Raw genomic sequence first — 127,892 nt, 5'->3', positions numbered from 1 at the left:
ATAAAACATTACCGACTGATATTGTTGTGGGTAGGAAATACAAAACTATTGACATTTTGTGAATGCCTATTTTGCCGCCACTTGCCTAGCAACAATAACAGAATTGTTTTAGTTTGGAAAATTCCACTGAGGTTATAATTTGTCGTAGAATCTTGTGATGGGCACCATTGATAACATGAAACTTTGCATAATGCTAAATTGTGCATTTTTACGCTGCCAGTCGATAACAAGGATCATAATTCAGCTCACGAATAAAAGATTATGTGGACTTTTCCAATTTTTATTTACATTTCCTGAAAGCTGAAGAGTTGTACTTAGATTTAAAACATTTAGTAATTCTCTACATTAAGATATTCATTTTTAGCAGCTGATGGAAGCTTGACTATTTTGTGATCTTGAGCATTAAATAAATCTTTATTGTCACAAATATTTCACATTATAGCACAGCTATAAAACCGATGACTTTGTCAAATATAAGCTACGCTACTCTTGTATGAGTAAATAAGATTTCCAAACAACCAAATATACAATACAAAAAAACAGGGTATTATTGACTTATCTTAGGAAAGCAATTATGTCATATTGTAGACTACTTAAAAATAAAAAAATCAACATTAACCCTTTGGACGCCAACGCCCAAGGCTGCCGCCCTACCCATCACGCTAGTGCCCGAACCAACTGCACTAGCCAAATCCGCCAGCCCTGATTTGAAGTTTTTGTAACCTATTACGCTTTGCTCTGTATTATCCTTAGTTTTTATGTTAATTGAATGTTTATTTTTTATTTGTAGAAACTTATTTGCGCTATCAAACAGTGTTATTATAAATAGCATTTAGAATGGAACTACATTGTTTACGATGTGGTAATGCCTAACCAAAACATTTGTTTACATAAAAATTTCACTTCAGGCCAAAATATCGGTACGAAAAAAAAATTTATCTATCGGTGATATTTTTATTCGTTACAGATATTATATGTAAGACTGCTCACAAAAATTTAGAACTGAAAGTTGAAAAATAGTTTCACAAAAAATACTTTTAATTAGTGTTGATATTAGAAAAAAATGTACTATAACTAGAATATTAATTTTACAGCAGGAAATACGTTTGTACATACTTAGGCTACATAGTATTAAAATGAGAGCATCTTCTCACTACTATATGTCTATATCATAGATTTTCTTCAAAAAAGTAAGACAAATCTTTGTCAACAAAATAATTTATTATTTACAAAATATACACATTTGTCCCCGTCAATTCTAACGTGTGTTTAGGGAAACACTATGGGTGGACACTAAACTGAACAAAATTGATTACATATAGTCTTATTTACTTATAAAATAGCCCTAAAAAGTTTAAACAGACTTTTCAAGTTAAAAATAACTTTTAAAAGATGTTGTTTGTGACCGCTGAGCGATCCTGTCCTTGCAAGCGGCCCGCCTGCCCGGCCATTGGTGGTGGTTCGGAAGTCACCTTTAAGCCGTTGGTCCCCAGGTTAAGTGTTAGAGAGGGCTTCTTAGCCCTAACTTCGCCTGGTAAAATAAGACATACTTTACTTTTTTTTTTTTTCTCGAACGGCGATCAATCAGACGTTGGCGCTTTTCGCCCGGACCTCGGCAGTCCGATCGATCGAACGTTGGCGTTTTTCGACTAGACTTCGACGATCCGATCAACCGGACGTTGGCGTCCAAAGGGTTAACAAATAGTAATACAGTACTTAAAATTAAAAAAAAAAAACTATTTAAAAACCCATTTTTTAAGTAACTACTCCTTAATATTATCTCTGAGTGCACTTAAATTAATTAATTCCTTAAACCTTAAAGGTAATTTATTGAAAGGTTTTTCCCCATGTAGGATGCTGTCTTTTCCACCACTTACAGATGCCAGGGGTATTGAAAATTAGTTTTGTACCTAGTATTATGATTGTGTTTGGCATTCAGTGCCATGGAATGCCGGGTTTTTAAATTTGTTGTCATTATGAAATCTTTTGTGTAGATAAATTGCTTCTTATAATATTTTGTAGCATTCTATATGTTTTTAGTGTTACTTTGTAATTTAATTAGTTTGAAGTTAATAATGTTATACACAATATTATCTTACAAATTTATGTTATGTTATACCAGAAATTAATTTGTTTAGTTATACAAGTTTAGTTTTTGTTATGTTTTTAGTAAATTTTATAAAAAAATCATAGTTTAGTTAATGCACGTATATATTTTTCATAGTTTTATGTCAATTTACAAAGAATTCTTAAACGTTGTATGTTACCACTATCATATTGTAAAAATTGTTTGGTATTTATGACGTTAGAAAAAGACAGAAATGTTATATTCTATTTTTAGGAATAAAATTGTTATAAATCATATATTTTAAAAACTTTATTGAAACATAATCGAATTTTTAATTAACATTTGATTTTTCGATATTTTTTCATAAAGTTTTGGTTGAAAAAACATTTTGGGTTATATTAATTTTTTTCTAGTTTCATAAAAAACCAGTTATACATTCTTATTTTGCTTTTAATTCTTTATAAAAGTGAATTTTATTTAGTTTTTTTAGCAGTTTTCATTATTATTTTTATCTTAGATTTAAGAAAAGATGTAATTTTTGGAAATAGACAAGTGTAGCTTCAACTCCTCATTGTAATTCAAATATATCCAGCATTTCAAAAATCAGAGTATTTTTATAAAGCCTATTATATTTCAAATGTGTATACCTTGGAATAATATTTTAAAACTTTACTATTTTTTACAGGCACCTACTTTTGAGTTATATAACAATTCAAAGTAACATAACCGTATAAATAAACATAAGACTTTTTATGTAGTTATAAAAACATTTTCTTTTATTATACTCATATACTACAACAAATCATGATTGTACAAATGTATAAACACTGTGGGGCTTAAGGTAGATTTGTGTATTTTATGCTGACCCTCTGCAAGAAAAAAAACAGCTTGCTGTTTGGTTAGTTTTTGACTATCACTTGTAGGGTTAAATAATAAACTAAACATATTATGAACTAAATACGTTCTCACACCAAACTGTGTATGTTTGTGTAGCCTAATTATTTTATAAACATCAAAACACAGCAGATATAAACAATGTAACAAACTTCTGGTCACAGTCATTGGTAGAAAGTTGTCATAATAAAACATAGAGGGAAAATCAAAAGAATTTAATTGAACACTTCAATTTGTTAGGTGATTGTTCTAAATTGAAATAATGCTTATTTTGAGACAAAAACAACTGAAATCAACAACAAAAAAGATGAATTCTCAATTTCTGCTTTGTACTGCCCATAGAGCTGATGTCAATAGGAGGTTAAGAAGTTACAATAACTCCTTTTTAACTTACTAAAAGTTGTATTTGTACATAAATTTAAATTAGATTGTAGAATTATTTTGTTGTATCTATCCAAATTATTTCACATGTTTGTTTTAGTTGCATGGTGAGTTACTAGTTTTAAGTCTGTCTTTCAGCACATTCTTGCTTCTTTGCGACTTATACAAATTAAATTATGAAATATAAATATATATTGCTTAATATGATAATGGTGGTTTTCACGTCTTTAAGTTGAATTTTTTTTAAGAAATAATATTATTCAGTTTTAAATTTATGAAATATAGCTTATATAAATACTGCTGACTGGATTTGTATTTCTTGAAGAAAAACATTGTATAAATCATTATTCACAATCGTGCCTGGAATAAAATTGACATTATTGTTTTATTTTTCCTTTAAGTGTAATATAATTATAATGCTGTGTAACTGTATTTTTACTGTAGAAAATAAATTGTTTTTCAACAATCTTGAAATTGTATTTTAAAATAACCATACCAATACATATAACACTTATAATGTAGTAATAAGTTAATTGTTATGTTATTATTATGACTGTGAGACGCCTTGCAGCACAGTAGTACAGTGAACGCGATCAAGATCTTTTAATAAAGCTGCAGTAAAGATGTTAAGTAGTAATAACTACATAACTCGGAACCCTATACCAATAGCAAAGACTTCTGACCTATGCTCTTGTAAAAGTACTTTTAAGGCATCTCGAAAGATGTACAACCCTGGATAGTTTGAAGAACTTATCAATGTGTGAATGCTAATTCAGTTAATCGTCTACAAAAGTGTCCAAAAACTTGGTAGAATTAATTATTCAAGTTATAATTCTGAAAATCGGTGCTCTTTGGACTGAAATTAACTAATGAATTACGTGTCTTATCTTTATTTAAAAGAAACCCATTTAAATATGCCTAACAATAAAAAAGCTAGGATGTGAAATATAATCATATAAAAATAAGTAAAGAAATATATAAACAAAATATATAAATAAGTCAAACAAAAATCAAATACTTCCTCAACAATAAACTGTGTAATTAGTTGTCATTTATAGCTGATTTACACATTGAGCATTGCAAATTTTAGTACCAACGAATACACATTCGCATTCTATAAAAGCTTTTGTAAAATACTGTATACAGTTTAGTTTACAATTTTGTCAGAAAGATTGATTCTTTGTGATCATTTTGGCATAGCGCGTCTTAAGTTTCATTATGTTTTAAAACAATTAATTTGTGAACATCCATTTATGGACGTTGGTTTCGAAATTGATAAATTATATAAAATTAAGGACAAGTAAATGATTTGCATCTTAAAATGTAAACTGCATATGAGGTTCCCAATAGCAAAACCAGCCATATCCATCTCAAATGATTTAGATTTATTCAGCAAAAATTTATTTATATTTCGGTTTGTGATATTTCAATGAATTTTTTGTCAAAAAAGTATTAAACTAATGGTTTTTTCCTGGTAACAAGTTTGTATAATGTTAGGGATATACAAGTAATTATATTAAAATAAATACAATTCACATAACTTTTTATGCAACTGTCTATTGGGCACAACTGTTTTTGAAAATGGACGGTTAGCCACCCTGAATCTTGCAATAGATTCAAAAACTGTCAATGAGGGTACAGAACTAACAGAGTGTAATATTATTAGAACACAAATTGTATTTAGTAAGACATAATCTCAGAGTTTAAAAAAATATATAGTTTTAGTGCTTAATGTAAGACAGTCTACTGTAAGAACAATTACAAAAGATTCAATTTACGAAAGATTACTTCTTAAAAAGACACTGGAGAAATAGCTATTCTAACTTTATTAAACAACTATCCTCTGGTGGAAGTTCTAAGTCTCTTAGTACTTCACAATCATCTTCCTCATTACAAACAAGTTTGTGAAGCTGTTCATTTGAAGTAAGCAACTGTCTGAAAACACATTTTCTGCATAAATGTTAGTTTCTTTGACAATGCTATGAAGAAAAACACCATCAATAATAAGTCTAAACCAATCTATTACTTTATTACCTGGTTTAAGAAATCTGGTTCATTTAAATAAAAATGTTTTAATTGGGGAAATTTACTCCATTGCAAAACAGGACGAGGAGCTCTCCTACCTCAACGTAGATTTGAGTTGGTTGATGGTAGAGTGTTTACATAGCTAGGACCAGGTCTAGCTATATCGTTATCACTAACAGAAGGTGTTGCAGTATTACTAGGCTCAGCTAAAATAGTAACTACTACAGAACTGTTTTCAAACATAAAACTTACATCAAATTTGTATAAAAGTTTAATTGAATCAGAATGACTTCATAGTGTGAACAAAATTTAAAAATCACAAATTAACCTAATTATTAACCAGAGTTAATTATTAAGATCATACTTGAACCGCTAACTGCAGAAAGGCATCAAGTCCAAATTAACCAACTTTTCAGGAGCGACAAAAAACCTTATAAATCCATATGTACATACATATATTTAAATATTTATTTTTTATTCTATATGACTGACCTTTTAAAGATCATATTTTGAAATTGAGTCAATCAAATATTTTTAAAGAGCTGATTATTAATTTTTTTTTACATAGGACATGTTTCCTTTCTGCGGTAAACTATTTTACAATTTTACAAATCATGGGGAAAAATCATTATACAAATCATTTTGTTAGATACATTTATTTTAATGATAAAAAATATCTTATATCTAGGAACACGTTGTATAACAAAGAAAATATTTTTACACTACAATATTTAAGTCATCGTCAGCGGTTGATGTGGTAGGCCATGACAGGATTTGGTCCCAAAAGTCAAATTTTTCTTCTGGAATGTATTTTTTTGTTTTTTTCAGATCTTCCATTTTTTTAATGTTGATCGGAAGTACCGTAGCATAGGCTTTTTTTGTTGGAGCCCTGATCGGCATCTCTGCATTCCTCAATCTGAAGGAATCCGTTGCCAAGCCGGTAATGTTCATGTCACACTGCACCGTGTGAGGCGTCTCAGATGAAAAAAGACATTACCCTGTATTTTGATATTGAAAATGTTATTTTTTGTCTTTTCGGTACATCTCTACCATAGGAATCGTCACTTAAGCTGGTCTTTTTGTAAAACTCTGGCCACCATGCAGTGAAGTCAATAAAATCGTCAAAGTTCATTTTGATGACAGAGAATTTACCAGCGATTTTCGATGAACCAAGAATAAGAGCTTCGACTTCAGCTAAATCATAGTATCTTTCTTCTCTTCCCAATTTTCTTCTTACTATCCCAAAATCTCTATCATTCGGCATAAACGAGTGGCCTCGGACTGGAAACACTAGTTTTACTTCATCAAACCGTTTTATTTCACATAAATACATCATCATTCTTACCAGGGTGTGGTTTTTGTTCTGTCCTGAACAGTTGTCCCCAAACAAATAAAGTTTTTTTACATCATTATCAATTTTGTGTTTGATGTACCAGTCCAATATTGTACAAACTTCGTTAGCTCCCTTACCTCCATTACCCTCGTGATAGATAACAGTTGTACATTCACCTGTTGAAAGATTATGCACACCAAAGACGTTAACAGTGAGCTGCCGGAAGTAATAGGTGTCTTGTACAGGAATGCAAGGTAGAGATACGTTAGCCATAAAATCAATACAGATCCCAACACTAGTCAACTCATTTTTGCACTTTTCCGTTGTTTCTTGCAACGAGGCATAAAATTTTTTAGCTCTACGTTTGTGTACCATTAACTCGGCGACAGCTACTCGCTTGGCATTCTCGTTTAAAAAAGGACTTTTTATTTTCAAGGTTAGTTCCTCGCAAGTTACACAAGCATCTTTAACTGGTCGGTCAAAACCAATGTCAGGGTAGTTTTCATTAAAATAAGTCCAAAAGAACTTGTATGAGAGCCTTTTTTCACTTCCCAAAGTTGTTGTAAGAAAGTTTTGGTTTTTTTTTATGAACATATCATACATAATTTTCAAATTCAAGTTTGCTGAGAAGTACTGTTTATCTTTGCCTGTATAGTGATGGGTTTTTGTTGGGAATGATTCAACATGGGCCCTTAATCGAGTCAGGACAGACCCGGGTATTGCATTTCCTGAAACGTTCTTTCCTCTGTTGTCAGTTGGGATTTCATTTACTTGCAACAAATGAGATAAACGGTAACACTGTTTAGGAGTGTATCCATAAGTTGTCATAAATCCATTTTTACATACCTTGGTGCGTTTGCCATTGTGTAGAATGGAATAGCTTACACTAAAAGCTTTCGGCTTTTCAGATGATGACCCAGGCCTGGATCTTTCTCTTTCAACAGGACTAACTTCCATTAGAGATTGGATGAAAATGTCCTGTTCTACTTTGGTTGTCATATTATGTAGTTTTGAAAATATTTCTATCATATCTCCCTCCGAAAAGCTTTGAAGGCAGTTGGACTTGCAGCTGAAACAATAACAGGCTTAATAACAAGAGTATAATATTATGATGAATGTGTCAAAAATATAATAGGCCTAGGCCTACCATATTTTGAGGTTATGTTACCGTCGGGCCAATTTGATGTAATGATTAGGTTATCGTTCAAGACCACTAGGCTAATTTAAAATAAAACTAGAAGTGAAGAGATGTATCAACCAAACATTGTATGCAAAAATAAACTATTGAACAAAACTATATTTACCTGCAAACATTGGAGCCTGGATTTTTTGCAGGTACAGTTTTGCCTTTCCAGTTTACATGCTCTTTGCCCTCTACCTTAGACTTTTTAATCACATTTCTTCTGTACTTTTCTTCATTCTTTACACCCTTCCTTCTTTTATTCGACTGTCCTTCTTCTTCTGAACTACTCATTTTATTTCAATGATGAGGCATTAAGTAATCAGTGAGACCGCACTAAATAATGTTATGAATAAACAAAGCACTATGATCGTTGTTTGACGCGACTCAGCTGACTGAACGTTAGTTATCGCGTCTGCCACGCGAGCGCTGACAGCCAGCTGGTTACTGCAGAAGGGGAACAAGTCCAGGACTAGTTCCCTTTCTGCAGTAAATAGGTTATTCGAGACGTCGCCATTGCAATAGCAATGCGCGGACATGTTTCCTTTCTGCTGTAAACGACGAGTCTTAAACCTAACAACAACTTTGAAGGAAAAACGGAAAACCCGTTAATTTGGACTTGATGCCTTTCTGCAGTTAGCGGTTCACTTTAGAATAAGAGTGATTTAATAAATTTAGCACTTTCCAGTTTTATATGGGTACAAAAAATAAAAACAAGAATTTAAATAAAATTATAAACTTTATTAAATAGAAACACGTTAATGTTTAGTTTAAAAAGAAGTGCGTGCTCTGCTAGTGGAGGAATCTTCAAGAGTTTTGACTGTGAGAGTGGAACGAGGACCAGTGGTCCAGACATTGCCAGAGTTGTCCTGTACAGCCGCTTCCACAGTGACCTGGTGCTGCCCTCCGCCTCCCAGTGCCAGCAAGAACTGGCCAGTGAAGAAATCTCTGTGAGGTGTTACACTCTGCTGTAGCACTACTTGACCATCTCCAGGCTTCATCGGAATACTCTGTTTTAAGACAAACACACCACCTTTAATAGTTGCTATGTATTCTCTCTAAATCTGGAGTAAAGGTTATATTATTCTCTTGGGAATAAAACAGCTATTTTACTGTTATTCCTTTTAAAATACAATAATAAAACATGCTTAACCCTCCTGCTAGTGAGTCATAAATTACATTAACTATTTATGGGTGTTGTATTGTGATAACGTCATAATTTCCATCTCTGTTAAATGCTTACTTGGGAACTATACGTCATACAACCTTGACTTACACATAAAACATCACATAATGTTGTTGGCTACATTTTATACAATATTTTTGTTACATAATCTCAAACATATAAGATACTGGCTTTATAAAACACATACTGCTCCGCTCTGGCGACGTCAGCTCTCTGCAGCCGCTGTTCATTCAGTTCACTTGCTGCTATATCTATGCATTGTGGAAAGATATTGTTTTGGTGTCTTGATTTATTGTATTCAGCTCTAAAATTGCTGATCCTTGTGGTTCAAGTTAGATAAGCTTCCATAAGTGATTGAGAATAAAACCTCAATATGTATATAATGTTATATTTAAAATATAACTTTTTAGTGATTCAAAATAAGTTAATAATATCGGTACAGCTGTTTTTATTTATTATACAACAGTGAACATTTTATTTTGCCCCATCTGTGTTTGAAGCTAGATGCCGTAAAAGTACAAACTTGTTTATTATTTTACTTGAAAGCATTTCAGTTGTCAAGGAAAAAAGTTTTCAATACAAATATTTACCTAATTGTATTACTCAATCTTATTCTAAGTTTTATGAAAAATATGATAAATACACGTTTGTTTATGTACAAAATCTAATTTTTATATGTAAACAAACAATGTTTTACATATAGCAATAAAAATTGCCTACCATTTTGGCAATATGACACTTCTAGTTCTAGGGTTGATATTAAGGTTGTGATAAAAATAAATAGCTCAACTCTTTTATTGATTTAAAAAAAAATTATCATTGATGATGGACGGTTTGAAAGGATAATGTGATTTTACCATTATTATATGTTACAAAATGTATAACACTGATTCGAGGACTGAAATCTACCATCGTCAGGTGTGAAGAAAATTAATACATAGACATTACTTTAACAATAGACTGTGAAAAAAGGGAATTATTTCCAACCACTTCTTGAAGTTCTGACTGAAGAAAAATTAAACCAGGTGTTGTCACACCAGAAGTCAAGAGCACAAATGTACGTCACACCAGCACAAGCAAAAGTGAGCTTGTTTTGTAACATATAACGATGACAAATGTCCGAAATCCTATTATCCTTTAAAAAAAAAACCAATGTTCATAGGTAGCGAAAATGAAAGTGTTGGGTGATGAAACAACAATTTTCAGAATCATGGTGTCATGAATGAAATAGGATATCATTGGAAAAGGTTTTTATGAGCACTTTAACCTTCATAAGGTTTACCATAAACCATTAACCCTGCAGGCCCACCACCTCAAAATGATTTAGTTAGTAGTCTATTTTTACCATGTAATAAACCATAAAATATTCATCTTATAGAGGTTCCATTATATATTACCAATTAGTAAAAGTGTACCCAATTTAAAAACTATTGTACTGAAGGAATTTTAGATTTGTGAGAATGACATTGTATCATTATAAAATCAGTTCATTTAGGATAAATAGCTTTTTAACAACTGTAAGTTTACTTTACAGGTATAACAAAATTTATTGTCTAGAAACTATATCAAAATTCAATGCAAACTAACAAGAGGAAAAACAATTGTCAAGACACATAAAGGACAGCTTATAACAGACAATAAATGTAATAACTTATTTGTTAATTGTAATTAATAAATATAATTATATACTTAGTTTTTACCTTACTACAATATTATAAATGTTTATAGGACTCTTAACTATGATTTTAAACATTTTTATTGACTACTTAGAAAAATTACTGACTCAAGAATTAGTGATAAGAAAACGTAAAAATGTTATTTTTATTGATGTTTGGAATGGGGATATTTTAAAATTGAAAATTGATGTTCATTTTTGTTGTAATAACCCTTAGATCTATCAATTTATACGCTATAAATAATTTACCTACTGGAAACAAGGCTTGTCTAGACAATGTAGACACAATACAAATCTATGATATCTATCTGATATCAATAAAAATCTATGCATTTGCACCTTACTAGAGCAAGATACCATTTATGACCACACTGGTATTTTTGTTGATATTATATTGAATAGTAACCAGTCCCCCAGGAGGGTTTACTTCTGGCTAGTTCATACCTTCGCCTACACTACACTTAGTCCAGCAAAAACTGATGTGTCACTTAAATGTAGGCAATCTCATGGATGTTCAGTGCAGCTCGTCACTGACTGCAAATGTTGAGATATTGGGCTGCAAGGGTAAAGCGATAGGTTTTCTAGATATCATGCAGACAGACAGGCAGAAATGAAATTTTTCCAGCCCCACAAGTGGGACTAAAGCTCAGCCAAGGACAATAAGTTAAAACTGTTATAGTTTTTATGGTTTTGAAAAGAATGATTTAAACCAATTCAAAGACAAATTGTGTAAAACCCAGCAGTGTAGTACATCTACAGCATATGAGGAATTAGACAAATATCTAGTGTGACTGTAATGACCTTGTTTTCTATTGTGAGACGAGAAGTGAGCTGTGAACTGAGAGTAAGCACAACACCGCTGACTGAGCGGAATCTGTCAGGCTGGGAGCCGTGCTGTATCACACCCTCCACCTTGACAGACAACTGGGACCCACTTGGAACACTCAGATACTCTCCGTTTACCCGAGGCTGAGGTGTGATAGCCAGCTAGAACACACAATTATATGTTACAAGGTTTATACATGTCTATAATTTTTAAATAAACCAATTTTGATATAGTTATTGACCGTAAAACTTACCTTGAAACATTTATAAATTTACTAATTGAGTGTTACGTTTATTCATGTTAAACTGTGACCTTGTTTTAATAATTAGTGATACACACAAACTGTTCACCAACATTCAGGACATGTACAGGAACTTTCCATTACAGAAAGGGAATCATGTTAGCAAGGACAAGCTATGCTCTTTAAAATGGTGACAGTTATGATAAAATTATGTCATATGTGTTTTTTATGCAAATGTCATGAGAATTCATATATAATATTCCTATAAGCTACTCTGTAGCTTTTATAATGTTTCTTTTGTTTAGTAAAGGTTGTAATTACTGATACATTTATTGGCAGTACCATTGTTCTGTTGATTCACCAAGGTTTTAGAAAAAACATTAAAGTTCATTACAGATTTTGTTTAACGAGTCAAAAAGAATGTACAGTAATTATAACTTTACTATAAATTTGTTAAAACAATATGAAAATAGGTCAAATTTAATAGATTTTTTGTGAATTGTATATCATGTTGAACAGAATGAACCCTTTGAGCAACCTCAAAATGATATATAATTATGCAAATGTTAGTTGAAACATTCTATTCTATCAAATATTGTTTTGTAATTTATTTATAGCCCTATTGATTTTTATAGAACGGTACAACCTCATTTATCTGTATTAAAACCATGCTTCTTTTTAATTTATTTTTCTACTAACAAATGTTTGGTGTTCACAATAATTTCTGTAATATATTAAAATTTACTAATAATAAGAGTTAAGTTAACGTTTAATATATAGGAAAGCATTGTATTTTACAAGAAACAGCAAAGAATGATGTGCAATATTTATAGCAGACAAAGGATAAAAAATGTCTGCCAGATAATAAACCGAATATATCAATATCAAATAAAACACTTTCATGGAGCAGTAAACTAACCGCAATAGATGTTTGGTTAAACAGAATCGCTAGTCTAAAATGGTTCTGGTTTTCAAAAGCTGATAAAATAAATAACCACTTGGTAATAGATCAAATAGGTGGCAAAATTAAAACTCAGCTCTTGATCTTTCTTTTGGTATAAATAGTGTCCTAGAAATATATTAATATATTGTTAAAAGTAAAATCATAACCCACTGCTCTTCTAGGCCTAAACCATAAAAAAATTCAAACTGCTGAGCCATTTAATTTAAAAAGAAAATGATTTGTAAAAATGCTGTCTATAAAAACTAAATTAGATAACTGTAATCTTTCTAATTTCACAAAATTTGTTTTTGTTGATAATTATTGCGATGCAGGAATCTGAGGACTACACTATTATAAAATATAACTTAATGTAAAAAATATAATCTCCTCTTTCCAATAGTATATGGTTTGTTACTTTTATATTAGCATAAAACATAAATCCTTGAACAAACTTTATTCTTATACTAATTACATCAGAATTGTTGGTCTAGAGTATATTTCAATTGACAGATTCTTTCAGCTGCTACTTTTCAGCTATACTGAAAATTTAATTTCTATTTTCAAAACATTACACAATGATTATTGTAGGTCCTGAATTACTTTGTCAGTAGCAAATATATTTAGTTTCTACTTTTAAGGTATTATTTTTTAATAATTTATCCTAGAAAAAATAAATATAGTTGAAATATACATTTATAACTTATACATGTCACGAATCTTGTAATAATGTCAAATCACTAACCAGCAGCATTTATGATTGAAGTTACAAGTATTTCTTTAAATACTAGTAAGTGATTAGAATTGAAATATTTAAAAAATTCTAAGTTTACATTGATTGCATCCTACCTTGACACTTGTAGACTGTAGTACTTGAAAGAAATATCTTGGGAGACAGAATGAACCTTCCAATATCATTTCTACTTGTTTCATCAAACCTTCCAGGTGCTAAAACACATAAAACATTAATGTTTAACATTAGTTTACACTTGCACTTAAAATTAATGTTATTCCAACATCACCAAAATTGTCTTGTGCCATTCAGGAGGTTAACAATAGTTTAACTGTACAAACACAACTGACAATTATATGGTGGATATTAGTGTAAAGTGGAAGCAATATAAGACATTGTGCAGGACTGCTCTGGTAATCCATGCACAATGATAAGGCCGTTTAGTGACCATACTCCTAAATTACACCCATTATCCCGTAAGCTTATACAAACGAAACAAACTAAAATAGCGCAAACCCTAATTTATATTAACCCGGACAGAAATATGATCACACCAACACAATGCTGATCCCCAGTCGTGCTAAAATGTGCCCCTACATATTTTAATTTAGAAAATCAAATATCCCCTGATAATTTCTAGCATCTACCCCCACTCCCTAATTATTAAACTACATAGTAAAAAAAAAATATATATATTTTTATATATAGATTAAATTTGTATAAATGGCAATAGCCTTATTTAATTTCAATAAACATTGAATCGCAAAAAGTACTTGCTCCGCTGGGACTTATATATATTTATATCAGCACCCACAGTTATAATATACCGATACAACGTAGTATAGAAGGAGCCGACAAAACATAACAAGTTTCACCCACTAATCTAACAAAGTAAATTTATCACATGTGTTACTATATTACATGAAAAAATGTCATGTCATTGTACTCTTTCTTTACAAATTTGAACGTGCTGCATTCTTTTGCCAGACCACTGAAACTTTTTTACAAACTCATTCTAGAAGAAGTATACTTACTTCTGACGCTTTGTTTGGTCTGGAAATCCCCAGATAGTTTCAGAGAAACAGGTGATTTGTTTACATGTTTATTGCTACAGTTTAACACATCTTTTTTGTCCCTTTTGTTAAATAGAAATATTAGCTGCTAGGACTGTTAAATAAATATCACAGTGAAAGGTTCATTTATAATAGAACATGGTGGAGAGCTAGTATTGAAGGGCACTTTGAAATCTGCATGAAATTGTAAACTGTAAAGGTAACAGGGAGGTAGGAGAAGGTGTAAATGGTTTATGTATGCTGACTCATACACTTGCCTTTGGGAAATGTATTGTTTTTCATGATAAAACTGTGTCCTAAAAATATTTTTTATTTATATTTTGCTGTGAGGATCAAACAAGCCACAGCATTGTGGTGTGCGAGACGACTGTCTGGGCTGGACAGTTACATTGCATAGAGATAGGATTGTGTACAAAAACGATATTACATGGCGTATTTCTGCTCCTTTTGATGATCACTCACTAAAATATTCTTCAAGGGAGCCGTATCAATTTCACCAGGTGAAATAAAATGCACCAAAAATGCTGGGGTTGTATAGAGCCAGGCAATCTGAACACCTTTACCAAATATGAGAATCTAGTGAATTAAACAGAAAAGCCAATAATGTGGTGACTAGCACCTGCCCTATCATCCCTATCCTTTCCTATTTACATCCTTACTCATACTACCTATTTATTTATAGTCCTAATCTCACCAATTGAATATGATTTTTTTTGTGTTCAATAAAGAAACTTTTCATTTTATTTCATACTTGTTTTCATTAATGTACTAGAAAATTTAAAAAGTGACTTGTTTAGTAATTGGGTGAAACTTACTTTTCAAATAGCTTTAGTGAAAATTACACTGGACAGATTCCACTTCTACACACCAGTATACATTATAGTTTAAATATCAATTTACTTTAGAATGCAAACTATAGATTACTTGGAAATAGGTTCTAAATTACATAAAGATTATTATAATAACAAATGTTACTCTTTAACATGTGGAGATTTATTGCAGTATCTATTACAACAAAAGTCCTGCCGGATAAAAGATCAAACGTCTTACAAATTTTAGGATAGAATTTTGGAAATGATTGCCAAGGAGAAATTTTAATCTATTGAAGAATACTTGGATAGGTGTATGGTTAAAAAATTTCTGTAGTGTATTTGATGTAGGAGTAAATAATTTATATCTAGATTTTATATAGGGCACAGCTTTGTACAATTATTATCAAACCATGACTAACAAGTCTCCATTCATGTACATCATGAAATGTAACTAAATAAAAAATTACTAAATAAATTGTAGTCATACCAAATGAGTGATTGGCTTGATGGATTTATCAACAGAGCGAGCCATGGCACTAGCACGTTGACAACACTGCACCATCAGTTGGGTCTCCAGACAACTCCTCTGCAAACTGATTAACATATACAGTAAATAACTCAAGTCATACCAAATGAGTGATTGGCTTGATGGATTTATCAACAGAGTGAGCCATGGCACTAGCACGTTGACAACACTGCACCATCAGTTGGGTCTCCAGACAACTCCTCTGCAAACTGATTAACACATATACAATAAATAACTCAAGTCATACCAAAATGAGTGATTGGCTTGATGGATTTGTCAACAGAACAAACCATGGCACTTGCACGACGGCAACACTGCACACTAAGTTGGGTTTCCAGACAACTCCTCTGCAAACTGATCACACATATACAGTACATAAATCTACTCATAACGTAACTATGGTGGAAAGGGTTGAATCAATGTGAATGTTGAGTTTCGCTCCATTTCATCTTCGTCGTAGTACAGCATCTGAAATCGGACACTGTTACAAACTTCATCATCACCTAAATTACACTATATTTTGTTGTTTGAGTGTCTCTGATGTAGACAAAATGTAAAGAGTTTATTTTGAGCCTCTTCATCATGGACTCTTTTTGAATCTCTTCAGACAAACATGACTAAAACATTCCAGGAGTCAAGTCTACATAACAAAACTCCAGCCATAAATAAATAATTGACTTCAGGATTTGTCAACAGAACGAACCATACCACCTGCATGTTGGCTACACTGCATTATCGATACAACTTTTCTGCAAAGTGATTATAAATATAATGCATTATTGTATTGTTCCACATTGCACATGACTTCTACAAAAGTGGAGTACTATGACATAGCTTTATTAGTACTCAAAATAGATTAAACTAAATAGATTCGAAAAGAACACGAAATTAAATATTAATTTAATCTATAAATATATGTAGTTAAAATATTATATTTTTTAAAATTAATACATGGTAATAATAAGATAAGAAATAAAGTAACAATAATTACCTGGAGTCAAGAGCAGGCTCATCTCCCTGATAGTTGGTGATAGCTACACACTCTATATTATAAGCCATCAGAGCACACATGTGTTGCAGTCTGAACTTATGATAAGAAATGTTCACTTTTCAGCATATGATTTTTAGATATGTAATTGAATATTTAAAAATGAACACACTTAAGTTTGCAGACACTGTTAAGATTTTTACCCATTAATAATGTGATTCAAATTATTAAAGTATTGTAAATTAAATTAATTATATAGTTTTACATTGTATACTAGTTATATACTTTTTATTGAAATATTCACTGGGTCCATTGCAGAACTCATACAAATGAAGAATCTTGGAGCATTGGAAAAAAATTTTACTATCACCGGTAGAGAAATACAAATTTTCCAATATTTATTTCTTTATTGCAAGGCATTTAGGAATCAATGATTCCGTCATTAGACGCTTCACAAAAGATTTATCTGGGCTATAAACTTTATGTTATATTTATAATTCTTTATTAAAATGGCATTCACAAATATGTTAAAACCAAATACTAAGATCGACTACCTATTTTTTTGTCCAAAATAGAAGCCGGAGTGTCACCCTTAACTGTTGGGCAATACAGTGAGCTGCTGAGCACCGCCCAGTGCTACTCTCGTGTCTAAAGGCTCTGGTTATTGTTTATTTCTTCCTGCCTACCGAACATTGACTGTTCTCTCATTGCTATTTTCAGTACTACGATGACTGAAGCGTTGCTTGACAAGTGTCTCAACCAGGTTTGCAACTTTGATACTATGTCGAGAGCACATATTTACATAAAAATATTAGCTTGTGTCTAAATAGAATTTATTAGCGCTATGTAAAGTTCCTTTTTGTCATGACTGATATTCACATAATGAAAAGTGAAATAAGACAATTTCTTGAAGAACTCTGTTCACAGCAAGACATTGAAACGCCCCGGTTATCGGAAGATGGTGAATGTTACAACAGTATAATATAACCAGTTAATTTTAAATTTTAATTTGGAAGAAACCATTTTTTATTTGAAGTACAAGCAGTTGATGAGACAGCACAGCGACATTCTCGATCTAACCTTGAATGCTCCGTGCTGAAAGTGCTACAACTCTCACACTCAGCAGCAGCACCGGCTCGACACTTAGTTAAACATAGTTATTCAGGGAGCGGCAAAATGATCTGACGGTTTTATAATGTAAACAACTCAAACGTTTAAAGTGGTACAAAGTGTTTTATTGCAGATTTCAGATTGGTATTTATGAACATTTATAAAAATAACCAAAAAAGGGCGAGTTGATCCGTTTAAGATTTGAATATAACGTCTTTCAAATGATGTCCGTCTTTGGCGATGCATTCTTCCAATCTTGCACTAAAATTGTCAAACACTTTCCCTAACATTTCAGGAGAGAGGTTGGCTATTTCTTGGCGTATGGTTTCCTTCAGTTCATCCAATGTGCGGGGTTTGTTTGTGTATACTCTAGATTTCAGCAGTCCCCACAAGAAGAAGTCACAGATGCTGAGATCCGGGGAGCGAGGTGGCCACGCAATGTCCCCGAAACGCGAGATGACTCGGCCACGAAACTTGCTTCTTAAGAAGTTTATTAACCACATTGGCTGTGTGGGCAGTTGCCCCATCCTACTGGAACCAAAATCTGTGGCGGTTGAAGCGATTTATGTGTATTTCGGGGATCAGGAAGTTTTTCACCATAGTCAGGTATCGTTTTGAATTGACGGTTACAGTTAGACCGTTCTCTTCAAAAAAGTATGGGCCTATAACACAATTTTTTGTTACGCCACACCACACAGTGACCTTGGGACTGTGAAGAGGTCGTTCATGCAGTTCTTCTGGATTGTTTTCTGACCAATATCGGAAATTCTGCTTATTAACATAACCATTCAAATGAAAATGAGCTTCGTCGCTCATAATGAGAAATTTTTCATCTGTAAGCAAATCAATCATTTGCTCTGAAAATTCAATGCATTTTGCATAATCACTGGGCTTCAACTGTTGCACGATAGCCATTTTGTACGGATGAAAGTGCAGGTCGTACCTTAATATTCTTCTTACCGAGCGGTCAGACATCTGCAGAGCTGCAGCTTGTTTACGTGCAGGCCGCCGAGGACTGGCTTCCACAGCTCCTCTCACTCTCTCGACGTTCTCTGGCGTCCGGGCTGACCTTGGACGGCCTGTTGATTTTCGTTTTAAAGCTGAACCGGTAGCTCTAAAGTTACCCACCCACAGCAAAATGGTGTTTCGATTTGGCACTTTCCCTCCTGGAGCCACATTAAAACGTCTGTGGAACTGCCGCTGAACAGCAACAACACTATCGCCACTTTTAAAAAATGCTTCCACAACGAACGCACGGTGCTCAGCCGTCCACCGCTCCATGGCTACTAAAAATGTCCGCACGTAGGCTCTGCCACGCCCCTATCCCCACCACTCACATCGCTTGACAGCACGGCAGCGAAAACCGTCAGATCATTTTGCCGCTCCCTGTACTTATATGAAAAGGTAACATTATGATCATACAAAACTTAAAATTAAGTCTTCTATGACATTTTCATGTTTTTATATTATATATATATATTCATGAAACGTAAAATAAATTATAAATAACATTTATTGTTCTCAATGTTTATATTATTTTTAATTTTTAGGAAAGCTTGAGAATATGTAAAATATGTTAAATGTACTCTTGAAAAAGAAAATGTATTATACATAAATCTTATTTTCTATAAATTTTGTTTTAAAAAAAAATCTCTGATTCTAAAAATAAATATTTAAATATTCTAATATATTGTTTACAAAATAAGTAATGAAATATTAAAAAAGACAGTGTTTTGAGTATATTTGCAATGCATTATACAATTTTTTTTATAGAAATAAATTTAAAACACAATTTGAAATTAAATGAAAAATGTCTTTATTTATTGAGACAAAGCTAGTGTTAGGTCACATGTCCATACAGCAGCCCTAAAACTAAAAACTGTTTTTAAATCACTTATGCACTTTTCACCAATAACTTCACTGAAATATAGTTCTCTTATCTGCAATGAGTACAGTTATATATTTCTGATCCAATATATATGACTTCTGCCAAGTAAAAATGTTACAGAAACTGATTTCTAAAATATGTTATTGTACCAAATATTTGCATGTTTAACTTTTTTAATTGACATATTATAAAAGAAATATTTAGAATCTCTCACTAAACACATCTGCTTATGAAACGTAGCAGAATAACTACGAGGTATTTGGTGAACAAGGGTTATTTTCACTTCAACTTATTTAAAAATTTGAATGAACCTTAATCATAAGATTCTAAGAACAAAAAGGATACATCTGAATGTTGTTCAGTGAGCTCGGATCTGCATCAAATACTGACTGGTACAGTTTCCAATACAGTTCTCCACAGGTCTGAAATTCTTTGATGCATTTCCGCAACTGAAAAAGACAAAAGAAATATTAGATAAAGCTGAGTTATAATTAATTGATTTCTACAACAAACAAATAATTTGATTAAGTACCTAAAATTCAAATTAATTTGATTTGTAACAAGATTGAATAAATCACATACTGTACATTCATTAAGAAATGCTTATTATTTACTTATTAATTACCTCGAAATTGAATAATCAGCTTAGTCTATATTGTAGTTATTGTTTATTTATGACAAGAAATAATTCATTGTTTTATCTATTTTCTTTTACAGGATTAGTATTGTATAACCAACAATAATTACAGGAGTTTTGATGAGATATCAAATAGAATGTATATAATTTCTTTGTATTTTGTATTTATTTGTATAAGAAGGGTGAGTCTGGATTATGTTCAAAATCCTTATATAAATAATATAATAAGTAGAATGCAATTGATCTAATCTTCTTTCTTGTCTCAAGAGCCAGCTACAGTGAAATAACCTTCGGTTTTACCCCATATGTATTTTAGCACTTTGGAAAGTAAATACTTTTTGAATATTTATACAATGAAGTACAATAAAGTTTGAATGTTTTTTTCTGTAATCAATGAAATATATAGAATAAACTAAAATGTGCCTGATGTATACTAAGTTAAGCTTTAAAGTAGTTCACTTCCATAATCGTATGATAACAAATAAGAAGACAACAGTGGTTGAGCTTAAATATTACTCTAATTGAACTAAAATCAAGGTGACCACCATTAAAGCTGACAATTTTACAGTAAGAAGCTCAAGCCTTGACTAATTCTGTGACTACCTTTTTTATGAAAGGTACTTATGACATTTTCCAAATTTTATAATATATATTAACTTACGATTTTGAATTAAATACTGTAATCTATTAATTGTTCTTGCTGATCATTCTGATATTTTAGAACTAAGTCATTAGATTATGTTTTTATGTCTTCTTTAGTCATCTCCTGGAAAATAAAAGTACTGAGAAAACTTAACCTTTCCTACGCTAGACTTTGACCAAAACGCCAAATACAATTATATCCAATATTATAGATTATGTGTCTTGGAGAGTTTTTTAGTTTATAAAAGGCCTTTGAAATGCCCGGTGCATGCTCAGTGCTTATCGCGGTTGCCAAGTAAGTATTTATAAATGACCTTCACTCTGCGAGGGGGGGTTGGGGCTCCGTTTGTCTACCTCCGACCACCTGCTCGTCAGTTCTGCGTCTCCTACAGAGCCATAACAAAACATATCCGTGGTGTGTATTACTGCTTTCTCGGTTATCACTTTATACACACACACACATATATATATATATATATATATATATATATATATATATATATATATATATATATATTACAATCTATTTATTCAGTATAATTACGTATATACAAATGAAAAAAGAACCTGTTACTGGATATTACAAAAGTGATTCAACTACAGATACTCATGTCAATCAGCCCTTTTTAAATGACAAAGATGTAAAAAAAATTTGAGTCTTTTAGAGATATGTAATATTATACCTTAATATTCACATGTATCTACAAATGTTATTCATATAAATTTAAATGTGAATAAATTTTGAATTGCTTTTCATACTTTAAGCTTTAAAGAAAACATAATCATGCTCTTTATTTAACAAAATCATTTAGTGTACTCGGTTTGTGATGTTGCCGAATTTCTGCAAGTCATCTCGAGTGGTCTGGACGATGGTGGCTGCAATAGCTGGAGGTGGGGCTGTGCAGAAACTCTTACAAGTGGCCACCAGCTGAGCGAGGCACTGCAGCATCTCACAGCGCAGCCTCATGTACTCTGCTTGAAACACCAGCGACTGGGATGGAGTGCTTTGCAGCCTGTACACACAACAGTATTATTCTATTTGTTTTAAACTGATATTTCACCACCACCTCTCAAAGAGCTTGTAAACAGTTTTTTGAGGACTGCCATTTGTGGCACATACTTTGGAGGCTACGGCTACTATTTTTGAGTTTTACTTGCCGGAGACTTAAAAACACTACGTTATTAGAAACACCAGATTTTATTTGACTTATTTTAAAAAGGATGTCATTTATAACCATTGTTTCTTGTTTTATGCCTCCCAAAAGGAAGCGATGTCGGTGAGAAGGAGGGCACTCCTTCTAATGACATGTAATTTTCAGAGTAAGTTAAATAAGTCTGTTCTGTCTAATAATATAGTTCTTTTAGGACCCCAGTAAGAAAAACTTAAAAAAATAGTGGCCTCCAGATAATACTAAACACCATTAATTTATATAGTATAAACATTACACTATACTTTTTGAAAATCCCCTTGCCCAATACTATAGACTATAGTTAGTAATATAAAAAACATTATAGCTGAAAGAAGTAGGATTTTTTTGGACATTTGCCATTGTTCAGTGATATAAAAATCAGTAACACTATTTTTTGTTTAAAGTTTGTTATTGACGATGGAAGGTTTGAAAAGAAAACAAGCTTTCGGACATTTGCCATTGTTATATGTTAAAAAAAAGTATAGCACTTATATAATATGTTAACCCATTGCGGATCAACGACGTGAGGGTGACGCGGAGCGAGGCGTGGACCAAAAGCACAATGACGTGACCCTCACGCGGATGACGTGGTACGGATGACTCATTTGTTTTGAACGCTTATCGCTGTTATAAGTCTCGGAGATTATTTATAGTCCGTTTTCCTGGACTGGCTTCCTATCTTATCTCTGGTACCTGTCCACAAATACTCCCCTCGTTATCGGTCAATAACGTTTTTATTTGCGACAAATTGTTTGTCTGAGTTGTACAGTCGTGGCGTTCGATTTTCCTTTGCCTCGTGTGCGTGTACGTAAATAAAATGGGTGATAATTTACGATCATCTGAATTAGATAGACTATTATTAGAAAGTGGAAGTGATGAAAGTGATAATCGATAGTGTTATTGAGGATGGAGACGATTCTATCACGCGTATAATTGTTTCCGTGACTATCACACCAAAATCCACTACTAAGACAAAGACAGTCTCAATATTTTGTAAATATTAGATTAGTTGTTTCTTGAATTGACAGTTTTATTAGAACAATTTTTTATTGTGTAAAACGTTTGATCCGTCCTACAACACGCAAAAAACGTTAGTAAAAATGTTATGTACCTGTATTTTTACATTTGTTCTAGTATAATATACTTGTCAAATATGATCTGTATAATGTTTATATAACATAAATAACAACATAAACAAACAAAACATGTATAATTATATACGCTGGCCTAATTAGCGAGCGCGCTAAGCAGGCAGGTAGGCGTGCAAACACTGCGGGTGCTGCGTTGTAATACGGATTAATTCGTACTCTAAGGCCCGCGCGCGCGCCGTTTTCACGATCCGCAATGGGTTAAAGGTGTTATAACTTTTGTAAAATATAATGATGACAAATGTCCAAAATCCAGTAACTCTATGTTTTGAGATCTGCAATCTGATCTGTTCCTCAGATGAAGAACTAATCTAACACATACCTATAATCTAGGTTAAAATAAAACTAATTATACCAGAGCATTGTGCCAAGCATATATCATGAATCACATCAACCATGTTTTGTTTCAACTCTATGCAGACTAACTCAAAAACATGCATTTAATAAAAAAAAGAAAACACCAATTATTAAAACTCTACTATAGAATACAAGTCATAATAGGTCTGCACTCACTGACTAACCACATTCACCTCAAGAAGAGATCAGATTGCAGACCTCAAAATATGGTATATTCCATTTACTGTAGATATGTTCGCAAGTTCAAAATTGGCTTTGATTTTTTTTTTTAAGTAAACTTACATTTCTATACTTTTAAAACGAAATAAATTGTTACAATTTAATAATTAGGCAGTTTTATACTTAATGAAAAAAGACGTTTGTTATCTTATTTTGATCAATATTTTTTCTTTATAAAAATACTAGCCTAAACCCGCGGCTCCGCTCGCGTGGCAGTAGAGAGGGCTACATCAATCAAGCATCGAAAAGAAATACTAATTTTATTATATGTTTTTCCAATTAATTTATTGCTCTACTAATACATCGTAGCATATCATAAAATCTATTATAAAAGTTTTTTGTTTATTTTAATGCGTTTTGGTAAACAACGTTATTAGTTGTATTATTTGGGTGTTGATTGTAGTCTGCTGAAGGATCGTAATTAAAAGCTTGTTTATACATGTCATGTTGAAGTCGTGCATCGCCTGATCTGTTTGCAACCGCTCGATTACTTTGCATTCTCAATCTATCATTCAAATTTGATGTTTCTCTTTCTTCTTGCGACAGCATCATTCTTGATGCTGATGTTCGTATTCGATTCAATTCGTTTACCTTTGCGCGCTGGTCGTTGCTTTGATTGTTACGAATTCGTTTTGTTGCTATCGCACGTTTGCTGTGACGGCTTAAAGCACTTTTTTTTCTTGGCGGCATTATGTTATTTTCCAATAAAATTCGTCAAAAAACCTGCTCAAAAGAATTCTGTAAAAAAAAAATGTTGAGAAAAACATTCTTCAAAGAATATTTACATGAGAAAACAAAAATACTTGCCTATTTTTTTAAACCTTTTACTGATGGAAAATAACACTGTTCTTGGAAATTGTAAAAAAGATATCAAATCACGTTTATCAAAAATTTGACATTTGTGACACGTTGTAAATGTCAAAAAATGTTTTGTTTACATAGAAACGTCAAAAATATTTATGTTTACTTAGTTACTGTCAAAAAATAACAACAATTTTTTGTCGCATTATATATGTTTACAAAGAACAGCTGATTAAAAAATTTGAAAAGACTCTTTCACTTAATAACATATGTTTGCTGCAATGCATTTCTTACGGGTATTTCTGTAACCAGTGGGGCGGAATCCTGAATCGGGAAAGGGATAAAAAGTATCCTATAACCTTCTACAGATCAAGACGAACAAATTAAAAAAAAAATTAGGCGAATCCGTCCAGCCGTTTGTGAGTGATGCTGTTACACACGAACAGTTTCATTTTTATATATATAGATATGACTCCTGAAAATAAGCAAAACATATTTAAAACAGTATTTATACATCAAAAAGTGTTGGACCATTTTTTTTTAAAATTATACTTAATTATCTTAAAAAGACAGAACTGCAGTTGTTAACTTAGTGTTTAAACAAATTTTTTATTGTAAAATGAAAGCCAGTGTTTACAAAAGCATACTAACTGAAAATCAAATATCATTCTAGTGTCACAGACAACTTTTAAAAAGAATTAATTATAAATCTCTGTCGAGTCCCTCCTCTGCAGGCATTCTTAAACTGAGGCGAAAAGTTCATCACAAAATCTGATAAAAATTGTAAGGTAATTGGGCAATTTTTCCTTCGTTAATTGGATGAACCCAATGTATTCTGTTTCTTATCTTCCTTCTTCCTCAAACTACAAAAACACACAAATAATTTTCTTAGGGGTTTCCAGTAACTACACTGGTGTAATAACAATAAACCAGCTCCAAGTCCAAAAAGTCTAGACAAACTGCTATTTGCACCTTAGAGCATGGAATGGACTGCCCAGTCTCTGTGGATGGGTGCCTGTGGCTGATGTGACAGTTTTTTATAGTCTTAACAAATAACACAGGATCCATAAAAACAAATTGGGGGGGGGGGTGGGGGGGGGGGGGGGTGGGGGGGGGGGGGGGTGGGGGGGGGGGGGGGTGGGGGGGGGGGGGGGTGGGGGGGGGGGGGGGTGGGGGGGATGTTGAGTTCAGCTCCTTTTTAACCTTCCACTTAGTGCAGTGTCTGAAATCTGGCGCTATCACAGACTTAACTCCTGGAATCTGGAGTCCGCATCTGTCTAAAGAGATCCAAAACAAATCAGCAACAAAGAAGTTCAAACGAACTTTTTGCATCATTTCAACATCAGAAACAACTAGATTACAAATCAAGTGTGATCTATACGAAGAGGTGTTCTCATTACCCCATCAGGTGCACAATCGAGTAAACTTTAGTCACTCTTCTACTGTGGAGCAATCTGTACTCTGATGACCTATGGGTATATTTGTTGGAGGTGGGTAGCCGTGTTACAGACTTCATACTGCCTGGTTCAGTCTGAACAAAGAATATTTGCTTCACTGTTGACAGAACTTACTGTGGGTTAGTTTAAATCCTCCCATGGGCTAGATTTAGCCAGCGAGCCATAGTTTGGAGACCACTATTTTGAAGCAATCAGCCTTTTAATATCAAATATTTTGTGAAAAACAGAATTTAAGGATAAAGTAAAAGAATATTCTTTAATTTTTGTTATTTCTAATTTATGATACAGAAAAAATTATAAAAACTCCACATTATTCAGTGAATTTTAAGTAATAATAATCAATAATATAACAAATATTACAAAACAATTTCTTCTGTTGCAAGTCACTTCCTATTCCAATATATAGATCAGACATTTTCAACAGCACTGTTCAAGGTCCTAAAAGTAGTCATAATCAACAAAACTTTTAAGGGAAGCTAAGTTTTCACTTTTAGACTTAAAAATTGCAAATACAATCTATTTTTGAGAAACATAATCTTACACAATCCGAAATGTTTACAAAAGTGGAGGAACCAGCTAATCCCTGTCTTTTTAAAAAACTGCATATTTCTATAACGACACAGAACAACGGGCTGACAATTAATCAGCGTATCAATAATATTACTGGCAAGAATAATATACATGATGACAGACAGTTTTTTATATCTATAGTAAGTAATCATCCATCACCACAAAAATGAAAAATGAGATGCAAGAGGATTTGTTCAGAAATTTCAGAAATTTGCAAATAAGGCTTCAGAACCATCTAAACTCCCCCTAGTGCTAAACAAATGTACATGAGGATTCTTAAAACCTGATAGAGGAAATGGAAAGTAACTGCAAATGAAGTAAGAAATTAATTTTTGACCCTGAAAGCGCTAAAGAAATTTAACATGGATACACGATTGTCATAATTGCATGCATTTAAAGATTACGAAAAGTTTTGTTTTTGTCAAAGTTTAAATTATTTTCTGTCTCTTAGAAGACAAAGAAAAAGCATGTTTTTTTAAAAAAAAGCTCCATTAGTACTGTCAGCCATGTATGTGTAGACGTGCTGTATGCATATGCCACAATATACATTATCAGACAATACAAGAAGATTATCAAATTAGAAGGTCTAAAAAAAGCTTATGCTACTATTAAGATAAAACAGGTTGCAGAACATCTTATAAAATCTTTAGTGCGAAGAGACACAGTAACTGCAATTTTATTAGTTATAGCAAGGCTTTCAATAACTTGTCATGAAATGTTGCTAAGAAAGTTGGAAAATATTAGTGGTAAATAAAATGCATTAATCCTCGTAGTGTTAATCAATAAAATTTGGTCACCTGTTTCTATATAACTATATAAAATTTGAAACAAAATAGCTATCTCACATTGACATTTTTCTCACAATAATTTGATTTGATAGGCATTATACTCCTCCCCAAATTTTAGAATTTCTTTTGCAAAGTTTGCATTTCATTAAACAATTTTTTAATATAAATTTTGCTTATGGCATACTTTAAATGCAAATATTATTCTTTGTTTCAATTCTTAACAAAAAATATATACATATATATATATATATATATATATATATATATATATATATACACACACACACACACACGAGGGTCGTCCATAAAGTAACCGCCGTTTGGGCGTGGCGTGATAAGTAGTGGGGGTAGGGCTGCCATTCTCACATCGGTGTACGCAGCCGTTCAGTAAGCTTCTAGCTGTGCAAGGGAGAGAATCGTGAGATCACGCGTTCTTTTGTTACAACATAAAAACATGAGCGCCGTGATAGAAAATCCTGCCGAGTGTGAAGTGCGTGGTGTAATAAGATTTCTGTGGTCGAAAAGTTACACAGCGCTGAAATTCATCGTGAATTGAGTGCGGTGTATGGCCGAAACATTATGAGCGAAGGTGTGGTCCATCAATGGGTTCGTTTTTTAAAAAATGGAAGAACGGACGTTCACGATGAAGACCGGAGTGGTAGGCCATCTCTCGTCAGTGATGACTTGGCGAACAAAGTGGATGAGAAAATTCGCGAGAACCGTCGCTTCACAATCTCGGAACTTTCAGATTATTTTCCTGAAATTTCTCGAAGTCTTGTGCATGAGATAGTGACAGAAAAACTAGGCTATCACAAGTTTTGTGCTCGTTGGATTCCAAAAGTGCTCACCGATGATCACAAAATGAAAAGAATGAGTTCTGCCATAGACTTTCTTACTCGGTATGATGTTGAAGGAGAAACATTTTTGAACAGGATCGTTACAGGAGATGAGACTTGGGTAGCCTATGTGAATGCCGAAACAAAACAACAGTCAATGCAATGGGATCATACCGCTTCGCGAAGCAAGCCAAAGAAAGCTCGCCAATCTTTTTCAGCGAGTTTTTCAGTTTTTTGGGATGCTAAGGGTACCTTGCTCGTTGAATTTATGGAGCGTGGTACGACCATTACAGCTGCAGCTTACTGTGAAACTTTAAAACGGCTACGACGAGCGATTCAAAACAAGCGTTGTGGTTTTCTGACATCTGGTGTTGTGTTTGTCCATGACAACGCCCGCCCTCATACAGCTCAAAGAACAACAGAACTTTTGGAAAAGTTCAAATGGGACGTTTTTGACCACCCCCCCTACAGCCCGGACTTGGCTCCCAGTGATTTCCATCTTTTCCCATACATGAAGTGGTGGCTTGCATCTCAGAGATTTGCGAGTGATGAAGAGCTTCAAAACGCTGTGACAGGTTGGCTACGTTCTCAGGCAGCAGATTTTTTTAAAGACGGAATTTCAAAAACTGTTAAAAGATATGATAAGTGCTTGAATTTGTATGGTGAATATGTAGAAAAGTATAGAAAAGCTGTAGTTTTAATATTTATATAATAAACTTTTTGTATCTCAACTGGTTTATTTTTTATTTCAAAACGGAGGTTACTTTGTGGACGACCCTCGTATATATATATATATATATATATATATATATATATATATATATATATTGCTCCTAATTTTTTTTTTTTTTAATACATCTTTTTAAACCTAGCATGAATCTCTAAAACTGCCCGACACTACAGGATATAATGACTGCCATTTATAGGGTTAAGGTGGTTTAAGAGCTATCTTACAAACTGAACCCAAACTGTTGAAATAGAAACAACTATAAACAGCAAAACCCAAAATACTACCAATAGACTGATAGTTGTGACCAAAGATGTGCTACAAAGGTATATTCTTGAACCAATTCTTTTCATTATACATTTAAGTAACCTTTTAAGCAACCTTAGTGGCTTCTTAAATTCATTGAATTCATTAGTAGCACTGTACATTGAAGTCATCATGGCCCAACAATACTGGTACTGCAAATTTAATGATCTAGTTCTAAACAAAAGCTAGTCGGCAGACTGTCCTTGAAAAAAAGAACCAAAATACCTGAACAGTCTAGTTAAAGTTTATTCCAAAACACTTTTTAAAAAAAAGTCACTAAACACGAAACTGTGTTTTACAAATACAGTATTTCAGTAAATGTGGAAAATGAATCAGACTGCAAAAATGAAATGCTTTATTATCTCTTTACCAGGTTGGATGGAAAAAGGTTGCAGCCACTCAAAGCAAAATCACACCTGGTGTGCCAGCTCCTGACCCAGACAAACGTGAAAAATATAATAGACCCAAAAAATAGATGATAATGTGAAAAGTTATTGTGTCTTATAAAATGTATTATGCAGTAGTGTTCTTACTACTCAAGAAATAATAATTTAACTATACACTATCTGTCACCCTTAATGAGTTTGCCAAAAACCAAAAATGCATAAGCTATATAGGAAAATGTAAGAGCAGACAAGTTTCATGTCAAAGAATCTATTTATGCATTTATATTTGTTACAGAGATTAACTTCACACTCAAAGAGCAATAATTGTAATACTTGCAACTCTAGAAAATGAATTGAAGTACATGTTGAAATGTTACATGCAGCTTACAAGATAAAATCTGAGTCCATAAAATCTAATGCCAAAACACATTTCTAACCATTGATTTGCAGCGAACTATACCCCTCCCACGTTTGACTACAGCATTTTAAAAGCGATTTTAAAAGTGTGGTTTTATATTATAGCTTCAGATATAAATATGGCCTTATTATGCAAATGGACAGAAGACATAACAAGCCAAGTAAGTGTTGAAATTGCGAGTTCATTGTTGACCTCATACTTTGTAAAATTAGTATCACTTAGTGATCACTTAATAATAAGAACAGACTCAAGTTCTGGGCATTACAATAACTATCAGATTCTTTGCTTATACCAGTATTTGGTATATAGAAAATATTTCAAAACCATTGATCACTTGTTCCTTGAAGTAGGTCATTTCTACTTAATTAAGACTTTGATTGTGACTTTGGTTTCATTGAAAAGAACTTGCGATGTCATGTGAATCTGTACCTGCCTGAAAAGAATAGACAGATTACTTTGAAATTAAGTAGGGTTAATCAAGTGATTGACACATAACATTATTTTTTTTTAATGGACAAGATTATTTCTACCCAAAAATTGGAAAATTGAAAAAAGACCTCTTCATGAAATAGTAAACTTTTGAGGTGGAATCAAGTGAATTCGAGTTGAAAGGCAATTGTACATCAAATAGAATTGTTTGCTAGATGATAGTAAAGATGAAAAAAGAAAAGAAGCAAAAAAGAATGGAGAAAGAAAACTAGGAGAAAGGAGAACTAGGTGTAACAAGAAAAGAATTGATTGAACAGGTATTATTTGTAGTTCAAGAATAGTGAAGAAAAGTGGAGCCTGTCGAAAGAGAAAATATCGAATATAAAAGAACTTCTGTTTGTACTGGCTCAGTTCTAATGGTAGGTAGTATGAAAATATTTTGAAACAAAATGATTAAGCCACATTTTGACGGAGGTATTAATTATTAGAGTTCTTGTAAAAAATGTACCAACTTTAGTTAACGTTGGATTACATCTTAAACTTAAAGTAAACAAATAATTTATTAAGATATTTCTTAAATTTTTAAGCCTATTGTAAACCATATTACCAGAGTTTGAACCAAAAACAGAATAATACGAAATTCTGTTGTTTGTTGTTCTTGTACATAATATAACAACTAATATATATTTTCTGTTCCTGTAATAACCGTATATCCTCTCAGTGGATGAAGGAACTATGGATCAGTTTTATTTGTTGCATATAAACTATTAAAAATACCATTTTACAATTGGAACTGCATAAGTAAGTAGCTCTTAGGAACTAATTAAAACTTAATTTATCTATCGAGATGTATTACTGAAAAAACCTAACTAAGAAAACTTATATGAACATGCTAGTTGCTCGTACCTGAGCGAGCATGGGCATTGCAAATAGCTGCTGAACGAGTGAGAACAATCAAGACATCAAGAGCACAAATGACCAGAGAGGGGTGTGGTCCTCGGGCCACGTTAACAAGACTGGCCACACTGGTGTCAGGCCACAGGTAGGCCCCATGTTTGGCTAGCAAGTACAGACATTGCAGCACACAACACTGCACTTCTCGCCTTGGATCATTCACCAGGTAGTCTAACAATAACTCCACCTACACAAACACAATAAATAATTTAGAAAAGATTTTACATTTCTTTAAAAATTACACTGTATGAGCGGACACAAAGATCAGCTATTTCAATCACTTTAGGTGATGTATGAGATGGAGCTCATACTGTATATTACAATATTTGATAGTATGATTAACAATCATTTTACTTAGGTACAAGTGTGATTTTTGTTAGACTAAATTTGTATGTCTCAGCCACGATGCTAAATCCCATGAGCTGTGTCCATAAGTATTAATTTGTGTATAGTAATAGAGTAATAGGTAATAACTTGTTGTAAATATTAATATTAATGTATTGTACAGTATATGATAAAAGTAATTTAATTTTTACCTTTCTGTAACCTTTCTGGTTAAGCAGTTATTATTTTATTTATTAATGTCTCAGGTTAAAAGAAATTAGTTTGGGGTTGTTTTAGGCAGGATTGTGGTCAAGGATTTCATTACAGCATCATTTTGTGGTCAACATTCCTTGCTTGATCATTCTTACTTCATGGAGTAAAGATTTGTGGTCGTCTAGTCAAAGGGGAGTATTCTTATTATGACATTTATTTTGCAAACTTTGTGTTAACGTAAAGGAACTATTCATAGCTAAATAATGATCTTTATAAGGGCCTTACAATTTTAAGTCATTCAGTAATTCGTCCCAGACAAGTGTCAGTACATACTATTGCAGTGTTCTAATAAATGATTATTGTTAACTCTGAATAGTAAGATTTATTTATTAGTGTACACCCCCTTTACTTTGGTATAATCTCAATTGTTGCTCATTTTACCTAAATTCATTAGACCTAAAAATTACGCAAACCAAAACTTATAAACTTTTAATTTGTAAGGCATTTTAACAGCATGGCTATCTCTTCAGACAATTTGAAATTTGAGAATAACCTTAATTTTGAAAGGCTTTACAAAAATTAAAACTTATAAGTTTGGTTAAGCTTATAAATACTTTGATTTTGTAAATGTGATATTCATCGAAAAGGACATAACTCCAATTACACAAACTCAATAATACAAATATTACTGTTTTATCACTTTTTGGTTAAAAAATGTTGTAGCTCCTGTTATTTATAGGTTTTTTATATATTTTACAGTGATTTACTAAAATGACCCTCTTACGATTATAAAAAGTCAAGATTTTGTCAATTTAAAAAGAAATAACATTCATTATAAGATGGCCCTCCATAAAGTAACATACATACATTTAAAAACTAAAAACAGAAACAAGAGGATTTTAATTTTATTAAAAAATTTGAGAGCCACATTCTTAAGCTATGTACTCAACAAATACATTGAGGCACTTATCATAGCCAATGATTTTATTGTTTCACAATTCACATACTTCACCCATATCATCACAACAATTGTGTCACAACCTCATATAGTAAACACCTTAAAATTTGAGGGAAGTGAAAAGAAAATTACATAAGTGTGAAGTTTCCACATATCTGTAATGATCTGCAATGGTCAACTATTTAAACCCTTAATGTTACCATTAGTATGCTTATGTTTGAACATAAAGCACCAATGCCTTACTACAAGAACTGTACAATACCAGACCTGGATGTGTTCTGAGTCATAACGTTGATGAACTAATATGACAGTAGAAGCCTCTTTTAATGTATGGAAATAAACAATATAACGACACAAACAATAGCAAGAACTGTACAATATCAGGCCTGGAGGTGTTCTGAGTCATAATGTTGATAAATAAAAATTACAGCAGAAGCCTCCTTTACATGTATGGTAATAAACAATATCACTACACTAACAGAGGTAAGAACTATACAATATCAGGTCTGGATGTGTTCTGAGTCATAACGTTGATACAAGAATATATACCGATGTACAATTTATATTTATCATTAATATTACTATTTTTCATCAGTTGAAGCTTATTTTTCACTGCTGGATTTTTTTGTTTTCAGGTCATTTTTAAGTTGTGTACTAAAATTGGACTAATTTGTTTTAAAATATTCTTATTTTCAAACCCAGAAAAACGAAAAAAGCTGTATAACTAAAGACAAATATATGTAAATATTCACATGTTGCTGCTTATTGCCATATTACAAGGAATAATGTTGTTCATATGTGAATCGTCAGATTCCAATTCAGTTTGGTAAAATTGCCTTCAATCTAATATAAAAGATCAATGGTTATAAAGATACATTAAAATTTACACTTAATAAATACAGTGAAATAAAAAGTAGAGTATAAATCTTATACCGCAGACAGTATATAATTTGAAATTGGTGTGTATTCACAGTTCAAATGTAAAAAATAATATTACGAATATTTATCAATACTTAATTATAATTATGGTCATCGATTTTTATCTATAAGTGTAGAAATTGTTTTAGTATATAAAGTGATATATGACATTGTATATTTATGTCAATAATTGATTTTTTATTAGTATTATCTAAGAGATAACAAAGTTTTCAAAATAACCTAACATTTATCCTTGACCAATTTATATTACATTGTACAACTTACTTGATTTGGTATCTCAACAAGAGTAGCTGAGGCCAGCTGCGTAAGAGTGCGAAGAGTAACCAGTACAAAGTCTTGGGCAGGATATTTGGGGAGTAGGTCAGTGCACAGTTGTCGCACCTGTCATCATAATCTAAGTTGAATTATATTTGTATAACTTTCATGAAATAATTTTATTATAGAGTAACAAAGTAACATAGAACATTCGAATTAAGTTACACCCATCACAACTATCAAATATTTATAGATGTCAACAGAAATTCACAATGTTATAATTTTAAACTACAGATTTTTAAAATTTGAGAAAACATCTACATTCTACTTCAAGATAGAAGACTCTTAAAAAATAAATCTTTAGACTAATAAGTTAAATTGACTTTTGAATTAAACTTATTTCACCTTCTTTGATGATTACTGAAAAACGTTGTTACCATATTATTTGGACTATCAAACAACTTTGATTAATTTTGTTTCTAATATCTCTCAATTAAAAATACATGTTTGATACAACTTTAAAAATTAATTTTAAAATAAAAATACAAGATGTTTATTTACGTTCAGTTATCTATTATTCTCACAACCACATTCCCATGATGGTGGATGTCCCTCCACGGGACTTGGCTGACCATTAACAAAGCCAATAATTCAGGATATTTCAATATTAAATTGAGCTATAATATTTTTGTTACATTGTTTTAAAATACATTTTATAAAGGATACAAATATATGTCCATATAATTTGCAGATTAAATATATATATTCTGGAAGCCCACATTTTAATCTATCAACTTAAATTATCAGTAAAGGGATATAATTTAGATCTTAAAATATAGCTATTTCTTTGAACCTCTGCAAATTTCTTTAAAATAGAGTGGTATTCTTATTACTTTTTATATTACCGGGTAGTCTCCAAAGGTTTAAGAATGACAGAAATTAGATCAACTAAGATTTTGATTTGTATTTTGTTTCGATCATACTTTAATCTTTAAAGAAAGTATTATTAAGATTCGAGAATCGGGAATTGAATTTTTAAAGATTTGAAATGGGATTAGAGATTCAAAAATTCTGGATTTGCCCAACACTAGTACACTGATAAATAAATTTTGTTGGTTTTCCAAAGTCTAAAATTTAATTTAATGTATCTTTCACTCACAGAAACATACATGTTCAGCTTATGTATAAAATGATTTACCATGGCCGCAGTAGAAGTGTCATGGTGCATGTGCTGCAGTATAGGAATCAGCTGCAGCTTCATGTGTGCAGGTGTCGCCAGTCCTTGAATCATGTGCGAGATCTTGTTGCACATACTTACTGCAAATGATCTAGAACATTTGTAAATGGCTTAATTAAAAAATTGTAACAGTTATAAATTTAAGCTGCACATGATATAAAGTACGCACAATCAAATAACTAGAACATCTAAACAAACACAATGAAGATAAATGAAATTGTTGTTAAAATATTTATTAATTAACAGTTTTTACTATGTTTATGCAATTTTCTTTTTTTAAACATATTTTTACTTACAACTTAAAACTTAGGATTCAATAGTTCCTTGATAGATAATTTAAACAATGAGTACAGTTAACAAACAGGACAAAGAATTTATTAAGTAGAAAATCAAAGAAATTTAAAAGAATTAAACATTTTTCATTTACAAGTGTGAAGGTTCCACTGGAGAGCAATTGTACAACTGTGATGAAACAGGGTTAAATTATTAACTGTTATAAGTGACAGGTCTTGCTTTGATGGAAAAACAGTCAGCCCCATGTTTTAATAAAAGGGCAAAGAGAGGGTAACAATCCTACCATGCAGTAATGCAACAGGTGAGCACAAATTAAAACTTGGTATCATAGGAAATTCCAAGAAACCACGTACGTTTAAGAACATTGAAATGGATAAACATTTAATTTGGTATCAAAACTAGTCAAAAGCCTGGATGAGCTGTGCAATATAAAATAATGGTTCCATGAAGTATTTGTTCTATCGGTTTTAAAAATCTTAAAATCTGCCAAGGAAGGCTATTCTGATTTTGAGCAATATGTCTTCGCACCTAGACATTGAAGAGTTAACCCTTTTGATCCCAACGTCCTTATTTTAGGACGTCACATGAAATCGCGTATGATCCCAACGTCCTATTTTTAGGACGTCGCGTGAAATTGCGTATGATCCCAACGTCCTATTTTTAGGACGTTCGGAAAAAAAATATTTTTTTAATATAATAAATTGCAGTATAATTATAACTATTATATCAGAGTACTCGTAATGAACCGGCCTACAAAGTTATAGTAACTATTGATACTTTTTATTCGATGTGTCAACTATGTTTTATAGTTTGATTTAGATGGCCGTGGCTGTTTGGCCATGTTACATCTTTTTTTCTTTTGATATTATCTCAGATATTTATAAATATATTGCAATGAAAACTTGGGTTCTACTTCAATTTTATGTGTAATAATAAAAAAACATATTGTTTTTGATCTAGGAATTTTTTGAGGCTTCTCCTTACCATTAGAAATACAAAATTTAGGAATTATTTTTTTTGTAAGTAACAATTTTTTTTACAAAAATTTTTTTTGTGCATGATTACAAAAGTTTAGTTTAAACCATGCAATACAGTGTACTTTGGGAAGTAAAAACATAAAAACTACATGAATTTTCATCAATAAATGAAAATTCTATGCAATTTTTAGCTAACGTCTACACTTCTAGTAAAATGTGGCTGGGACTGGTGCAGATACCTCAGCGCCAAGAGCTGGGAATCTGGTAGATCCCCACACAAAAATCTTGGGGTCGAAAGAGACCCCATGATGGACATAAAATGAAAGAAATGAGGACATATGAGAAATATTTTTACCACCCAATGTTACAGCATTATGCCAGCCAATGGACCAAGGAGTTTTAGTGTCAAGAGAAGATAATACACAAGCAATTATACTTTCTTATTTTTGCAAACGATGATGGTCAAGGTCTTATCCAGAGTTTAAAGAAACTTAACCTATTGGATGTTGCTGGATGGGTGGCGGACGCCTGGAACGAGTTAATGTAAACTTACTTAACCTTCTGAAAAGTTCCTGGATGTACAGAACCCGATAAAAATTACATTGAACAATGGTTCCAGAATGATAACGAACAAGACATTACGTCTGTTGCAGAATTATTGCTGCTGTCATAATTAATGAAAAAATGTCGGAAAAAGAAGAAGACATTGACGACTCCACTGTAAACTCTTTAAAATATCACATAGTAAGGGACTTCTTTGCCTTCTTGACGAGGCAGAAAAATGCATAGTGCAGTGCAGGAAACAACAGAACATTAAACATTTCTTTAAAAATAGTTGCCAAATTTTATAGTTAATTTTCATTATAGACAGCTTTATGTCTTCAAAGTACGTACTTTTCCTTCGATTAAGAGTATTTGGACAGTTTATTCTCTGTTCTACATTCAGAGTAATAACCTTCAAATAATACATACAATTACAATACTGTATTTTTCTTTTTTTACTCCTTTCCAGATAACCTGGCATTTTCACAAACTCTGTCACTCTATGATCCACATTAGGCCCAGTTTATAGGCTTTACTGTATTTGATTAAATTTTGGTAGAGCAAGAGTCCTCAGGGGTCATTGATCATCCTGGATGAACAAAATATGAATGGGGGCTTTATTTTTTAATAGCATGCATATTCAAATTAATTATAAGCCTACTTGTAAAAATATTTTAAAATTATAAAAAAATTTTTAAAGCATTAAATAGAAATTACAGTGTTGTAGACTAGTTTAATTAAACTTTGGTAGCTGAAAGGGGAGTGATGATTTAGAAAGTGGTAAAACCATTAATCTATTGACTACCAATTGAAATTGAAATTTTTGTAGCCCCAGGTACCGAATTAGTTTTTCATTTTATAATGGAAATTATTGTGTGGGTGCTTATGGTTAATTAAAAATATTAAACGACCACACAACATTTTAAAATTAAATTTTACCATCTTATAATTTAGTTGTTTAGCAAAAATTGGATCTATACCAGATTTACCACTAAAAATAAAATAATTTGGATTATTAGCTTGTCTTGGCCACTCCCAAGTTTTAAAGGTTAGGCCTTGTCACATAAATTTCTTCATCGCTACTCTCACTCAAAATATTGTCATCAAAGTTATTATTACTAATTTCATTTTTACTTTCATTTTACCGTGACATCATTTCAGACAGCAACTAATGAAAACAAACAATCAACAGATGAAACGGTAAACAACAATTGATTTTGAGAGAGTCGACCAGCTTCAAAATCGAACACGTTATATTTTAACAGACCATCAATATAACAGTATAGACAAATGCTAGAATAATTTATATCAGTAATATTGTTTGACTCCAAAATTATGAAATTAGCGTGACAGGCAGTGCCCATCATCACTAATTACGCTCACACTAACTGATGATGGGCAATTTAAGTCATTGGTAGCCAGTGGATTAATTCAACAATGTAAGGAAATGGCACTGGTGAATGGCATTTCTTATTTCTTCCTAATCACTTCATAGTGCTATATACCATTGATAAGAAAAAATAAATTTATAATTCGCAAATATTAATCAAACTAAAATTTTACTTAATGACAGTATATGTATAGTTTCCTGCGCATGTTTCAATGAAACATGGTGATTCACTATATGAAAACAAGTTAGAAATTAGGATGATTTGACAACTTTTACTCAGTTATTAATAAAGTATTTTATTAAACATTACACATGAAGTCGAGGAGACTATATACAAGGTGTTTGAAAAGTATGGGTACGGCTTAATATTTTACAAACAATAGCAGATAACATCTATAAACTTTGCACACTGTCATATGGCTATGTAAACTATTTTTCCTTGCTATTACCATGACATGCCAACCATGGGGGGACGGCCCACAGAGGAAAACATGGAAATCTTAAATTAAAGCATGGGTCGAGTGATACCTCATTTGAAAGAGCTCACTTAGTAGAGTTGAATGCCGCAAACCGCATCTCAAAAGGTTTATCCAATCAGAAATGGCGGGTTGTTTTAGGTACACATTGTGAAGTACATTATGCGCTGCCATTTCTGACTGGATCGTCGTATTCTGATGCAGTAGGTGGCGTTTCACTCTACTAACCGATGTGTTTTCACTGACTTTTTTTAATTAGCAAATTATGTCATAAATTTATAACACAATAAATAAAACACAATAAATACCGATGTTTTTTAGTTTGTCTGCGCATCACAAAGACAGGGAAACACAATCAGACAAACTAAAAACAAAACTTGCGTTCACCAGTTATCGTCCAGTGAAAGAATTACTCATTTAACATGAAAGGTTTTGATGTTATAATTTTATTAAATCTAGGCATTATTTTTCGATGACACTGTATATTTTTTCATAAAATGTGCGTCTCATAAAAAAATTAATTACATTTGTATAGATATCCATGATTCATACCTTATTAGATGTAATCTGCAAAGTATAAAATTTACTTGTAAAACCACACATCGTGATTTTGGAAAAAAATATTTAGGTACCTACTTTTCAAAATGGTATAAGTCTAAATATTTTTGTGTAAAAATTACATTTAGATTTAACAAAAAAATTAGTTTTAACTATAATGTCATTTTTTCAGTACAAGGTTTTACTTTTAAATTTTATTTTTTAACTTTTTTGCCACTAAAATCATTGATAAATAATGGTTGATAAGCACTGCAGCTGTTCCAGGAGTAAAGTTGGCAATAGATTAAAAGTAAATGTATAAAGAACATTAGAGGAGATAAATAACTTTTATGCTAAAGTTTATGATAAATGAATGAAGACATTTCAAAGGTGAAAATATTCAAGTACAAAATTCTAAAGTCAAATCTAAAAAGAGATTTATAATATATGTATAGATATTTCATTACAGTCAAGGCCACTAAATTTCTTCAGCTAATAACCTTCTTACCAATATTAAATTTGATCAATTATTTTATGTTAAAATTTCTAGAAATTGGAAGGAGTAATAATAAAGTCAAAACAGCTGATGGCTTTCAAGTGACAACATTTTTATTGCTCACCGCTTGTGGAAGCCTACCTTTAAAGTAGTAGTGCTCGTTTATGCATTGATGGATTGCGTTTAAACCCCTTTGAATTATAAAAAAATTGTAAAATAGTTGGCATCTTGTAAATATTTTAATACAATACTAGTTTTCTTTTGTAATTTAACATTTTCAATAGGCACCATTTTGTTAATATTAAAGCGAATCACACATTTTTTTAGTTTTCTCTTATTTATCACAACTTATGAACAAAGTTTGGTAACTGTAACTTCACTAGATATGAAAATAATACAAAATGGCATCTAGCGGCTAAACACACATTTTTCTTCCTATGTTTATAGGATATTTTTTGTTTAAAATTATGAGTACTATCAGCCATAGAAGTTTGTGGCACTGTTTCCTGAACACTCTATATATAACTGACCTCAGAAATGATCAAGTTTAGTGTGCTGAAAGGTGGGTTACAATATGCTAACACTGGAGAAGAGACACTTTTATTACTTTTAATTTTGTTATGTTTTATAAATTTTCAGGGATTTTTAATTTTTTACACTTGTTTAGTATTTTAGTAAGATAATCCTACTTGGATTGTGCGGCAAACTGCATAGCTGCGTAGACAGCAGCCTCCACCTCCACAGTATCATGTGAATCCAAACTTCTTCGAATACTGTGGTGTACCTGCTGTCTCTCCGGGATGATGCCTGCCACACTGCCTAGAGTGCGCAGTGTCAACGCTCGAGCCACCTGTCACAGACAACTTCTCAATTTTTTATGTTCAAGTTGTATCAAGAATGCTAAGTGTTTTGAGTTGTTTTAAAAGTTAACTTTTAATACAGTTTGTTAATTCAAGTAACATGGAAATGACTTATTAATTTTATAACTACTCCCACTTAACGTGTTGACTGTGGCAGATGCCATAATGCAAGCTGTATCATGAGATTACTCAGCAGTCAAGGTGTTTAAACGTTGCACATCAAAATGACCTTCAAAACTTCTTTTTGGTGTAATTGGTAATTCTCTGTCTTCTCTGGTTCAAGATAAGTAAGTGTAAAACCTTAAATGTGCAAAAACTGATGAAATTGAAAGTTATTTCCTACATCATAATAATAATATGAGAGCAATGTGGCAAACAATTTGAATAATTTTAATAGACAGATTGGCATTGAAAGTCACATTACAATAATCACAGAATTATGAGTAGTGTTATCCTCTTGTAAATTTCAGTGTTTTAACTTTAAACGCCAATTAATCAACAGAGACAATTCATTCCAAATAAATTAATAGTATATGTTTTTATATGTACGTAATTACTTCCCAAGATATTTATATCAAAGTTAAAATGTATCATAACAAATATTCTTTCTATTTTGACAGCTTCAGCCCTCTCTGTATCAGCTGTCACCTGGTTTCAACATCTGTTTCAGTTTTCCACGAACTCATCTTACAGATTAATTTCATAACATTCTCTAACCGACATCACCCCTATTGTCTCATTGCTTGTTCAGCTCATAGTACTCTTTATTACATCTGTGTTAATATGATGTCATATAGGTCTATGATCTCAATATTACATTTTCTTTTTCATGCCTCTTGTTTATATGTAAAGTAAAGTAGTCTCATTTTACCAGGTGATGTTAGGACTAAGAAGCCCTCTCTGACATTCAACCTGCAGACCAATGGCTTAAAGGTAACTTCCGAACCACCTTGGTGGTGACCAATGGCCGGGCAGGCGGGCTGCTTGCAAAGACAGGATTGCTCAGCGGTCACCCATCCAAGCAGCAGCCATGCTCAACATTGCTTGATCTGGTTATCTTGTCATAGCAGCTGTACCGCTACACTGGGCCATTGACAATATATGTAGACCCATATATTTGTTTTAACTTTATTTTCAAAACCTAAAGCTTTTTCTCTTGCATACTCAAATTATTGTTTGTGGGACATGACTTTTTTTTAAGTCTCCACTGCATGCATAGGGGATTTTATTTTATTTTTTAAATGCCAAACAGATTAAACTTTGACTTATTCAGACCATGAGATAGATAATCCTTAAGTAAGAATGATATAATTTACTACAAAATAAAGCTAAATACAAATTTAAGAAGAATATAAAAATCTAGTCTTAAAGTAATAGACAGTTCAGAGTTTTAACCAACTTACAGGATCATTGGAATGAATCACACTGAATACTCTGCGAACAAACTCATCAACATTCAATATTTTGTCCAAATGTTTTTCACTCTGCTGACAAACTCGAAGAACCCAAAGCCTCAAAAAGTTGTTCCTAAAAATAAAACAATAATGTATTGTAATGTATATATAAAACATTAACTGGATTACATAAATATGAATGATTAACAAATTATGAAGTATCACAAAATAACAAACCATAATGTAGTTAAATAAATGAAAAAATAACAACACCAACTCTGCCTGGACCTACATATAAGAGAAACTTTACAATAACTGCCCGATAGCAGTGAGCAACTGCTTTAGTGAAATGGAGGAAAGGATTCTTCCCATGGGTTGTTAGGAGCCAAATTCATGTCTTGAAGCCGAAAGAAATAAATTTCGTCACTTTTTAAGAGAAATGTCACATAGTTTCCTCATATCATCACCATTTTCAAATTCTCCAAAAAATATTTACTTCGCGGTTACTCTACAGCTTTAGATTTAAAATTATTGGAACTAATAAATTAAAATCACATGTTAAGTTAAATAAGTTGTAATGCTGAATTATTTTCTGGATTAAAACAATTGAAAAAAAAAAACAAACGAATAACTAGTGTAGGTCACTTATTAAAGTCTACCTCGAGTTTTTGAAATGGTTCCAACTTTTGGGTCATTCTCATTAAATGAAGATTGGAAATCATATGGGTATCTACAACATATGGGTGTCTTGAACAACATTTTAAAGCATACAATTTAGGTTTAGAAGAAAAGAAACATGCATTTTTCTATCAAGGGTGGGTAGAGACATATTTATCTTGATAACAGAATCTCTCGGTCAACAGAAACTTTTAGACTTCTTTGAAATACTAAATAAATGTTGAGATGCTATAAATTTAATAACACAACTCCAAATCTTACCCAAATTGCCATGATCTTGTGTGTTTTGATTGTCTGTTTAACTTAGACTTTGAATAGAGAAATTTGTATGCATCAAGAGAGAACAATAAATACAACTGTTTACTGTGCTACCCTGCAAGCCTGGCAGTACAGTCAGTAACCTCACCTTGTGGCGTTCCCACATTGTTAAAACATAAGATTCTCAGCACGAGGTGACAAGACGTCGTCTCGCTTCATTCTGGTTGTTAACATCAGTTTTATTCTTTGGCATTTGATTATTCTGCAATTTTTATTTTATTATTATTTTTGCACACCTTCTGTGTCATAGTGTAAACATGTGTTAATTTAAATTGTAAATTAAGTAAAAGATTCTGGAAGATAGATGAGAAGTATAGATCACTCGATTATTGAATTAATTCAACATTATTTGATCACTAGTTACACTACCTTTACAGCAGGCAACACCACGCCACAATCCAGGACTTTATTGATATGTCTAGTACTATAGTTGGTTATCCTAATGAGTGACTTCTATAATTTTGTTATGACAAAAATTTGAAACAAAAAAATATATTTAAAAAATAGAAGATGTAAGAAATTAAAAAAAAAGAGTTTGTTAGAAAAATGATCATATCATTTGGTTTAAATATTTCTTGTGTGTTAAACAAATGCAGTTTTTAGTTCGCTTTGATCATTGTTTCCTGAATTATCTCAAATAATTAGGAAGTAACTAAATTCAAGTACTTATAAGTAATTAAATTAAACTTACCCCACTCTAAAAACATCTGCTAATTTCAGGAAAGATGAATTAATCAGAATTGGAAAAGGGTATTTTTCAAAGAGTGGTGGAAATCTTACAATAGCTTCACATTGCTCTCCAACACGTCCCGACCTCAATCCTGAAATACAAAAGATTTCAGAAAATCTTCATTATAGTACAAAAACTTTTCAAGGATGTTTGTTGAAACTAATAAAGGTGCTTAAATTCTGTTCATTGTGGCAATTTTTCAATTCATAAAGCATAAACAAGTTAGATTCAAAAATTGTTATGAAAAATAACCATATTTTCAAAGCTGCTTGGTCAGCCAAGTGAACTGTTTGTGAGAACTAATTCTTCTCCACTGCTAGTTAGTTACAATAGAATAAACAAATAAAACAGTAGATACATCTTGTCTGATACAATTGGTGAGAGGTACACTTTGTGTGGCTGTAATTTTAAAATATTAAACTGAAGATGTATTATCAGATTTAATGCTTTTTTCTCTAAAAAATGGGTTAAAGATCTTGCATTTAATCTAAAATTATCTATACACAGTTCCTGCAAAAACATATGGGAATTGTGGATTTCTGTTTTCTGATCTTCTTTGGCCTAAGAAATAAGCCCTTAGGCACCTTTACCATGTAGCACAGACAGCTAGATATTCCAACCATGTGTTATACTGATTCTTCTGCTTCTCAAAGTTGTTGTGTGTGTGTGCGCGCACGCGTGTATGGCTGAAACCCGTCTTCAATAGGTGTTTCTGAAGAGGGCTATGTCCTGTTAGAATTCCAAGTATCATTTGAATATACTCGTTACTTAGGACTAGAAAACTAGTCCATTCTTTAGAATAAGGAAAGATAACGTTTTTATTGTCTGAGATCCTTCTCCACATTTTAAATCTGCTATATGAGAAGGTAAATCACCAATACACTTTCTGAACCTTTCTTAGCAAGGGCATCTGCTTTTTCATTTCTAGGAATGCCTTCATGACCCAACCCAGCCAAGGTCAACTTTTGTTAAAATCCATCAATTCAATTAAAGCATTCCTGCCTTCTCATACTATCCTCCAAGTTGACCCCATAATTTTTGTACAGATATCTAGTGTCTTTAATTACCTTTTTTTAATTAGTAGCAATAAAATTGATTATAAAAAGGCTGGTGAGATTTATAAGACTCCAAGACAGAACTTTTTAGCTTATTAGCCTTGACATCATAGATTAACTTGAACTTTAGTTTTGTTTTTGGTCTGCTCCTTTTCTTTGTATACACCTTGTTTACAACTCTTGTCATAATTGTTGGACTCCTGGTAAACTTCTTCAGCTTCAGGAAGATTGAGTACATCCAAAAAAACCTCAATGACAAAGAAGATCAAAATGAACTCTACATTATTTCGACATCAGAAACCTAGACTACTAACCTCAACATTCGCATTGAATCAGCCACTTCCACCATAGCTACATTATGTATAGAAAACTCTGTTGCTCCACTTTGCTTAGAGACCATGTCTAAAATATTATAGTGCACTCAATTATACACCCGATAAGACATGAATACCTCTTCACCTAGATTACACTATATTTTGTAGTCTACGTGTCTTTTATGTTGAAACAATGTAAAGAGTTAATTTTAAACTTCTTCATCACTGACTTTCTTGGGTTTCTTCAGACAAACTTGACTCTAGATTCCAGGAGTCAAGTCTGTAACAGTGTCAGATTCCAGGTGCTGCATTAAGAGGAAGGTATACTGAAGCTAAACTCAACATTCACATTGAATCAACTGTCACCACAATTGATAGCTCTGTATAAGACAGAATGGACTCCGCCTCGGTGACAGTGTTTCCTTTAAGGAGGCAGAAGACAGGAACTGATTATAATAATGACATGTAATTTGCATAGTATAAGGCAAATAAAGTCTGTTTTTTTCTAATAATGTAGTTCGTAAGGTCCCCAGTAAGAAAAACTTCCCATAGTGGCCTCCGGATAATACTAAAAAGTATATTCCCTCCAAGGTACCATGACATCTCATTTTAGCTTTTTTCTTGGAATAGGAACACATCTGCAAAATTTGTGTCTGGAGGTCACATATACAACTTTGAATATATAAAGAAAATATTCCAAATATTGAGGGACGTTTAGCCCATCTTGTACACTAGGGTATGGCCATGTTCTATTGCAAGAAAAAAAATAATATGGTATCATCTGGTACATCCATAGGATTAAAAATTAACACATTTAACAAAATTGAATCACAATATCTTAACAACTTACCTTTATCGAGTTCAGTTAACGCTGAATTGGCATCCTGTTCAGGTTCACCTAACCCTCCGTCACTGAAACTTCTAAATCTAACGCTCATCTTTGATTAGTCGACCTGAGTGTTGCATAAGCTATCATAGATATTTTAAATTATACTAAATGAGTGAATGTATAAGTTCATATCAATGACAATACGCAATATCATGAAGAATTGTTAGGTGAAAACGAAATAACTAAAATGAACAGGTTAGGTTAGGTTAGGTTAATATGTTTACAAACGAAACACCAAACACCTCCTGCTTGCAGTGTGACCACTATAAACAAAATAAAATCCCGTAACATATAGCAAAAAGCTCCATTTTGTTCCGTTACCTAAATAAAAAAAAATCCTCTCTGAATTCGTTTGACGAAATAGGAATCCTTCTGTAATATGTTACATTATTTATTCATTCACAACCAAAAGCTATATTACAAAATAGAGTACAGATCACTTAAATTAAGGACATTTTTATAGAATCCATTTATTATGGAATAGTTGACTAGACCATAATATTAATTTACAAAGTTTAACAGATAAAACATACTGTAAGGGTATAAAAAAAACGAAAATCCCCTCATTAAAATGAAATTTAATCTACAATAAATTCCCTAAACCTATTACTTATTACATATATATTTCGATACACCATTATGAACATTTCTAGTCTCAGTTGTGTACCGAATATTCTCACTCACAATATACTGCCAAGTAAAAAGATAAACTGACATGTTCTATAAACATATTTACTAACAAGTGCCTACCTTCAAAAAGAATATTAAAAATGCATGTATCAAATATTTTTAAATGGGTGTAACTAACGAAAATTAAATGAAAGAGTACACACATAAGACACCTTCTTTATAACTTTTTAACCATGTGTACCTCTAACGGTTTTTTAGTGAGAGCTAAAAGCTGTTTTAATGTCGAAACTCAAAAAGTATTTAATGTTATTTCTGTTGATTGTAATAACTACGTTATTAAACCTAACTCTGTGCCACAATATGCATTGCTCTCACAGTTGGCTCTACGGTTTCAAATTGTCAATTTAAAGATTGGGGAAACGATAACGTGTCAGGTATTTAAGAATGACCCGAAATAGAAATTTAACACGTGCAGGACCTCATTTTGGCATTACCTAAATCCGCCACCTCTCTATTTTCCATTTTTTAAAGTTCAATTTAATTTCATGATTTATTAATAATTAACGTATCTCTTGTCAGATGATTCTATTACTTTTCAAACTCGTTTGAAAAAACTGCTTTCGGACTTCTTGAATACTCCGCGTCCATTACATACCAAAAGGTTGTGACTTTTTGTGCGATTTTTAACTTTTAAAACCGCGAACAGGAGTGATCTGGGAGGTAAGCATCTCCAGGCGAGTCTTCTCATTTCTCCAACTATCAGCAGATCTAAAAGAAAGAGTAGTGTCTGTAATATAAGAACTGTCCAGAATTTATTAGGTTGGTGATTTTATTTAAAGATGTAAAGCGTTGTTTTGAAAACCATATTTATGTTGTGTATTTTTATTATTTCTTTTGATTTGCACGCCTTCCGAAACGGCGCCCAGTGCGACGGCCATCCGAAGTGTATGGGCCTTGAGCAACCCCTCACTCGATCTAAATATTGCTCTATGCATCTACTTACAAATATTAACATTTCCAAAGTACACCTGTCCTAGACAATTGAGTTTCAAATTGATAATAATAGGTAATTCCCAGCAGTAAGCTTACGCTTCAATTGATTTGTTGAGTAAGCTTAATATTAATGTATCTAAAAATAAAGACATTTTTATCGGACATTAAAAGGCATATGTTAAATTATGTTAGAACATTATAAGTGTACTAGCACATACCTGCGGCTTCGCCCGTGATTTATATGCAACATTCCGTATATTTTAATAAATAACACGATTTTTAGTAACACTTGAACAATTTTATATCAATGAAGAGGAACTTCGAAGTTAAAGTTCATGGCTTTCTTAGTGAAACCACTTGTGATGTAATATGATAGAGTCCTATGATATTTAAAAAAATGAAATAAGTCACATATCATGCATTAGGTAACGTTTCAGTATTCATGGTTAAGAGGATCATAGGTTAAGGAAAATTGCTAGTAATTCTCATATCAGGTTTTGCACTTCTAGTTTAATTAATTATAAATTCCGACACCGTATTGGAGCTTGCTATTTTGCCCCGAGAAATAATATATATAATGTTATACTGAGGATGGATTCAAAAATGTTAAAATTTTTAAATTGTATGTATATAGATATTGTTATTGAAAATTAAAAGTTACAATCAACATAAATAATAATAACACATTTCAATACTTACATTATGAAGGTTTCATCTATATGTAAACATAATCCCATAAAGTACATATGGGAAATGACCGTGTATGTTGTTGCTTCCCAATCTATGGTCGCTATATCATACTGTTCCTTCGGTCCAATCTAGTGATTATATCAGTATTTATATAGATAAGCAGTATCGTATACCTCATTAGTGAGACTTTCAATACAAACGGTTGAATAGTTTACGCATGAAAGCAAAACAAGCAACCAAAGGAACTTTCATATTTATAATATTATCATGATTAGGATTTTAAAACCATCTAATGAATTAACACCAAAGACCATATATAAACAATGCACTATGAATGTTTGTTTATAGTATTTTCAGCCACCTCTTTGGCAAGTTAAAAAACATGAAAACAGTCTTTTTGGTGTTTACTCTTTTTTTTATTTGTGTTTACTGTTTAGAGGGTGTCCGTGTCGCGTGGTAGGCTGGTAGGTTATGAGTTGTTTGGCCTGCAAATAGCAATATTGTTTCTTTACATTACAAAAGTGTTTCTCATTAATTATTTGTAAAGTTGTCATTAAAAGCAGTTCGCTCAACTTGTGATATAAGTAATCATTAGGTAAGCTAATGAAAAATAATACATTTAGTATGCTAACCTCAAAACAATCCATCTATGATGACTTTCTATGAGTTGGTTAAATGTGATAAAGTTTCAAATTACACTTTGTACTCTGTTTGAATAGTTCTTGACACTTTACTAACTTCAAAATGTATGTAAATAAATATATTTGCCGTCAGTGAATACAGGAAGTACATTGTTTTGAGGTTATGGTCTATTGTTCTATGTATTTATTTATACTTTTACATGTAATTATTTTGATTTAAAACAATAATTCAAAATTACCTTATAACCCTTAAACAACACCACTCTCTTTGTAGTATGTTACTGACTAAAAAAATTCAATTTGTGTCTCACAAGAGGCATAGTGTCTTTTATGTGTCAAACATAAGAATCAGTGTGTTTAGGCTGTGTCATGAATGTGTTAATACAATATATTAAACATTTATTATTTATTGGACAAGAAAACTTATTGATTCTTCAACCAGCATCACCAGTTCGACTTCATCTGAGATATAGCCTAGGCCAAGTAATTTAGTTTTCAGTGTTTTGGAAACTTTAAATGTTTTATTTATAACTTTATTGGATGCTATATGTCACAGGTATCTTAAACGTTTTTGTAACTTTTATCATCATACTTCTTTTAATTTTTATAGTATGCTTTTGGAAATGTTACTAAAAGATCAATGAAGGTAGGCTAACCAAATATTAAAACTGTTAAGTTGTACACTACTTAATTTACCCACATTACTTAAAATAATCTTAAACCAACATTAACAATTTTATTAGTAGTAGCTTATACTATTAATCCCACAATGAATGTGGAATAGAAAAGTATTTCTGACACTCACAAACCATATATTGCACAAAATTTAATAACACATTTGAAATTTTATTTACCCCATATTCTAAAGTCAATCCATCTAGTGCTTGTTAACTTTTTATATTTATAATACGTACATAAGTATTTATATACTTATATAGTCTAATAACAAATAGTAGATAGCAACACAGTGGCATCCTTCTCACTGACATCCAGAAAACAAGAATAAACGACATAATGCTACATAATAATACGTAATTTCCACAGTAAGTAAAATAAAGTCTGTTCTTTCTAATAATGTAGTTTTTTTTAAAGTTTCCTTTGAGAAAGACTCTTTCAAAGATAGTGGCCTCCAGATACCACCAAAGTATCTATTAATGTTTTTCGTTTGTTGTTTGTTAATTATTGTTATTATGACTGTTAATACGTTGATATTGATTGATTTATGCTAATCGATATAAAAAACCGTGTCCTCTTATTGTATTCTGCCCATTTTATCATTTCATTTGCTGTATCCACCCCTTATAACCTTGTATTGAAAGGATAACAGGATTTCTGACATTTGCCAATGTTATAGGTTGTAAAAGGTATAACAAAATGTTTTGAGGATTGGAATCTTGCCTCTTTGTCAGATGGGGGAGATATTAATATATACAAAAATTAGAACAGAAAGAAGTAAAGAAGGGAAAGAAAAGGGTTCAAACATGCGCAAAAGCTGCTTGGAGTCCAGTCTAGGTGTTGTCACTGTACAGGATACAAGTCCCGAGCACATATCATAAGAATGAGGATTACAATTACACAAGTAAAATAAACAATTACAGTTTGATTTATTTTACATTTAAATGTTATGAGCAATATTTTTAAATAACTTTTGCCTCTTTAATAGTCCGCAATACATTTAAAAATAATCTTAGTTTATGGGAATATCTAACATTCCAAAAAGCTTTTAGAGGTTTCAAATTGCTAATGACACTTCATTGTCTAAATGACACTTGTGTGTCTAAATCTATATTTATATGGACATTTTACTCTTATTCACATTAAATATGACAGGATGACAAAACTTCAGCATTTTTTTCATTGATCACCCTGTTTAAGCCTTGGTACACCAAATTTCTTAGTGACAGTTATAACATTTAACAAAATAATAAAGTATGTTAAAATTTCATTACTGAAATAGTAAATCACCCCTTTGGAGTTATAATGTTCACATTGTACATACGTATTTATTATGTTATTTTTGTTTTGTTACAGATGGCAAAATCAAAACAATTTCAATCCAAAAATAATAAAGTAAAGTTTGGGAAGAAAAGAAATAAAAATATTCGTTCGGAATTCAAAAATGAGAGCCAAGATAAAAAGAAATATAAAAATAATCAAAAAGCAATAGAGAAAAATTTACAAAACTTTAAGCATGTTGTGAAAACCGCAAATTTGGACTCTCATAAGAGAATTAAGAGTTTCAAACCTCAACCAGACCAGCTGCAAAATAAAAGTGCTCAAACTAATCTACATAACAAAGATGCTTCGAAAGGTTTACAAAAAGAAAGAGTGCCAGTACCTGAACATGTAATGAAAAAATTCAGTCGAGGAGAGGGTGTTAAGGGAACTGGTATCAAAACTAATTTTGAAAAAATTAAAGTTTTAAAGAATGAAAAGATTGTAACTTGGGCTTCTGAACAAGCAGCTAGAACAACTATTTTGTTGACTGAAAATTCTGGGTATGTACAATAATTATAGTGTAAGTAGTTATAATACTCCATGTTATGATTATTCAATAATTAATTGTGTTGTAGATATAATTAGTGTTTTATAATTTGCCAATGATGTGTATTATAATTTTGTAATGATGTGTATTATAATTTTGCAATTATGTGTATAATTATATGGTGTAATGTGTGTTTATATATATATATATATATATATATATATATATATATATATATATATATATATATATAAAGAAAATCTAAATTCATCTATAAACAATGTTTTTAAGTATCTGTTTCAATATTAACTATGGTGCAAGGACAATCAAGAAACTATTGCAGTCAAGTATAATTTATAATTGTTATAATATTTTCATTATATAATAGCATTCTTTATCAATATGTGGCAAAGTCTATTGATTTTTAGTACAGTAAAGTTTATAGGTTTGTTAAATTCAAGTTTTCATCTTTCATCTTACAAGTAAAAAATATTTTTCATGTGATCTTGAAATATTCTTCCGTCTTCAACAAGGATTAATATAGTTGGAAGTAGAATGGTAAAAGTTGTCACAGAGAGAAGTTATAAAAAATGGTCTAATTTTAAAATTAGATTATTAAAGACATATATCTTAGATTATTTTAATTTTTAGTTCCATTTTATTTTAAATTATATTTTTTATGTTTTGTAAAATGTTGATATTGTAAAGTTAGATTAGTTATAAATTTTAGTCTTCTTTACTATAGTACTAGAGAAATCTAATGAACTGATTTACTAGTATTCGATTTCTTAAGTAAGCATGAAAACCTACATTCCATCATCTCATGTTTTGGTGGAGAAAATAAAAATGTAATTTAATTAACAAGCTTCTGTTTTCTAACTAATATAATATATTTAATATTTTTTAGTTTTATTGAACCTGATGAAAATGAAGTCACAAGGCAATACACACAAGAACAGATATCACAAAATGTTGATATTACAAGTGCTGCGAAAAAATTTGAGCTTAAATTGGAGTTTGGACCATACAGGTAGGCTATTAAATTATATTGAGTTTATCTTGTGTCATTTATACTAATAATTTGCAATCCGATTTTGAAGATCAACCTCTCATATTTGATATCTAGAAGGTAGTAAACTTAGGCCATTATGTAGTCACATGCTATTTCATTCAACACATGGGTGGCAAGAAATAAGGGAAGCAGCAACATTTTATTTTTTCTTATCCATAATAAAATATTTGCAATGCATTAAAATAATTATAATATGTTATGTATTTGATTTATCAAGTCATTCTCAGACTTAAGTTCGTAATATTTGTGTAATCTACACATTTCATTCTTACAATTTTTTTTTTTAAATTTAAAATTGTGGAAACACGGTGTGGAGTGCTAAACTTACACCCACATTAAAAAATTATGGTGTTTAAAAAGCCACCTTATTGTTAATTTGTTATTGTTATATTTGTTTAAGTGTTGCACAAACAATTGAAACAAAGTAATTTTAAGTCTTAAATTGGAATGAGCAAAAATATCTATCTAACTTTTAGTTAAAGGGACATCTGGGTATTTTTGGGTATTCATAAATTTTTGTACTGCTATTGCCTTTCTTAGTTATTTAAATGCTTTTTCACTATTAATATTGTTTTGTTTATACTAATAAACCAAATAAGTGATAATGCAAAACTTTAATTTTACTATTGTATGTTTCAGACCTAAGTTCAAGATTTTAATAAATAATTATCTGTATTTAATTAAAATATTCTTTTTAAGGATGAACTATACAAAAAATGGAAGGTTTCTGCTTCTGGGAGGTCGTAAAGGTCACGTAGCAGCCTTCGACTGGGTCACCAAGAAACTCATGTGTGAAACAAACGTCATGGAGGAAGTATTTGATGTTCAGTAAGTCATTACAGCCTCTAAGGCAAGTTGTAGGTTTAAGGATAAATTACTCTTTTTCACTGTAATATATGTACTGTTTGCTAAATTCCCTATTAAAAGCTCAGCCACTTTTGCCATTTTACAGGGACATCCATGTGTGTGACAAGTATTTTATGACAGCACCATATATATAGTAGGCATATTTTAAGCTGGTCCTTCACTGGTGGATAGAAATCTTGTACTATACTTGCCTAAAAACGTCTAAGATCAAGCACTTTTCCTGCTCCCACTTCCTACTGTTCTAGACTGCTGTACTGCAATATATATGACAAATAATTCATGTAAACATTTTAAGAATTTTTATACTTTATATCATGTTAGAACATATTATTTTTTGAAGCAGTACTTAAAAAGATTAGCTGAAGAATGAGTAAAAAATAAATAGAATTTATAGAAAGGAGACAGAAACTCGTTAAAAATTTTAAGACAAACGTTACGGCACAGTTTTATATTGCCAGATTGTACACGTACTCTAACTCATACCTCATATGTAGTTAATTAAAATTTTAAATTATAATAAATTTAGCTTGCATTAAATTGGACTTCCATAAATGAGACACCTGACATCTATATATACATAATACATAACATTTATAAAAATGAATGTTTGTGTGTTTGTCCTTTATAGACTCTGAAACTATTTGACCGATCATTATGAAAATTTGTATGTATATGTATTTTTCCACGTAGAAGGTTTATATGCTATGCCCATTGATGTAACTCACCAAAAGGAGGCGCTGCAAAATATATAAGTTATCAAAGTGCCTGCACATTGTAAACTACAATTACGAGATAGTTGTGTATAATAACCACACACTATGTGAAGGCGCTAAGTTTTTATGGATATTTGTCTTTGAAATGAATTTGTGTTTGGCCTTGTAGCTTGAATGTTAGACCACTTTATTATTAAGTACATGTACGTGTACAATGGCTATAAACATACACTTTTGGCAGATTTTCTTGATAGTGTCAACAAGGTAAACTCTACATCGGCGTTGACAATATAATTCACTTGAACCAGAAGTGCTCATACACGAGCAAAGCTTACAAAAAGCGTGCGAAGCCGCGGGGAACAGCTAGTTTTTTTATAAATCCAATATATTATAAAATTTTTTTTATTACATAGTTTATTAAAGTTCACTTGGTATTCAAAACAACATTCCTTCACTCAATAAATAAAAATAAAAATTACCTGGTTCTCTAAAACTTTTATTAATTTGAAACTAAAAATGGAAATATTAAGTTTATGAATAGTTTAGGGTTGTTTTTAAGTGTTCTTTCGGTGATACTGGTGAAGAAATAAGTCATTATATGATTTGCAATTCTGCATGGGTCATCTTCTATGTGTCCATCAATCTCAAGCTTGAATGTTTACTGCTCTACATGTTTTGCCTGTCTTTAGGCACTCCTGTAATTTATTCAAATTTTCTTATAGAAATAAGGCATTTAGAGTATTAAAGTTGTTTTGGAAGTAATTTCAGTTCATTCCCTTCTTGTAAAAAGTGGTTTCCTGCTGAATTTTTATTTGTGATGTACGAAGTTGTGCAGTGTGATCAGACAGGCTACTGTGAATTACTTTGCTTTCTTTGTCATTTGCAAGCAAGATTTACAAATGCAGTCAATTGAGGAGCTTGAATTCAGTGAATTCAGTCTGAGTTGGAGGTAAACTTTATCTATACATGTTGTGACTGGTCAAAATGGTAAGTTATTTGTTTTCATTGTCAGGTTTTAAACAGTCAATATCTGTCACCTAATAATAGGAAGGGGTGATTTTTCTAATTTTGTGTCTTCCATCATCTCTGAGATTAGACTCAGTGCTTGAAGGCTGCCAGATGGAGGTTTATGAATTCCCTTGAGTTCGTAATACAGACGCTTCATGAAAGTGATATTAATGCTTCTGTTTTGTACATATGTGTATAGAACAGCAAATTTATAATACTGTAAATAAAAATTGTTTTCATAAACTTATATTTTTAATAATCAAAACAATTTAATACAACTTTTATAAATGGTACATTTTAAATTTACCATTCCATATATATTTAATGTTAAGTGCAAATAAATTGAGTTGAATCAGTTATATAATGGAAGATATCAAATACGTTTTCTACTAACTATGTTTTTAACAGTGTATGTTGAATTTAGAATCTATTGTTATAACTGAATAATAATGTTACATAATGAAATGTGTCTGTAGGTGGCTTCATCAAGAAACAATGTTTGCCGTTGCACAGAAGGATTGGGTGTACATGTATGATAACCAAGGAGTTGAGCTGCATTGTATTAAGTCCCTTAACAAAGTGATACGAATGGAATTTCTGCCTTATCACTTCTTGCTGTCCACTGGAGTATGTATAAGTTTTTTTAATTATTTGTTGAGTGTTTATAAAAATGTTGATTCTATTACGAAAGATTCCCATTAGCCTAAATCAGTTTGTTTATTTGTACTTCCTAGAAGGGTTCTATTTTTTAATTTAATTTATATTAATTAATTTTTTTTACATTACTAAAATGTAAATGTAAAATTGTTTATAGAATTGATGTGAACTTGTTTTACATTAAATATTCCTAATTTTAATGATCTTTTCAATTTTTCTGTTTACAACTGTGGTTTTGATATTTGATTTATTAAGAAAAAATGTTATGAAAAAAACTCTACATTAGCCTTTTGTTTTTATTTGTTTATTTGATTACATTATTTGAAAATTAATTGTATTTAATTGTTTTTATAGAGTGAAAATGGATTTCTTGGATGGCTGGACACATCTATTGGAAAAATGGTGAGCCAGTTCAACAGCAAGCAAGGAAGACTGAAAGTAATGACTCAAAACCCGAGTAATGCTATTATCTGTCTGGGGCACACGAATGGTAAAAATTACTTCTCATTATTAATTAGTTGCCCTCTATAAGGGGGGTTATCTGACCAGAAAAAAGGGAGTAACCTGGGTACTTTATGCAACAAGAAAAAATAGGAAATTAAGACAGGAGTCTCGTTTTAGAGCTGGACAAGTCTCAAACAATTTGTATTCCCTCATTGTAATTATGGCAGAAAAAAATAATTTGAAACATTTCTTGATCCTAGGGCTTATCAGTTCTATTTATTGTGTTTGCTACTTAAGGTGTATAAGATTGAGGAAGTGCGGTTGACGGTAATACCGAATTGTGTGCATAGTGCGTCAACTTTGCATGATCATGATAAAGGGTGGTGTGATCGATGATGTTTTCGCTAGCCGCCTCTGCCTCCTATTAATCTAAGATTGTGTATTAGTATTGATTCTAGTCATGTCATATTGGGGTGTTTCAGAGAATGCTTGACTACAAGAGCTTTGCTGCAGGAGAAAGCTACACCACAGTCAGCTCTGGTCCTACCATAAGGGACTCTGTTCCTTTTTTGGCGAGTGTATCCAGTATTTCATTACCATGAATGCCCATGTGGCCCGGCACCCTACCGAGTATAACTCTATTCTTTCTTGTCAGTTCTACCAGAGCATTCTTGCATTCCCAGACTACTTTCTAAACAAACAAGCAGGTGTCAAGTGCCTTTAGTGCAACCTGGCTGTCAGAGAGTATCAAATACTTTTACACCTCCTTTTAGCCTCACTTGTATGAGTCTTCTGGCGCATGATTCTATTCCGGTGACTTCCGCTTGGAAGACCATGGCGTTTTTTCACAGGGACACAGCTAGACTAACTACTGGTCCGTATATTCCGAATCCCGCCCTAGAATCAAGGCGCGAACCATCTGCATAAAACTTCTGGACTCCTGTAGTAGGGTAGTCCCTCCTTTTTACTCTATTTTTCCCTATCTTCAATAAAGACTGTGTATTGGTTTTCAAAGGATTATTTCTTAACCATTGCTTCTGACACGTTGGTTAGCATTTTAGCCTCAGGAAATTCCTGGGTTATTTTTATGTGACCTTCTGAGGAGGTTGTCTTTATTACCTTTGTACCAAGAAGCTTCGTTGCCCTTAGAGTGGGTGTCTTCATCACCTCCTGCCCCAGGACCGCAGTGTATCCCATGACCGCTCCAAGTGCCAGGGTTGGACAGGAGCTCATTGCTCCTGTGATGCTTATGCAAGCTAGCCTTTGAAGACTCTGTAGCCTCTTGGCAGCTGTTTTTGTTCTACTTTTGCCCACCACACTAATGCAACATATGTGACCATTGGTTTTATAATGGTCTCATATATCCAGTAAATAATTTTTGGTTTCAATTCCCATTTCAATCCAAAGAGTCTTATACAGACCTCCAAGGCCTTTGTCGCTTTGATATCATGTAGGGTTCCAAGTCAACCTCTCATCCATGACTATGCCCAGATACTTGACTTCTTTTTAATGTTTTATCCTGATTCCTTCCAGGACAGGTTGTACTAGCTGGAACCTTATTTTCCTGGTAAAGGTTATCATATTTGTTTTTGATGGGTTAATCCCAAGACCTTACCCATGTCACCAGTTGCTTCTGAAATTTATTTCGTCTTGAATGAGGCGTTGCAGCGTGCCTTTGTTTTTTCCTTTGACCATAAGCACTAGGTTGTCAGCATAACATGGTAGACTTATTCTCCTCTTTTCTGCTTTTATTAGAAAGTTATCCATTGTCACTATTACCCACAGGAGGGGAGACAGAACTCCTTCCAAGGGGCAGTCTTTTTGGGCTGTGATAGGGACCGAACTTCGTCCCTGAACTTTGCTTTAACTTGTCTGCGTTTTAGGAGGACTACTTTCCTTTTGACAGCATCCTGGGGAATTCCAAACTGTTCCAGAGCTGACTCCATGGATTGATAAATACGCTGATAGGGCTTTCTCTTCTTTGAAGGTGTCCTCAACCGCTTCCACTTGAATGTGGAGAGAGGTGGTCGTTGACTTACATACACATGTTGATATAGACTGAGGGGGGTAGACTGTGAGGTTTCGTCCCTAATATGTCTATTAATTTTTTTACCATGAAAGAGATTAGGCTTATGGGTCTATACAAGTTGGGTTGAGTCGGATCCCTGTCTTTTTTCCGAACAAACACTACAAGTGCCGTCCCCTAATTCTTTGAAATAAATCCTAGGGCGTAGCTCCTTCTAAACAGAGTAATCAGGGTATATAATAAGATGTCCAGCCCTTCTTGAAGAAGAGGCAGAAAAACTCTGTCTGCCCCAGGAGATTTAAATGGCTTCAAGGATTTTATTGCCTATTTAATTCTTTCAGATGTAAGGATTCTTTATAACTGCTGTCTGGATTTAGCTACCACCTGACCAGATCACTCCCCGATTAGAGAATAAGAAACCTCATTTCGAGTCAAGTGACTGCCCAGAAAGTGCGTTTCCAACAGCAGATCTAGAGTCTCCTTCTTGTTCACTGTAAGGAAACCATTGGCCTTTGCTAATGACCCCATTGGGTTAAAGTGATTGTATTGGTGAGTTTTATGAAGCCTGGCAGCCTCTGGTAGGCTATTGATGATTTTGCAGGTTCTTTTATTTTTCCTAATTTCTTTTTATATTCGTTTAGGGCACATAGATAAGGGATTCAATCATCTGTTCTTTTTGCCCATTTTAATATATGTTTTTTAAGTGTTTCTAACCCCCAAATCCACCAAGGCACATTTTTCTTTAGCCTGTTTTGTCTGAGGGGGTAGTTTTTCTCATATGCCTGTGTAATAGCTTGTTCAACTAGTTGAGCTGACCTTTCTAATTCAACTTCACTTTTCTGGTAGGGTTCTATTTCTTCCAACTCTTCGACTAAGGACACTCGATATCTCTCCAGTTAGTGGATTTCGGAATCCTGTAGGTCACACTCACCTCAACTTCTGCCTCTATGTCGAACCTAATGGGGGAAAGTGAGGCTTCCTGTGAAATGTGCCACCTTTCTATGTTTATGTTTTTGAGTCCTTTAGATAAATTTATAGCCAGAACTTTTTCTCTTGCTCTAGTAATAAATGTGGGAATAGACCTTCTATTTTCTAGAACTAAGTCATTTGAGAACAAAAACTGCAGGAGCTCCTCATCTCTTAGGTTGATGTTGGTGATGCCCCAGAAGGTGTAGTGAGTGTTGCAGTCACAGCTGAGGATGAGGGCTGCATCTCTTTCTCCACAGTGCTGCAGTAGTTTGTGTATTTCCATTGGTGGGCAGTGTGCCGACAGGTTGGGGAAGTAGGCTGAGACTTTAATAATCTCTTTATCACATTGTTGTGAGGCTACATTCACAGACACCACCCTTGTGATTAGATCTGTAACAGGTAAAGCAGTTATATGTTTTGAAGTTAAAACACATGCTCTTGAATTGAATGATCATAAATGAGATTACCAACCTGTCGTTAATCCTCTGCCGTAACCTCTTTTGATCTAAGGTTCCTGGATTAGGATGATATCCAGGCCTGTGGTGATATACTGTCTACTCGGGATGTTGGTTGCGCCCTTGGCATGGTGAAAGTTAATCTGTATGAGGTCCATACTTACGCCTTTTTATGACCTCCTGCTGGTGTTCCCTCCTTGTCCATCCTCTTAGAGTGTTTGAGGAGGGCACCTCCTTTTCTTCCCCTAGCTGAAACATATGGTTCTTTTAAAGTGGGTCTCTTCTTCAGGAAGAGGGAGCACGTTGGTTTATCTTTTTGCACCGCTGCGCTGTCTTTGGGAATAGACCTCTCTGGTAAGGTATGTAAAGGTTTATGTGATACCTTTGCGGTCTCTTCCACTTCCATCTCCTCAGCAGTGTCCTTTTCTATGGTAACAGTCTCAGATTTCTCTGAAGCCTCCCCCACCTTTTTATGCTCTCAGTGTTCCCCTGGTGTTTTTCTTCAGTCTTAACTGAATTTTCCCAAACTTATAGCTGATCCATGGACCCTCTTTCTCAAGCTTGTTTGCTTGTCTACTGCTAGGGTAAGTAGCATTGACTTTCTCTCGTTACTTCTGCGCAAAAAGTTCCATTCACCAGCTGATAGCCCTTTATTTTGTGCTTTTAAGCACTTCTTTATCTTGTCGGTGGATTCGTTTATACTTTTTGGAAAATAGGCAATTACGATTTCTCCCTCCCTGAGGAACAAACCTCAGACTGTCCCCCTCCCAAGGCTTAATGGGAATGTGTTTCCTCTCAACCATTCGGCAGTTTTGTTGTTTTCACCTGTGAAAATCAGGACTCCTTGTCTCCTGTTAATCCTGTAGAAGCTTGGAGAGTTAGGTCCCTCCTGTTCTTCCACGATCACTTCCAGGATGAGGTTCTGTATTTCTTCGATCTGTTCAGATGAGAACAGATAAATCAATATGTAATATTCCTACCCTTATACCTTCTGCAGTTTGTATGACGGTTTTGAGGAGGTGCAGATTGCTGTCTATTTCTAGTTTTCTTTCTCTGATGAGCTTCCAGCGTTGAGCCATCAGAGTGAGGTCTTCTTTTATTACTAAACTGCATTTAGTAATATTTATAAATTATTTTTATTGGTTATCTATGTCTGTATAGTTAGCATTAAAATCCTTATGGTATAGGCCTAGCGCTTTTCTTCAAAAAAGCATAAGAATGTTATACAAATTTCATCAAAATTCAAAATAAAAATTTCTAACAAAGATTATCAAACACATAACTTAAGTAAGTTCCAACAGTATGATTTTTTTTCAGATGTGTCAAACAAAAAAGAGAAGTTAAAAATCTTTTAAAACTATATATATAGTTTTGGTATATTAATTTTTTGTTGAAAAACTTCATATCTTTAAATTGTTATGAAATAATAGTTCTAAAATACCTAGTTAGTAAGTTATGATTTTATTTAACAGGTACTGTGCCTATGTGGAGCCACATTGCCCATGATTTTCTAGTCAAGATGTTGTGTCGTAAACATCCTATCTTAATCAGAGTCGTCAATAACACTGGACATTAAGATATTAACATTGAACGTTTGTGTGCAGGTACTGTGAATATGTGGAGCCCCAATGTGCGTGATCCTCTAGTTAAGATGTTGTGTCACAAGCAGCCCATCTCCAGCATAGCCGTCAATAACACTGGACATTAAGATATTAACATTGAACATTTGTGTGCAGGTACTGTGACTATGTGGAGCCCCAATGTGCGTGATCCTCTAGTTAAGATGTTGTGTCACAAGCAGCCCATCTCCAGCACAGCCGTCAATAACACTGGACATTAAGATATTAACATTGAACGTTTGTGTGCAGGTACTGTGACTATGTGGAGCCCCAATGTGCGTGATCCTCTAGTTAAGATGTTGTGTCACAAGCAGCCCATCTCCAGCATAGCCGTCAATAACACTGGACATTAAGATACTAACATTGAACGTTTGTGTGCAGGTACTGTGACTATGTGGAGCCCCAATGTGCGTGATCCTCTAGTTAAGATGTTGTGTCACAAGCAGCCCATCTCCAGCATAGCCGTCAATAACACTGGACATTAAGATACTAACATTGAACGTTTGTGTGCAGGTACTGTGACTATGTGGAGCCCCAATGTGCGTGATCCTCTAGTTAAGATGTTGTGTCACAAGCAGCCCATCTCCAGCATAGCCGTCAATAACACTGGACATTAAGATACTAACATTGAACGTTTGTGTGCAGGTACTGTGACTATGTGGAGCCCCAATGTGCGTGATCCTCTAGTTAAGATGTTGTGTCACAAACAGCCCATCTCCAGCATAGCCGTCAACAACACTGGACAGTAAGATACTAACATTGAACGTTTGTGTGCAGGTACTGTGACTATGTGGAGCCCCAATGTGCGTGATCCTCTAGTTAAGATGTTGTGTCACAAACAGCCCATCTCCAGCATAGCCGTCAATAACACTGGACATTAAGATACTAACATTGAACGTTTGTGTGCAGGTACTGTGACTATGTGGAGCCCCAATGTGCGTGATCCTCTAGTTAAGATGTTGTGTCACAAGCAGCCCATCTCCAGCATAGCTGTCAATAACACTGGACATTAAGATACTAACATTGAATGTTTGTGTGCAGGTACTGTGACTATGTGGAGCCCCAATGTGCGTGATCCTCTAGTTAAGATGTTGTGTCACAAACAGCCCATCTCCAGCATAGCTGTAAATAACACTGGACATTAAGACACTAACATTGAATGTTTGTGTGCAGGTACTGTGACTATGTGGAGCCCCAATGTGCGTGATCCTCTAGTTAAGATGTTGTGTCACAAACAGCCCATCTCCAGCATAGCCATCAATAACACTGGACAGTAAGATACTAACATTGAATGTTTGTGTGCAGGTACTGTGACTATGTGGAGCCCCAATGTGCGTGATCCTCTAGTTAAGATGTTGTGTCACAAACAGCCCATCTCCAGCATAGCCGTCAACAACACTGGACAGTAAGATACTAACATGTTCTTGTCTAAACTCTGCCTGTTATAAAATTTATTTTATTTACCACTTATCAGTTCCAATCAAAATAAAATCTATATAGTTATAAAAAAAATTCTCCCAATTTTGCACTTAACTCTCTATTTACCACCTTTTACTTTTAGAATAGATACAAAATTCAAAATATTTTTAGAAGTTTAATAAAAACACTAATAGGAACAATAGTTAGATTTAGTTTATTTCAAAATTGTTCTACTAATACACAAAAAGGTCGAAATTATACCTACCTATAACTGAGTAGTGGAGTGAAATGAACAAAAAAAATCTAAAACTAGAACATTATAATAATGTGCATTGTAATAATTACAGTAAACACGATTTTAATTTTAGGTTTATTTATGAAAGTTAAATTTCTGTTTTCCTTGCTTAATTATTTATGTTTTGTCTTGTGTAAGGTACATGGTGACTGCATCAGTAGATCGCAGTATAAAAGTCTGGGATGTGCGAAGAATGGCTGGGCCATTGCAAGATTACAGGATGTATTCTGTTACCAGTAATGTAGCCTTTAGTCAACGGGACCTTGTAGCCACATCATCAGGAAACATTGTAGAGGTTAGTCAAATTACTGTTTACTAGGCCTACCTACAAGTTCTGTATGAAAAACCATGCACAGTAAAAATATTACATTTATAAAATTATGTTGGTGTGTACTTTTTTATGATTTCCCTCAAGAATGCAGTGTATGTTCCCAAAATTTCACCAGAACACATTTTTGGGTAGTAAATTTCCTTGCTACATTGGTATATTTGTACTGCAATATAGCTGGTTTCTACTGTAGTTAGGTCCACTAATTAAATTTGGAAGTTAAAAATTGTTTCAGTAACATTTATTTATATCTTTAAAAAAGTATTAAAGTAACACAGTGTTACCTAAAATACTAGAAGAACTAGAGATACTATTAGTAAAACTAATGTACTACTTGTGTAGTACTAAAATAGTAAAACTAGAGTTATAAGTTAAAGAAGATATGCTTTTTCCATAATAAGTAAAATAATTGAAGTGATAAAATACAACTGTTGAGTAGACTGCATTGAAATAAGATTCTTATTTTAGAATATTAGTTATATTTTAGTTTATTTTAGGAACACGTTGATTGATAAGACATCAGTTTTATAACATCACATAAAAAACTTATGTTATAACATTGTGTTTATTTTCCTAAAGTTTATAGTTTTAGATAGATAAAAATCAGCTTTACTAAATATTTGTGATAAATAAATTATTTTGTGATTGCTTCATGTTATAATTGTATTCTAAAATGCATTTTCTAATAAAACAAAAAATTAAAAATAAAAGAAATCTAACATATTTTACTATGTACAAAGTAAACAGAATTTAAAAAATTAATATTTTCCATCACTTTGTATCCCCTTAGAGATGATATAATGCATTCGCCAAAGAAAAGATACAATATTAAAGTGATAGGTTTAAACATATGAATGTTATAAATGTTGTCTATATTATTTATCACAAAATTATGCTGTGTTCACAAGACATGTAAATCTTTATTTGAAATTATAAATCCAAATAAAACAAATTTATAATAAACATTTTTATGCATAACTCAACTCACTAATATAAGAGTACCCATATATCTTTTTTAATATCTAGTTTTGATGAAACTTTCGTTACTTACACACAGCCTACTGTTGATGTTTTAAATCCTATTTTACAACTAATGAATTTTAAATTAATACAGAATATTAAATTCAACAAAAACTGACACCTAATATGTGACGTCATGTATGTACAGTCAGCAAAATCAGTTTGACGGTGGACTTATGACAAGTGCACAGTGATGTCAGCTGATTGGACACTGGCTGACTTACGCACACAAAAAAAACGGTTGACACATTTTAAGATGTGTTGTGTTGTCTGCAAGTTGCCTTTTCTTATCAATCTGGTGCACAAATCGGTAATTTGCGTAATGTCCATCAGCTGTTATCCACGAATAGATGGGCTCCATTGCACGAACATAAACCTAGAAAATATGAATTTCAGTTCAAATATTGTTTTAAAAAATAGCAATATTTCCTTACTTTAGTTAACTACCTCCAATTTTTTCCATCTACTGATACTAACCAGACTACATAAAGCTCATACATAAAAAAATCACATTACAATATTGTACATCACTGTACAATTTGAATATGCATTTTTGTTTTATTTTGATTTACAAATCTGTTTTCCATTTTTAGATCTACAATGACTTCTATACTGAAGGTGAAAAAGTCAAACGGCCATACTTAAAACAAAAACTGTACAAGGCTGTAGAAAACTTACAGTTTTGTCCTTTTGAAGATGTCTTAGGAGTTGGAACTTACAATGGTTTTACAAGTCTTCTAGTTCCAGGTCTGTTATTATTCTTAGAACTGCTACTAGTCCTATTGTCTGTATCTTCTGTAGTTCTTCTTCACCATAAAACTTCTTAACTATTAAACCATTTCAAAACTACTAATAGTATTATTTATAGCACCATATAAAGATAATATCTATACAATAAGTAACACATTAATATGTATTAAATAATTACTTATGTTATAACTATCTGCATTTAAATTGTGTGATTTAAACAGTTGTTGTTATTTTATTTTAAGCCAGCATTATGAAAAATAGTACAACTGTAGTAGTTTAGTCACTACAATAATTACAAAGTAGTATGAGTTCATTCCACATTAAAAATAATCACAGTAAGTATACAAACTTACCCAATAATGTAAATTCCTTACACATACATCAATACTGCAAGTACAGTAGAACGTCGGTTATCCGAACGTCAATTATCCGAACACGAAAAAAGGTTGCGTGTAACCTGAACTAGACCAAACGTCACCGCGTAATAAACAGTCGTCAGTTTGACCTTGGTAGTCGGCGCCGCCGTGCGACGTAGCAGACGTTAGACGGCACTCACAGCAGTCGCTTCCTTGTCAATCATTCACTCGCATAGTGCAGCGCTGAAAGTACATTACAGTTTAGTTTATAATTTGTGAAGTTAAGTTTGTTTGGAAAGTACAGTACAGTTTAGTTTATAATTTATGAAGTTAATAGTATTGGACTGTACAGTAGTTTCAAGAACATCCAGTAAGTTAGTTTTTTCTTTTATTCTGTACATTATTGTTGTTTTAAGGTTAGATTAGTTGTAATATTGTAGGCCGTAGGATGTTTATAATTTGACATGGCGACCTCTAGTAAACCTAATAAAAGAAGCAGAAATGTTTTATCTATTGAATCAAAATTAAAAATCATTGAAAAACTAGAAAAAGGTGAAACAGGCACATTTTTAGCAAAACAATTTAACGTTGGCAAGGCAACAATATCAGAGATAAAAAGTAAAAAATCTGAAATCCTTAAATTTGCCTCCAAACTGGACAGCGAAGATGGATCTAGAAAAAGGAAATCGATGAAAAGACCTCAAGATGAAAAATTAGAAGAGGCGATGTATCTATGGTTCATTCAAAGGCAAACAAAGGGGGAACCAATATCAGGCCCTTTGCTTTGTGAAAAAGCCATCCAAATCAATAAAAAACTTGGTGGGTCAGCCGACTTCAAGGCTAGTACAGGGTGGTTGAAGAATTTTAAATCACGCCATGGTATACGTGAGCTTGACATACAAGGTGAAATATTATCTGGAGATTCTGCAGCTGCAGAAAAATATATAAAGAGACATTTTCCAAACTGTTAAAAGATGAAGGATATTCATTGGATTTGGTATACAATGCTGATGAAACAGGCCTTAATTGGAAGGCACTGCCGCGTAAATCATTGGCATCAAAACGAGAAAAGGCGGCGCCAGGATTTAAGGTTAGCAAGGAGCGTGTAACACTCATGGTTGCAGCAAACGCTACTGGTACGCATGCATTGCCTCTCCTAATGATAAGCAAATCTAAAAAGCCTAGGTGTTTTAAAAATGTGACTTGTTTACCTCTTACCTACAAATCACAAAAGAATGCGTGGATGAATTGTGAAATTTTTTTAGACTGGTTTACTAATGAATTTATCCCTGATGTCAAAAAGTACAAAAAAGATAACAATAAGCTGGGGAAAGTACTTCTCGTTATAGACAATGCCCCAACCCACCCGGATGTTGAAATATTGAACTCAATCGACGAGGACTTTAAAGTGACCTATTTACCACCTAACGTGACAGCGTTACTTCAGCCCATGGACCAGGGCGTTATAGAAAAGCTTAAAAGGATGTACAAAAAGCAAGTTCTTCGTCGCTTGTTACTTGCTGATGCCAATGAAGAAAGTGTTGTGCAATTTGCCAAAAAACTCAATGTCAAAGATTGTTCTTACATGATAGCAGACTCTTGGAGCACCATGAAAGAAAGCAACTTAAAAAATGCTTGGAACAAAATTTTAGAAAAGACTCGTGAAAACATAGAGCCTAAAGTTACAGACCAGGAAGATGTTGATGAATTTTTGGAGTTGTATGGAGAAGTTCCTGGATTTTCAGAATGTGACATACAAGATACTGAAGATTGGCTAACAATGGACAATGACCCAGGCTTCCAGATCCTTAATGATGAGGAAATTGTTTCTCTGGTGCTGGCTGAAGATACCACCCAGCATGACAGCGATGAAGACTGTAACACAGATACTGCAGAAAGCACCAAGAATCGTCCAAGTCATGAAGAAGCTTTTTCGGCATTTAATACTGCGATGTCTTGGCTTGAAAAGCAAGAGGAGAGCTGCCCAACTCAGCTTTTACTGCTAAAGAGGCTTAGGGACTTAGCAGCTAAAAAACGGTCCTCAAGTTTAAAGCAAAAGACAATAAAAGACTATTTTACAAAGTAATTCCAATGCAATACATTACAGTATTAAAAATGTTACTTTATCATATTTTTATGTTTCTATTTTTTTTTTAATTTGACATTACTCTTTATAAAATGTGTGAATATTATATTAACTTCAGTACAAAATTACATAAAAGAGTTGATTAATATAATAAAAGTATTATGTATACGTAAATATGTTGTGTTTTTAATTTCCACATGCTTAATCAATAATTTACCTATCAGTAAGCGCCTCAAATGGCATTATTAAAACTATGTTTGATTATCCGAATATTTGATTATCCGAACACCCTCAGGTCCCAATTAGTTCGGATAACCGACGTTCTACTGTAAATAAATTTACCTAAAGTTGTCATTGTCCCAAGCAGCAGTTTAGATCCTCACTTAACTGTAGACAGAGGACATTTCATTTTGTTCTTATGACTTTACTTGACATGTTTTCCTTCTACACGACGCTGTGTTCTACAATATTAAATTGATCAGCTGATTTGTCATCATTTGATAACTTTGAATGGAAAATATGTTGAGTAAAGACATAAGAACAGAATGAAATGTCCTCTGTCTGCAGTTTAGTGAGAATCTAAACTGCTTGAAACAATTCTAACTAAAATAGCTAAATCGCATAGAAATACTGAGACTTCACTTGAAACTGCAGTAGCACTGCGAATTCATCGAACATGTCTGTCATGGTTCAATGAAGACTGCTGTTAGATTGTACTTCTATGTAAAGATTTTTAATCAACCATAAACATATATGGAAAAAAATGAAGGACCAATTTTTTGTTTTGAAAGAAGGTGATTGCTCTTTTGAAATATAATAGATCATGGTAAATCTTCATACCTTTTTCAATTGGCCAGTATAAAATGAAGCTGTATGCAAAATTTCATGATAATGATCAAGGCATGTAGATTTGTCAGTAATGTGACTTAATCTCCATTACTAAACACAAACAAATATTAGAAATGCACAGAAGGTAAAGCTGAATTAGAGGTCTTGCTCTGAATGATCCAGACATTGTTCTTAGAATGATTGAAAGCATTTCTTAGTCTTTTTAGAACAATATTTATTTTCCATTAGTTACTTTTGGAAAGTGCCAAAGATGTTTGTATAGACATAAATTGACCATATGTTCTAAACGGAATATTGGACACTTTTAAATGTTAATTATTCTCATGTAATTATTTATTACTTAATTGCATTGAAAAAGTATATATTTTTGATATATTGTTACTTTTAGTTTCATTAAAAGTAGAGGGAAATTTTTCTATGATGACAGTAATTAGGAATCTACTTCTTAGAGGAATGAACTCATTTTAGCAAGTCATTGTTAAATGTCACCACTATTCTTATATTGTGTGCTATACACTACTTGATGGGGCCTGACAGTACAGTCTGACCCCTGATTTTAGCAAGTCATTGTTAAATGTCACCACTATTCTATATTGTGTGCTATACACTACTTGATGGGGCCTGACAGTACAGTCTGCCCCTGATTTTAGCAAGTCATTGTTAAATGTCACCACTATTCTATATTGTGTGCTATACACTACTTGATGGGGCCTGACAGTACAGTCTGACCCCTGATTTTAGCAAGTCATTGTTAAATGTCACCACTATTCTATATTGTGTGCTATACACTACTTGATGGGGCCTGACAGAACAGTCTGACCCCTGATTTTAGCAAGTCATTGTTAAATGTCACCACTATTCTATATTGTGTGCTATACACTACTTGATGGGGCCTGACAGTACAGTCTGACCCCTGATTTTGACTTATTATTTCGATGAAAATCATTTACATAAAAAAATACCAGTATTTTGTAGAATTATGGCTAACACAATTTTTTTAAATTATAATGTTAAATCCGTAAACAACTATATCCTATATCTAAATTTGGAACAAATGACTTTCCCTGACGCAGCTTTGAAATTTATAGACATCTGGAAAAAGTGCTGCTATAACTTTGGAATACAGCGATAAACCTTCTCCAGCTTGTAATAACTTATGTTTATTTAGAGTTAATATATAATGTTACATTTAAACATGAATACATGATTTTGTCTGCTTTAGGGAGTGGAGAACCAAACTTTGATGCTTTTGAAGCAAATCCTTTCCAGAGCAAAAGCCAGCGTCGTGAAGCTGAAGTTAAAGCACTTCTGGAGAAAGTAAGAAACCACATTGAATATTGATAAAGTTACATAGTAAGACAGGTTTATTTAGATTTAAATTATGATACAAGCAACTTTATTCATAGTTAACACAAATAAATATAATATGTGAATTAAAATGTAAATTTATTAAATATTAGAGCATAATCTTTACTATACATTTTATATATACTTTATTATTAGGCTGTAGTAATTCATAATTTTTTTCCTCTCCAGATTTTTTAGTACAATTTATTTTTAATGGATATAAATAAATAATTGTTATATTTTACCCTCCAAATGCTATATATAAACAGGGTGTTACAAGACTCCCTTCATTAACTTTAGAATACCGTTCCGTGGACCAAGAGGAGCTAAAAAATAAATGCAAACAATGGTCAATATCTTGCTTGATAAAAGTTCTTATATCTAATTACACATTTTGACACCTAGATCATACAATTTGGTACATAAATAATGTAGATATAACTCTAAGGGTTGCAATGCACAGATAATGATGTTGTAAAACTATGAAAATTTTGCTTGCCCACACCTTTGACTGTTCTTTAGTCTGTGGATCCACGTACTGTCCCCCATTTCATTGTTTGTTATGATTTTTCTTGGTCAATTGCTGAGTTTTGTGATTTTTTAACTCAACTCATCAACTTATGGTTGCCTAACCTTTCTGTCACCATCTTGTCAAAACAATCCTGGAAATTTGTAGGAATTCATCAGTAAGCTCTGAGATACAGTAGTACTACATTGATTGTAACGAATCCTTTTGTTGATATTCTCAACTTGTTTATAGGTGACCATGGATGGCCTGCCACTTCTATCTTCATTGTGGACGTTTCATTGTTGGGCCATTTCTGAATTTAATCTAAACTATTCTCAAACAACTCCTTTACTTGTACTTTTGATCCATACATCAATTAATTAGTACTACTACTACATAGGTAAATTTTAAGATAGTCACAATAATAAGGCTCTTGTTAGAAAAATTAAGGGAGAAATCTTTAAATGGATAAAATGTTACAGATTCAACCGGAGATGATTACTTTGGATCCAACAACAATAACTGAAGTTGATGTTCCATCTCTAAAAGATAAACTAGAAGCCAAGAAATCATTATTGGTAAGTTATTAGTAACTTATATTAGCAATTTAGTAGATATGTTTTTTTTTTGTTCTCTTAGGACAAGAAGCTTAAAAATTGCACGTAGTTCTGTAAGAACCTTTGCACTGCTTCCGGAGTGACAGGATATTCACAGGATGGGTGAGGTTAGGTAGTAAACTAGATTTATCGAATTGCCCATGAACCCCAGAATCTCGACATTTGCGGTTAGTGATGTGCTGCTCCTGGACATCCATAAAGTTGCCCGATTGAAGTGACACATCGGTTTTTGCTGTGCTCAGTGGTGAGTTCAACTGGAAGGTATAAACCAGCCAGAAGTGATCCCTGCTAGGAATAGTAGGTATGGTTATGTAATACATTGTATTATCTAGAATTGCCTATTTTATTCTATACGTCATAGTATTTGTACATATGGTTTTGTACGTCATAGTTTTCAATCAGTTGATGTACAATCTATAAACTTTATTGTTATTATGTCAATTTATAACCTTTATCAGGATTGAAGATAGAACACAATAATATATATTTATCGTTACTCGACTTTGACTCAAGTGACTCTGATCATAGTCAACTCTTTTTTTTAGCTTCGTAATGTTAATGTATTAAAAAAAATTATAATTGTTATTTAACTGGCTACCAATGATGTATATTGCCCATCATCGGTTAGCATCTGCGTAATTAACAATGACGGGCACTGCCTGTCACACTAAGTATGTAATTTGGAGTCGAAAAATACTCCCCATATAAATTATTAGCCAATCTGCTGTTAGTATAGGGACACAAGTAGTATATCACTTTATGTGGGGTGTCCCTAAACTTTCTGGCAACACTGTATATATATATTACCATTATATCAATGGTCTGTTAAAATATAACATATTTGATTTTGAAACAGGTCGACTCTCTCAAAATCGATTGGTGTTTACCGTTTCATCTATTGATTGTTTGTTTTGATTAGTTGCCGTCTGAAATGATGTCGTCTTTTCTGAGAGTTTAGGGGAACATACTCAATGACAGTAAAAATAAAGTAAGTCATTGTAACTTTGATGACGAAAATTTTTAGTGAAAGTTGCGATAATGAAAAGGCTTAACCTTCAAATTTGAGAGTGGCACACCACACAATTTTATTTTTATTCGTAGGTCTGGCATAGATCCAATTGTAGCTAGGCAAATACATAAAATATATATTTTTTTTTAATACAATTTTGTCGTGTTATATGGTCGTTAAATATTTTTAAATGACCGTAAGCACCCACATAATGATGTCCGTTGGAAAATAAAAATTTTAGTCATCATTGTTAGTCAATGGCTTAAAGCTCCATCTTTGAACATGGGATCTCTTTTATTGTATGCAAGGAAAGATAGACAATTTTATTTTGAGTAAAGGTGAAAATAGATATATGAATTTTTTAACTGTACTGCACATGATAAATGTAGAGTATAAGTAAAAACCGGGCTAAGTGCCAAAAATTAAGAAATTGAGTTTAGTATCAAAATGTGTGCTATAAGCCAACCCCAATACAGTATAAACCGGGCTATGTCGAGAAAAATCAATAATTCGTTCAAATCCTTGCCGTTAGAATGCGCATGGGCTATGTTCAAGGGTGACATCAGTAAAAACCGAGTCAAGTGCCGCGCGCAACACACGCCAGACTATACGTGTTTTGCAGGTTGTGTGTTGCCACAGACATTCTAACCACTGTATGAGGAGTGTGTGTTACCGCTTTACATTGTGATTAGATTGAGTTTGTGTTATCCATAATGGATGTGCCTTTAGTATTACCGATGTGTAAGAGACGAGCAAAGGGTGAAGCATCTTGTTTGTGGAAAGGAGTCTTGAACAAAATAACCCACAAAAAAGTTGATTGTTTGGAGCGACAACTGTGGGAGACAAAATAAAAACAAAATGTTGCTGTTTTTATGGAATTATTTAGTTTGTCGTGGTATCTCTGATGAAATTGAACATAAATATCTTGTGTCAGGCCATTCATATCTTACTTGTGATCGAGACTTTGCGCTCATCGAGAAAAAAAAGAGTAAGTAGGTGTGAAGTCCCACTAGACATAGTTCAAATTCTTGTAAGTGCCTCCCACAAAAAACAATTTTTTGCCACACTTATGGATGAAGATGACTCTTTTGATTTTAAGGAAAGTAGTAACAATTGTCTGATTACAAAGAAATTGGAAATATCCAAAGTCCAATGGCTAAACATTACAAGAACAAAACCATGTATAGTATTTGTGAAAAAAATCATGGACTGATATTGAAACTTGGCTTGAAATAAATGTGTTCAAAAAGGGGTTAAGAAAGAGGACATCTTGCAAAACCTATCCACTTTGCAAACAATAAACCTATTAACTAAAGAAAAAAAAGAAGACCTGAAAAAGATGATACCTTACCTCAAAGAAGAGAACAAAGACTTTTATAATAATTTAACTGCATAAAAGTTTCAGTGTTTCTGACTGTTAACTTTAGTTTAGTGTATAATATACTATCGAGTATTTGAGTAAAAGTTTAAAATAATTAAACTGGTATAACATTATAATTGTTTGTCTTTTTAACCTGTATTATTTTTTAACTACATGTTTGCTTACTCTTTCATTTTTCTGGTTTTTAAGTAGTAACATTTGTTTGGTACTTAGCCCTCTTTTTACATCAGTAAGTTGTGACATAGCCCGAAGTAAATGTGGCACTTAGCCCGGTTTTTACCTCAGTAAGTTGTGACATACCCCTTTTCAAAAAAAGTTGAATTCAATATTTTTTTTTCTTTGCTGTTGCCATGGTATATAATGCATTCTTCCACTGATACTATTAGTAGTGATGTATATTTTTTATTTAATATATTACAGTTAAAAAATATTTAATTATGACAATTATATGCAGTTTTCATGGATTATCTCAAAAGTAACTTTTTGGCACTTAGCCCGGTTTTTACTTATACTCTACAAATACAAAGAAAATACATTTATAACTGTATTTTACTCACCATAAAAATAAAACTTCAACAGAGTAATAATAATTCAATGGTAATAGAACATCATAAAGAAATACCTGATATCGGAATAGGTTAGAGAATATTGATATGAACTCATATTAAGTTGGCTAGAAGATTGAGAATAACTCCCTGAGCAACATGTGTGTTTTAGTAATCGGTTGTTTTAAACTAAACAAAAATACTCTCATAAGATTAGCATTAGAACATTGGAAGCCCTGTAATCAAATGTATTTCAAATCCAAAAAGTGCACACATAGAGTATAAGAGCTTTTGAACCATATATGTATATAAAATAATGGTTATTGACACTAACAATCGCTGTACAAATTATTTAATAATATAGATTCAAACGGTCTATACAAAGTTTGTAGTTTAACTATGAATTTTCATTCAGTCTTCAATTGTGATCCATTATATAACAATTCATTTAACACTGGTTAGGTCAGTAATACTCACTATAACATAGATCCAAATAAAAAAAATATGAAAATTCAGCAGGTTTTGCGAATAACAGCCGTTTGGGAGCAACTGATGTAAAGGATGTAAACAAATTATTTTCACTTTATAAATATAAAATGAGCAATAAAAATGTTTATTTAGTTAATAGTTTGTGCAGGTTTAACATTCCTCTTGTGATTACTATCAATATAGAAATAGAAGTCACTTAAAATTGATGTAACACTTTGGCTACCAAGAAATCAGAATGCTGTATTCAACACCTTCAAGACATTATTTGGCATCATCATACATAGCCTATTTGTTACATTGGTACAAGTATGTCAAAAATATTGCAAATTATTAATATAAAAGTCCAGATTATTATACAATTTACGTCATAATTAGGTAAATAATAGTGCAAGATTCTTCAAATTCTTCTATAGTATAGATGGACTTCACTACAAGCATATTGGCCAATCGTTTCATGAATGTCTTTTAATTCCCATTCCTAATGCTAGGTGGGAGCAGGTTGAGAAGTCTTGCGCCAGCGGAGGAGGGCTTCTTGGTGTAGAAGGTAGTCCTATGCGCTGGCAGGTCGAAGTCATTGGCACGCCTTATGTAATGTTCATAGTTATTCCCTCTCCTTGTCATATTGCAATTAAGAGCAAAGGATGTTACCTCTACAATGTATAGGGATGCTACTGTAGAGATTCTTAGTCTTTAACGTTTCTCTACAGCTGTCGTGGGGTTGAAGATCGGCTAAGATTCTCATTGCACGCTTTTATAGGATTAAGATGTGATGTAAATTGTCCTTTTAGTCCAGTCAATTTAGCCCAAAAATAGGGGTAACCTTGCATTAATTCCCAGAAAGCTGAAAATTTTCATAGATGTTAGGGACACCATTGTTATGAAATTGTGAAAAGTCCCCATCGATCCCATGTCTGCAAAAATCTTTATTCAAGGTCAAAGTTCACGAAAATTGGTTTTTAAAATTTTTCAGCAAAAAGGTTAGTTTTATGATAAAATATGTCAGAAAAAAATTGTAGATCATGCAATTATCTACAAAAATTGTTCTTACGCTTTTTTTCATAACACTAACCATTTTTGAGAAAAAACCATTACAGAATGTTCTTACGCTGTATTATCTGTAATATGTACACGTACCCACGCCTCCTATGAGGTAGTGTACCTAGCGTGTCTTTTTTAATGTGGTTTCCCCGGTAGGCCTACTCCACAGTCTATTCCAGTAAAATTTAATGAATGATTGGATATTCTTCTTCTTTTCAGTTGTTGCACTCTTGTCAGAGTGGTCGTTGTCGATCAGGTACAGCTTGAGTGACAAGTTCCGTTATACTTGGTTGTAAACATATTTTATTCATCATCATTTTTGAGAAAAAACAATTACAGAACTTTCTTACGCTGTATTGTCCATAATAAGCATGACTAAGCTGACTACAATATCATTGGGTTTGTAATATAAGTAAAACTATAATTTTGTGTAACTAATAGATTCACATTGACCAATAATTCTGAGAACATGATGTTAAAAAAACGGAGTCCCTAATTTTAAGAGACCTTGAGCCCTTGGCCCTTGGCAGTTCCGTCTGCCTGCTTTTCTGAGGTCGCACCTAAAGTTAGTCTTGAAAATTCTTAGTTATTTCAAATATTCTCTGCTAAAGTAAGTGTTGTTGAAATATGTCGCAATTCTGTTTTATTTACACTAACACTTTTATTTTCAAGTGAATGTGTTAGCGAGTATTCAAAAGGGGGGGATCAATTTACTGATTACTTGAAGAACGTAAATACAATGACAATTTTTTTGCAATGTCACAAACAATACACTCCTTAGAGTACAATTGCAGCAGCAAAACAGTAACATGAAGAGGAATCAGCTAGTACCTCTAAAACAAATCCTCCTCGAACTAGAGCACGTGTAAGTAAGTCATATTTTTCTTTTAAAAATTGTTATTTATTTTGCGGCGATGAGTTGAATGGGGAATACGAAAATGAACAAACACAGAAATCTCGTCGTAAAATTTGTAACATTACAACTCTTTCATTTAAAGACTCAATTATAAAAGCAGCTCTGTCTCGTTCTGATGACACTGCAAAAACTATTGTTGCTCTCATCGGGTTTGAACACGATTTAGTTGTTCCATAATGATTGCTTTGTTTCATTTTTAAAGACGACAACTGGAGGTCAAGTCGGTCGTCCTCAAAATGAAGCATTCAATCTCGCCATGGAGGAAATATTTTCATTTATTAAAAGTAGTGATAACTGCCAGTTTACGTTAGAGGAATTAAAAAATATTTGTAAGTTAATAACAGAACAGTTAAATTACGATTGAAGTTAAATTATGGTAATAGAGTAACTATTACTGAGAAACAAGGACAATTCACATTTGTATGTTTTCTTAGTAATTATCATAATATTATCAATCAAGCTTGGAGTGAAAAGAAAAAAAACCTAAAGGCAAAGAAGAGTGATTGAAGGTCCTAGCAACTGCGGCAGCAATTATTCGGGAAGATATTCAATCGGTTCAATCATATACTGTTTTGTATGCCATGACTCGCTGTGATACAACATCAGTAATGTTTCCAAGGGGCAAAACAACAATTTTTTAATTGTTTGAAAAAGAAAATTTAATTACTTGTGCACAAGCTTTCGAAGATATCAACTCTTCACCAGAAACTCTAATTACCACGGAATTCGCTTTCTTCAGTCTGTATATGGAGCTACAAAACAAAAATACTTCCATAGGCAAATTACGTAACTTATCTTTTGCAAAACAAACAAATAATAAAAACGTGTGCAATTAGCTTGTCTTCCTCCAACCGCAGCTTCTGCTCACCAACGTTATTAGTGTGTATATTACCAGGTTCTGGTGTGGCTTGTTAATCAACTAGACCCAGAACAATGAGGTTGGAAGCATGTCAATAATGTATTGGAACCAACCTACTCACATGCTTCTTCCACCTGCACCTGAAAACTTCCTTAATTGTATTTTTTGCAACTGCAAAAGTAGGAAGAAGAAAATAGAGAGAAAAGAAAGTGGAGGGGAAGAAGAAGAAATAATTAATGACGATGATGATGAATAAAATATGTTTACAACCAAGTATAACGGAACTTGTCACTCAAGCTGTACCTTATCGACAACGACCACTCTGGCAAGAGTGCAACGACTGAAAAGAAGAAGAATAACCAATCATTTATTAAATTTTACTGGAATAGACTGTGGAGTAGGCCTATTGGGGAAACCACATTAAAAAAGATACACTAGGTACACTACCTCATAGGTTGCATGGAAACGTGTACATATTATAGACAATACAGCGTAAGAACATTTTGTAATGGTTTTTTCTCAAAAATGGTTAGTGTTATGAAAAAAAGCGTAAGAACAATTTTTGTAGATAATTGCATGATCTACAATTTTTTTCTGACATATTTTATCATAAAACTAACCTTTTCACTGAAAAATTCAAAAAACCAATTTTTGTGAACTTTGACCTTGAATAAAAATTTTTGCAGACATGAGATCGATGGGTCTTTTCACAATTTCATAACAACGGTGTCCCTAACATCTTTTCAGCTTTCTGGGAATTTTTGCAAGGGTCAATGTCTAAATTGACTTAACTATTTGAGAAGTTTCCCCATAGGCATATTATGTTAGTGAATGTGTGATTCAAATAGGGTGTGGTATGGAGCTCCCGTAGGGATTTTGCCTATTGCCTTAATCCTCCTCAGAGCAAAAAGAGGTTTAAATTCTTTGCAGAGAGTATCAACATGATGATTCCAAGAAAGATGATCATCAAATGTCAGTCCCAGGTACTTTGTAGCTTGTACTCTCTGGAGGCTCTGGTAGGCCTGATGCTTGTTCTTTAAACTTTTAAAATGTTATGTAATTAGGCTTTGTAGAGTTAAAAACGAGGTCATTATTAATACAATATTACTCTGCCATACTAACTGGAATGAAGGTGTAAATTTCAAGTGGTTCTACTGTTTTATTGCTAGACAGTAGAAGCGTATCATCAGCGTACATGACAGGATAAGAGCAAGGCCCCAGATATTGCTGAAAGTCTTTTGTAAATAATATAAACAAAACAGTTCCTATAACTGAGCCTTTCGACACACCCCTGTGGATTATCCAACCTTCATTTCTCCATCCAAAGCTTGCTTGATTTCCACTATTTTGATATCTTCTTGTCAAATAACTTTCAAACCATTTTAAGACTGTATTTCTAAGCCCCAAAGCTTTCATTTAGGATATAATAAGTCTATGATCTAAGTTGTCAAAGGCTTTGCTCATGTCAAGGAAAATGGCTAAAACTGTGTCCCGACTATCTAACTTGTCCATAATGTGTTCAGTCAAATCTATCAAAGCAGTAATGGTTAATTTTCTTGAGATTAAGCCATATTGTCCCTCAGGAAGTAAATCATTGTACCTTAAATGGTCAAGAAATCTTAAAAGAATCATTTTATTTATCACTTTGGAGCAAACTGGTACCAGGAAATAGGTCTGTAATTATTGTTGACTTCAGTTTTATTTCCTTGTTTATGCTGTGGGTAGAGTTAATTAGACTTAATAGAAAGCTTTAATTTTGATGGAAATGTTCCTTGTAAGAAAGATTTATTGATTAGATCAGTCTCAATGTTTTATAATGCGATTGTCATATCTCACCATTACTGTGCTCTTCAGTAACAATGTATTAAAACTGTTATAATTTTCCAGTTCACCTTTTCTCAGTTTGTATTAACATTGCATTTTCTTACATTTTACATGCTTTATTTATAGAAATAATAAGTTTAATACTATCAATTTTTTAGGTAAGCAGAAAAAATAGGAGTGTATTGGTAGTTTTCATGCGCTCATTAAATATATATTGAACAAAAGCATACAATATCTTTGTATGTGAACTTTGTTTGTGTAATATAGTGTTTACATGTTCATGCAGAAAATGTCATTTACGAGGTATTAATTTGTGCTGTATCGGATTATATTATAACATAATTATGTTGCAGTTTTTGAAACCTCCGAAAATTGATTTTACTCCGAGGAAGAAAGCGAAAAGGCAGGGGAAATCTGTCCAAATGGCAAGAACGAAGAAAATAATGAAAGAAAAACAGAAAAGGGTGAGTAGGATTTCTTACAGTTTTCGCAATTATTTGATCAATTAAGAAAAGAACATTTTAAATTGTTGCTACAATGATATATATACAATACTTTACTTATAATATTACTAAGTACATGACTGAAAATTATCATGTTTATCAATTTTGGAGGTGAACAGATTGTGTTTTTATTAAGTTGTGCATTTATTTACTGCTTCATATTACATTAATTACTTTTTGATACAATTTTACTTTGTGGGTAGTGTATTGATTATTGTAAATGAGTAAATTTTGCTGTTGCTACTTTCTGTGACTATGGTATTTGATTTTGTTAATTACATTCGTAGGAAAACCTAAACTTGCAGAACAATACTTAAAGTGGTATTGTCAGAGTAGTTTTAAATATTCTAGAGCCTTTTTCAAATATATTTCATATGTCATTATAATGTTCCAAGTAATTTAGTATTGTTCTTTTTGGAGTCCCTCAAATATACTTTCTGTAACCACATCTCTACCTGATCTATTACTATGAATTATTATCCAAATTCCAAATATTTATATTCTGATGACACATCTATAGTTAATATCATCTGCAAATAACACAAATTCTCCTTTTCAAATTTTACTCACAATAGCTGAAAACACTCCAAGATTAACACTTGGCAATCTACCCAGTGTACGGTTGCTGTTATGTTACAGTCCTTAGGGCTGTTGAGTTATGTCAAAACATTAATAGCTTTATTAAACTCCAGCCCTACAAAACTGTATAATTTTTCATTTGACTATTGAAAGGTTAACATAGGGTTCCTCCGATGCAGCTTTAATTTTGCAATCTGTATTAATTTTGTAGATTTGCTAATCAATTATACAGTTCATTAAAAATGATGTTACATGATTACCGTTTCATTGCAATGTTCCACTATTGTAAACTTATATATAAAAAAAACAGTAGCAGTCGTGGAACTGCCGATAGAAGTGAAAACGGAACTATTAAGTTTAGAGTAATTAACAATACGTTATAGTAGCAGTACATCTGTAATTGTAAATGTGACGCGTTTTTAATTTTCCAATTTTAAAATCCACGAAAAAATATTATCAAATAACTAGAAATCTATTTTACCACGCTAGTAAGATAGATCTTGTACCGTAATAATACTCATTTCATGATGAAGAGGTTAAATATTAAAAACATAATTAAAATGAATAATGCTAAATTTTAAATACAAATATTCGTACAAATATTAAAAATGTTTAAAAATATATTCGTTGTTTTCATTATTCATTTATCTGTATAAAAATATGTTGTAATTGCTCAATATTAATAGTTAGTTAAACATAGAATACAAGTGAGTAAACACCGAGTGAACAACAGTGAGTTGAACACCGTTGTAAATAATACAGTTATTGCTACGGATAAAGTATATAATTGCAATAACAATTAAACCCACAATATTTTTAAAACTAATAAATTAGTTAAATTAACTTGGTTCTTTCGTAAAGGTATTTTTATTGCACAATAAACTAATTTATTGAGTTAATATGGTATCAGTGAGCCAATGCGCCAACTACAGTTCCGGCAGAAACGTTCACTCATCACTTCATACGCTACTACAGGCTAAACTAAACTTCCAATAAAAAAATGATAAATTACAAAAAAAATATTCATCTATTTTCACACAACTTTCTCGCTGACAAATTTTGTCTGACCAAAAAATAAAAAAAATCCTCGCGTACTACTTTTTTATTGTCATTGTAAACGCTATGTAAAATGTAAACAATAATCAAAATTATTTAAAAATGTAACCAATAGATTGCCAATATTAAGAGCTTTAATTTGACGCATCTTACAGAATTGTACGATATTGGCTTCACTTTTAAATCGCGAGAGGAAGCCGTAAAGGTCACTGATTTTCGCAGTCTGTTTTCATACTCCGCCGGGACAGTTTTAACACAGCGAGACTGACTTTTTCATGCAGGTTAGTAGTCCGCGGCCAAGTCTACGGTTAAAAAACACAGCGAGACTGACTTTTTCATGCAGGTTAGTATCATTAGCATGTCGGTGACGCGAACCGAGGATTTTACCCTCTACCAAAACGCTCAACGCGCCTAAAGAAGTTTTCACTTCAATAAATAAATATGACATTAGCGTAGGGGTTCCTTGCTTCTAAAAGTGAGACTAACTCAATTCAAGTTTCTTGTCTCAAGTCGTTGAAATATTTTAATGGCTGTACTTGGCATATTGTAATGTTGTAAAATATAGTATGTGGTTAATATTACCACGCCTATCTTACACAGTTATTATGAATACCTCTAAGGTTTTTTTTATTAGGTTTGGTGTAAGCCCTTTATCACATAGTATTACACAATATCACCAAGAATGAAACTAATTTTTTCTTATGTATAAAAATAAAAATCTTTAGTTTTGCTGTTTTTATAGCTAGACTCTCGATTTTGGGTCCATTTTATTTGGATCTAATTTGACTTGATTACTAAATAAACATTTTAATTTATTAAAAAAACATATATGATATGCTGTAAACTTTTTTTTTTTTATTTCTATATTTTGATGTTTAATTCTATACTGGCTGCTATCACTTTTCTTGTGCATTAAACATGTAACATAAGCATATAAAATCTCACAGTAACTCTGCTTTTGCTTTGTTAGAACAAAAACAAAGTGTCAATTGAAATTCATTACAAAAAAGTTGCAAAGGTAATATAACTGTATTTATATTCTGCTTTTTTAGGCAATAAACAACCGTATTATTTTTTTAAATATATAGTGTTATATTTTTTGTCAATCACAAGTTTTTTCTTTTTAAACCTCATACATTTGTAATTTTATTTTTGTAATAACAATAATTGATTGTAGTTGACAAAACAATAGTATAATAAATTACATCAGTGATTAGTTAACAATTGGCTTAAGTGAGCAGTGTCATATAAAACAAATACAGTGTGTTAAAACATTGTTAAGACTTGTTAAATTCTTGAAACATTTTGACACCACTGTGGAGAGGCTCTTTCAGTCAATAGATAATAAATCAAAACTGAACAGTTGTTGAAAACAAATAGTTGACAATAACAAAACTAGTTTGTTGCAACATCCAATGAGGTGAGATAAACTAAGTAAGACTCTCATAGTTCCCTTTCTCATAAGGTAAAGCTGGAGTCAGTCAATCTGTTATGACCCTCCTGAACTCTGTGTGTTAATTATTAAATAACAAGTAAATGTTTAACAAACAATGGAACATTTTTTACACAAATGTTCAAAGTTTATTAACAAATAATTATATCCCAAAAATCGTTCAAAAATATAACATCTAAATATATCCTCATAAAAATATCGTTCTGGTGGGAAAATAAGAGACTGAAATTACACATTTGAATAAAGAATTATACAAAAAATTATTAAAAATGAGAAAAACTAAAAGAATGTAAATGTAATTTCAGGATCGTAGGTATCAATCGGATTTTCAAGATAAAAACGAAATATTAATTGGGAAATTTAAATAAATCTGAAATAATGGGATAATTTGTAAAAATAGATAAATTGAGAATATTAATATAGGAATGTGCTCATCATTGCAAAGTATACCGAAAAAGAAATTCGGGTACGAATGACGGTGACTTGGGTTCTCAGGGATGGTGAAGTCCAAGTGAGATGGTAGTTTGGTAGAATCCTTGTAGTTCTAGGAGATCGTGATGCAATAGAATTTCTTCTGTTAGACAGAACCATACTGTAGTAGGTTATTGTACCGAATTGGTGATATGAAGATCAGATCGTGGTAGATGATGATTCCAAAAAAAAAATATCCTAGTCTGTAAAATTTCCTTAAATTGTGTGTGAAAATTTTGAAGACAGAGGAAGAAAGAAATTATAGACTATGGAATCAAAAGTTACTGTTTGGGGAATATAATAAAACAGAACTTTTTAGGAAACAAATAAAATGCCAATTAAGACAAGTATTAAAATATCTCTGCTTATGTAAAAGGGTAAAATATATGTAGCTAAAAAGTTATTTGAAAAAATGTAATAAGTATTGAAGGATCCGAATTATGAAAGTTGCTTTAATAAACTCCAAACTCAGAATAATTTTTGTTTGGTGAGTCGTTGTTAATTATTCTGATTGTTAAATTACAATAGTATATTGTAATTTAAAAGAAATGTGATTGACTACATGGATTAGTTGGTAATGGGAAAAGTAATAATGAATGAAGATTAAATAAACATTATAACTTGTGAGGGGTTCTTAGCCCTAACTTCACTTGGTAAAATGAGACAACCTTTATCTCTTTTGCTACTTTAACAAATTTTATATTAACCTATATAACAGTTTGAGACTAGCAATAACCTTGTTACATATCTTAATTGTAATTTTGTTCGCCTTTCAAAGATTTTCTTCATGAAACTGCGAGCTCATTGTCAGTACTACGAGAATCCAAGATATAAGCCAGAAATATAAACAAATTACATACCTTTTACATCATCTGTCATATCATTTACTAGTGATGACTAGTTTTAAGACTTCTGTCCCTTTTTAAAATCAAGGAATCAAATCTATTAAGAAATGGATACAAAGTTAAAAATTATCACAAAACTTATACAAACATAATATGTATATTCAAACATTAATCCAGGAAGTAAAACATTTATAGTCTAGAAATGATTTAATTCGCCCATTGTTAAAATAAGAAATTTATATTTTCTTCATCTTTCTGTTAGGACCTTAAAAATTTCTCAAATTTACTTATGGTTGATTTATTGAATTATTTGTGTAACAGTAAACAGATTTCTCAGTATTACTTAGCTGGATTTTCTCAAGTCTTGAATTCATAAATTTTAACACATTGTTTTATTGTTTCTAGGAATTTATAAAGGCCATGAAAGCAGTAAATGTTGATAAAAAAGAAGAGGAAACCTCCAATGTATCTTCAAAGAATGTCTTGGATAGGTTCAAACCTAACCCAAAGAAAAAAATTGGTCAATAAAACCATGTTGTATATACATTTTGTTAATTGTAATATATAAAGTAAGCTATTTTATAATAATAAGTTTTGTAAATAAATGTTAAAACATATTTATTGCTTTTATTTAAAACCTGATTTTACTAACAGCAGATTGATTGAGTTACATGTGTTCTGCTGCTTTTTTTTTGTCTCTCCACAGAGTCTGTGTTTATCAATCTGGCTTAAATCCTCCTTCATCAATTTATTGTTTCTAAATAGGGCCATGTCCTGTTAGAATTCTTCTTTATTCAGCTGTTTTTCAGAAGGAAATAAGTATGCTGGATGTAAAAAATCAAATTGCTTATTTTCAATTAAAAAAATAAATAAAACTCACAGAAAATATTTCAGAAAGATAATATTTCATATATTAGATTTAGATTAAAATCCAATCATAGCAGGAAATCTATTGTCGCTGGTGGTAACCCTTAGGAGAAATCCTGGATAATTATCTTTGTCATCTAACCGAGAGGTGGATGAGCTGCAACTGAACAAGAGTATCACATACAATCCCTAAGGAATTTCTAAACTTTGAAATACTAACTTTATTAGCATTTCTGCTACACTAATACCTAAATCCTCCCCTTCTAACAAAGGCCAGTTTTACCAATGTGCAATCTAAATCTGTAAACTTAGTCATTATTAATGTATTGAATTCAATTTACCTAAATGAAATCCAGTTATTTGAAATAGGATGCATTCAGGCCTCTTAAAAAGAACAAAATAACTAAGTTGTGTATTTGTCTTCTTCACTCATCAAAGAATATATTTTTTATCTACTCCCTATCTTGACCATCTTTTTCAACTCATATCACTGAGGGTGCCTTACTAACAGATTTTAAGGTTAATAAAACTATCCCCACCCTAAAAAAGTAAAATTTTTAACCTTGATAACTTCAGGGCAATATTGATTTCTCAATTTTTTCAGAATTGTTTTAGTAAATTTCCAAACTATAAGCCTTGATTATAGTTCCTCAGAAGGATCTATAATCAAGGCTATAAGTCATGCATAAACTGCCCTCTTGAAACCAATAATATTTTTTCATATTAATTTGGCTTTATAATAATTTCTCTATCATTTCCCCTAATTCTTCATTTTTTAAGCAGTGTGGCTTCTGTTGAATTAAATGAGCACAGTTTGACCCTCTGTTTTGTTTAAGTAAAGCTCTTGGCGTTGACAACCACAGCATCTTACTTTAAAAGCCTCATGAATATGGTATCTTAAGGAAAGTATTCAGATTGGTTTCAATACTAGAGTCTGCACAACCAAATTCAATATGTTCATATTAGTCCAAATGGATAAAAAGTGTCCGATCTCCGATTTTACATTGCAAAGGCCAGAGTACTGCAGGAGTAAATATTAGAACCTCTGCTCTTTAAATTATACATAACTCTTTACTTGCCAGTACTTATATAACTCCAAAACCTACTGTACTTTTATCCTTGTTAGATCATTCTCATAACTGATGATCTATGACTATTTTTGCTGATAATACCATTTTATTTTTTAACCACCAAAACACCAAAGTCTTTTGCAGTACTGTTAATGTACCACTTCTTACTAATAAATGGAGTTTCATGAATAAACAGAAGAAATGTTTCATTGAAAAAAATTAAAGTGTAACGTTTTACAGTGGAAACTTGTATAAAATCATAAATTAATTTTTAATATTCGCTATGCGGTGTGCCTCTCTCGTTTTGCCTCACATGAAACTCGAAGAATGGCTGACGTTGGCATATTTGACACAAGACAGATATATGTAACACAGTTTTCTGTGCACTTTTTGATCTTCAGAATTTTAATATTTTTTGTTTCACATGACCTGTCAATTTGTATGGGGTCTAGAACCGCCAGAGAGGTGCAATTATCGTTGTGTTCATTTCGTTTTTAATAACGATGTTCATTTAAAATTCCATGTCAAGTCCACAACAGTACAAACAAAAACAAATTAAAACTATAAATATTTAAATTTGAACACTTCTAAAAATTCAATTCTCTATTTTGGACCTAAATTCTCTGTCTGTTTGTATTATACACTTTTGAGTATGATATTATTTAAGACAAAATTTGAACGTAATTTGGTCAGACAGATTTTTACAGTATGCTTGAAGCTCTCGAGATTATTACTTACTAATAATTATTTTTTTATTATTATTTATATAACTGATGTACAGACACAGTTTAATATTGTATTGTGTGGAAAAAATAAGTTTAAAGCTTAGAGTATAAGAATTTGGGTTAAATATTAGTTAACAACACGATATTTCCTTACATTGGTTGTGTGCACCTACAGTTTTGCGAACATTTGATTAAAATAATGTTATGAAATCAATGTATAGTAATTATTACATAAGTTCACCGTCAATGGGTTGAAATTATTATCACTAGTAAATGAATACATTTTCCAATATTACGAGTACTTTTTTACTATGCAAGGCCTTTCAGAATCAATGATTCCATCATCAGGCACTTCACAAATGAACAAATATTTACATTTTTCTAAATAATAGATATTATAATAACATATAGTAACAGATTTTAAAATAAGATTAGCCAGTATAAAATATTTAAACAGAATTACATTTTAATTTTCTTATAAATTGAGGTGATAAATTGATAATAATTCAAAGTTTTTTCAATGGTCCAAGATTCTTCATTCAACAATGGGTTGAAAGTTAATTATTTCATTTTTATGTGTAAGTCAACTATAAATACACGTTGTGCTGAACATCTAATGTTATATTATTGTCTAATAATATAATTTTATATTATTGTGTATTATACAGGGTGAAAATTTAGTCTTAGGACAACTTTATAAATTTTAAACGACAAGAAACCAAATTTGGCACCATTACTGGTAATAATAATAAGCTATTTTTTCTGTACATTGTGATCGGATGTCAGCTTTGGGAAACAGCCCGTTGGGTGTAAGAAAAAAATCTTTAATGACAGCCTATGTTGAGTTGTACATCATTTTAAAGGTCTAGTTGAACTGAAAACAAGGCCACAAACCGGACTTCAAAAGGTTGATCCAGTCGGAAGAATTGTTGTTTAAAGATTTAAAAATGTTTAATACATTGTACATAAGAAACAACTAATGCTGTGCCTGTTACAAGTTAACAATGTGTCGGCATACTTATTTGAGTGAACTAATTTCAAAGTAGGCCATGGGCCCGGGCCCAGGTCGACTAATTTTAGAGGCGGCCAACTGTGAAGGTCAATTAAAATTTCGCTAAAAATCAAAAGCGTTTTATGCAGGTTTTTTTCACTCATATTTATAATATTTATACATTTTATTATATTTTGTTTATATATTATACATTTTATTATATACCGTACACAGTTTGTAATATATATTTTATACACTAATTAGAACTATAAAAAGTTCGAAGAGAAGGTTTTAATACATTAAACATTTTATGTCAGACTTCACTATTATTCTGTGTAGTGTGTCACTGCGTATAAGGTCAGCCGTCGATGTACACGAGGTGAGTTGGGCGCGCCGCGCGACTATCTTTTTTCGTCGGGCTGGGCGCTGTTGTCAGATCACGAGTAGGAGGCGGCATGGAGGGCGACATCGTTAAGCATATGCGCTCCCACCGCATTCTGCCAGCTTCGTTGCGTTTCGTCGCTATTCGGGTAGTGGTGGAATATTGCTTTTGTCAATCAGAGCTCGTTCTACACCCTGATTGGCTTAACTGAGTAACGTCAAGCGTGAAACGTGATGTCAAACACAAAAGTGGTTATTTCTCAGTGTTTGTAAAACATTAGTGATGCCATTGTATATAGATTTTCCACCAGTTAGATTTGATTCCCTGCATAGGTTTAGTGTTTTTATACGCCTTCAAATTTAGTAGGCCTAGTATATAGTTTAATTTTTTTATTATTTCTATAAAAAATGATTGGTCGAAAGAGGTTAAGCGGTGCTGAATACAGAAAGGTAGCAGACGAAAAATAGCTGATGAAGAAATAACTTGATGCTTTTTTCAAGCGCGATGTTCAGGTCGGAGAACCTTCTACTTCTTTAAATATTGCTGCCGACGTCAATGCTTCAAGATTGAACGAGAGAGTGTATGATGTAGTTTTTTTTTTAACGTAGGGGGAATGCATTTGCGCACGGAGTGTGGGACTCCCTTGCGGACTACCCACTAAACCCCCTACGGGCCACGGAGGGCCCAGGCCGGAACCCTTTCGGATGACATCTTGCCTGGTCCGTGTGTCTTATGTCCCATCCAGGACAAAACTACTTGTTTCGGAAGCTAGGGGTCAGTCAAGCATCCGTCTTCACGCTTCTGATGAAGGATCGCATGTACATGAGTGGTGACTGCATTCCATGCGTCCTCACTCTGCAGCATCAGCTCCACAATGGTGTCTGCCGAAACATCGTCAACTGTGGTGGCGAGCGTTCGCCTGGCCTCGGTGAAGCGCCCGCAAGCGAGGAAGGTGTGATGAACGTCATCATCCTCCTCCGGGCAGTAAGCACACCGAGGCGACCTGACTTTTCCCATCCTGTAGAGGTAGTTCATAAAGTAACCGTGCCCCGCCAGGAACTGACACAGGTAGAAATCTATCTCCCCGTGGCCACGATCTATCCAGGGTTGAAGCTCTCGAATGAGACGGAAGGTCCATCGACCGTCCGATCCTTCCGTCCACCTCCGCTGCCAAACCTGCAGAGTCTCCACCCTGGCAGCAGCAAAGGCATCCTCTCTACCCCGCTCGGCAGCCTCCCGAAAGACGGTCTGTCTCTCGATGGCCAGCAGATCAATAGGAATCACCCCAGCCACGACCACCACGGCCGAACTGGAAACTGTATGATGTAGTGAAGACAAAACAAGTGACGTTTGTAAAACATGGATTCGTGTAAAATAAAGATTGTGATTTTGAAAAATCTAAAAGGTGTACCCCGGAAAAAACAGGTTCTTGTCCAAAATCATTGTTTTAAATGCAACTCGCTAATGGGGATATAGTTATACTCCTATTCAGGAGTCGTTGTTTTGTAGTCCGTACAAACTATTTTGCAAATCTAGTCAATTCATAGATTTAGGGTTGTGACTGGAAACATGATTCACAGCGTATAAAAGAACATGACAATTCACTGCTCATCTCGACAGCTTATTAACGTTCAAACAGAGAGTTACTGAAATCGGGACGATTAATAGGCAATTTATTTCTCAAGTTGAGGAAGAGGTCAGTTATGGGAGGGCAGTTCAGCATAGGGTTGTTTTTGTTATAAAACAACTGGCATCAAGAGGTCCTGCTGGAGATGACGAAGTATTTGGATCGCCAAATAATGGAAATTTTATGATGTGCCTGGAACTTATAGCCGGGTTTGATCCGTTTTAAAAATCACACATGTTAAATACGAAAACCCGGGTCAAGGAAGGTCATCGCACATTTCCTCAACAGCGTGTGAAGAATTAATTGAATTGATGGGTAAAAGTGTACTTGACACAGTCTTTAATGAACTGAAAAAAATCAAAATATTTTTCAGTCATCGTTGATTCCACTCCCGATGCTACCCTAGCGATCAGTTATCATTCATTTTAAGATATGTACATGAAAATGAACTTCCATAAGAACGGTTTGTCGGTTTCCTGAAACATCAAGGCCATGCAGGTGTGCAGTTAGCTGAATCAGTACTTGACTTCTGCGGTCTAGATATTCAGAACTGCCGTGGCCAGCCATTTGACAACACCTTATTAAATATGTTGGGAACTTATTCAGGCCTACAAGCGAGACTGAAAGAAGTCAACCCTTTGATGTTTTATGTGCCTTGTTCAGCCCATTCTTTGAACTTGGTTAGATCTAGTGCAGCAGAGTGCTGTATCTTATCTAGGCAGTTTTTTTTTATTTATTACAATTGCTTTACAATTTGTTTTCTTCCTCTAGTCGCAGGTGGAATGTACTTGAGTCATATTTTAAACCACAGGATAAGAACCTATCTTTTAAGTCACTGAGTATTACTAGATGCTCGGCGAGAGAAGAGGCCTGAGAAGCCTACACCGAGATTTAGAACCTATTACAAAGGCATTAAAAAGCATCCTTGACAGCGAAAAAGAGTGCAAAGTGCGATTATCAAAAATAAAGCCAAAGGACGTTTGAACCAGTTCTTGACAAAAGAAACTACATTTATGGCTACCTTTTTGGGGAGATGCTTTACACGAGTTTAACGCTGTAAGTGAAAAGGTTCAATCCCCAAAAATGAATGTGAACACAGTGTTGTAACTCTGTACAGCTCGCTTATCGCTTTTGTCAGTGAGTTAACAGAAACTTTTAATTTCTTTAAGTCTGAAGGGAAGAAGAAACTAAGGTCGGTACAAGATAATGGTGAACTTCAGGCAGAATGTGACGTAGATTGGCCGACGAGATTACGTAGAAAAAAAGAAGTTTTCTGTCGATAGTAATTCTTCTGATTCTGAAGAAGAAAAAAGACCACGGAAAAGGCATGGATAACAAACTCAAAGAAAGCTATAAACTAATAATTAACAAACTTCTGTCTGAGTTAAACAAGAGAATTCCTATTTACAATTAATTTCTAAACAGTTCCGGCACTGATTACAAACACACAAACCCTCTCCCCTGCCAGACACAAATATATAGGTATGCTATTGCATACTTATCATTCATGCACATCATGCATACACATCATTCTTTATAATAAGAGAATGCTTAACGTTCTTGCAAATTCTCTAATAAATACTCTATCCTTCCGAATTATCAGAATACTTATAATCAAAATAACAGTAATGAATAATCAATATATGTAGTAGATTTTCTAGATGAAAATTATGTCTTCAAAGGGGAAATGAGCCTCCAAACCTTTTTCTACTCTTGTATTATAAATATTATTTATAAAAAGATACATCAAAATTCCTCTTAAATTATTTTTTGTACGATTCTTTACTATACGTGTATTATACAACTTTAAGGATTGTGTTATAATATATAAAATTGTGTTTGAAAACCAGGCAGCCAATTAATTAGTTAAACGATTAAAATTAGTGTATATTACAAACTAGTTTTATATACGAATTCAAGTCTATAGTTTCTTGTTTCCTTGAAAAAGTTACCGAATCTCGATGAGGGAGTGTGAGAACGGCCTTGTGACAGGACGTAGAAAGGCAACACCTCAGTACACCATGAGGTCTTGGACTGCTGTCTTCTCTCTTCTGCTCTCTCATGCTGCCGGTACAGTATAGTCAACCAGCTTTTGAGATAACGTTTGTAACATACATTTATAGAAAGACACCAATAAAATCTATAGGACCAGATACATCTATAAACATTTTTTAATAACATAATTAATTAATAATTTGCAGCTACTTGAGGCGCTTACTAAAAATATTGATATGTTCTTATAATGTACTGAATAAAATATACAACCGTGTCTTGTGTTATAAAAACGTTTCGGATGGTAATATTGTCGAACTTCAATAACGTTCTAATCACGGACCGATGTTACTATCGTACCAAGTAAACGATAGTAACATGCTGCTTGTTGATGCTAATTATTACAGTGTAAAGTTGAAACGTTGGATAAAAACTATTAGTCTATACATATGAGTAGAATTTAAATGGACCAAACTAGTCCACGCATATATTTTCTATTATTATTTATATTTGAATTTAATATCGGACTTATTATAATAAATAAGAAAAAAATTATCGATTCTCTGGTTTATAGATAAATATGTTGGGTAATTTACAATCATAAGTATTTTCGAGAGTGCAAACGTTGTAGTTGGTAGTCTAACTGAAACTACGTTGCGACATGTTTTGTAATTAAAAATAAATTACGCGCGAAGAGTATCAAAATATTTCTAGATTTAAAATAACAAATCTGATTTTTAGTTGGCAATTTGAATGAAATTCTGCATTGGAAATCAGGAATTTGATTTTACCTACCAATTTGTGTTTCAAAACATCTCAAGAATCAAGAATGTTTTTAATTTCGATAATAACAAGGTTCCGAACAAATTGTGATTAGGACAAATGTAGTAGTAAAATTGTGTATTCTTCAATTTAACATATGTATAGTGGGATACTTGGGGTACTTTATTCCTGATAAAAATTGTATGTATACAGGGTGTTCACAAAAGGGTGTCACGAATTTCTGTGGCTGATATTACTCGTGATTTAGAACAAAAGATGTTTGTTCTAAATCATGTTCTATAATGTTCTATAAACATAGGTTGAGAAATTTGTCGTTTAGCCACTAGCTGCCATTTTGTATTTTATTTTTAAAACAATATTATACAATATTATTTTTAGAACTAGTAAAGCTACAGATACAAAATTTTGCACATAGGTTCATAATATATAATCAAAATATATAAGAAGAAAACTGAAATAATTGTGTGATTTGCTTTAATATTTACATACTGGCGTCCGTTAAAAATGTAAAAAAAGTATAGTCAGAAAACATGTACAACATATAAACTATTTTGTAATTTTTATAACAATCCTAACGGCACAATTCTCAATGAAACCCGTCAATGCATAAGCGAGCACTATCACTTTAGAGGAGGTATGCGCCTGCACAAGCCAGGAGACATTTTAGAGATACGCTTGCACAAACCGGAAGCAACAAATATGTCACAGTTTTAGAGGCATCAGCTGTTTGTGTCGATAATAATGAAAAGGAGTACCGGTTTTAGCCTTTTTAAACCAAACTGCAATTTGAACATTCATAACATAGATTTTAATGAAGCAGGTTTTGTCAGTTTACCGCGGCCGCCAATCAGTGCTTAGAACGAGGAAACCGCCAGACTGCCATATACATACATTGGCTAGGCTATAGATTTGGATTTTAAACCACCATTTTAAATGTTTTAATGTAGTCTACACAGATCCACTCGTTAGTTTGTGGTTAACTTTAGAACTTGAGTACCTAATATTTTTGATTCGAAAGTAGGTCTGGCCGTATAGGACCGTGTTCCAGCGAGTCTTCTGTATTGTAGTGTTACAATACAATACACAATTTAATATACACTTCCTTATGACAATGTGTATTGACTTTGAACACAATATTAATTACAGTCTTTGGTTTTGTGTGCTTTTTAATCCTCTAATACACGATCTGTGTAACAAATAACCAATTGTAGGCTATACGGTTGTGCTTAGCAGATAAAAATAAAACTTGTAACAGTAGTTTCACTACCATTTATAGGCTATCACGTATCCGCGTATATTTTTCGTTCTGTTCGAGTTGAGTAAGAAGCGGCGGTTGGATGTTTTTAGAATTTGTTTCGTTTAAATTGATCCATCCTCTATAGATTATAGACTAATTATTCATAAATTGTTATGAAATCGTTTAAACGTGTTTTGAACAAATTTGTATAAACCATGTTACGTTAAAAGATAGAGGAGTGATTTATGTGTTCAATCCTAAATAATAATGTAATTATTAATACAATACACTAGCACATTATTTATAAAGTATGTACAGTATACAAATATACACGTGTATACACAAAGGTAGACACCTCGGGGAAGATAGTACTAGGACCAGTAAACAGAATTTGATGGTGTTTTTTTAATTTCTACAATCAAGTATGTCTTTTCCATAATTCCCGATACGACATTCATGTTACTTGGATAGTATTGACTAATACAGTACAATAATATTTTGTCGTATGCATAATTTATGTTGTAACTTACTTGACATTAATCATTAATAACATTTTTCATTCTTATAAACAGTAAAAATCTGAATCCCCGTAACTGGAAAACGATTTAAGCCTGAAATCCCGATAAAAAAAATGTTATAGTGGTGCATCGAGTTTTTGTTGGGAAAATTGTTTTTTTTTTTTTTACTTTAAATTCATAATTCTTAAGATAACATCTTTGAAATCAGAAAAGTAGAATCGTAAAATAGAAAAGTAGAAACCAAAGAAATGTTTTGATCATTCCTCGAGATCATACAGGTATTTCAATTAGGAAGTTTAGACAATGTAAAAATGTAAACTGTTACATCAGGGAGAATTTATGGGTGTTAATAAAACTGTTACATTTTTTATTTATGGGTGAAAATTATTTATATATATTTTTAAAATTATATATATACCGTATATATATATAAACTTATGAAAATTGTATGATTGCAATTTCTTTCCTTATGAAATGTTATTTATTAAAATAAAAAAGTGTCAAATCATCTTTTATGTACGAGTACATACAACTTCGAATTCTTATCTTTAACAGATTTTTCTTGTTCAAATATTTGGGCATATGCTTAAAATGTCTACCACCCGCAATAGAATGTTCAACATGGTTTTCTATTCTTTCTGCTTTTAGAAATGGTATCTAAGCTGTGACCAACTTTTCTTAAAAGAAATTCAAATTGAAAACCTATTACACCACCGTATTCTTGGCTCTGGTGCTAGAATGCTAATGAATACATCCAACACTGTAATGGCTACTTCATGTTCTCCTTGAACTTTTGGCATAGGTCACTTGGAATAATTGTCACCATGACGTAATCAACCTATAGTCAAAAACAGCGAATCTTCACGATTTCTTATAAGTGTAAATTATATTGATTCGCATCACTAAAGAATCTTTCATGTTATAAAGCGTAGTTAGACGTGCGTCTTGCAATCGGGTTCACAGAAAGAACATTAACGATAAACTTCGCGGTCAAGAAACATGTTTTATGCTACCGTAGATTGATTTATTTTTAATTTCTTAATTATAACTTTACATTGTAAATTATTTTGAAAATTTATTTTGTTAGGGATTTTTCTATCAGAAGATAAATATGTTGGAATATCCATATATTGTTATATACATAGTGAGTTAAAAGTGAATGGATACACTCTGTTTAGTTTTTTATGGATAAAGATGGATGGATGGAACTCGGGACACCTTCCTAGGGATTAGAACTAAACATTTTAGTCACTGTTTACAACTTTGCCTATTTCCCTAAAATGGGATTTTGGAGGGAGGGGCGGCTTAAAGTTTTTAAATGTAGCGATCCATTAAGCAATTGTAATGGGTGTCACCCATCAATTGACACCTTATTTGAAAGCTCTTTATAAAAAAGAAGAACAGTGGAAACTAGATCTTTCTATCTCAACCCAGTACAAAATGGCAGTTCATTGAAACTAATTAAAACATAATTGAGGCAAAACATGAACATCCACATTCAGAAGATAAATAACTTCAATAGACAACTACTTTCCTTACAAACTCAAACCTGTTTTACAGTTAATTACTTGCTACAGGGCAGGCCTCCCTTATCTTATCAGTTTACCTTAAGTTACCTGTGTAATATTGTGGTTAATGAAGTTAAAATTTAAAAAAATATCTTTTACTTATTCCAAATAGTAATACTGATTTTGATACCAACATGGTGCTTGTTCCAAGTAGTTAAGACGAATTTTTAAAGATCCTTGAATTTTCTAGGAGCAAACTTCTTTATGTATATCAGAAGATAAGTCTTTGCACATTCAACCACCTGGAATCATGATGGCATTGTAAGACCCGATAAAGGCCTATTATAGACTGAACTTACTTTAATATTCACATCCTAGTATAGAACAATATTGGTGTATATCCCACGTGCTCCAAGGTTATTTTATCATAAATTGTTTTATAACTTTTATCGAAACAACATTATACTGTTCTCATAAAGAAATGTTTATAACGTGAAAAATATCGGTTCCGGTGCTTAAATAAAATACAAAATACAATACTTTGGTGACTACTAAATGTGCGGGTATCCATTCGCTTGTAACTGATATTTATGGTAGTCTCAAGTAATTTGTTTGACATCTTAATTTGCTAATCTACTTTTTAAATAATTTGTTTCTTAAATGTAAAAATTGTTAAAACAATGTTGAGCCCTTGTATAAGTTACATTTTATTTCTCTATGATATTAATGAAAATGCCATATTAAAAGTGAAAACGAATCAGCTTAAAACAATACCTATTTGTGGACTGATTAAAATCCACATGGTAATTGTTTACTGGAGCCATATATTTTACCTCAACAACTAAATGGCTATACAGAAATGTTTTAATCAATGATTTTCAAGACATCTTAGAAGATTTATGCACGGTGGTGCTCCAGCACATTAGGCCTACACTTTGCTAATGAGGGAACATTTAAACGAAGTGTGCCCTCAGAGGTGGATTGGTAGAGGTGGTCCTGTGGCATGGCCTCCAAGGTCTCCAAGTATGAATCCCATAGATTTCTATGTCTGGGGCCATATGACTGTTGTCTGTTCAGCACCGATTTTAAACCAAGAAAATGCTGAACCAGTGCATTGCAACTATCAGAAATCAGCCAGGAATTTTTGAAAGAGTGGGAAAGTCTTTTCTTAGAAGAGTTAATGCATGCATTGCATCCAATGGTGGTCATTTCTTTCCAGCACTTAATTTAAATGTTTGTTGATGAAGTTGAATTTGCCAGATTGTCATGGTAAACAGGTGAAATACGTTGTAATTAAAACATTTAAAACTAATTGTTGTCAAGTCTTTCTCCATTTATTATACTGAAGTGTTGCACCTGAACTTTTGTACACACAATATTTCTTTAAATGTATCACAATTATGGACACTGAGTAAACAAACCTCTTTGTTTAATAGTTTAAAAAGCTATACAAATGGATATAAAATTAAATGGGCTAAAAATTGCTCTTGGCAAATTTTATAAACAATTACGGTTTTTGAGATATTTGTTTGAATAATTTTGAAACGGAATATAGGAACTAAATGATTATTTTTTTGCAAACATGATATTTGTATGGATGGCGAATATCTGGGAAAAAAGCAATTAGGGCATACCTTTTAGGGCATTTTTTTTTATTTTCGGCCATGCCTTCTGAAATATCTCTGCACAAGAAATACCTCTCAAATCAATACTTTCTTACTTTTAGAATTTGAGAGGAACAGATCCCGCTTTTGCCAATGTGTAAATTGTAAAACAATAGCATTCACTCCAGATTTGCGCTTTGTGGGAACAATGTGTGCAGCCTGAACACAACACATTTATAGGCTCTTGAATTTTGACTGAAATCTTTACTATAATAATGTTAGGAATGCTTTCTTCTCCTGAGCCTCAGGGATGCCACCAATTTCAATATTTGTACTCCGGTTATATTCTTCCATGCTTTCAAAACGCAATTTTAATTTGTTTAATTCAGTCGATGATTTATTATTCTCAAAAGTCAAGTCTGTATTCACCTTCCGCCTGTAAAATTCCAATATTTACGGTTTATATTGTTCTTTGTTTTACCACAAGTTTCTAAATATTATAAGGAATAAGCTATAATAAAGAAATGCTATTTGTTTACAATATAAAATTTGCTTGCTCAAAATTTTAAATATTGTTAATTACAATAACATGTAGAGGAAGTATGTACAATACATGGGGAACTACCTTGCACAATGAGGAACTCACCCAGGCAAACAAAACTATTGTTTTATATAAAAATAAAACATCTTGCTTGAACTGGTTTTAACTTGGAATCTTGTGTTAATAATTTTAGATACGCTTCTAATCTGTCATCTAATTCTAGTAAAATAATGCAAATCCTTGTAAAAAGGAAAACCCGATCATTTGACAATAATTTGTTGTACGGAAATCGTATATTCGAATATAAAATTACCACTTACGCAAAATCCTACGCAGAAAAAGTTTTGGACGCTAAAAACTGAACACAACGAAATAATAACCTACGCCAAATACTGAACGATGCCACAAAATTCGCGAGTCAAAGCTTTCCCTAACCTACGCTAATAAACTCATACCCGAAGCCTCTAATTGGCCTTCGACCATTCAATTATAAGGATGAAGAAATAGTTCTACCCTATTGTAATCATTTGTCATACTCTATTTGCAGAGAAATAGCTGTCGTTTTGTACCTTAATATATCAACAATGGCGTCAGGAAATATAATTAAGTTGAACAATAAGTGTTCATACACATGCGAAGTCTACAAAATTACGCGTTTAGTCGCGGGTAATTGATATTCTACATATTAATCACGATTATCAAGGTCATATCAACTACTCAAACTGCGTGGAAACATTGCTTTTACAACTGAATATTGTAGCAGCAATTTTTGTACAGTATATATGTTTGTATAAAGTTAACGCCCATGAAATCTCGGGCCGATAAGAATAATTAATTGTAAATTGGAAGAGCCGTTATAATCTCTTTTCCAGAAGAGGAAGGTGTGCTAACTTAAACCAAAGTAGCGGCCACTCTAGAGAGAATAATGTTTGCCCAATTTGAAAACAATTGAACAAGGGCATCTCCAGTACGGCAATTACAAGGCTTGCCCAGTAAATATTTTCCCTAGCACAGCGGATGTGTTTTATTAGAGGCGAGAGGCTTTACGTTTCAACGAGCGATTAAACAACACGAGCGTCGCTGTGTTGTCGGCGTGGGATTTTTGCGTTTCTATACAATATTTCGATATTATATTTCTTCCCATTAACATTGACTATTGACAATCAAATCGCCAATAAATTTATAACCGATCAATAAATAGGTCCAACGTGAATTGTCAACAAAGCCAATACCTTCTCTGACCTAACCTTGGAGGGAGAAAGTGAAGAAGACCTGCACCGAGAAAGATGTACACATGTGCGTTACGACACAACCGGTTGCCGGTTACACAGACAGCATCATCAAGGCCAAACTACTCGATTATACATGTATATGTGCTTAAATAATAGCTTGTTATCAAATGTCTGAACCCACGTTCTTGTAGAATACGTTTCATCCGTTTCTCCTTATCAAATGTGATTATAAATTAAAGTATTGATTATAAACAATATTATAAATAAAGTTATAAATATTTAACTTCGGAAAATTGAACAAAAGAGTACTGTATAACATAACAGATAAATGCAAAAGTATATAACTATGTAATGGGAAGAAGGAATAGGCCTATATCGAAATGTTTTAAAACATTGCGAAATTATTTTATTTTTAATTGATAGTACGAGATTCGTATATTGTAGCGAAGAACAGCCGTAACATTCTGTGTAGTGCATAGGTTTAATACAAAACGATTGTATTGTGAATTGTGTAATTGGAAGGGGGAACCTCAAAATATTGTATAATGCATAGATTATTAATGTGAAACGGTTTTATTGCCATAGGAGTTTATAATCGAAGTTCATAGTTTATATCGGTGTTTTATATTGCATGTAAAATTATGGTTTGGGGTAAGTGAGGTGTCAAGTTATAGTTTTCATTTACATGTGCACACTGAAAAGAAATGGAACATTACAGATAGGGAGATAGTGCCGAAGAAAGACCTACGGATATAAAATAGTTTGGTTTTAAAAAGACATTTAAATTGTTAATGAAGTTAAAGTTACATAATTCGTGATGCAGTGTTAATTTTCAATCTTCAAAAATAGGATATTTGTCAGCATCGAACACGGTGGATCCATGGACGGAATTATTTAGATTTTTCAGAAAATGTAATTAACTATTTTTCAGACAATCTATGGCCAAACAATTTTAAAACTTTCACTCAATTGCTTTTAGAATTACCAGTTGAGTTTTTGAAGCCTTGATGGCCAAAAGATAAGGGAATGGAAGAAGATAAAGGATATTTTGTAAGTTATACGTCGTATAATCGTCTTGTTAGGAATACAGGGAATAATTCACCATGGCAGCACTCACTGAATGATTTATATATGATATATATTTATATATTACTACCTAGCATCGTGTCGCAACGTTAGGTGCCAGCTCACCGATACGTCATTAATTTGAGTTCTCTTTAGAGCTATTTGTTGAACAAATAATATACTTATGTATTCCTTTTTAAAGGATAGATTCTCGGACTAAAAAAGTTTTTATATAAAACATAATGAAATATAAAACAGTTTTTATTATTCATCTGGATTACAATTGGCATACTGTTTTATTTTTTAATTCTACCAGAAAAAATATGTTTTGTATTAGCACCGGAATTACTATAAAGTTGTAGGAGTTTTAAAAAAAGAAACTATTTTAAAGGTATAATCTAAACAAACAATAAGGCAGATTGAAACTTGCTCAATTTATTAATGTTGGAGTTAAAATTGATTTCCTAAAGGTGTGCATATTTGGTGTTCAAAGGTGGTTAGCAGAGTACAAAAAGGGAGGGTGAGAGGGGGGAGGGACATAGGAAATTACAAATTTATAATATGCTGTCTGCAGGGAAAACATTCAGCTCTCTGAGAATTATTTCCGAAAGATAATTGAATAATTGGTATCTTCGATGACTACGCTCGGCTATAAATGGATGACCATCAGACAGTGCTAGCGGAATGGGACGTAGTGAAGCGACTGGAAATAGGGAAATGAAATGAATTGGCAAAACAAAAGCAAGATTGATTTGAGACAGTACATGCATCAGAATAAATGAAAATCAAGTTTATATTTTAAAAACAATAATTACCCGTATATACAGTATAAACACAAACACCAAATTGTATAATAAATATTCGAATCATTCGAATTTTAAACAGTCAAGAAGCTCGATACAAAATTTTGACATCCTCTTTAATGCCAATACAATTATAACTTCCGTAATAGGCCTAATTGTCACAATTGCAACAGTTTTGTCAGAAGTCAGTAAACCCTAACCGCAATTTTACGTTAGGGGTAACATTTTATTACAGTTTTTATTTCACATTGGTTTACTATTGTAGTTTCAGGATACAGTTGTGTTTACTAATTCAATTATTGCACGAATAAACAATATAACAGTAACTCAAAATAATTATGGGCAGCACGTGTTCATTATTGTTGCAATTACATAAAATTTTAGTATTTAGGTTTACGCGACCGTTGGTTTAACTAATATTTGTTTTCATTTCATACCACTTCGAAACATTGCTCGTAGATGTTATTCTGTTAATAATTATTATTTGAATATGGCATCAACGATTTGTTATACATATTATAGGCTATTGCTCTCCAGTGTTGACACAATTAGTCTAGGCTTACTTAATATTATTATTTTTTACTTCACTTTATTAGCCAGATTGTTATTATTATGTTATATATACCATAATGTTGTTCGACTCTGATTGTTCACGCTGTACGAGTAAACACATCCGCGAAGACCGGGAATTTTAGTTTAGGTAGAATTTTTAATATATAGAAATCTCTTCCAAACACGATAATTTTACATAATTTCAGATTCAAACTACGACTAAACTTGCTACCGTAGAGTAAAATAACTAGTATGTATGCTTGAAATAATTCATTAGTCAAAATGGTTGTTTGAATATATTAAAAACAATCTGAACTATTCCACGGCAGCTAAAAAAAAACATTTTTAGAACTTTTTGAGCAACTATGCCAAAGTGTTACTGACCGAGCGTCAGCGAAGCCAATCACTCGAGGGATTGAACAAATTTTATTTCTGTCTGTCAATACGCATGTCGGCACGATATCTCGACTACGCACTGACCTATATAGTTGAAATGTTGCATGAAGCTTCATTTCTATATAGGCAACAATAAGTTCGATGATGGTGCATGTCACTCTGTAGGATTTGGCTGAGTATTTTGAATATATTTATGTTGCTCCTATGGGTAACCATGATGGGAACGAGAAAATTGCAAAATAAATAAAATTTCACTATTACTTACTAACCTTACAAAATGTCTCTTGTAAACCGGGGAGATGTAAAATTTCTTTTTCGTATTATTGGCTGTCTACCCACGGGACATCTCAAGCATGAAGTGACCTATAGCCTTGATTATAGATCCTTCTCAAGGATCTTATGTCTGTCAGCACGACAAAAAACAAGCTAAACCTGTAAACATGAAATTTTGTTTCTCAGAAGTTTCAGAACTTCACCTTCGAGTTCGATAATAATACAACAGTAAAAATTGCATGCAGCCTTGCCTGTTACACAACAGGTAGTATAATAACAAAAATAATAGTATCTGAAAGTATACTGTATATAAGATGGATCACAATAATTAAAAATGATTTACAAATTACAACATTGTGTGAAAATTACTAGTTTCAAATGAACAGAATTATAGTCTAAAATATTCCTCAGCTAAGACAAACACTTTTCAGTAATAGTTTATCATCCACTGGTTAGTCAGTAATTGAGCTAATTATAAATTATCACTAAAATAAAATAATAGAAAAAATAATAATACACATGATGACTGAACCCAACTAACTCTTGAATCTAAAGAGTGGTTGTGAGCGGTTTACTCCGCTAATACAGAAATATCTATTGGCTGTGGATCATAACAACAATATTACATTTTAAAGAGTTGTATTTTACTTTATTTTATTTGTTGCAGAATTGGGTAACATATTTCATTTTGAAGATACAGCTATACAACTCCTCTCGAAATTTCTTAAAATTCTTATTATTTTTCAAATTTTAGTTTTAGTTTTGTTTGGTTGAGATGTTTTGTTGAATTGTAATGTTCAAAGCAATGCTAACATTTTCCTATGTACAATGTGTATTTTTATGATCAGATATAATTCAAAACTGCCAGGCTGACTAATAATACTCGTAACAATAATTTATGGTTTAGCATTTATTTTGTTTGAAAAAACTCAAGATGGTCACCATCCTTCATACTTTGTAGTAAAATGTGTACGTATTACACTTGTACTGAAATATTCGTTTTCTAATAATATATATAATAATTCATTAATTATATAATACAATTACTTGCTTTATTATTTGAATGAGATATATAATAATTCATTAATTATATAATACAATTACCTGCTTTATTATTTGAATGAGATGTTTGGACTGATTGTGTAGTACTGTATATCCATCCCATGTTTCAGTGTTGGGCCAAGGCCCTGGTGGTTGCCCTGAGAGGAACGGACGCTTCCCTGTATCCACTCAGTGTGATGCTTACATCGAGTGTGTCGACGGAGTGCCAGAACAGAAATTGTGTCCTGATGGCCTCTTGTTCAACGCAAAGTCAGCTTTCTTCGCTTATCCCTGTCAATATCCACCCGAAGTTGACTGTGAGGGAAGATCGCAGCGACGTATGTCAAGTGTTGCTTACGTAAATAATAGTTTGAATTTTATAAACCAGGTCGATATGTTTTAAAATGTTAGCTACATGTGTTTTTATGTAGAAGAGTTAATGGCAATGCTGATGTACTACCTGTAATAGCACATGATTCATCAGGCTGATGTAGCGTAACAGTGATTTCTTGACTAAATTCCTGTAATCCTAAAAATAAGACCTCAGCCCTGCATATTGAGGAGTTTTCATAAATTAAATGAATCAGTATAAGTCGTAATTTGGTAATCTATATAGGATGGAGAATTATATATTCAAGGAAGAAAGAGTTTGGGCTAATATGGACTTGTGAAGCCATAGATTATAAGTCAGAGTAACTAATAAGTGGGAAAATGGATGTTGAATATGTTGTGGTTGTATTTTAATGATAAACATGCTTTATTCAATTGCATAGAATTTACGGCAAAAATCTCATTTGTATTTGCTATACATTTTGCTGTATTATCATTTACACTGAAACTGTTTACATGTGGCTTGCTGTCGCCATATGCATAAAGTATTTGCTTTAAACCGGTAATAATGACATTACAATGGAATTGTTTATGTGCAGAAGCCCCCCAACCAACAGAGGTCTGCCCCCATCAGTTCGGCTACTATAAAGTAGGAGACGCTGAGAACTGTGGCCAGTTCATGATATGTGCAAGTGGAGTCGGCTACACATTTGACTGCCCCGACGGTTTGGCCTTTAACGAGTACAGCCTCCGCTGCGACTGGCCAGACCAAGTGGAGACTTGCAATGCTGAAGGTATATATTCAATATAAGAATAGAAATGTAAAAATGTGAAATTGAAATCTTGGTGAGCTACAAAACAATAATGCTATTGAGTGATCCTAAATCACAGAGTAATTTTAAATCCACCACCTTGATCTGGCAAATTTCCTACATCCTATCGCGTTGTGATCAGAGTGTACGTTAAACAAGATTGATTATTAATTTATTTTTGTACTTGAATATTATGGTCACTAGTTATTATATAAGCATGGTATTAAAGGGAACTGTTCATTATAGTAAAATGACAGAAGATAAACAAAGATGCAGTAGGTGCCACTGAAGAATTCAACTGATCAAGTAACGGTAGATAATGGAATATAAAATCAATTTAAAGTTTGAAAGGTTCGGCCTTACTAATCTTTTAGGTTATTTTCCTAGAACAGGACTGTTCTATTTAACTATTTGTTTTTTTCATTTTGGAATTCTCCTTTTAATTTGATCTAAGAGTCTAATGCCATATATATATATATATATATATATATATATATATATATATATATATATATATATACATACAAAAGAATGTGCGTGTGTGTATGTGTGTAAGGTTAATATAGATGTAAAGGGTAACCTGCAAGGTTTTTACTAAACATTTGGAAAGTACTACTACATCATATTTAACTGCTTCTAATCACGAACATAATATGGCATAAGCCTTTCCTAATGCTCTATCCCCTTGGTGATGGGGATGACTGAGTATTACACATATAATGAACTACAGTAGCATTAGACGAAGTCAAATATTGATAGAGAACATTTACCGCAATTGAGTTAGTGGATTCATGGACAGAGGCTGAGAAATACGTTTAAAAAACACAAGAAGATTTAACGGTTCCTGGAGATAGAAGAGACTTGTCTTAATGGAACGATTAATTTCATGAGTACAGATGAGCAGTAAAGTGAAAAGAAAGGCAATATTAAATTTGTTTACCTTACAATATTTTACTTACACGTATGTAAATAAAAGTAAAAAGCTAATAAATTATTCATTTTTGTGTTCAAAATGTATGTATGTATATACATATATATTACTAAATATTCAATCCTAAACTTGTGTTATCAATTATGTCTTCAAATAATGGATGGAGTAAAATGATGAAAAATGTTTATAATTTGTTATTGGAGTTCTAAATTAGTATAATTATATATGGTTTATTGTTCTCGTATTTTAGTTGATTCTACAAATGTTTGATAATATTGAAACTCTACCCATACATCTTTCTAGCTAAACTTGTGCATTATTTTATTCAGTGAGAGTGATTTACAAGTTGAGGCATAAAACTAAATTACAATAAATATTGGTAACATGTTAATCTATTAAAAATTGTTTCAACATGTTTGAACATGACTTATATTCATTGAAATCGAGTTACTTGTGTACAAATTATTATTGTTACAAAATACTGAAATATTAGGTATAACACCATTATTGCCATAAAAAAATTAATGTGCTAAATTACTAGTGATTGTAAACTTTTTAGTAAGTATCTTGTAAGGCTTGAAGATGGTAGGGTTTTAATGCTTTAAATTTAATACATCAAATCGATTAAGGGTAGTCCAACGTCCCTATACCGCCCATGTTAAATTGACATATTTTCTGTACCATTATCTCCTGTTATACTAATAGTACACTTTTGAAATTGTTTGCAGTTACTTATGTATGATTGCTGAGGCATTGGACGAAAAATATATGTTCAAAAATACATAAAAAATTTTTAACAATTTTTATTTAAAAAACATGTTTTTTACAATTAATTTATTTATAAAAATATTTTTCCTTGTTCAGTTTTCTACCAATTTAAAATCTTTTAGGCCCAAAGCTTACTTATAGAATAAAGGAAGGGCAGAAAAAATTTCATCAAAATATCTCCAACGGTACTTAAGATATGTGTACCTAAGTATGAAAAAAACTTATTTTCGGAAATCAACGATAAACAAAAAATTCTTTGAATATTGTACTTTAATTTGACAATTTACTGATAATCTTTGATCACTCGCTTTTAAAATCCTCCAGGGCAGTACTCAGTATCATCCACTTCTTCTTCTCTCAACTTTCCCTTCTTCTCTCTTGACCCTGGGCTCCTTGGATGCCAACCCCGCTGCGTACTCCGATTTTCTGATTCGAGCTTTGTCAGCAACCTTCAAAGCGTCTATTGTGTTACTGCCGATATCTGAGATTCCCAAATGCTTAAAAACTTCTAATCTACCCAGGTTTCCATTATTGAAAGTTATTATGGCATCGTACACCCCTAGTTCGAGTGTTTTACGGCCAACAAAAACATTTTTCGGCAACCTGGTCCACACAACATTGTTGAAACTGAAAGTCGTCAGCTGATTCAACACAGATTTCTGAGTAATTGAAACAATAACTATTGCCAACCTGATAAACAAAAACTACAAACTAAAACCACTCAAATAATACATGTACTATAGCTATTGTATGAAAACCCACTGATGTGAGGCAATTGGTGCTGAAGTTCTAGCAATCAAAATGTGCGACGGCATGTTTTCAAAAATTATTTAAAAATATTTAAAATCAAGTTGACACCATGTTTTTGGTATTAAAATGTTCAGAAAATACTAAATTTGTTAATTAAACAAAAAAACTAAATTTGAAAATTTTAAAATTTTTTAGTGTTGGACTCCCCTTAAAGAATCATCACCATTCAAATATTGTAGGTACTTTTTCTGAATGTGTCAGAAGATAGTTAGAAATTCAATCTAGTAAATATTTGTATGGCATTTTGATCAGTGATATAATTTGTACCATTTTATTAACTATCTGTTATGGTATAAATAATTTTAAAAAATAGCCAAAAGTAATCAAAAGTGTTACAGCAGCTTTATCTAGAAAATATTTGTTTTGACAGTAAACACGATTTTCTGAATAAAAAATCTAAAAACTTAACTGTTCTAAAGAGAATAATAATTTAACATTACACATTAATACATGCAACATTTGATAAAAATGTATATGCTTGGTCACAAGCCAATGTCCTCTAACAAATCACATGTGAAATGTTAAAAAACTGTTTTAAAATTAGGATTCTACAATGGACATTATTTTAACTAAAAACTGACAATGTATTTTTCGAACAAAAAAAAGGTTTCCTATACTGTTAATGGTGAGAAAGTAAAAATGTAGGTAAAATGTAATTTTCATTTTTATGATAAATCAGTTACACATTTGTTATTACACAATGTGAGAATGTTTAAATTTTGTTGTTATTTACCAGTTTTTCACATTTGTGGTTCAGTAGGTCTCAACTGTGCAAATGTTATCTAGTGTGTTTATTTATTAACAATAAAGATATTTGTTAATATTAACACATCATTTTACTTTACAGCATACCTGGGTTTCTCATGTCCCAGCAACGATCCGAACTCGATATTTGCAGCTGAGGGTTACCGCTACTTCCGCAGCCCATCGGACTGTCAAACATACTTTCTCTGCATAAAAAGCCGCCCACGAAGATTTAGGTGTGGAGAAGGCTATGCTTTTAATGATTTAACTAGCAGTTGTGATGGAATAGAGAATGTTACTGGCTGGTAAGTAAATTTGTTTGTTTTTAACTTCACTACACTTCTTGTTAACCCTTTTAATGGCACTAGTTTATGCCAGCTAAACTCATATTGTTTATACACAGAATAGCAAGCTTGTTTTAGCAAGTTTGCTGACGTTTGGAAAACATTCAAGCAATTACAAATAATTTAGCAGAAAATGGATATATTTTAATATATCTGTTTGCAAATATTTATCATAATTTACCCATACTTAAATTTTACACAAAGCATATTCATTTTTTAATAAAAGTTGATTTGCAGGAATAGTCTATGAGAAGCTAATAACTAATAATAGTAACTATAATATATATATATATATATATATATATATATATATATATATATAATAAATAATAAAAAACTACATACAGTTCCTAATAAATTTGAAAAATTTTTATTTCAGTGTTTTATTTTTAGTTCACATGTTAACTTTGTCTGGTAAAATAAGATATTCTTTCTTTGTATGAATAAAACTGTAATATATATATATTACATGTAATTGTATAATATTATTGAAATTGTTTTTCGTTTATACTAATATTGTTTAGTAGATACTATTTCAACAATAGAATCACTCGACAGTAATAATATTTATGTAATTACAATTTGTTTCAGTGCATTTCCTGCAAAAAGAGAAACTGGTCAGCAAAGACTGCAGCTATTTGTTGAGAGAAATCATCTAACATAATGAATTAAACTGCACTCAAAAGTAAAAAAAATATTCTTCTGGAATTGTCCTAGTTCAAATTGAAAATAAGAATAAGAATTTTAAGAATAAGAATAAGAATTCGTTTATTGTCATAGAGCTTACACAAGCATCGACACAAGTCATGTATAAAATATAAAAATTAGCATAAGTCCAGACAAGGAAAATTCAGTACCCAAAATATGAAGTTGCCAAAACAGTCACGCCACAATTTAAATTATTTTAAAATATAAATAAATAAATAACAAATTAAAACAGGTATGTAACAAACAAACAAATAACAAATAACAACAACAAGTAAAACACAGCCTCAGAAATTACAACAACAGAATTATATAACATTGATAAATTTTTTAATATAGTTTGTATAAATAAAAAACCATGACATTAACATTTAAAATCTAATCATTAAAACTAAATAAGTTATGTCTAGAAACTAACAGTTCTACAGTCAAAAAATTCTTTCAATGAATAAAATGGATTGACTAAAAGCCAGGAATACAATTTTTGTTTAAATTCATTAAAACTATATTTCAAGATAAGTGGTCTTAAACAGTTGTATACTTTCAAAGCAACAACTGTGTGACTATTAATAGTTTTGTTTAGTCTATAAAATTCTATGGATACACTTTCTTTATTTCTGGTGTTATACATATGTCTGTCACTGTATGTCTTCAGAGGTTCAGGATGTTTGAGTATGTAGAGCACAATATCAAATATATATAAGTTAAATATTGTTTGAATTTTATTTGCAATAAAAATTGGTTTACAGTGAGCTAATGGTTGACAACGTGCAATAATTCTAATGGCTTTTTTTTGTATAGTAAAAATTTCTGATATCCTACTGCAGTTTCCCCATAGAATAAGGCCATATCTGAGCACTGATTGAAAGAAAGCAAAATATGCCGTTCTGAGGTAATCAGTGTGCACACAACAAGTGAGACGTCTTAAGAGGTAAACAATCCTGGAGAGCTTAGCTGATAGGTGATCAATGTGGGATCCCCATGTTAAATGATCATCCACACAAACACCCAACAACTTCACATTATCCAACAATTCAATATCAGAATAAATATTGTAATTTACTTGTCTGAGGCTAAAAACTATATGCTGTGTCTTGTTTTCATTCAACAAAAATCCATTGGAGTTAAACCACAATGATGCTTGTTGAATGGATTCCATTAAAATTTGTTTCAATTCATTCAGATCATTACTACTACTTAAAATGGTTGTGTCGTCTGCATATAATATAGTTTTAGAATTGACTGAGAAAGGTAAGTCATTGATAGCTACCAAAAACAAAAATGGTCCGAGAACAGAACCCTGAGGAACTCCATACTCAACCAAGAGCTCTCCTGACCACCTTCCCTCGGGAAATACTTTCTGTCTACGATTACTTAAGTATGATTCAAAAAAACTAACAACATTCTCACTTAAACCATAATATTTCAATTTCATAAGGATGTCATTGTGATTTACACAATCAAACGCCCTGCTCAAGTCACAGAGAGTGGCCTGAGCAAAGTCTTTGTTTTCAAAAGCATTTAGCACAAATTTAACAAGGCTGTCTATTGCATCAAAGGTGCATCAAAAGTTATACATGTATCAATATTGATTTTGTTTTTAAATATTCGAATAATTTCAAATCCTATTTAAATTTATAATAATTAAATTAATATTTGTATCTGTAGTGTAAAACAAATTCTAGGATAATGTATTTACCTTTATAACAAGTTCAAACCGATTCAGTTGATACTTAGTAAGTGTATTATTGTATCATAAATCAGTGCATTTGTGCCAGAACTAGTAAAAGTTGATACCAGTATGTTTTGCAATGTTTACAAAAACAATTTATTACATACAATACACAATGTTACCAAAGTTGAAAGCTCACATATTTAAATAACAGTTATGGTAAATAATTGTAAGACAACATTTTTACGAACTGCACACATAGAACACTGACTTGAATTTAATAAAGAGTTGAAATTAGGTGTGGCAGTTAGTGAAGAGCAGATGTATTTAAATATTTAACATTACTCTTCAATGTGTTATATTGACGTGACAACGTCTTAAATTAGGTTGCGGCTCGGAGTCACTCATGAAAAAGTGTAACGCCCGGTAACGTTACGATGCCCGTCCAGTGGGTCCGCCGCACGGGATCCGCACGGGATAAAGCAGATAACTGTGGGTCCGCCGCACGGGATAAAGCAGATAACTATGTTTATTCGTGAAAATGTGGAGTGCTTAGATTCGTCATTTACAACAACTACAACAATAAAGGTAAATAATTGTACACTGATATTTCATTATCGTAAACTATGATTGATTGATTAATTGTTAGATTGACACAAAAGTTGAGAAACTGAGTTTATAGGTTATGTCATACTATTGACAAATGTTGATAGTGTTAAGTAAATTATTAGTTTAAATCACTCTGCAATCAATCGTAATTCAGTCGATTGAGAAGAAACAGCGCGTATTGCTAGTCAAACATTTAAAATAACAAATTATAACCTCTAACCTGTCATAACAGTGCGACCAAACAAACGAACTAAACCGACCAATCACCACGCGCGGAGTTAGAATTTAACTGTGTTTAGCAAGAATTTCAAATTCCAATTTTAGTAAATGTTTTATTCAACTTTATCATTTACAATAACAAATTTTAATTAATTTCAAATTATGTACAATGTTTTAGTAAACAAAATATATTTCTATAGTTAAAATTTGTGCAAAATCTTATTTTCATTCAATTCCTTGTTCCTATTGTGCAATTTAATAATATTCATATCAATAAATATTCTACCGAGAAAAAGACGTTGTCACGTAAAATCTTCGCCCGTAAAACCGACTTTACAGGCAACTATAATTTTTTTATATTCAAGGTTTGATACTCATGAATACATTGAGTATTTCTTAAACTATTGCATTATATTGTACCCTTCAATAAGGTACAGCTATCCGTGTAATACATTTAGAAACATAAGCATATCATAATAATAAAACTTTTTGAAAAAAATCCTAGGTGTAAGAGTAATAGTTTTTAAGTTTTAAAAATCTTTTTAAAACTTAAAGAATTTCTTATTAAAAATTAACTTTATGATGTACAACATTCAGTTTTATAAGTCACTGCCATATTTTAGGCATCTGATTTACATGTATATAGTCAAACAATCTAAAACTAGACATACACTCTACAGTGGGTTCTTACTACCTGGTTACCGCTCTGGGTCGAGTGAGTAACATGTCTCAAACACTGAAAAATCCCCAGTATGACTTACAAAAAAACAAGCAAATAAGTCCAACAATTAGTCACTCTCAAAACTCTTATTTTACATTGTCTACAGCATATAAAAAGCTTTTCCATACTTCTTACATAAACTGTATCTTCATAATGAATAATATTTTAAATAAACTTATATTTTTTAACAAATTAAAAGCATTCAAACTCAGTTTCAGTTTTCCCTATTGTTTGAATGCATCTCAAATATATCCTTACTAAAAGTATCAGAAATATAGAAACAAACCGATCTGTTATGTGAGTTTTCTATCTTCCTGAGTTTTATCAGTTCCTTTTATGAGAGTTAATTAAGAATGTCAGTGGTGGTTCTTAAAGAAACATTAGTTTGTAAACACATATTAAATGTAAAATCCAGGTTAATAATGCATTGGGCTATTTTGCTTTAATGTATTACAATCATATTGTGTAATGGATAAATATTGATAATTTTATATTTTCTCTAGTTACTATACAATTTTTGCAATAATCAAACTGAGCTTTTCTGTTGGATAGGTACATACAATGTCAACCTTATTTTTATCCAACTAGCTAATTTTTAAAGGATAATCTTCTTTAAACAAAATCTAAGAATTATTAGGATCTTTTACAGATTTTTAACTTTATGTAAGAAAATATTAAAGTAAAAATAACAAAAACGCATATTTTTAAAGAATTTATGAGATATGTATAAAACCTGTGTTAATTTTTTTTAAACAACGCAAATGTAATATGTTTTTACTTCAAATTATATAAACAAAACTATATTACATGGATATAAATTAGAAAAGCTACTGATTAGATTGTGAAGTCAGGGCACTGTTACTATTAAATAAGAGAATTATTTATTTCATTTGATGTTAGTCTATTGTTTTTTGTTTGTGATGAGTCTGAAAGTTTTTAATAGAATTTCTACACAAGCTTTGCACTTACATATCTTACGTTTTCTTAAAACAGATAATAAGACAAACTATATAATTCAATCAAATAATATATGAAATAAAATAAAACATTAAGAAATACAAATATTTTAGTTTTATGATTATTGCTTTCGTTATAGTAAGAACCGGATTAACTTTGGTTTGTTTTAATATAAAGTAATGAAACTAAACAAAATCTTTGGTAAGTAGTTTTTATGTTTCTTTTGAAAATGATTTTGTATAAATACGTATGTACATAATGTTTCACAGAAATAAAATTATTCTTACTTTAAAGTGAATTTATGTTCTTTAACCTTTTTAGGACTTATAGACCTTAAAGTTTGTTATCCAAGAAGACTAATATAATCTACACATAGTCTGCAGTAGTCGGTCTGAAAAGGATGAACGGGCTATTCATAGCCCGCTAAATTTAATATTATAAGTAATGGAACATAATCAAATCATAATTTTCTATGCTGACGCATATCCAAATATTTGTGCAGTCAGCTATAGGATAAATCAACTAAACTTTTTTACATTGTGTAAAAGCCGTTACACTATCTCACTACAGCTGTGTCGCCGTACTGGTGATTGTGTTGTATATTTTTGTGTGTTTTTTTTATCCTTACTATCCATCAATAAACATCAAATTTTGTACTCATAAAAAATAAAGAAGGAACTGAAAAATCTTTCTAATACTGTAATTATTTTTTGTTCTTTTAGTAATTAACAAAATTAAAATTAAAACACAAAGTAATTTTTTTTTTTTACTTTTTATACTAAATGAAATTATTATTGAATACTGTCCTGCTGTGGACAATTTTATTGTGATTAATAAGATAAAAAAATAATATCTACGTCTTATTAATGTATTAATAATATATTTATAAAACTATTGAATTTCATCAATGTTTCTTAATTTTTCTCCCATTTTCATCTTGATTTTCTTCAATAAACCCTTTAGAAAAAAGTAGTCACTTCCAAAGTATATCTTTGTTACCCTAAAAGGGTTAAATTTGATTTTTCAATATCCGAAAACAACTTATCATATGTGAAAAATACTACATGATATAATAACACAAAACTGCATTGACTCTACATTTCCAGTTTTGTGATTTTTATTGTGTTTTACAATAATTTTTTTTTAATTGACACGAATTTAGCTATAAAACTTTTAATAAATATGATGATACAAGTATATAAGTTTTTACACATGCCACAAGAAATACTGCATTCGTGTTGTGATATATTAAATGGGCACCTTGCTTCAAAGTTTTGTAGATGAAGTTGACACATTAGAAGCAAGGAAGAAGGCAAACAGCCACTTACGAGTACACTGCTCTACCTATTCAAAAGCGTAGAATGTGACCTGAGTGCTTTAACAAAATATGTAAATAAAAATTTAGTTTCAATAATTTTTAAGCCTGTTCCTAAAAATAAAGATATTTATTTACATGCTACAAATACATACAATTTTATTTAGATAGACACAAATTCTTTTCAACTATTTTTCTAAGTAATGTGTAAATTAAAATGTAAATGAAAACGGAGTGTAAGAGCCTAAAAGTTTCTGGAATAGTTAAATATTCAAGCAACATCCGCCAAGTGGGTACTACATCTTGTAGAGGATACTACTCTTGAGAACCTTGAAATGTTGGAAAGAGCATCTGGAGAGGTGCTATAATACAAATGGAAGTGCACAAATAGCATACGCTTTTCGTAGAAGTTGTATTATCAAGAAGATGAGCTTAATGTACCTTCGCTTCCACATTAGATAACAATGTTGATCATGTTCAAAAAATCATGTGTAGAAGACCATCAAGGAACTAGGAATGCTTTTGATATCTAATTTAATCAATTTAAAACTTTGGCATTTTACATTTTATTGTTCGCGGCACTCTCCACAATGATTTGAATATGTATATTTATATACAGTTTTTAACACTATATTTCATTATAGAATTCATTGAATAAAATAAAAAAATACAGACATGAAACATGTTTAGTAGAGGATTTATACATAAACTCTCACATTTTGTCAAAAAGAGCTAAGAGATTATCACATACAAATATCCGCAACAAACAACGTTTTATTTAGAGGAGATAAAGGGTTCATTTAAAAACATAAACAATAAAACAAGCATTATGTCTTAAGTTAATGATACTAATTATAATTAAGTAATGAAAAAAACACGTAACAGCAAAATAAACTTTATTCTTTGTGTAACATTTATACAAATAGACATGATTTTAAAATACAATGAATATTATACAAATGCTTTCTAAACTTACAAACTAAAGGTTATCAGCACAAATCAAAATATTTTTAAATAAGTATTCTAACTTCAATAAACAAAAGGCAATTTGGAGAAACAAAATTCAGTTTAAAAAGTTGACCATGAAACTGATATGTATAACACAGATGTGATAAGTTAACAATTCCTGCATACAAGAGTCGTTCAATAAGTCCTTAGAAAATCCTAGAGATGGCACTCATAGGGTTGAAACAATTTTGTAAGTAAGCATCAATGACAAGACAGCTGTCAAAATTTCAGTTCAATCCATTGTGTATTTTGTTGCTACTGACGATTGAAGTGAACAACTTTTGTTTGTTTATAATAATGGAGAAAAGTGAGTTTCGAGTGGTGATAACATATTTTTATTTACAAGGCTTAGCACCTAAAGAAATTAAATCTGAGTTGGATGCAGTTCATGGCACATCTTGGGTAAATGAGTTTAAACATGGTCGTTCATCTACAAATGATTGGGACGATCAGTGGAAGTGTCTACTCCCGAAATGATTTTGTAATTTTCCATTCTGGGAAATGATTTTGAAAGATCGATGAATTAAAACTTTAATTCCCTGTAACTACAGGGATCTACAATCATATGGTGGGCGGCCAAAATGGCTGCAACATCTGTTGTATTTGCCAGATTTGGCCTCCAGTGACGTTTTTCCTGTTTCCGAATTTGAAAAAATAGCTTGGTTGACGACGCTTCACTTCAAACGATGAGGTTATTGAGCAAAAGAATGCTTATTTTGAAGAACTTCTGAAATAATATTTTTTGGATAGATTAAAAAATTTGGAAAAATGTCTAGATCTGAAAGAAGATTACATTAAGGAAAAATTTTGCCAAAAACTAGTTTTTCTTCCTTTTTTTAAGGACTTATTCAAAGACCCTCGTACTTTTGATCCCTAATATAACTTGGGCACAAGATGCAAGCAGGAAGCAGAGTGGTCCATATGATTTTATGGTGATTGGTATGAGGTGGTTACTTCAAGGCTAAGTTATAATAAAGCCTAGAATTTACAGACACACCTACTATAAAGATCTTTGCTGCTCACCATTTGCCATGCAATGATTTTAATACAAATCTATTATCATAATATGTTTGTACAATTTTGGGTACCAAAAACATAATTTTATAATAAAATATAAGAATTAACAGTTTTTGGTTTGAATTAAATGCATAAAATATAATAAGATACCATAATTGAAAATATGAGTCCCATTTAAAAAGCAACTTACGTTACTGCTTGCTGTAGCAGTAGCAGGGATAAGCTATTGCTGTCATCTTAAAGAGTCTGAGCATTCTGTGATGACCCTCAGCATATAGTTGTAAGGCCAGACCAGTTGCATCTTATATGATCAGCCAATTACAAATATTTATTATCAGTACTATATTTTATTTTTATTCAACATAAAATTTAATCTAATTGTAATAATGAACAATGAATATCATGCAGTCAGCTGTATTAGGCTAAGCAATGCAGGAGGAGAAAATATACAATTTAATATAGCATACGCATTATAAGTCCAGGTCTGTCATCGGTAAGTCTGAAAACTTTCCATGTGTAGAACAGATGCGCAGTAAACACGCAGGAATTTACTGAATATACTGAGGTAGTGTCCAGGATGATGCCACTTTGGGGGGGGATTGGTCCAAGATAGGGATGTGAAGCCCATGTTCACAGCAGTCGTGCTGGGTTTTCATATGAAGCTCACATGATATCGCTTTCTTCTGTTCTAAATTTCTAAAGTACTGTATAAGTTTATATTAAGTTGTAAAGTAATTTTAAATTGTTCATAAAATAAAGCATATCATTTCATTCGGTCAACCAAGAGAGAGTTTTATTAATAACACCAGAATAACCTGGTCTAGGATCCGTCATCATGTCTGTCGAACAAACCCGAGAATTAAAAAAAAGTAAGTGCGGTTGAGGCCACAACTCAGTATGTTGCAATTTGCACACTTCTTTCTGTAAGGTGTAGTGTCAGAAACATCTCCTGAGTTGCACCAAATACGGTTTATAATTAAATGTTTGTTTTGTGAAAATCTATAAACCCTTTGACAGCCACTAATAACTTTGTGAAGTTTACATTGAAAACACACTTGATGAAGAAATGAGGCAATGATGTATTACATTTAAATGGTGCACTGACATTGATGACGAGAACCAAAGTGAATGAGCTTCACGATATGTAGACTGTGTTATTTACTATTTGTGTTGAGACTGGGGATGAGAGAGGTGAAGGACATGAATTGCAAAACAAAAAGATAGTGGAAAGACAACAAATATAAAAATGAACACAAACCAAAGTAAAGTTTATTTGTGAATAAGCTTGTGGTGAGCGAAATGAGGTGCAACAATAACTTTGGAAAGACACTCTAATTACAGAGGGTATCCAAAATTAACGAAAGACGTTTGGTTCTAAAATTTAATCTTCGAGTGACTGACTGACTACCATTGCAAACTCGTGTGAATCATGATTGATTGGTTGAACTCACAGTGGCAAAGTGCTATGACAATGGGATTGAAAAGTGAATTCAATGCTATGACAAGAATGCCTCAATGTGTCTCTGAAAACCATAAAATAGTAACCTGAGAGTGTGGCTTTCAATTGTACAATATACAATTTATTTCCTCATGTTATTTTTTTTTTTTAATTCTACAACATATTCAGATGGTCCTCATAAAACGCAGACTTATAGCAACATAAATTACTGAATGACAAATTATTAAGTAATAAAACTAAACTATATACATGAAGAGCACTAAACCTGTTTCAACAATGGTAAAACGTTATTAAAATGTACTTTAAGAAAAATGATCACAAAATGCTTTGTTACTTTTAAATTTAAGGTTTCTCAACTGTTTACTGAAAAGTCTTTAGCTGCTGTAATGTCATCAATAGAATTCCAGTCTTCAAAATCTTCACCCCAACCATCATTACCTTCACACACCTCAGTAGTCAAAGCAAACTTGTTAGATGTAACTTCAGGCACTTCTTTAACATGGATGATTTGAGGTTTTGATATAACTGGTTCCATGTCCCGAAAAATGTCTTCAAATTCATCAGAAGCCTTCAGTTTACTTTTCAGTTCCATAGTTTCCATAGCAGGGGTCAAGGAATCAGTGATGCACTCAGCGCTGTTATGGCCGCCAGAGCCGTCAGACTTCACATCACTCGACTGAGCCTCTGTCTGTACACATGGCAAGCAAGACAATTACATAATATCAATTTACATAGATTCTATTTAATCAAAACACAAACTGAATAAAATATTATTTTTACCTAGTAAATGATAAGAGTATGTGAAAGCAGACTCCAATAATCACTTTTAGTAGCCAGATGGTACTTGTTTTACACATACTATTGAGTAGGGAATAATGACATACAATGGAAAATCCACTAGTTACCTAGTTATAATGATTGTTTTATACATTTACAAATAATTATGATAGTGAGAGTGATGAGTTAGATTACTTTCCTCTCTCATTTAGTGCACCAGCACAAGAAGTTTAACATTGCCATTCTAGATCAGAACTCGGAAGCTGTCCAGCAGCAGAAAAGTATTTCGCCAAACTACAACTCCTGAAAACCAAACTGATTACTATGAAAATCAAGCTGAATTATACAAAACATTAGTTCGGCTAGTTATGACCAATGGAAAAGAAAATTGAGTACTTACAGTACAAGTTTCTTACACAACAAATTTCAAGAAGATTTGAGTGTAAAAGAATGAGAAGAATAAGTGCAGCAGTGAGACCAATGTATCTGCACCAACAAGGAAATAATAAAAATACTGAACAATGAAGTAATTTATTAAATCCAAACAGTTGGTTTAGGCAATTCAGAGAATGTCAAGAAAATCTTAATGCTATAAGGAAATAAGGAAGACCTAGACTCCAATGGACAGAACCATGTGCAAGAGTGATTTGAGGACAGTGTGGTGATCAACTGACGAATCAAGGACTGTATCGCAATGGAGACAAATCATAGAGAGGAGGCAAAGCTCACATTGGACTATAGTAGTGACTATGATAAGGTGCACTTGACTTTTCCATAATACTTTTTTAATAGATACATCTAATACTAACTTCAACATGATTAGTAGCCATTCAACATTCATACTGTTACCAGAACCTGACAGAAGTTCCTATTAGAACTTGCAGATGTTGACAGTAACTTATCATAAGTGTCCCACATTGTTGCTCCTTGGAAATAATGTATTTCTTCTTTTGATCTACCCTCCGACAACCAAGAATTTATCAAGCACATAGGTGCAGAATCCTGTAAGGAATTGTTCTAGGGAGGACCTTATAATTCCCTTAATTCTTTATTTATTATTGTTTGGTTCGATTGATGAATGGATAGGATATTTTTATGGTAAAACACCACTTTCTACATGGTGAAGAATCTAGAGTGTTATTAACTTACTTATGTTAACAAATAACCAACAGATAATGAGAAATAAACTGTGGTTATGTTAATATCACGCTTCGTGCTTCAGCCTGCAACCGGCAACCCCTCCATTCAAATGCACTAATATTATGTTTAAACTGTACCTTATCCTCCCATTCAGGCCAAGCTTCGTCTTCTTCACTAACAGTAGAGTTAGGAATGTATTCCCCTCCATCTGGAGATGGTCTTTCTGGTAGTACTAATTCTGTACTTCCTCCCATTTCTGAAAATACACTTTTTAATCATAACATATATTTTATGGTATTGGTACTACATAAAGTAAAAAGTATACATTTACAACCCTATAAAAAATTTAAATTCAACATAATTGAGCTGTAATGTTTACTTTGTCTAACATTTGTACTACAGAAAAGTATTTCTATAGTAAAAAATAAAAAAATTGGTTTTCAGTGGACATGTTTGTTCTGGTTTAAAATAAACCCTGGTTTTTAAATATCCTTTTGTTTGTATGTTTATTAGTATTGGCCCTGTGTATATTTAACACGTATATTTAATTAGTTTGATATCAGAATATAGTAGAAATAATTTTACATTATAAATCCAATTTTTTCCAAAAAAGCACTAAAACTCTAAAAAACCTCAATTTTTAAAATATTCATTATTTATAGTTTATTAGTAGCATAACACAATAACTTACCACAGAACATTTTGGCGTTTCCCCTGCAATTCCTATCATAAACAGCTCTTTTCATATAATACTTGTGTTTTTATAACAAAGGTAATAATAATTACAAATAATGAAATTGTGGACTACTGGATAAGACTCATAATTATAAGGCAAATAATATATGGAAACTGCCAGAATACATACCTGAGAAGTCCCATGGCTTTATGTGTAAAAATGCCATATATTCAAACACTTAGAAATAGATTAATTTTTTGAAACATAGATTTTTACTCTTTTTTGTTGTATTTATGAATTACACAAGCCTGACTTGTAAAAAATGTTTACAATTCTTAAGTAAACTATACTCTTTTAAGGTTTTGTACTTTTGTTTATGTCTGATAAGTACATTTTTAGTTTTTAAATACCTAAATCTGAATTATTTAAAAAAATGTTTGTTACATTTATGCGAGTTCCATATTTGTATTTATGAATGAATGATTGCAATAATTCACAATAAAATCCACAAATATTACTTTTAAAGTTAATTCTATAATCGTTCTTTTAAAGTTAATTCTATAATCGTTCTTAATGAGTAGGATTTTCAATAGTCTTTTCAAAGCAAAACTCAAAAATATGAAAAACTTAAATAAGACTTTTTATTTTTCATTTTTCAAGCAAACATATAGACTTTTTTAGTACTTTTTCTAATACTAAAGTTATTTAGGCAAAGAATAAAGAAAATGTTAGCTTTTTATGATCAACAGTTACAAGAATTTTTAAGTATGACACTGCAAAATTATTGAAACTGGGAAGGAAGGCAATTTAACTGGAATGGTTGTTTTATTCACACATCAAAGAATATATTTTTTTACCTATCAATATTTTATACTTTTAGGTATCCTTTTTGTTCAACTCATTTAAAACTGAATGTGTTTTTCTAATTGATTTGAAGTTTTTTTGTAAAAGTATTCTTATCCTAATAAATGGAACTTTAACCTTGGTAGCTTCAGATTAATACTGATTACAGTTTATTAAAATTAAAAATTGTTTTGAACATGAAATTATTTATTTTGATATAGCGAGAATACATCTCATGTATTTGTTAGCCTAATTTACAAATGCTATTCAAGTTAATGTATTAACCAAATAAAATCATAGAAGTCACTTACCAGTCATCAAATTTGTTTGAGACTTAAAATGATCTTTTTGGCTTGAGCGTTTACTCGCAGATTTCACAGCCTAAAAACATTCATTTATAGTTATAAATCACAGTAAAAGTATAGAAACTTCATATTCTAAGATAATGTAATTTCCACCAAAGAAAATTAACAATTTTACATAAATATGTACAATTTAAAAAGTAAAAAAAAAAGTAAAGAATGTCTTATTTTACCAGGTGAAGTTAGGGCTAAGAAGCCCTCTCTAACACTTAACCTGGGGGGGACCAACGGCTTAAAGGTGACTTCCGAACCACCACCAATGGCCGGGCAGGCGGGCCGCTTGCAAGGACAGGATCGCTCAGCGGTCAACTATCCAAGCAGCGGCCACGCTCGACGTTGCTTGATCTGGTTATCTTGCGATAACCGCCGTACCCACTACACTGCGCCATTGGCTAATAACATCATAGGCTAATAATTAACAGCATAATTTATTACTCAGTATGTCATAAATGAACTTAATATGCAGAATAATTTCAAAAGTTATGTAAAATGTTGTATATGTTGTAGAAACAACACAACAGATAAGCTTCTACCATAGGAATACCACAGTAAAACAACCACTGTGCTGCAGTTATAAGAACGAAGGTCAAATCACTAAGAAGAATCAGTTGGGAGGTATTGGTCAATTCTTATTGAAAGGCTCTTCCATTTAGTTAAAGTCTGAGGTCAAGTAGCTGAGCGTAATCCTTGATAGGATTCTAAACTGGGAACCCCATCTGGAAAGAGTTATCGCCGAAGGGAAATGTTCTTTGATGCAATGCAGACGTGTGAAGGTGGGTCTTGGGGACTTAAGCTGAGGCTTTAGTATTGGCTTTATGTCTCCGTGGTTAAACTTGCATTAATGTTTGGGACTAGTCTGGATAGCATCCAAAGGATGGCTTGCCTTGTTATTACTGGGGCTTTTCCAACTGAGCCAGACGCAGCTCTAGGCTGTTGTCTCAATCTTGCCCCCCCCTGGACATTGTCATTTGGGCTATGGCCAGGAGGGGTACCAACTCCAAACTTATCTGTGATTGTTATCAACTCGTTTCTTCCCTTGGCAGAATCAACAATGTGGCTGTTTGTTGGGTTCCTGGTCATGAGGGGATCTCTGGGAACGAAAGAACTGATGCCCTGGCCAACTTGGGCTCAGCGTCTAACATGATGGGACCTAGGTCGTTTTGTGGTATTTCTAGGTGTGAATCCTTGTGCTGTCTCAAAGTGAGTTCACGCTGAACATGAGAGAAGGTGGAGGTTGCATCCAGGTCTGAGAATTAGTAGAATGGTCCTACAGTTGCCTTCCCCCAGAGTGGCATCTGACTTTCTTTAAGTAGATCAGTGTCTGATTACAGGACATGGTCACCTGAGGAAGCATCTTCAAAGTCGGCATTCTACAGGAGAACATGCCCCCTTAATAGCCAGCCTAATGTACATTCGCAAGTTTCTAGAAAAAATTATTGTTCAATAATCACTTTCAGACAGATTTTCATAATTAGATTTTCTTAACAATAAAATGAAGAGTAAAAATAAAGTACAATATATTTTTAATATATGTTATACAATTGTTTTACTGTTTTTGTTTCATCAAAATTGCCCACATATATATATTTAAGATATTTTTTTAACTGTAACAAGTGAAAAGCCATGAATCTATAAACTAAATTCATGTATAATATTATATTTTTCTGCAATAAACTAAAATGTCAACACAAGACTGACAAACTTTTATGTACTTGACAAAATACTTGAGACAATAAAACGTTGTTGCTATGGAAATATACAAGAATAAATAACGAGCTCCTCACGTGTGAGATTTAATGGGGTGATCAACCGAGGCGGAGAGAAAGAGTGGGGATGAAGGGGCCCCTCCTGCCAACTACAGATAGCCCGTGTGAGGAGCTCGTGTCAGTTTTGGATCCATCAGTATAAACATAAACATAACCTAAATGTGATAGTGACATTTTTTCTAACCACAATTGTTTTAGAGTTTCTTTACTCGTATTCTTTTTACTTACTTCTAAATTGGAATTAATTATATTAATATAGAACTTTCTTTATAACTCCAAAGACACTTTACACGAACATATCTGCAAAACATAGAAATTATATCGAATTAATTATATTAATATTGAACTTTCTTTATAACTCCAAAGACACTTTACAAAATGTGAGATGGTGCACAACGAATAAAATGTCATAATCTTTTTGTGCTATTGGAATATATTCAAATTAATAGGGCAAAAGCAACATATTATAATGTGGAGTCCTTAATTGGTAGTAAATAAATTAATAATTACACTACAAAGTCTGTAATAAGAGTTATGTAATAGCTGTAATAAACTAAGGGTATTAAAAAAGATTAAAAAAGAAACTTGCGAGTAAATATTCAACCAAAAACATAATAATAGAAATATGACAAAACCAATGACAACTACCTGACTTAAATACCTAACATAGCACGTGACATCATTAATAAATACAAATTTTTGCTAATTATATTATATTACTGTAACTGACAAATTCAGTTTAAGATCATATATGAGTATATTTTTGGTTTACAATTTTAAACATTTATATTTATGTAAGAAATATTACACTTATATTACAGAAATTTTATGTAATACGGATGATGAAAATAATTTAGTCCTACTGATCTCTAATGCTACGAATATAAAGATTTATGATACAATTACAATTACACAAATTTATTGAAGACTCATTAATTCGGATATAAAACGACTCATTAATTCGTAAGATAATAGAAATCAGAACCGTTCCGAACTGAGGTCGCTATTAGCCGCATGTACAGAGTTTGTCAGGAATTTTCGGGATTTATCGGTACTGCTCGGCTCTGTCCCCACTCTTTCTCTCTCCGCCTCGGTTGATCACCCCATTAAATCTCACACGTGAGGAGCTCGTGAATAAATATTGATATTATTTTATAGAACTTACCTTTGGTCTACCATCTGCAAACAATTTAGCTCGCTTTCCCCCAATCACAATAGAGCCTCCCAGGATTGGAACCAACTCCGCCAATGCTCTCAGTGTGCAAGCGACCAAATTGTCATTGGTGTCTTTAATTCCAACAAGCAACTATAACAAACATTAAAAGTTAGCTTATTTATTGATTAAATACCAAATATTTCCTACACATTTTGTAAAATGTATGAGATTAATGATTTATTACTTCATATACATACAAGTACATGTATTACATTAGTAAATTATTAGGAATAGCCTAATCACATATCCAGTTGCGTGATTAAGTAGACTAATTACTAATAACCTAATACAATACTTTTTTAGTTAAGATCTCACTAAAATAACTCTGGTCACTCTCCATGGTGTCTGAAATCACATCCAGCTTTACTATCAGAATTAACAATTAAAAACAAAAAACAACAGTATAAACATTATTCATCTTTTCATTATACAATAAAATCTATTTATTTTCAAACAAACAATACACAATGAATACACAACTTCCCACCTATACATTATACATAAGTATACAATAATTTCACATTGGTTCAATTATATGTACATACTCACTTATTCTCATACATACTCATATACACACAGAAAAAAAAATTATTTGTATTGGACTACAATATTTTCATAGTTAAATTAAAGCTTTAAACCAAATGAATTCTATATGTAAAAAACAAAAAATGTTTTACTTAAGCTAATGACTATTAGCTAGATAAAAAGATCATGTTCTCAATTAGCCAATCAAATAAACTATTGCAAAACATTTTTATTTTATCTTCCGACCTCATATTAAATGGCAATACTGGCACTGCTATATATATACAGCAGTAAGCAGAAGTTTCGGAAATTGGTTATTATTTGTGTATTTTTGATGTTTTGGTTTAAAACCGAGAATCAATGACAGAATGATTTTAAAAGCTATCAATCGAACTATATTATTACTCAATAAATCAAACTTTATTCCTCTTTGTATGGTAGGAAGAAACATATGTGCGAGCAACTGTTTTGACTGTGACCAGCTGACCAGGCTGACTATTTATTAGTTACATCTGCTGATGTTGGGCTTTGGTGTCTGCCTAAGTGATTTATTTTGATTTTATGTTTTTGTTTGGGAAATTATGGGGGGGGGGGGGGTGGGGGGGGGGGGGGGTGGGGGGGGGGGGGGGTGGGGGGGGGGGGGGGTGGGGGGGGGGGGGGGTGGGGGGGGGGGGGGGTGGGGGGTCTTCTCCCAAACAGAGATTCATTCTCCTTTACGCATATAAGCGAGTTCATTACATATTGGCCTTGAACCGTTAATACCCTGAGGCGTTTGAAAATAGGCCTACAATGCTCCAGATGGTCTGAAGATGTAATGATGCGTAGCGCCTTCTTTTGGAGAACAAGTATTCTGCTGCATGCTGATGCATGGCCCCAGAGCAGAATACCATAGGCTAGGTGGCCGTGAAAAAGTGCGTGGTACACCGTTACCAGGCACCGCTCTGGTACCACGTTTCTCAGTTTTCTCAGCAAGAAGATAACCCTGGAGAGTTTTGTGCAGACTTTGTCTATGTGACAATTCCAATTTAACTTCGGGTCCAGCCAGAAACCGAGTAATTTAACGGCCTCATCACAGTCCTCTATGACATCTCCATTTTTTAGAGTACAGAATATCAGTTGTGTTTTTTCTTCGTTTAATTTTAGTTTGTTTGTGGTGAACCACCTCTTGGCATCTGCTAACAAGTCCTCGGCTTCCTGAAGCACGGAGTGTATCAGCTTTCCTCTGGACAGGAGCGTAGTGTCATCTGCAAACAGCACTGCCCTGCCTCCCAGTCTTAAATCATTCACAAGAATTAAGAAGAGCAAAGGTCCCAGGATGGAACCTTGTGGTACTCCATGCATGACTTCTCTACTTCCTGAAGTAGCCCCACCAAGCGATACCCTCTGTTGTCTATTTTCGAGATAGCTGGAAATAGTTTTGTGAACTGTTCCTTCGATCCCATAGGAATTTAGCTTGCTAAGTAGTATCTTATGCGGCACACAATCGAATGCTCGGCTCAGATCACAGAGCGCAAGAGCCATTGATTCGCCAGCCTCGAAAGCTTCCATTATCTTTGATGCTATGGATAATAAGGCAGTGGTTGTAGAACGTCCACTTCTGAAGCCATGTTGGGTGTTGCTGAGCAGATTGTTGGACTCAAAAAAATCAACCAACTGTTTTTTCATTATTGACTCCATGACCTTAGACACCACTGGCAGAACTGAAACTGGCCTGTAATTCACCAGTTCCTCAGGATTTCCTTTCTTGTAGATGGGGACTGTGCGTGCAATCTTCAAAGCATCTGGAAAGATACCTCGACTAAGACACTTGTTTATTACTACTGATAGAGGGTTTTGCTACTTCATGGATCACCGCTTTCAAAACAAAGCAAGGAACACCATAGATATCCAGGCTTCTAGAGTTCTTTAGCCTATTTACTATTTTTATAATATCTAGTGGCCGCACCTCTAACCAATGGTCTAATATAGGCTTAGGCCTATTTGCAATATACAGAGGGTTAAAGTCCATCTCCGGAAGGTTTGTCACTATCTCTTCAACAGCCTCTATGAAGAAATTGTTTATGTTGTCAGGACTTTCTGAGCAGGAAGCATATGGATTCTTAGGTCTGTGTGAGTTTATAATATCCCAGGCCGCTTTACACATGTTGGAGGATGACCTGATGGTGTGGACGTTGAAGGCCTTCTTAGCTTCTGTTACTTCCAGTCTGTATTGTTTATTTGTTTTACAATATAATGCATAGTACTCATCACGGTCTTTTGGTGAGACTGCTGATTTATAATGATCATTTAGAAGAACTACTAAGTTTTTAAGTCTGCGCAAGTCTGCTGTATACCAAGATTTATCTTTAAACTGACATTTAGTTCCGTTTTCTGGATTTTTTTTAAAGGTTTTAATGGAAAAAATATATCAAAATTGTAATTAAAGGTTTGAAGAAATCTATCAAAGGAGTGCTCAGATAAATAGTGATCACCCAATTCAATTGGCCAGTTTACGTTTTTTAGAGCCCTCCTTAGTAAAGGCAGCTG

At 32.4% G+C, this 127,892-nt stretch overlaps 4 protein-coding genes across 4 annotated transcripts; 2 read left to right on the top strand and 2 right to left on the bottom strand.

Moving 5' to 3' along the window:
* Nucleotides 1–8,601: 8,601 nt before the first annotated feature.
* LOC124361243 (integrator complex subunit 7-like) lies at nucleotides 8,602–46,865 on the bottom strand. The gene is made up of 15 exons (XM_046815286.1): nucleotides 46,583–46,865; nucleotides 44,325–44,454; nucleotides 42,647–42,770; nucleotides 41,073–41,233; nucleotides 35,632–35,761; nucleotides 34,443–34,559; nucleotides 31,697–31,931; nucleotides 26,274–26,427; nucleotides 21,976–22,171; nucleotides 20,225–20,328; nucleotides 16,885–16,974; nucleotides 15,997–16,102; nucleotides 13,599–13,697; nucleotides 11,544–11,729; nucleotides 8,602–8,891 (listed from the first exon to the last, which is right to left on the bottom strand). Exons 1-15 carry the CDS (start codon nucleotides 46,668–46,670, stop codon nucleotides 8,652–8,654), a joined length of 2,160 nt encoding a protein of 719 aa, XP_046671242.1. The 5' UTR covers nucleotides 46,671–46,865; the 3' UTR covers nucleotides 8,602–8,651.
* A 2,505-nt stretch (nucleotides 46,866–49,370) lies between these two features.
* Nucleotides 49,371–85,050, top strand: LOC124360381 (WD repeat-containing protein 46). The gene is made up of 13 exons (XM_046813959.1): nucleotides 49,371–49,529; nucleotides 51,607–52,073; nucleotides 52,968–53,090; nucleotides 53,832–53,960; nucleotides 56,197–56,347; nucleotides 56,732–56,867; nucleotides 62,536–62,635; nucleotides 63,743–63,899; nucleotides 65,546–65,699; nucleotides 70,216–70,310; nucleotides 71,331–71,426; nucleotides 79,880–79,990; nucleotides 84,839–85,050. The coding sequence occupies exons 2-13, from the start codon at nucleotides 51,607–51,609 to the stop codon at nucleotides 84,959–84,961; spliced, it is 1,842 nt and encodes a 613-aa protein (XP_046669915.1). The 5' UTR covers nucleotides 49,371–49,529; the 3' UTR covers nucleotides 84,962–85,050.
* Nucleotides 85,051–92,097: 7,047 nt separating this feature from the next.
* On the top strand, nucleotides 92,098–109,074 carry LOC124360380 (protein obstructor-E-like). The gene is made up of 5 exons (XM_046813958.1): nucleotides 92,098–92,165; nucleotides 103,772–103,978; nucleotides 104,570–104,764; nucleotides 108,139–108,340; nucleotides 108,971–109,074. The coding sequence occupies exons 1-5, from the start codon at nucleotides 92,117–92,119 to the stop codon at nucleotides 109,041–109,043; spliced, it is 726 nt and encodes a 241-aa protein (XP_046669914.1). The 5' UTR covers nucleotides 92,098–92,116; the 3' UTR covers nucleotides 109,044–109,074.
* A 6,382-nt stretch (nucleotides 109,075–115,456) lies between these two features.
* On the bottom strand, nucleotides 115,457–124,961 carry LOC124360379. Its single transcript, XM_046813957.1, has 4 exons — nucleotides 124,791–124,961; nucleotides 121,809–121,878; nucleotides 120,116–120,234; nucleotides 115,457–118,749 (listed from the first exon to the last, which is right to left on the bottom strand). The coding sequence occupies exons 2-4, from the start codon at nucleotides 121,813–121,815 to the stop codon at nucleotides 118,414–118,416; spliced, it is 462 nt and encodes a 153-aa protein (XP_046669913.1). The 5' UTR covers nucleotides 121,816–121,878; nucleotides 124,791–124,961; the 3' UTR covers nucleotides 115,457–118,413.
* Between the last annotated feature and the right edge of the window lie 2,931 nt (nucleotides 124,962–127,892).

This window comes from Homalodisca vitripennis, chromosome 4 (genome assembly GCF_021130785.1).
Source record: "Homalodisca vitripennis isolate AUS2020 chromosome 4, UT_GWSS_2.1, whole genome shotgun sequence".
NCBI lineage: Eukaryota > Metazoa > Arthropoda > Insecta > Hemiptera > Cicadellidae > Homalodisca > Homalodisca vitripennis.
This window is presented reverse-complemented; position numbering and strand designations above follow the sequence as displayed.

Excerpts from the sequence above, each read along its gene's own strand:
- LOC124360381 (XM_046813959.1), top strand. The coding sequence starts at position 51,607 with ATGGCAAAATCAAAACAATTTCAATCCAAAAATAATAAAGTAAAGTTT. Across the intron at positions 65,700-70,215 it reads TACAAGTCTTCTAGTTCCAG|GGAGTGGAGAACCAAACTTT; the intron begins GTCTGTTATTAT and ends TGTCTGCTTTAG. Across the intron at positions 79,991-84,838 it reads TGAAAGAAAAACAGAAAAGG|GAATTTATAAAGGCCATGAA; the intron begins GTGAGTAGGATT and ends TATTGTTTCTAG.
- LOC124361243 (XM_046815286.1), bottom strand. The coding sequence starts at position 46,670 with ATGAGCGTTAGATTTAGAAGTTTCAGTGACGGAGGGTTAGGTGAACCT. Across the intron at positions 20,329-21,975 it reads TCGGCAACATCACAAACCGA|TTGCGGAAATGCATCAAAGA; the intron begins GTACACTAAATG and ends TGTCTTTTTCAG. Across the intron at positions 11,730-13,598 it reads TACAGTCTACAAGTGTCAAG|CTGGCTATCACACCTCAGCC; the intron begins GTAGGATGCAAT and ends TGTGTGTTCTAG.
- LOC124360379 (XM_046813957.1), bottom strand. Across the intron at positions 118,750-120,115 it reads GGCCTGAATGGGAGGATAAG|ACAGAGGCTCAGTCGAGTGA; the intron begins GTACAGTTTAAA and ends CCATGTGTACAG.
- LOC124360380 (XM_046813958.1), top strand. The coding sequence starts at position 92,117 with ATGAGGTCTTGGACTGCTGTCTTCTCTCTTCTGCTCTCTCATGCTGCC. Across the intron at positions 103,979-104,569 it reads TGAGGGAAGATCGCAGCGAC|AAGCCCCCCAACCAACAGAG; the intron begins GTATGTCAAGTG and ends GTTTATGTGCAG. Across the intron at positions 108,341-108,970 it reads ATAGAGAATGTTACTGGCTG|TGCATTTCCTGCAAAAAGAG; the intron begins GTAAGTAAATTT and ends AATTTGTTTCAG.